The following is a 141631-nucleotide window of genomic DNA, read 5'->3' as shown; positions in this document are numbered from 1 at the left end:
TGCCAAAATTCTATAAATCCCACAACAATGATAGTGACATTTTCGGAAAGCCAGCAAAAATACCTACGTTTTGATGTATAATTTGTGGAAGTTGAGTGACAATTGAGCAAGTAGCAAGAAGTTGTTCGGACATGAAGAGAAGACTGCAAAACCTTCAGTGGCACACTGGAAGCCAAGTGCATAGCAACCATAACAACGCATGTATTTTGTGAAAATCACAATTTTGCAACTGAAAACTTTAAGAGGCATAAAAGTAAAATGGTAAAAGATTTGAAAAAGCTGATTTATTCCTGAATAGCCCAATAATTTGTGAACATTTTAAAATTTGAATGGTTGTTCTACGTGAAAGTAGGAAAAAGTAGTTAAGTTTCAAAACAAGCAAATTTTAGCAGAATTGCAGAAGTTTTCCATTCATTTCAATGGGACAAATTAAGCTTAATATTTTAAAAAGTATAATAGTATAAAATACCAAAAGACATAGCCATCATTAGCAGAAATAGCAGAATAGTTTAAAATTTGAACGGTGAAAATCGGCTGAAAATTGTGGAAGTAGATCCACGGCGAAAAGTGTACGGAAGTCCCAAGAGGAACTCAATAGTGTGGATGCTTAAAGCATCCACACAATAATAAAGAATAAAGAGAAACAGGAAAACAATAGTGTGGATGCCTTAAAGCATCCACACAATAACTAGAAAAATTTGCATTTCCTGCGAAAATGCAGTGTGGATGCTGTAATGCTGAAGCTGTCTGCTGAAACTAGCAGAAAAAGCTGAAAAGTTGCAGAATTTGTAAAAACTTTGCAGAAGCAAAGGAACTTTGCTAAAATGTAGTAACTTAGCAGAACTGCAATATCTTAGAGGAAACATAATACTTGGCAGAAATACAATAGCATAGCAGAACTTAGCAGAAATATTGTAACTTACCAGAAACACGATAACTTCTCAAAAATACAAGAATTTCGGAGAAATAGTATAAGATAACAGAAAGAATATATTTAGCCAAACATTCTTAAACATTACAGAAATACTATGATTTAGAAAAACAGTACAACATAGCAGAAATGCTGCGATTTACCAGAGACACTGTAATTTACTATTAATATTGAATTTTTTAAAAAAATACTATGTTTTAGCACAAATACTGTAATTTGACAGAAATACTATCATTTGGCAGAAATACTATGTTTCAGCAGAAATACTCTGGTTTAGCACAAATATTATAACATAGCAGTAATACAATTATATAGCAGAAATGCTATATTTAGAAAGAAAAATATAATATAGTAGAAATACTATGATTTAGCAGAAATATTGTAATTCAGCACATATACTGTAACATGACAGAAATTCCTCCACTTAGTAGTAATACTATAACATAAACAAATGTTATGATTTGGCACAAAAACCATAATTTGGCAAAATACTATGATTTAGCAGAAATACTATGATTGAGCAGAAGTACTAAGATGTAGTAAAAGTACTTTGATTTAACAGAAATACAATTATGGAGGAGTAATACTTTAAAATGGGAGAAATATTGATACACACACACACACAGAGCCTAAAGGGAACAGGATTTGTGCCATGGAGTGTTAACAAGAATCTGAGGTCCATATTAGAAAAGCTGCTAAAATCATAAAAGTTTGCAGAATTGTAATAAATGATGAATATGAATTAGTGGTCTGTGATAGTGTATTAATTTGTAGGAAAAAAACATGTTGCCCAAGGTGTAATTGAACCCACGACCTCTGGGTTGCCGACCTGTGTCATTACCAACTGCGCCACTGGGAAGAGAGAGCGAGTGCCTGGAAAACAGGGTGATGAGCAGTCAGAATTAGATTGCGGTGAGAGTCGAAAAATGCTGTTTTTGGAGTTACAAAACGTTGTGTAACTCAAAAACTAGGTGGACTAGAAGCATAATTCTTGTACTGGGTGAATCAGCGGACTTTCGTGTACTTTTGACTGTGATTTGCATTGCTCTTTGTACATCTGTCGCTGAGATATGACGAGAGAAGAAAGGGCAGACCTCAGATATGATTGGCTGGCTGGGAAGCCGTGCAGGCCCTGATATGTAAATTTGTATGTATCAGTCCTCACAGAGGATTAGCTGCCTGGGGACCTGGCAGAAATATATACAAATAGTATGATTAAGCATAAATACTACATTTAGTAGAAATACTATGTTTTAGCACAAATACTATAAATTGGAGGAAATCCTATAAAAAGCAGAAATACTATATTTGGCAGAAATACTATTTTTTTAGGAGAAATACTATATTTAGCACAAATCTTATCAAATAGCAGAAATAATATGATTTAGCAGAAATGCTGTATTTGGCACAAATCTCATAAAATAGGAGAAATAGTATGATTTAGCAGAAATGCTGTATTTAGCGCAAATACTGAAAAGCAGCGGAAATGCTATGACTTAGCACAATAGTAATAACTTAAATAGAAAAATTGGAAAAGCAAAATGGACAGCTGGAAAAATCCTGAACATGCTAAGGGTCCCTCAAATCTAATTGTTAAATGAAAAAAAAAAATCAGCAAAAAAAAGTATAACAGTCACACAATCACAAATATGGACACATATGGAAACATACATGCACAGAGAGACACACACAGGACCAAATTCAGTCAACCAGTCTAAATATATTGAATTTAAATCATACAATAAGATGCTCCCATCAAAAGGCTCACACACACACACACACACACACACACACACACACACACACACACACACAGCAGCAGCAGCATCAGCATCAGCAAGTGAACAGGCGCTGTTAACAGCATGTTTCTAGGTCAGTCAAACAGCTGTAAGCTTCTCAATTTGAATCCACCAATCAGAGAGGCTGCTGTGCTTTTTCCCGCCAAAACTGGTGCACTAAGTGCAGGCTTTTACAGCACAGAGAGAGACAGGATTTTTGTAGTCTATTTCGCATAGTGAGGACTCCCCTCAAACAAACAGCCATAAATTCCTAACCGTAGGGGCTAAAACGGTCATTCTTAGACTGTTTTGTTCATAAGACATGGGAGAATCTTGAAATGTTGACCATTTAAAATAAAAATATGAAATATCATAGATATATGACATAGATTATTGGTTATCTAAGAAGCCACGAGGGCCCCAATATGCAAATTTGAATGTGCAAGCGCTCAGATATGATTGGTTGTCTTTGAAGCCATATAAAAAGCAGTAAAACTGTACTATGATTTGGTAGAAAAACTATAATTAATCAAAAACACTATACTTGGCAGAAATACTATTTTTTAGCAGAAACACTATATTTAGTACAAATCTTATGAAATAGCAGAAATATTATGATTTAGCAGAAATGCTGTATTTGGCACAAATCTCATAAAATAGCAGAAATAGTATGATTTAGCAGAAATGCTGTATTTAGCACAAATACTGAAAAGCAGCAGAAATGCTATGACTTAGCACAACAGTAATAACTTATAGAAAAATTGGAAAAGCAAAATGGACAGCTGAAAAAATCCTGAACATGCTAAGGGTCCCTCAAATCTAATTGTTAAATGAAAAAAAAAAAAATCAGCAAAAAAAGTATAACAGTCACACAATCACAAATATGGACACATATGGAAACACACATGCACAGAAAGACACACACAGGATCAAATTCAGTCAACCAGTCTAAATATATTGAATTTAAATCATATAATAAGATGCTCTCATCAAAAGGCTCTCTCTCTCTCTCTCTCTCTCTCTCTCTCACACACACACACACACACACACACACACACACAGAGCCTAAAGGGAACAGTATTTGTGCCATGGAGTGTTAAGAAGAATCTGAGGTCCATATTAGAAAAGCTGCTAAAATCATAAAAGTTTTCAGAATTGTAATAAATAATGAATATGAATTAGTGGTCTGTGATAGTGTATTAATTTGTAGGAAAAAAAACATGTTGCCCAAGGTGTAATTGAACCCACGACCTTTGGGTTGCAGACCTGTGTCATTACCAACTGCGCCACTGGGAAAGAGAGCGAGTGCCTGGAAAACAGGGTGATGAGCAGTCAGAATTAGATTGCGGTGAGAGGCGAAAAACGCCGTTTTTTGGAGTTACAAAACGTCATGTAACTCAAAAACTAGGTGGACTAGAAGCATAATTCTTGCACTGGGTGAATCAGCGGACATTGGTGTACTTTGACTGTGATTTGCATTGCTCTTTGTCAGTGTTGGGTAAGTTACTTTAAATTAGTAACTTAGTTACATTACTAGTTACTTCTCTAAAAAAGTAACTCAGTTACTTCAAGTTACTCGTTACTTTCAAAGTAACTAGTTACTAAGGAAAGTAACTTTGGTTTTACTCAGAATTCTCTTGTTAATGTGTTGCTTCCATAACTGGATACCCAGCCAGACTGCCAGTCTTCTATCTTGCTTACTTGCCACAAGTGCACTGTGCCACCTACCAATAGAAAGGAAAAAATAATGTGCACATTTCCACGAGAGAAATCCCACGCCTGGACCGTCGTTGACCGCCGCCATGATTCTAGCCTGCTTTTTACATCCAACACAAAAACTGCAGTCGTGGTGCTTTTGATTGTACTCAGAACTTGGAAATTCTGCCTTCTGAATAGGAAGATGTAGGTAACACCAGACTGCAGATGAGCTGCATACAGAGCTGGACTGGGCATTTTGACTAGAGACCGCCCATCATTATAGGAAAATCATAAAGCCTTTGAATGAAAATAAACACTGTTATGACAGTGATGTACACTGTTCTGATGGTATATATGTATCAATCTATCAATTGTTTGTTGTAAGACTCAGATAATTATTTTTTTTTAAAGCGAGACATTTTAAATGAGAATAATAAAGAAAAGTATTTCCTTGTCCCCCTTTCCCCCTGTTAATGCCCTACCTGCCTCCCTGGCAAAACTTTGCTAGATCCGCCCCTGCACAGTTACCAGCTGTCAGCTACTTAGAAAAGGATCCTGCTGTTATTTGTCTCTCAGAAACAGTTCATAACTTCCTTCAACTCATCCATGTCACCTAAAAGGTAAACCTGTTTCTCCATCACCTGTTCAGCTCTGATGATTCAGTAAGGACATCTCCTGGTTTCATCTGCATGTTTCCCTCTCACCAGATAACCAAACCGATATCATGACCAGCAGCTTTACAGCTGTGGCTCCAGCAAACATCAGCTGATACTAGCAATTAATATTAAATAAATTCTAACAACAGCTGATCAAGCTTAAACGTGCTGCTGTTGTTTAACGCGACATCCGCTGGTTTCCTCTTTCTGGCGCAAAGTGGGCGATAAATAAACAAGAGAGAAAAGCGATCAGCTGATCATTGATCAGTTTCGTGATTGAACTAGAAACGGGAGAGAATGAGAGAAGAAGAGGCAGCTGTGCAGCTTCAGCTTTGTGTCTTTTTCATTGTAGCTGAAGTCCGGGACAAACTGTGTTCCTTTTCACCTCAGTACGAAACGCATAATATTTTCTCTGAATACCAGACGATTCTGTTTTTTACGGGATGGTTGGCAACTCTAATAATTAACCGTATGAACAAAATAAAGTTCAACATCAGTAACATAGCACCCACACAGCTGTATAGAAACTCCGTCATGCTAGCTAGCACGCAGTACGAAAATGTCAGCATACCGAAAATAAACTCCACCTAAACTTGGTTTATATCTGACCCAGATAGACTGCAGGTCATAACTTCTTACCTGAAGTTCAGTTCACCTGACACGCGGACCGCGGCCGCTTGGGTCTCTCCTTTGCCTCCCTTTTCCTTCATCCACCTGCTGGCTTCCACCACTTGCTAATGTTATTGAATCTGTGGAAGCCCCGCGATATCCACCACACGAAGTAACGAGTAACGAGCCTATCTAAATCCCAGTAACGAGTAACGCTGCTCCTGCTTTTGGCATAATAACTAGTTACCGTGCTCGTTACCACAATAATAACGTCGTTACTGTAACGCGTTACTTAATAACGCGTTAGTCCCAACACTGCTCTTTGTACATCTGTTGCTGAGATATGACGAGAGAAGAAAGGGCAGGCCTCAGATATGATTCGCTGGCTGGGAAGCCGTGCAGGCCCTGATATGTATTTGTATGTATGAGTCCTCACAGAGGATTAGCTGCCTGGGGACCTGGCAGAAATATATACAAATAGTATGATTAAGCATAAATACTATATTTTTAGAAAAACTATATTAAGCACAAATCCTATAAAAAGCAGAAATACTATATTAAGCAATATAAATATCCTCTAAAAATCCTATAAAAAGCAGTAAAACTGTACTATGATTTGGTAGAAAAACCCTAATTAATCAAAAATACTATATTTGGTAGAAATAGCAGAAACACTATATTTAGCACAAATCTTATGAAATAGCAGACATAGTATGATTTTGCAGAAATGCTGTATTTAGCACAAATACTGAAAAGCAGCAGAAATGCTATGACTCAACACAATAGTAATAACTTAAATAGAAAAATTGGAAAAGCAAAATGGACAGCTGAAAAATCCTGAACATGCTAAGGGTCCCTCAAATGTAATTGTTAAATGAAAAAAATCAGCAAAAAAAAGTATAACAGTGACACAATCACAAATATGGACACATATGGAAACACACATACACAGAGAGACACACACAGGATCAAATTCAGTCAACCAGTCTAAATATATTGAATTTAAATCATACAATAAGATGCTCCCATAAAAACTCTCTCTCGCCCTCCCTTTCTCTCTCTCTCTGTCACACACACACACACACACACACGCACACGCACACACACAAACACAGGGAGAGAAAATCAAGTTTCCAGGTCAATCAAGCAGCCTGGGAGCTGCTAAATTTGAATCCACCAATCAGAGAGGCTGTGTACTTTTTCCCGCCAAAACAGGTGCAGCCGTTTTTACACAGACGCAGCACAGAGACAGGATTTGTGTTGTCTATTTTTCATAGTGAGGATTCCCCTCAAACAAATGGCTATAATTTCCTAACCGTAGGGGCTAGAACAGTCATTCTTACACCGTTTTGTTCAGGAGAGATGGGGGAATCTTAAAGTGTTGACAATGTATCATTAAAATATGAATTATTAAAGATATTTGACTTCTAATGCACCATAACTGAGTAGAGCAAAGCAAAAACTGCCTTGACTTGCCCTCAAACAATGCTTTCTAACTCTAAATCTATTTGGAGTATCAATATCATTCTTTCACCATAAGAGACAGCAGGCTTTGGTGAACAGTCATGGAAATTTTCAGGTCTCTGTGGAAATCCAAAAAAAAGATATGACGAGAGAAAAAAGTGGTTCATTTCCAGAGTTTGAAATCTGAAGAAATCTGAGCGAAGGACGAATTTCCTACCCTCAAACAAGTCTAACTCATTTCAGAATGGTAATAGGTGAGAAAAAATTCTTGAATTGTGAGCGTCAGGAGTGTCTGAAGATATACTGGGACAAGCCTCATGTTTTAACTTCGCTTCGTTAAGGAGATATGACGATTCGAATATGCCTCTCATTACAGAAATCAAGCGGTGATTTTGAACAAACTCTCCATTGACTTTCTATGGAGAGTTTTCAGACTTTGTGTTGGTCTGAGGAGATTTGCCAAAATTCTATAAGTCTCACAACAATGATGGTGACATTTTCGGAAAGCCAGCAAAAATACCTACGTTTTGATGTATAATGTGTGGAAGTTGAGTGAAAATTGAGCAAGTAGCAAGAAGTTGTTCGGACATGAAGAGAAGACTCATGAAACCTACAGTGGCACACTGGAAGCCAAGTGCATAGCAACCATAACAACGCATGTATTTTGTGAAAAATCACAATTTTCCAACTCAAAACTTTAAGAGGCATAAAAATAAAACGGTAAAAGATTTGAAAAATCTGATTTATTCCTGAATAGCCCAATAATTTGAGAACATTTTAAAGTTTGAATGGTTGTTCTACGTGAAAGTAGGAAAAAGTAGTTAAGTTTCAAAAACAAGCAAAATTTAGCAGAATTGCAGAAGTTTCCCATTCATTTCAATGGGACAAATTAAAGGAAAAAAAAGTGGAATATTTTAAAAAGTATAACAGTAATAAACACCAAAAGATATAGCGATCATTAGCAGAAATAGCAGAATAGTTTAAAATTTGAACGGTGAAAATCGGCTGAAAATTGTGGAAGTAGTTAAGTGCCAAAAAAGTGAAAAAGTGGCAACTAGAATAATAATAATAAAGTATAAAGAATAAAGAGAAACAGGAACTCAATAGTGTGGATGCTTAAAGCATCCACACAACTAAAAAATTTGCATTTCCTGCGAAAATGCAGTGTGGATGCTGTAATGCTGAAGCTGTCTGCTGAAACTAGCAGAAAAAGCTGAAAAGTTGCAGAATTTGTAAAAACTTTGCAAAAGCAAAGGAACTTTGCTAAAATGTAGTAACTTAGCAGAACTGCAATATCTTAGAGGAAACATAATACTTGGCAGAAATACAATAGCATAGCAGAACTTAGCAGAAATATTGTAACTTAGCAGAAACACGATAACTTCTCAAAAATACAAGAATTTAGGAGAAATAGTATAAGATAACAGAAAGAATATATTTAGCCAAACATTCTTAAACATTACAGAAATACTATGATTTAGAAAAAGTAGTACAACATAGCAGAAATGCTGCGATTTACCAGAGACACTGTAATTTACTACTAATATTGAATTTTTTAAAAAAAAAACTACTATGTTTTAGCACAAATACTGTAATTTGACAGAAATACTATCATTTGGCAGAAATACTATGTTTCAGCAGAAATACTCTGGTTTAGCACAAATATTATAACATAGCAGTAATACAATTATATAGCAGAAATGCTATATTTAGAAAGAAAAATATAATATAGTAGAAATACTATGATTTAGCAGAAATACTATGATTGAGCAGAAGTACTAAGATGTAGTAAAAGTACTTTGATTTAACAGAAATACAATTATAGAGGAGTAATACTTTAAAATGGGAGAAATATTGATACACACACACATACACAGAGCCTAAAGGGAACAGTATTTTTGCCATGGAGTGTTAACAAGAATCTGAGGTCCATATTACAAAAGCTGCTAAAATCATAAAAGTTTGCAGAATTGTAATAAATGATGAATATGAATTAGTGGTCTGTGATAGTGTATTAATTTGTAGGGAAAAAAAACATGTTGCCCAAGGTGTAATTGAACCCACGACCTTTGGGTTGCAGACCTGTGTCATTACCAACTGCGCCACTGGGAAAGAGAGCGAGTGCCTGGAAAACAGGGTGATGAGCAGTCAGAATTAGATTGCGGTGAGAGGCGAAAAACGCTGTTTTTTGGAGTTACAAACCGTCGTGTAACTCAAAAACTAGGTGGACTAGAAGCATAATTCTTGTACTGGGTGAATCAGCGTACTTTCGTGTACTTTGACTGTGATTTGCATTGCTCTTTGTACATCTGTCGCTGAGATATGACGAGAGAAGAAAGGGCAGACCTCAGATATGATTGGCTGGCTGGGAAGCCGTGCAGGCCCTGATATGTAAATTTTATATGTATGAGTACTCACAGAGGATTAGCTGCCTGGGGACCTGGCAGAAATATATACAAATAGTATGATTAAGCATAAATACTACATTTAGTAGAAATACTGTGTTTTAGCACAAATACTATAAAATGGCAGAAATACTATAATTAAGCAGAAATACTATATTTGGCAGAAACACTATATTTAGTACAAATCTTATGAAATAGCAGAAATAATATGATTTAGCAGAAATGCTGTATTTGGCACAAATCTCATAAAATAGCAGAAATAGTATGATTTAGCAGAAATGCTGTATTTAGCACAAATACTGAAAAGCAGCAGAAATGCTATGACTTAGCACAACAGTAATAACTTACAGAAAAATTGGAAAAGCAAAATGGACAGCTGGAAAAATCCTGAACATGCTAAGGGTCCCTCAAATGTAATTGTTAATTGAAAAAAAAAAAATCAGCAAAAAAAGTATAACAGTCACACAATCACAAATATGGGCACATATGGAAACACACATGCACAGACAGACACACACAGGACCAAATTCATTCAACCAGTCTAAATATATTGAATTTAAGTGATATAATAAGATGCTCCCATCAAAAGGCTCTCTCTCTCTCTCTCTCTCTCTCACACACACACACACACACACACACACACACACACACACACACACACACACACACACACACACACACACACACACACACAGAGCCTAAAGGGAACAGTATTTGTGCCATGGAGTGTTAACAAGAATCTGAGGTCCATATTACAAAAGCTGCTAAAATCATAAAAGGTTGCAGAATTGTAATAAATGATGAATATGAATTAGTGGTCTGTGATAGTGTATTAATTTGTAGGGAAAAAACACATGTTGCCCAAGGTGTAATTGAACCCACGACCTTTGGGTTGCAGACCTGTGTCATTACCAACTGCGCCACTGGGAAAGAGAGCAAGCGCCTGGAAAACAGGGTGATGAGCAGTCAGAATCAGATTGCGGTGAGAGGCGAAAAACGCCGTTTTTTGCAGTTACAAAACGTCGTGTAACTCAAAAACTAGGTGGACTAGAAGCATAATTCTTGTACTGGGTGAATCAGCGTACTTTGGTGTACTTTGACTGTGATTTCCATTGCTCTTTGTACATCTGTCGCTGAGATATGACGAGAGAAGAAAGGGCAGACCCCAGATATGATTGGCTGGCTGGGAAGCCGTGCAGGCCCTGATATGTATTTGTATGTATCAGTCCTCACAGAGGATTAGCTGCCTGGGGACCTGGCAGAAATATATAGAAATAGTATGATTAAGCATAAATACTACATTTTTAGAAAAACTATATTAAGCACAAATCCTATAAAAAGCAGAAATACTATATTAAGCAATATAAATATCCTCTAAAATCCTATAAAAAGCAGTAAAACTGTACTATGATTTGGTAGAAAACCCTAATTAATCAAAAATACTAAATTTGGCAGAAATAGCAGAAACACTATATTTAGCACAAATCTTATGAAATAGCAGAAAGAGTATGATTTAGCAGAAATGCTGTATTTAGCACAAATCTCATAAAATAGCAGACATAGTATGATTTTGCAGAAATGCTGTATTTAGCACAAATACTGAAAAGCAGCAGAAATGCTATGACTCAACACAATAGTAATAACTTAAATAGAAAAATTGGAAAAGCAAAATGGACAGCTGAAAGAATCCTGAACATGCTAAGGGTCCCTCAAATGTAATTGTTAAATGAAAAAAATCAGCAAAAAAAAGTATAACAGTGACACAATCACAAATATGGACACATATGGAAACACACATGCACAGAGAGACACACACAGGATCAAATTCAGTCAACCAGTCTAAATATATTGAATTTAAATCATATAATAAGATGCTCCCATAAAAACTCTCTCTCGCCCTCCCTTTCTCTCTCTCTCTGTCACACACACACACACACACACACACACACACACACACACACACACATAGGGAGAGACAAGCAAGTTTCTAGGTCAGTCAAGCAGCCTGGGAGCTGCTGAATTTGAATCCACCAATCAGAGAGGCTGTGTACTTTTTCCCGCCAAAACAGGTGCAGCCGTTTTTACGTATTTGTGCCAAAACATAGTGTTTCTGCCATATTGTGGTACTACTCCATTACAACATGAATACGGATTAAAGACGAAAGAAACTGGCACCAAATTCCTCCACTACAAACCAGTCTGATACCACTTCTTTGCAGTGTTCACGTTTACTAAGGCACTACCCAAAAGGCGCCACAAGAGGGCACTCCAACACAACAGATGACCTATGTACACTGATGCACTTAGTAACAGTCAGCCTCCTTGAATTGGCAGAAATACTGTGATTTAGTAGTAATACTATAACATAACAGATATACTGTGATGTTGCAGACATAGTATGTTTTTGCACTACTCATTTGTAGTGAAAAAAATTAGCAATATAAATTACAGGTCTGTGAAAGTGTATAAATTTGTAGTGAAAAAAATGTTGACCAAGGTGGGATTGAACCCACGACCTTTGAGCTGCAGAGCCGTGTCATTACTGATTGCGCCACCTGGAAAGGGTGCGGGTGGCTGAAAAACAAAGACATGAGCAATCAGAAATAAAAGAGATTTCTGTTGAAAACACCTGAAAAAGCTGGGATTTGTGCTGAAAAGGGGTGAAAAAATGAAAATTTTGCTGAAAAGGGGTGAAGAAGCTAAAGTATACCAAATCAAAGTATTTGTTCCAAAACATAGTATTTCTGCCATATTGTGGTATTTGTGCCACAAAAGTTACCACATTACAACTTGAATACGGATTAAAGATGAAAGAAACTGGCAACAAATTCCTCCACTACAAACCAGTCTGATACCACTTCTTTGCAGCGTTCACGTTTACTAAGGCACTACCCAAAAGGCGCCACAAGAGGGCACTCCAACACAAGAGATGACCTATGTACACTGATGCACTTAGTAACAGTCAGCCTCCTTGAATTGGCAGAAATACTGTGATTTAGTAGTAATACTATAACATAACAGATATACTGTGATGTTGCAGACATAGTATGTTTTTGCACTACTCATTTGTAGTGAAAAAATTAGCAATATAAATTACAGGTCTGTGAAAGTGTATAAATTTGTAGTGAAAAAAAAAAAAAGTTGACCAAGGTGGGATTGAACCCACGACCTTTGAGCTGCAGAGCCGTGTCATTACTGATTGCGCCACCTGGAAAGAGGGCGGAAGCTGAAAAACAAAGACATGAGCAATCAGAAATAAAAGAGATTTCTGTTGAAAACACCTGAAAAGCTGGGATTTGCTGAAAAGGGGTGAAAAAAATGAAAATTTTGCTGAAAAGGGGTGAAGAAGCTAAAGTATACCAAATCAAAGTATTTGTTCCAAAACATAGTATTTCTGCCATATTGTGGTATTTGTGCCACAAAAGTTACCACATTACAACTTGAATACGGATTAAAGATGAAAGAAACTGGCAACAAATTCCTCCACTACAAACCAGTCTGATACCACTTCTTTGCAGCGTTCACGCTTTACTAAGGCACTACCCAAAAGGCGCCACAAGAGGGCACTCCAACACAAGAGATGACCTATGTACACTGATGCACTTAGTAACAGTCAGCCTCCTTGAATTGGCAGAAATACTGTGATTTAGTAGTAATACTATAACATAACAGATATACTGTGATGTTGCAGACATAGTATGTTTTTGCACTACTCATTTGTAGTGAAAAAAATTAGCAATATAAATTACAGGTCTGTGAAAGTGTATAAATTTGTAGTGAAAAAAAAAAAGTTGACCAAGGTGGGATTGAACCCACGACCTTTGAGCTGCAGAGCCGTGTCATTACTGATTGCGCCACCTGGAAAGAGGGCGGGAAGCTGAAAAACAAAGACATGAGCAATCAGAAATAAAAGAGATTTCTGTTGAAAACACCTGAAAAAGCTGGGATTTGTGCTGAAAAGGGGTGAAAAAAATGAAAATTTTGCTGAAAAGGGGTGAAGAAGCTAAAGTATACCAAATCAAAGTATTTGTTCCAAAACATAGTATTTCTGCCATATTGTGGTATTTGTGCCACAAAAGTTACCACATTACAACTTGAATACGGATTAAAGATGAAAGAAACTGGCAACAAATTCCTCCACTACAAACCAGTCTGATACCACTTCTTTGCAGCGTTCACGTTTACTAAGGCACTACCCAAAAGGCGCCACAAGAGGGCACTCCAACACAAGAGATGACCTATGTACACTGATGCACTTAGTAACAGTCAGCCTCCTTGAATTGGCAGAAATACTGTGATTTAGTAGTAATACTATAACATAACAGATATACTGTGATGTTGCAGACATAGTATGTTTTTGCACTACTCATTTGTAGTGAAAAAATTAGCAATATAAATTACAGGTCTGTGAAAGTGTATAAATTTAGTAGTGAAAAAAAAAAGTTGACCAAGGTGGGATTGAACCCACGACCTTTGAGCTGCAGAGCCGTGTCATTACTGATTGCGCCACCTGGAAAGAGGGCGGGAAGCTGAAAAACAAAGACATGAGCAATCAGAAATAAAAGAGATTTCTGTTGAAAACACCTGAAAAAGCTGGGATTTGTGCTGAAAAGGGGTGAAAAAACTCAATTCTGCTGAAACGGGGTGAAGAAGAGGTGTTGGACTGTTGAGAAGAGTTAAATAAGTTGAACAGATATGTTTGGGTACAGATACTATGATTTGGTAATAATACTGTGTTTTAGCACAACTCCTGAGATTTGATTGAAATAATATGATTTAGAAGAAATATTATGACTTTGTACAAATACAATGTTTTGGCACAAATACCATGATATGGCAAAAATACTATGTTTTAGCACAAATACTGTAATTTGACAGAAATACTATCATTCGGCAGAAATACTATGTTTCAGCAGAAATACTCTGGTTTAGCACAAATATTATAACATAGCAGTAATACAATTATATAGCAGAAATGCTATATTTAGAAAGAAAAATATAATATAGTAGAAATACTATGATTTAGCAGAAATACTGTAATCAGCACATATACTGTAACATGACAGAAATTCCTCCACTTAGTAATAATACTATAACATAAAACAAATGTTATGATTTGGCACAAAAACCATAATTTGGCAAAATACTATGATTTAGCAGAAATACTATGATTGAGCAGAAGTACTAAGATGTAGTAAAAGTACTTTGATTTAACAGAAATACAATTATGGAGGAGTAATACTTTAAAATGGGAGAAATATTGATACACACACACACATACACAGAGCCTAAAGGGAACAGTATTTGTGCCATGGAGTGTTAAGAAGAATGTGAGGTCCATATTAGAAAAGCTGCTAAAATCATAAAAGTTTGCAGAATTGTAATAAATGATGAATATGAATTACTTGTCTGTGATAGTGTATTAATTTCTAGGAAAAAAAAAAAAATGTTGACCAAGGTGGAATTGAACCCGTGATCTTTAGGCTGCCGACCGGCGTCATTACCAACTGTGCCACTGGGAAACAGAGCAGCAGTTTGGAAAACGGGGAGATGAACTGTCAGATTTAGATCGCGGTGAGAGGCGTAAAACGCCGATTTTTGGAGTTACAAAACGTCATGTAACTCCAAAACTAGGTGGGATAGAAGCACACTTCTTGTACTGGGTGAATCAGCAGACTTTGCTGAACTTTCACTGCGATTTTCATTGCTCCTTTTACCTCCGTCGCCGGAGATATGATGAGAGAAGAAACGGCTTCATTTTCAGAGTTTGAAAAGTGAGAGGAGGACAGATTTCCACCCCTCAAACAAACGTAATTTATGGCTTAACAGTAAGATGACTGTAAAAACTGCTCTATGATTTACATGAAATACTTTGATTTAGAAGAAATTCTATAATCTAGCAAAAAGCACTACAGCATAGCAGAAGTTATATCACTGAGCAGATTTACTAGGATTTAGCACAAACACTATGATTTGGCTCAAAAATCTTTATTTTGCAGTTATATTATGATTTGACAGAAATACTATGAGCAGTAATAATATAACAGTACATAATACTGTTATTTTGTGGAAATACAATGCTTTATCACAAATACCATGATATGGCAAAAATACTATGATTCAGCAGAAATACTATGATTCAGCAGAAGTACTAAGATGTAGTAAAAGTACTTTGATTTAACAGAAATGCAATTATGGAGGAGTAATACTTTAAAATGGGAAAATATTGATACACACACAGATACACAGAGCCTAAAGGGAACAGTATTTGTGCCATGGAGTGTTAAGAAGAATGTGAGGTCCATATTAGAAAAGCTGCTAAAATCATAAAAGTTTGCAGAATTGTAATAAATGATGAATATGAATTACTTGTCTGTGATAGTGTATTAATTTCTAGGGAAAAAAAATATTGATCAAGGTGGAATTGAACCCGTGATCTTTAGGCTGCCGACCGGCGTCATTACCAACTGTGCCACTGGGAAAGAGAGCAGCGGTTTGGAAAACGGGAGATGAACTGTCAGATTTAGATCGCGGTGAGAGGCGTGAACGCCGATTTTGGAGTTACAAAACGTCACGTAACTCCAAAACTAGGTGGGATAGAAGCACAATTCTTGTACTGGGTGAATCAGCAGACTTTGCTGAACTTTCACTGCGATTTTCATTGCTCCTTTTACCTCCGTCGCCGGAGATATGATGAGAAGAAAAACGGCTTCATTTTCAGAGTTTGAAAAGTGAGAGGAGGACAGATTTCCACCCTCAAACAAACGTAATTTATGGCTTAACAGTAAGATGACTGTACTAAACTGCTCTATGATTTACATGAAATACTTTGATTTAGAAGAAATTCTATAATCTAGCAAAAAGCACTACAGCATAGCAGAAGTTATATCACTGAGCAGATTTACTAGGATTTAGCACAAACACTATGATTTGGCTCAAAAATCTTTATTTTGCAGTTATATTATGATTTGACAGAAATACTATGAGCAGTAATAATATAACAGTACATAATACTGTTATTTTGTGGAAATACAATGCTTTATCACAAATACCATGATATGGCAAAATACTATGATTCAGCAGAAATACTATGATTGAGCAGAAGTACTAAGATGTAGTAAAAGTACTTTGATTTAGCACAAATACTATTATGGAGGAGTAAGACTTTAACATGGGAGAAATATTGATACACACACACACACACAGAGAGCAAAGTGTGCAGAGGCTGTTGAGAGTCTGGGCTTGGCATATCTAGGTCAGCTAAATTGGCTGCACCTGCTGTAATCAGCACTTACACAGACAGACACAGAGAGAGCTATGGGTTTTCTTCAGTGTATTTCTCACATTCAGGACTCCCCTCGAACAAATGGCCATAATTTCCTAACTGTAGGGGCTAGAATGCTCATTCTAACACCGTTTTGTTCAGAAGAGATGGGGAATCTGCAGGTCTTCATAATTCAGCGATAAAATATAAATTATTGAAGATATATGACTTGTAATACACTGTAACTGAGTAGAGGCAAAGCAAAACTGCCTTGACTTGCCCTCAAACAATGCTTTCTAACTCTAAATCTATTTGGAGTATCGATATCATTCTTTCACTGTAAGAGACAGCAGGCTTTGGCGAACAGTCATGGAAATTTTCAGGTCTGTGTGGAAATCCATCAAAAGATATGACGAGAGAAAAAGTGCCTCATTTCCAGAGTTTGAAATCTGAAGACATCTGAGCGAGGGACGAATTTCCTACCCTCAAACAAACCCAATTCATGGCCAAATGGTAATAGGTGAGAAAGAAATTCTTGAATTGTGAGCGTCAGGAGTGTCTGAAGATATACCGGGACAAGCCTCATGTCTTAACTTCGCTTCGTTAAAGAGATATGACGATTCGAATATGCCTCTCATTACAGAAATCAAGCGGTGATTTTGAACAAACTCTCCATTGACTTTCTATGGAGAGTTTTCAGACTTTGTGTTGGTCTGAGGAGATTTGCCAAAATTCTATAAAACTCACAACCATGATAGTGACATTTTCTGAAAGCCAGCAAAAATACCTACATTTTGATGTATAATTTGTGGAAGTTGAGTGAAAATTGAGCAAGTAGCAAGAAGTTGTTCGGACATGAAGAGAAGTCTGCGAAACCTACAGTGGCACACTGAAAGCCAAGTGCATAGCAACCATAACAACGCATGTATTTTGTGAAAAATCACAATTTTGCAACTCAAAACTTTAAGAGGGATAAAAATAAAACGGTAAAAGATTTGAAAAAGCTGATTTATTCCTGAATAGCCCAATAATTTGAGAACATTTTAAAGTTTGAATGGTTGTTCTACGTGAAAGTAGGAAAAAGTAGTTAAGTTTCAAAAACAAGCAAGTTTTAGCAGAATTATGGACGTTTCCCATTCATTTCAATGGGACAAATTAAAGGAAAAAAGTGTAATAATTTAAAAAGTATAAGAGTGAAAAATACCAAAAGATATAGCGTACATTAGCAGAAATAGCAGAATAGTTTAAAATTTGAACGGTGAAAATCGGCTGAAAATTGTGGAAGTAGTTAAGTGCCAAAAAGTGTACGGAACGCAACTAGAATAATAATAATAAAGAACTAGAAAAATTTGCATTTCCTGCGAAAATGCAGTGTGGATGCTGTAATGCTGAAGCTGTCTGCTGAAACTAGCTGAAAAAGCTGAAAAGTTGCAGAATTTCTAAAAGCTTTGCAGAAGCAAAGGAACTTTGCTAAAATCTAGTAACTTAGCAGAACTGTAATATCATAATACTTGGCTGAAATACAATAGCATAGCAGAACTTAACAGAAATATTGTAACTTACCAGAAACACGATAACTTCTCAAAAATACAAGAATTTAGGAGAAATAGTATAAGATAACAGAAAGAATATATTTAGCCAAACATTCTTAAACATTACAGAAATACTATGATTTAGAAAAACAGTACAACATAGCAGAAATGCTGCGATTTACCAGAGACACTGTAATATACTATTAATATTGAAATTTTAAAAAAAAAGTACTATGTTTTAGCACAAACACTGTAATTTGACAGAAATACTATCATTTGGTAGAAATACTATGTTTCAGCAGAAATACTCTGGTTTAGCACAAATATTATAAGGACTAAGACCACCAGGTACCGGAACAGCTTCTTCCCCACAGCTGTCAGACTCCTGAACTCTGCCTCCTGACATCTGACCCACGTTAAACTCATGGACTGAACATACACACACACACACCCACAACCACTAGCACTTTATCACTATCACAATTATCCTAACTGCACTACTGTATAGTTCTGTGTGAATATCATTCTGTACATATGATAATTTTTCAATCCTACAACTGTTTATAACTTGCATAGTTCACATTTCTGTATAACTGTATATCTCAGATTTCTGTATAGTTTTTATTTCATATTTATATCCTGTTCATAGCCTGTACATAGCTTGTACTCACTACAGCCTGTACATACTTATAGTTATAGAATATTCATAACATACTTCACACCGTGTACATTATAAGATACCATAATAGACCCATTTCTGTAATATACTTACACATCTATATTATTGCTAATATATATTGTAATATATCTATATCATGCTAAAGCACTTCTGGATGGATGCAAACTGCATTTCGTTGCCCTGTACCTGTGACATGTGCAATGACAATAAAGTTGAATTCTATTCTATTCTATTCTATTCTATAACATAGCAGAAATAAAATTATATAGCAGAAATGCTATATTTAGAAAGAAAAATATAATATAGTAGAAATACTATGATTTAGCAGAAATACTGTAATCAGCACATATATACTGTAACATGACAGAAATTCCTCCACTTAGTAGTAATACTATAACATAAAACAAATGTTATGATTTGGCACAAAACCATAATTTGGCAAAATACTATGATTTAGCAGAAATACTATGATTGAGCAGAAGTACTAAGATGTAGTAAAAGTACTTTGATTTAACAGAAATACAATTATGGAGGAGTAATACTTTAAAATGGGAGAAATATTGATACACACACACACACAGAGCCTAAAGGGAACAGTATTTGTGCCATGGAGTGTTAACAAGAATCTGAGGTCCATATTAGAAAAGCTGCTAAAATCATAAATGTTTGCAGAATTGGGAAAGAGAGCGAGCGCCTGGAAAACAGGGTGATGAGCAGTCAGAATTAGATTGTGGTGAGAGGCGAAAAACGCCGTTTTTGGAGTTATAAAACGTCGTGTAACTCAAAAAAAACTAGGTGGACTAGAAGCATAATTCTTGTACTGGGTGAATCAGCGGACTTTGGTGTACTTTGACTGTGATTTGCATTGCTCTTTGTACATCTGTCGCTGAGATATGACGAGAGAAGAAAGGGCAGACCTCAGATATGATTGGCTGGCTGGGAAGCCGTGCAGGCCCTGATATGTAAATTTGAATGCCTCAGTCCTCACAGAGGATTGGCTGCCTGGGGACCTGGCAGAAATATATAGAAATACTATGATTAAGCATAAATACTACATTTAGCAGAAATACTATATTAAGCACAAATCCTATAATAAGCAGAAATACTATATTAAGCAATATAAATATCCTATAAAAATCCTATAAAAAGCAAAAATACTGTACTATGATTTGGTAGAAAACTATAATTAATCAGAAATACTAAATTTAGCAAAAATCTTAAAAACAGCAGAAATGCTATGATTTAGCACAATAGTAATAACTTAAACAGAAAATTGGAAAAGCAAAATGGACAGCTGAAAAAATGCTGAACATGCTAAGGGTCCTTCAAAATATACTTGTTAAATGAAAAAAAAATCGGCAAAAAAATATATAACAGCCACACAATCACAAATATGGACACATACGAAACACACACACACACACACACACACACACACACACACACACACACACACACACACGATCCAATTCAGTCAACCAGTCTAAATATATTGAATTTAAATCTTACAATGAGATCATCCCATGAAAAGGCTCTCTCTCTCTCTCTCTCTCTCTCTCTGTCACTCTCACACACACACACACACACACACACACACACACACACACAAGATCCAAATCAGTCAACCAGTCTAAATATATTGAATTTAAATCTTACAATGAGATCATCCCATGAAAAGGCTCTCTCTCTCTCTCTCACACACACACACACACACACACACACACACACACGATCCATTCAGTCAACCAGTCTAAATATATTGAATTTAAATCTTACAATGAGATCATCCCATGAAAAGGCTCTCTCTCTCTCTCTCTCTCTCTGTCACACACACACACACACTCACACACACACACACACACAAGATCCAATTCAGTCAGCCAGTCTAAATATATTGAATTTAAATCTTACAATGAGATCATCCCATAAAAGGCTCTTTCTCTCTCTCTCTCTCTCTCTCTCTGTCACACACACACACACACACACACGATCCAATTCAGTCAACCAGTCTAAATATATTGAATTTAAATCTTACAATGAGATCATCCCATGAAAAGGCTCTCTCTCTCTCTCTCTCACACACACACACACACACTCACACACACACACACACACACACACACAGATCCAATTCAGTCAGCCAGTCTAAATATATTGAATTTAAATCTTACAATGAGATCATCCCATAAAAAAGGCTTCCTCTCTCTCTCTCTCTCTCTCTCTCACACACACACACACACACACACACGATCCAATTCAGTCAACCAGTCTAAATATATTGAATTTAAATCTTACAATGAGATCATCCCATAAAAAGGCTCTTCCTCTCTCTCTCTCTCTCTCTCTCTGTCACACACACACACACACACACACACGATCCAATTCAGTCAACCAGTCTAAATATATTGAATTTGAATCTTACAATGAGATCATCCCATAAAAAGGCTCTCTCTCTCTCTCTCTCTGTCACACACACACACACACACACACACACACAGATCCAATTCAGTCAACCAGTCTAAATATATTGAATTTAAATCTTACAATGAGATCATCCCATGAAAAGGCTCTCTCTCTCTCTCTCTCTCTCTCTCTCTCTCGCACACACACACACACACACACACACACACACACACACACACACACACAAGATCCAATTCAGTCAGCCAGTCTAAATATATTGAATTTGAATCTTACAATGAGATCATCCCATGAAAAGGCTCTCTCTCTCTCTCTCTCTCTCTCTCTCACACACACACACACACACACACACACACACACACACACACACACACACACACAGATCCAATTCAGTCAGCCAGTCTAAATATATTGAATTTGAATCTTACAATGAGATCATCCCATAAAAGGCTCTCTCTCTCTCTCTCTCTCACACACACACACACACACACACACACACAAGATCCAATTCAGTCAACCAGTCTAAATATATTGAATTTAAATCTTACAATGAGATCATCCCATGAAAAGGCTCTCTCTCTCTCTCTCTCTCTCTCTCTCTCTCTCTCTCACACACACACACACACACACACACACACACACACACACACACACACACACAGATCCAATTCAGTCAGCCAGTCTAAATATATTGAATTTAAATCTTACAATGAGATCATCCCATAAAAGGCTCTTTCTCTCTCTCTCTCTCTCTGTCACACACACACACACACACACACACACACACACACACACACACACACACACACACACACGATCCAATTCAGTCAACCAGTCTAAATATATTGAATTTGAATCTTACAATGAGATCATCCCATAAAAAGGCTTTCTCTCTCTCTCTCTCTCTCTCTCTCTGTCACACACACACACACACACAAGATCCAATTTAGTCAGCCAGTCTAAATATATTGAATTTAAATCTTACAATGAGATCATCCCATAAAAAGGCTCTCTCTCTCTCTCTCTCTCTCTCTCTCTCTCTCTCACACACACACACACACACACACGATCCAATTCAGTCAGCCAGTCTAAATATATTGAATTTGAATCTTACAATGAGATCATCCCATAAAAGGCTTTCTCTCTCTCTCTCTCTCTCTCTCTCTCTCACACACACACACACACACACACACACACACACACACACACACACACACACACACACACACACACACACAGATCCAATTCAGTCAACCAGTCTAAACATATTGAATTTAAATCTTACAATCAGAGATCATCCCATAAAAGGCTCTCTCTCTCTCTCTCTCTCTCTCTCTGTCTCACACACACACACACACACACACACACACACACACACAAGATCCAATTCAGTCAACCAGTCTAAATATATTGAATTTAAATCTTACAATCAGAGATCATCCCATAAAAAGGCTTTCTCTCTCTCTCTCTCTCTCCCTGTCACACACACACACACACACACACAGGGAGAGAGAAGTAAGTTTCTAGCTCAGTCAAGCAGCCTGGGAGCTGCTGAATTTGAATCCACCAATCAGAGAGCCTGTGCACTTTTTCCCGCCAAAACAGGTGCACGCAGCACAGAGAGACACAGGATTTCTGCAGTGTATTTCTCATAGTGAGGATTCCTCTCAAACAAATGGCCATAATTTCCTAACCGTAGGGGCTAGAACGGTCATTCTTACACCGTTTTGTTCAGAAGCGATGGGGGAATCTTCAGGTGTTAACAATTTATCATTAAAATATGAATTATTAAAGATATTTGACTTGTAATGCACCATAACTGAGTAGAGGCGAAGCAAAAACTGCCTTGACCTGCCCTCAAACAACGCTTTCTAACTCTAAATCTATTTGCAGTATCGATATAATTCTTTCACCGTAAGAGACAGCAGGCTTTGGTGAACAGTCATGGAAATTTTCAGGTCTTTGTGGAAATCTATCAAAAGATATGACGAGAGAAAAAAGTGGTTCATTTCAGAGTTTGAAATCTGAAGAAATCTGAGCGAAGGATGAATTTCCTACCCTCAAACAAGTGTAACTCATTTCAGAACGGTAATAGGTGAGAAAGAAATTCTTGAATTGTGAGCGTCAGGAGTGTCTGAAGATATACTGGGACAAGCCTTATGTCTTAACTTTGCTTCGTTAAGGAGATATGGCGATTCGAAAATGCCTCTCATTACAGAAATCCAGCGGTGATTTTGAACAAACTCTCCATTGACTTTCTATGGAGAGTTTTCAGACTTTGTGTTGGTCTGAGGAGATTTGCCAAAATTCTATAAATCCCACAACAATGATAGTGACATTTTCGGAAAGCCAGCAAAAATACCTACGTTTTGATGTATAATTTGTGGAAGTTGAGTGACAATTGAGCAAGTAGCAAGAAGTTGTTCGGACATGAAGAGAAGACTGCAAAACCTTCAGTGGCACACTGGAAGCCAAGTGCATAGCAACCATAACAACGCATGTATTTTGTGAAAAATCACAATTTTGCAACTGAAAACTTTAAGAGGCATAAAAGTAAAATGGTAAAAGATTTGAAAAAGCTGATTTATTCCTGAATAGCCCAATAATTTGTGAACATTTTAAAATTTGAATGGTTGTTCTACGTGAAAGTAGGAAAAAGTAGTTAAGTTTCAAAAACAAGCAAATTTTAGCAGAATTGCAGAAGTTTTCCATTCATTTCAATGGGACAAATTAAGCTTAATATTTTAAAAAGTATAATAGTATAAAATACCAAAAGACATAGCCATCATTAGCAGAAATAGCAGAATAGTTTAAAATTTGAACGGTGAAAATCGGCTGAAAATTGTGGAAGTAGATCCACGGCGAAAAGTGTACGGAAGTCCCAAGAGGAACTCAATAGTGTGGATGCTTAAAGCATCCACACAATAAAGAGAAACAGGAACTCAATAGTGTGGATGCCTCCAGCATCCACACAATAAAATAATAAAGAGAAACAGGAACTCAATAGTGTGGATGCCTCCAGCATCCACACAACTAGAAAAAATTTGCATTTCCTGCGAAAATGCAGTGTGGATGCTGTAATGCTGAAGCTGTCAGCTGAAACTAGCTGAAAAAGCTGAAAAGTTGCAGAAATTGTAAAACCTTTGCAAAAATTGTAATAACTTTGCAGAAGCATAAGAACTTAGCAAAATGTAATTACTTAGCAGAACTGCAATAACGTAAAGAAAACATAATACTTGGCAGAAATACAATAACATAGCAGAACTTAGCAGCAGAAATTAGAATAAATATTGTAACTTAGCAGAAACAAGATAACTTTTCAGAAATACAGGATTTTAGCAACCATGGTACCAGATTACATAGATACTTTATTTAAACAAAAATACCTAAACATTGCACAAATACTGTGATTTAGGACAAATACTACAACATAGCAGAAATGCTGTAATTCAGCAAATATACTATGCTATGGCACAAATAGAAAGAATATGCTCAAATACTATGATTTTGCTCAAATAATATAATTAAGCAATAACACTAAGATTTAGCAGAAATACTGTATTTAGCACAAATACCGAAAAGTAGCAGAAATACTATAATTTAGCATAATAGTAATAACTTGCACAATTACAAATATGGACATGGTAAATGGCCTGTATTTATATAGCGCTTTTATGGTCCCTAAGGACCCCAAAGTGCTTTACACATATCCAGTCATTCACCCATTCACACACTGGTGATGGCAAACTACGTTGTAGCCACAGCCACCCTGGGGCGCACTGACAGAGGTGAGGCTGCTGGACACTGGCGCCACCGGGCCCTCTGACCACCACCAGTAGGCACACAATAAGATACACAGATAAAAAGGCTCTCTCTCTCTCTCTCTCTCTCTCTCTCTGTCACACACACACACACACACACACACACACACACACACACACACACACAAGCAGCAGCAGCAGAAGCAAGTGAACAAATAGGGGCTGTACATACAGTGTTTCCTGTATGTTTCTAGGTAGGTCAAAAGCCTGGAGCTGCTTAATTTTAATCCACCAATCAGAAAGGCTATGTACTTTTTCCCCCCAAAACAGGTGCACCTGTTTTTACACATGCAGCACAGAGACAGGATTTGTGCAGTCTATTTTTCATAGTGAGGACTCCTCTCAAACAAATGGCTATAATTTCCTAACCGTAGGGTCTAGAACGGTCATTCTTACACTGTTTTGTTCAGAAGAGATGGGGGATTGTCAAGTGTTGTGTGTTTAAAGTAAAAATATGAATTTGTAGAGATACATGACATGGATGAGTGGTTGACTTACAACCCATGAAAGCCCCAATATGGAAATTTGAATGTCTCAGCCGTCAGATGTGATGGGCTGGTTGGGAAGTCATGCATGACTTGATATGTCAATTTGAAAATTACAGTACTCACAGAGGATTGGCTCCCTGAGGAGCTGGCAGGAATACATAGAAATACTATGATTACCCAGAAATACTGCGTTTAGTAGAAATATTATGTTTTAGCACAAATACTATAAAATGGCTGAAATAGTATGATTTAGCACAAATGCTGTATTTAGCACAAATACTGAAAAGCAGCAGAAATGCTATGACTTAGCACAATAGTAATAACTGAAATAGAAAAATTGGAAAAGCAAAATGAACAGCTGAAAAATGCTGAACATTCTAAGGCTCCCTCAAATGTAATTGTTGAATGAAAAAAATCAGCAAAAAAAAAAAGTATAACAGTCACACAATCAAAAATATGGACACATATGGAAACACACATGCACAGAGAGACACAGGATCAAATTCAGTCAACCAGTCTAAATATATTGAATTTAAATCATACAATAAGATGCTCCCATAAAAACGCCTCTCGCCTCTCTTTCTCTCTCTCTCTCACACACACACACACACACACACACACACACACACACACACACTAGCAGCAGCAGCCAAATAGCCTGGGAGCTGCTGAATTTGAATCCACCAATCAGAGAGGCTGTATACTTTTTCCCGCCAAAACAGGTGCAGCTGTTTTACACACATGCAGCACAGAGACAGGATTTGTGCTGTCTATTTTTCATAGTGAGGATTCCCCTCAAACAAATGGCTATAATTTCCTAACCGTAGGGACTAGAACAGTCATTCTTACACCGTTTTGTTCAGAAGAGATGGGGATCTTAAAGTATTGACAATTTATCATTACAATATGAAGTATTGAAGATATTTGACTTCTAATGTACCATAACTGAGTAGAGGCAAAGCGAAAACTGCCTTGACATGCCCTCAAACAATGCTTTCTAACTCTAAATCTATTTGGAGTATCAATATCATTCTTTCACCGTAAGAGACAGCAGGCTTTGGTGAACAATCATGGAAATTTTCAGGTCTGTGTGGAAATCCATCAAAAGATATGACGAGAGAAAAAGTGCCTCATTTCCAGAGTTTGAAATCTGAAGAAATCTGAGCGAGGGATGAATTTCCTACCCTCAAACAAACCCAGTTCATGGCCAAATGGTAATAGGTGAGAAAGAAATTCTTGAATTGTGAGCGTCAGGAGTGTCTGAAGATATACTGGGACAAGCCTCATGTCTTAACTTTGCTGCGTTGAGATATGACGATTTGAAAATGCCTCTCATTAGAGAAATCCAGTGGTGATTTTGAACAAGCTCTCCATTGACTTTCTATGCAGTTTTCAGACTTTGTGTTGGTGTGAGGAGATTTGCCAAAATTCTATTATATAGAAATACTGTAATCAGCACATATACTGTAACATTTTAGAAATTCCTCCACTTAGTAGTAATACTATAACATAACACAAATGTTATGATGAGTTGAGCGGCTGGTACTCTGGTGCAGTCAGCACAATCTGGAGCTGAACACTCTTAAAACTGTAGAGATGACAGTGGACTTCAGGAGACATCCTCAACTCTGCCACCCCATCATCATATCAGACAGCCCTGTGTCGACTGTGGAGATCTTCAAGTTGCTGGGTACCACCATCTCCCAGGACCTGAAGTGGGAGACCAATATCAACTCCATCCTCAAAAAGACCCAGCAGAGGATGTACTTCCTGAGACAACTGGGGAAGTACAGTCTTCCACAGGAGCTGCTGATCCAGTTCTACACTGCAGTCATTGAGTCTGTCCTGTGCTCCTCCATCACAGTCTGGTATGGTGCAGCCACTAACCAGGACAGGTGCAGACTGCAGCGGACTGTACGGGCAGCAGAAAGGATCATCGGCGCCCCTGCCCTCCATCCAGGATCTGTACCTCTCAAGAACCAGGAAACGGGCAGGAAAATCATCACAGACCCCTCACACCCTGGACACAGACTTTTGATCTGCTGCCCTCTGGCAGACGGTACAGAAGCCTGCAGACCAGGACCACCCGACACAGGAACAGTTTCTTTCCCTCGCCATCTCCCTTCTAAACAGTTGAACTGTCACACTGCTCCCACTGCCAGACTGCAACTGCACCTTATGTACATTCTGTAGTATTCATTCCACCTCATTTCATTTCTGTATTTTATGTATATACGTTTAGATTAGTTATTTATAGTTGGTTTACACAGCTTTGTGTATGTATGTGTATGCATGTGTAATGTATATATAGATACGTGTGTGTGTGTGTGTGTGTGTGTGTGTGTGTGTGTGTGTGTGTGTGTGTGTGTGTGATTTACATTGCTGTGCTCGAGAGCCACCATCTACCGGAACGAAATTCCTTGTATTTGTCTGCACATATACTCGGCCAATAAACACGATTCTGATGATTTGGCACAAAAACCATGATTTGGCAAAAATACTATGATTTAGCAGAAATACTATGATTGAGCAGAAGTACTAAGATGTAGTAAAAGTACTTTGATTTAAGAGAAATCCAATTATGGAGGAGTAATACTTTAAAATGGGAGAAATATTGATACACACACACATTCACAGAGCCTAAAGGGAAGAGTATTTGTGCCATGGAGTGTTAAGAAGAATCTGAGGTCCATATTAGAAAAGCTGGTAAAAAGTTTTCAGAATTGTAATAAATGATGAATATGAATTAGTGGTCTGTGATAGTGTATTAATTTGTAGGGCAAAAACATGTTGTCCAAGGTAGAGTTGAACCCACGACTTTTGGGTTGCAGACCTGTGTCATTACCAGCTGCGCCACTGGGAAAGACAGTGAGCACTTGGGAAACAGGGTGATGAGCAGTCAGAATTAGATCGCGGTGTGAGGCAAAGAGCGCCGTTTTTGGAGTTACAAAACGTCGTGTAACTCCAAAACTAGGTGGACTAGGAGCATAATTCTTGTACTGGGTGAATCAGCGGACTTTGGTGTACTTTGACTGCGATTTTCATTACTCTTTGTACATCCGTCGCTGAGATATGACGAGAGAAGAAACTGCAGACCTCAGATATGATTGGCTGGCTGGGAAGCTGGCAGAAATATATAGTAATAGTGTGATTAAGCATAAATACTACATTTAGCAGAAATACTGTATTAAGCACAAATCCTATAAAAAGCAGAAATACTATATTAAGCAATATAAAAATCCTATAAAAATGGTATAAAAAGCAAAAATACTGTAATATGATTTGGTAGAAAAACTATAATTAATCAGAAATACTATACTGGGTAGAAATACTATATTTAGCACAAATCTTATAAAATAGCAGAAATAGTATGATTCAGCACAATAGTAATAACTTAAACAGAAAAACTGGAAAAGCAAAATGGACAGCTGAAAAATGCTGAACATGCTAAGGGTCCTTCAAATGTACTTGTTAAATGAAAAAAAACTCAGCAAAAAAAGTGTAACAGTCACACAATCAGAAATATGGAAACATATGGAAACACACATGCACAGAGAGACACACACAGGATCAAATTCAGTCAACCAGTCTAAATATATTGAATTTAAATCATACAATAAGATGCTCCCATAAAAACTCTGTCTCCCTCTCTCTCTCTCTCTCACACACACACACACACACACACACACACACACACACACACACACACACACACACACACACACACAGGGAGAGAGAAGTAAGTTTCTAGCTCAGTCAAGCAGCCTGGGAGCTGCTGAATTTGAATCCACCAATCAGAGAGCCTGTGCACTTTTTCCCGCCAAACAGGTGCATGCAGCACAGAGAGACACAGGATTTTTGCAGTCTATTTCTCATAATGACGACTCCCCTCAAACAAATGACCATAATTTCCTAACTATAGGGGCTAGAACGGTCATTCTTACACCGTTTTGTTCAGAAGAGATGGGGAATCTTAAAGTGTTGACAATGTATCATTAAAATATGAATTATTAAAGATATTTGACTTCTAATGCACCATAACTGAGTAGAGCAAAGCAAAAACTGCCTTGACTTGCCCTCAAACAACGCTTTCTAACTCTAAATCTATTTGGAGTATCAATATCATTTTTTCACCGTAAGAGACAGCAGGCTTTGGTGAACAATCATGGAAATTTTCAGGTCTCTGTGGAAATCCAACAAAAAGTTATGACGAGAGAAAAAAAAGTGGTTCATTTCAGAGTTTGAAATCTGAAGAAATCTGAGCGAAGGACGAATTTCCTACGCTCAAACAAGTGTAACTCATCTCAGAACGGTAATAGGTGAGAAAAAATTCTTGAATTGTGAGCATCAGGAGTGTCTGAAGATATACTGGGACAAGCCTCATGTTTTAACTTCGCTTCGTTAAGGAGATATGACGATTCGAATATGCCTCTCATTACAGAAATCAAGCGGTGATTTTGAACAAACTCTCCATTGACTTTCTATGGAGAGTTTTCAGACTTTGTGTTGCTCTGAGGAGATTTTCCAAAATTCTATAAGTCTCACAACAATGATGGTGACATTTTCGGAAAGCCAGCAAAAATACCTACGTTTTGATGTATAATTTGTGGAAGTTGAGTGAAAATTGAGCAAGTAGCAAGAAGTTGTTCGGACATGAAGAGAAGACTCATGAAACCTACAGTGGCACACTGGAAGCCAAGTGCATAGCAACCATAACAACGCATGTATTTTGTGAAAATCACAATTTTCCAACTCAAAACTTTAAGAGGCATAAAAATAAAACGGTAAAAGATTTGAAAAATCTGATTTATTCCTGAATAGCCCAATAATTTGAGAACATTTTAAAGTTTGAATGGTTGTTCTACGTGAAAGTAGGAAAAAGTAGTTAAGTTTCAAAAACAAGCAAAATTTAGCAGAATTGCAGAAGTTTCCCATTCATTTCAATGGGACAAATTAAAGGAAAAAAGTGGAATATTTTAAAAAGTATAACAGTAATAAACACCAAAAGATATAGCGATCATTAGCAGAAATAGCAGAATAGTTTAAAATTTGAACGGTGAAAATCGGCTGAAAATTGTGGAAGTAGTTAAGTGCCAAAAAAGTGAAAAGTGGCAACTAGAATGGATAAAAACTAGAAAAATTTGCATTTCCTGCGAAAATGCAGTGTGGATGCTGTAAAGCTGAAGCTGTCAGCTGAAACTAGCTGAAAAAGCTGAAAAGTTGCAGAAATTGTAAAACCTTTGCAAAAATTGTAATAACTTTGCAGAAGCATAAGAACTTAGCAAAAATGTAATTACATAGCAGAACTGCAATAACGTAAAGAAAACATAATACTTGGCAGAAATACAATAACATAGCAGAACTTAGCAGCAGAAATTAGAATAAATATTGTAACTTAGCAGAAACAAGATAACTTTTCAGAAATACAGGATTTTAGCAACCATGGTACAAGATTACATAGATGCTTTATTTAAACAAAAATACCTAAACATTGCACAAATACTGTGATTTAGGACAAATACTACAACATAGCAGAAATGCTGTAATTCAGCAAATATACTATGCTATGACACAAATAGAAAGAATATGCTCAAATACTATGATTTTGCTCAAATAATATGATTAAGCAATAATACTAAGATTTAGCAGAAATACTGTATTTAGCACAAATACCAAAAAGTAGCAGAAATACTATAATTTAGCATAATAGTAATAACTTGCACAATTACAAATATGGACATGGTAAATGGCTCTGTATTTATATAAGCGCTTTTATGGTCCCTAAGGACCCCAAAGCGCTTTACATATCCAGTCATTCACCCATTCACACACTGGTGATGGCAAGCTACGTTGTAGCCACAGCCACCCTGGGGCGCACTGACAGAGGCGAGGCTGCTGGACACTGGCGCCACCGGGCCCTCTGACCACCACCAGTAGGCACACAATAAGATACACCCATAAAAGGCTCTCTCTCTCTCTCTCTCTCTCTCTCTCTCTCATACACACACACACACACAGCAGAAATGCTATGACTTAGCACAATAGTAATAACTGAAATAGAAAAATTGGAAAAGCAAAATGAACAGCTGAAAAATGCTGAACATTCTAAGGCTCCCTCAAATGTAATTGTTGAATGAAAAAAAAATCAGCAAAAAAAGTATAACAGTCACACAATCAAAAATATGGACACATATGGAAACACACAAGCACAGAGAGACACAGCATCAAATTCAGTCAACCAGTCTAAATATATTGAATTTAAATCATACAATAAGATGCTCCCATAAAAACGCCTCTCTCGCCTCTCTCTCTCTCTCTCTCTCTCACACACACACACACACACAAACACACACACTAGCAGCAGCAGCAGCCAAATAGCCTGGGAGCTGCTGAATTTGAATCCACCAATCAGAGAGGCTGTATACTTTTTCCCGCCAAAACAGGTGCACCTGTTTTACACACACGCAACACAGAGACAGGATTTGTGCTGTCTATTTTTCATAGTGAGGATTCCCCTCAAACAAATGGCTATAATTTCCTAACCGTAGGGGCTAGAACAGTCATTCTTACACCGTTTTGTTCAGAAGAGATGGGGGGGATCTTAAAGTGTTGACAATTTATCATTAAAATCTGAATTATTGAAGATATTTGACTTCTAATGCACCATAACTGAGTAGAGGCAAAGCGAAAACTGCCTTGACTTGCCCTCAAACAATGCTTTCTAACTCTAAATCTATTTGGAGTATCGATATCATTCTTTCACCGTAAGAGACAGCAGGATTTGGTGAACAGTCATGGAAATTTTCAGGTCTCTGTGGAAATCCATCAAAAGATATGACGAGAGAAAAAGTGGTTCATTTCCAGAGTTTGAAATCTGAAGAAATCTGAGCGAGAGATGAATTTCCTACCCTCAAACAAACCCAATTCATGGCCAAATGGTAATAGGTGAGAAAGAAATTCTTGAATTGTGAGCATCAGGAGTGTCTGAAGATATATTGGCACAAGCCTCATGTCTTAAATTTGCTGCGTTGAGATATGACGATTTGAAAATGCCTCTCATTAGAGAAATCCAGTGGAGATTTTGAACAAGCTCTCCATTGACTTTCTATGCAGTTTTCAGACTTTGTGTTGGTGTGAGGAGATTTGCCAAAATTCTATTATACAGAAACTGTAATCAGCACATATACTGTAACATTTTAGAAATTTCTCCACTTAGTAGTAATACTATAACATAACACAAATGTTATGATGAGTTGAGCGGCTGGTACTCTGGTGCAGTCAGCACAATCTGGAGCTGAACACTCTTAAAACTGTAGAGATGACAGTGGACTTCAGGAGACATCCCTCAACTCTGCCCCCTCATCATATCAGACAGCCCTGTGTCGACTGTGGAGATCTTGAAGTTGCTGGGTACCACCATCTCCCAGGACCTGAAGTGGGAGACCAACATCAACTCCATCCTCAAAAAGACCCAGCAGAGGATGTACTTCCTGAGACAACTGGGGAAGTACAGTCTTCCACAGGAGCTGCTGATCCAGCTCTACACTGCAGTCATTGAGTCTGTCCTGTGCTCCTCCATCACAGTCTGGTATGGTGCAGCCACTAAACAGGACAGGTGCAGACTGCAGCGGACTGTACGGGCAGCAGAAAGGATCATCGGCGCCCCCCTGCCCTCCATCCAGGATCTGTACCTCTCAGGAAACGGGCAGGAAAATCATCACAGACCCCTCACACCCTGGACACAGACTTTTTGATCTGCTGCCCTCTGGCAGACGGTACAGAAGCCTGCAGACCAGGACCACCCGACACAGAACAGTTTCTTTCCCTCACCATCTCCCTTCTAAACAGTTGAACTGTCACACTGCTCCCACTGCCAGACTGCAACTGCACCTTATGTACATTCTGTAGTATTCATTCCACCTCATTTCATTTCTGTATTTTATGTATATACGTTTAGATTAGTTATTTATAGTTGGTTTACACAGCTTTGTGTATGTATGTGTATGCATGTGTAATGTATATATAGATACGTGTGTGTGTGTGTGTGTGTGTGTGTGTGTGTGTGTGTGTGTGTGTGTGTGTGAGATTTACATTGCTGTGCTCGAGAGCCACCATCTACGGAACCAAATTCCTTGTATTTGTCTGCACATATACTTGGCCAATAAACACGATTCTGATGATTTGGCACAAAAACCATGATTTGGCAAAATACTATGATTTAGCAGAAATACTATGATTGAGCAGAAGTACTAAGATGTAGTAAAAGTACTTTGATTTAAGAGAAATCCAATTATGGAGGAGTAATACTTTAAAATGGGAGAAATATTGATACACACACACATTCACAGAGCCTAAAGGGAAGAGTATTTGTGCCATGGAGTGTTAAGAAGAATGTGAGGTCCATATTAGAAAAGCTGGTAAAAGTTTTGAGAATTGTAATAAATGATGAATATGAATTAGTGGTCTGTGATAGTGTATTAATTTGTAGGGCAAAAAACGTGTTGTCCGAGGTGGAGTTGAACCTGCGACCTTTGTGTTGTAGAGCTGTGTCATTACCAGCTGCGCCACTGGGAAAGACAGTGAGCCCTTGGGGAACAGGGTGATGAGCAGTCAGAATTAGATCGCGGTGAGAGGCAAAGAGCGCCGTTTTTGGAGTTATAAAACGTCATGTAACTCAAAAACTAGGTGGACTAGAAGCATAATTCTTGTACTGGGTGAATCAGCGGACTTTGGTGTACTTTGACTGCGATTTTCATTGCTCTTTGTACATCCGTCGCTGAGATATGACGAGAGAAGAAACGGCAGACTTCAGATATGATTGGCTGGCTGGGAAGCCATGCAGGCCCTGATATGTACATTTGAATGTCTCAGTCCTCACAGAGGACCTGGCAAAATATATAGAAATAGTATGATTAAGCATAAATACTACATTTAGCAGAAATACTGTATTAAGCACAAATCGTATAAAAAAGCAAAAATACTATATTAAGCAATATAAATATCCTATAAAAATCCTATAAAAAGCAAAATACTGTAATATGATTTGGTAGAAAAACTATAATTAATCAGAAATACTATATTTGGCAGAAATACTGTAATCAGCACATATACTGTAACATTTTAGAAATTTCTCCACTTAGTAGTAATACTATAACATAACACAAATGTTATGATGAGTTGAGTGGCTGGTACTCTGGTGCAGTCAGCACAATCTGGAGCTGAACACTCTTAAAACTGTAGAGATGACAGTGGACTTCAGGAGACATCCTCAACTCTGCCCCCCTCATCATATCAGACAGCCCTGTGTCGACTGTGGAGATCTTGAAGTTGCTGGGTACCACCATCTCCCAGGACCTGAAGTGGGAGACCAACATCAACTCCATCCTCAAAAAGACCCAGCAGAGGATGTACTTCCTGAGACAACTGGGGAAGTACAGTCTTCCACAGGAGCTGCTGATCCAGCTCTACACTGCAGTCATTGAGTCTGTCCTGTGCTCCTCCATCACAGTCTGGTATGGTGCAGCCACTAAACAGGACAGGTGCAGACTGCAGCGGACTGTACGGGCAGCAGAAAGGATCATCGGCGCCCCCTGCCCTCCATCCAGGATCTGTACCTCTCAAGAACCAGGAAACGGGCAGGGAAAATCATCACAGACCCCTCACACCCTGGACACAGACTTTTTGATCTGCTGCCCTCTGGCAGACGGTACAGAAGCCTGCAGACCAGGACCACCCGACACAGGAACAGTTTCTTTCCCTCGCCATCTCCCTTCTAAACAGTTGAACTGTCACACTCCTCCCACTGCCAGACTGCAACTGCACCTTATGTACATTCTGTAGTATTCATTCCACCTCATTTCATTTCTGTATTTTATGTATATACGTTTAGATTAGTTATTTATAGTTGGTTTACACAGCTTTGTGTATGTATGTGTATGCATGTGCAATGTATATATGTGTGTGTGTGTGTGTGTGTGTGTGTGTGTGTGTGTGTGAGATTTACATTGCTGTGCTCGAGAGCCACCAGAGCCACCATCTACCGGAACCAAATTCCTTGTATTTGTATGCACATATACTTGGCCAATAAACATGATTCTGATGACTGGGCACAAAACCATGATTTAGCAGAAACTACTATGATTGAGCAGAAGTACTAAGATGTAGTAAAAGTACTTTGATTTAAGAGAAATCCAATTATGGAGGAGTAATACTTTAAAATGGGAGAAATATTGATACACACACACATTCACAGAGCCTAAAGGGAAGAGTATTTGTGCCATGGAGTGTTAAGAAGAATGTGAGGTCCATATTAGAAAAGCTGGTAAAAGTTTTGAGAATTGTAATAAATGATGAATATGAATTAGTGGTCTGTGATAGTGTATTAATTTGTAGGGCAAAAACATGTTGTCCAAGGTGGAGTTGAACCCACGACTTTTGGGTTGCAGGCCTGTGTCATTACCAGCTGCGCCACTGGGAAAGACAGTGAGCACTTGGGAAACAGGGTGATGAGCAGTCAGAATTAGATCGCGGTGTGAGGCAAAGAGCGCCATTTTTGGAGTTACAAAACATCGTGTAACTCCAAAACTAGGTGGACTAGGAGCATAATTCTTGTACTGGGTGAATCAGCGGACTTTGGTGTACTTTGACTGCGATTTTCATTACTCTTTGTACATCCGTCGCTGAGATATGACGAGAGAAGAAACTGCAGACCTCAGATATGATTGGCTGGCTGGGAAGCTGGCAGAAATATATAGTAATAGTGTGATTAAGCATAAATACTACATTTAGCAGAAATACTGTATTAAGCACAAATCCTATAAAAAGCAGAAATACTATATAAAGCACAAATCCTATAAAAAGCAGAAATACTATATTAAGCAATATAAAAATCCTATAAAAATGGTATAAAAAGCAAAAATACTGTAATATGATTTGGTAGAAAACTATAATTAATCAGAAATACTATACTGGGTAGAAATACTATATTTAGCACAAATCTTATAAAATAGCAGAAATAGTATGATTCAGCACAATAGTAATAACTTAAACAGAAAAACTGGAAAAGCAAAATGGACAGCTGAAAAATGCTGAACATGCTAAGGGTCCTTCAAATGTACTTGTTAAATGAAAAACTGAGCAAAAAAAAAGTGTAACAGTCACACAATCAGAAATATGGAAACATATGGAAACACACATGCACAGAGAGACACACACAGGATCAAATTCAGTCAACCAGTCTAAATATATTGAATTTAAATCATACAATAAGATGCTCCCATAAAAACTCTGTCTCGCCCTCTCTCTCTCTCTCTCTCTGTCACACACACACACACACACACACACACACACACACACACACACACACACACACACACACACAGGAGAGAAAGTAAGTTTCTAGCTCAGTCAAGCAGCCTGGGAGCTGCTGAATTTAAATCCACCAATCAGAGAGGCTGTGCACTTTTTCCCGCAAAACAGGTGCATGCAGCACAGAGAGACACAGGATTTTTGCAGTCTATTTCTCATAATGACGACTCCCCTCAAACAAATGACCATAATTTCCTAACTATAGGGGCTAGAACGGTCATTCTTACACCGTTTTGTTCAGAAGAGATGGGGAATCTTAAAGTGTTGACAATGTATCATTAAAATATGAATTATTAAAGATATTTGACTTCTAATGCACCATAACTGAGTAGAGCAAAGCAAAACTGCCTTGACTTGCCCTCAAACAACGCTTTCTAACTCTAAATCTATTTGGAGTATTGATATCATTCTTTCACCGTAAGAGACAGCAGGCTTTGGTGAACAATCATGGAAATTTTCAGGTCTCTGTGGAAATCCAACAAAAGTTATGACGAGAGAAAAAGTGGTTCATTTCAGAGTTTGAAATCTGAAGAAATCTGAGCGAAGGACGAATTTCCTACGCTCAAACAAGTGTAACTCATCTCAGAACGGTAATAGGTGAGAAAAAAATTCTTGAATTGTGAGCGTCAGGAGTGTCTGAAGATATACTGGGACAAGCCTCATGTTTTAACTTCGCTTCGTTAAGGAGATATGACGATTCGAATATGCCTCTCATTACAGAAATCAAGCGGTGATTTTGAACAAACTCTCCATTGACTTTCTATGGAGAGTTTTCAGACTTTGTGTTGCTCTGAGGAGATTTGCCAAAATTCTATAAGTCTCACAACAATGATGGTGACATTTTCGGAAAGCCAGCAAAAATACCTACGTTTTGATGTATAATTTGTGGAAGTTGAGTGAAAATTGAGCAAGTAGCAAGAAGTTGTTCGGACATGAAGAGAAGACTGCGAAACCTACAGTGGCACACTGGAAGCCAAGTGCATAGCAACCATAACAACGCATGTATTTTGTGAAAAATCACAATTTTCCAACTCAAAACTTTAAGAGGCATAAAAATAAAACGGTAAAAGATTTGAAAATCTGATTTATTCCTGAATAGCCCAGTAATTTGAGAACATTTTAAAGTTTGAATGGTTGTTCTACGTGAAAGTAGGAAAAAGTAGTTAAGTTTCAAAAACAAGCAAAATTTAGCAGAATTGCAGAAGTTTCCCATTCATTTCAATGGGACAAATTAAAGGAAAAAAGTAGAATATTTTAAAAAGTATAACAGTAATAAACACCAAAAGATATAGCGATCATTAGCAGAAATAGCAGAATAGTTTAAAATTTGAACGGTGAAAATCGGCTGAAAATTGTGGAAGTAGTTAAGTGCCAAAAAAAAGTGAAAAAGTGGCAACTAGAATAATAATAACTAGAAAAATTTGCATTTCCTGCGAAAATGCAGTGTGGATGCTGTAAAAATGCTGAAGCTGTCAGCTGAAACTAGCTGAAAAAGCTGAAAAGTTGCAGAAATTGTAAAACCTTTGCAAAAATTGTAATAACTTTGCAGAAGCATAAGAACTTAGCAAAATGTAATTACATAGCAGAACTGCAATAACGTAAAGAAAACATAATACTTGGCAGAAATACAATAACATAGCAGAACTTAGCAGCAGAAATTAGAATAAATATTGTAACTTAGCAGAAACAAGATAACTTTTCAGAAATACAGGATTTTAGCAACCATGGTACAAGATTACATAGATGCTTTATTTAAACAAAAATACCTAAACATTGCACAAATACTGTGATTTAGGACAAATACTACAACATAGCAGAAATGCTGTAATTCAGCAAATATACTATGCTATGACACAAATAGAAAGAATATGCTCAAATACTATGATTTTGCTCAAATAATATGATTAAGCAATAATACTAAGATTTAGCAGAAATACTGTATTTAGCACAAATACCAAAAAGTAGCAGAAATACTATAATTTAGCATAATAGTAATAACTTGCACAATTACAAATATGGACATGGTAAATGGCCAGAGTATTTATATAAGCGCTTTTATGGTCCCTAAGGACCCCAAAGCGCTTTACATATCCAGTCATTCACCCATTCACACACTGGTGATGGCAAGCTACGTTGTAGCCACAGCCACCCTGGGGCGCACTGACAGAGGCGAGGCTGCTGGACACTGGCGCCACCGGGCCCTCTGACCACCACCAGTAGGCACACAATAAGATACACCCATAAAAAGGCTCTCTCTCTCTCTCTCTCTCTCTCTCTCTCTCTGTCACACACACACACACAGCAGAAATGCTATGACTTAGCACAATAGTAATAACTGAAATAGAAAAATTGGAAAAGCAAAATGAACAGCTGAAAAAATGCTGAACATTCTAAGGCTCCCTCAAATGTAATTGTTGAATGAAAAAAAAATCAGCAAAAAAAAAAAGTATAACAGTCACACAATCAAAAATATGGACACATATGGAAACACACAAGCACAGAGAGACACAGCATCAAATTCAGTCAACCAGTCTAAATATATTGAATTTAAATCATACAATAAGATGCTCCCATAAAAACGCCTCTCGCCTCTCTCTCTCTCTCTCTGTCACACACACACACACACACACACACACACAGCAGCAGCAGCAGCCAAATAGCCTGGGAGCTGCTGAATTTGAATCCACCAATCAGAGAGGCTGTATACTTTTTCCCGCCAAAACAGGTGCACCTGTTTTTACACACACGCAGCACAGAGACAGGATTTGTGCTGTCTATTTTTCATAGTGAGGATTCCCCTCAAACAAATGGCTATAATTTCCTAACCGTAGGGGCTAGAACAGTCATTCTTACACCGCTTTTGTTCAGAAGAGATGGGGGATCTTAAAGTGTTGACAATTTATCATTAAAATCTGAATTATTGAAGATATTTGACTTCTAATGCACCATAACTGAGTAGAGGCAAAGCGAAAACTGCCTTGACTTGCCCTCAAACAATGCTTTCTAACTCTAAATCTATTTGGAGTATCGATATCATTCTTTCACCGTAAGAGACAGCAGGATTTGGTGAACAGTCATGGAAATTTTCAGGTCTCTGTGGAAATCCATCAAAAGATATGACGAGAGAAAAAAGTGGTTCATTTCAGAGTTTGAAATCTGAAGAAATCTGAGCGAGAGATGAATTTCCTACCCTCAAACAAACCCAATTCATGGCCAAATGGTAATAGGTGAGAAAGAAATTCTTGAATTGTGAGCATCAGGAGTGTCTGAAGATATATTGGCACAAGCCTCATGTCTTAAATTTGCTGCGTTGAGATATGACGATTTGAAAATGCCTCTCATTAGAGAAATCCAGTGGAGATTTTGAACAAGCTCTCCATTGACTTTCTATGCAGTTTTCAGACTTTGTGTTGGTGTGAGGAGATTTGCCAAAATTCTATTATACAGAAACTGTAATCAGCACATATACTGTAACATTTTAGAAATTTCTCCACTTAGTAGTAATACTATAACATAACACAAATGTTATGATGAGTTGAGCGGCTGGTACTCTGGTGCAGTCAGCACAATCTGGAGCTGAACACTCTTAAAACTGTAGAGATGACAGTGGACTTCAGGAGACATCCCTCAACTCTGCCCCCTCATCATATCAGACAGCCCTGTGTCGACTGTGGAGATCTTGAAGTTGCTGGGTACCACCATCTCCCAGGACCTGAAGTGGGAGACCAACATCAACTCCATCCTCAAAAAGACCCAGCAGAGGATGTACTACTTCCTGAGACAACTGGGGAAGTACAGTCTTCCACAGGAGCTGCTGATCCAGCTCTACACTGCAGTCATTGAGTCTGTCCTGTGCTCCTCCATCACAGTCTGGTATGGTGCAGCCACTAAACAGGACAGGTGCAGACTGCAGCGGACTGTACGGGCAGCAGAAAGGATCATCGGCGCCCCCTGCCCTCCATCCAGGATCTGTACCTCTCAGGAAACGGGCAGGAAAATCATCACAGACCCCTCACACCCTGGACACAGACTTTTTGATCTGCTGCCCTCTGGCAGACGGTACAGAAGCCTGCAGACCAGGACCACCCGACACAGGAACAGTTTCTTTCCCTCACCATCTCCCTTCTAAACAGTTGAACTGTCACACTGCTCCCACTGCCAGACTGCAACTGCACCTTATGTACATTCTGTAGTATTCATTCCACCTCATTTCATTTCTGTATTTTATGTATATACGTTTAGATTAGTTATTTATAGTTGGTTTACACAGCTTTGTGTATGTATGTGTATGCATGTGTAATGTATATATAGATACGTGTGTGTGTGTGTGTGTGTGTGTGTGTGTGTGTGTGTGTGTGTGTGTGTGTGTGTGTGTGTGTGTGTGTGTGTGTGTGTGAGATTTACATTGCTGTGCTCGAGAGCCACCATCTACCGGAACCAAATTCCTTGTATTTGTCTGCACATATACTTGGCCAATAAACACGATTCTGATGATTTGGCACAAAAACCATGATTTGGCAAAAATACTATGATTTAGCAGAAATACTATGATTGAGCAGAAGTACTAAGATGTAGTAAAAGTACTTTGATTTAAGAGAAATCCAATTATGGAGGAGTAATACTTTAAAATGGGAGAAATATTGATACACACACACATTCACAGAGCCTAAAGGGAAGAGTATTTGTGCCATGGAGTGTTAAGAAGAATGTGAGGTCCATATTAGAAAAGCTGGTAAAAGTTTTGAGAATTGTAATAAATGATGAATATGAATTAGTGGTCTGTGATAGTGTATTAATTTGTAGGGCAAAAACGTGTTGTCCGAGGTGGAGTTGAACCTGCAACCTTTGTGTTGTAGAGCTGTGTCATTACCAGCTGCGCCACTGGGAAAGACAGTGAGCCCTTGGGGAACAGGGTGATGAGCAGTCAGAATTAGATCGCGGTGAGAGGCAAAGAGCGCCGTTTTTGGAGTTATAAAACGTCATGTAACTCAAAAACTAGGTGGACTAGAAGCATAATTCTTGTACTGGGTGAATCAGCGGACTTTGGTGTACTTTGACTGCGATTTTCATTGCTCTTTGTACATCCGTCGCTGAGATATGACGAGAGAAGAAACGGCAGACTTCAGATATGATTGGCTGGCTGGGAAGCCATGCAGGCCCTGATATGTACATTTGAATGTCTCAGTCCTCACAGAGGACCTGGCAAAAATATATAGAAATAGTATGATTAAGCATAAATACTACATTTAGCAGAAATACTGTATTAAGCACAAATCGTATAAAAAGCAAAAATACTATATTAAGCAATATAAATATCCTATAAAAATCCTATAAAAAGCAAAAATACTGTAATATGATTTGGTAGAAAACTATAATTAATCAGAAATACTATATTTGGCAGAAATACTGTAATCAGCACATATACTGTAACATTTTAGAAATTTCTCCACTTAGTAGTAATACTATAACATAACACAAATGTTATGATGAGTTGAGTGGCTGGTACTCTGGTGCAGTCAGCACAATCTGGAGCTGAACACTCTTAAAACTGTAGAGATGACAGTGGACTTCAGGAGACATCCCTCAACTCTGCCCCCTCATCATATCAGACAGCCCTGTGTCGACTGTGGAGATCTTGAAGTTGCTGGGTACCACCATCTCCCAGGACCTGAAGTGGGAGACCAACATCAACTCCATCCTCAAAAAGACCCAGCAGAGGATGTACTTCCTGAGACAACTGGGAAGTACAGTCTTCCACAGGAGCTGCTGATCCAGCTCTACACTGCAGTCATTGAGTCTGTCCTGTGCTCCTCCATCACAGTCTGGTATGGTGCAGCCACTAAACAGGACAGGTGCAGACTGCAGCGGACTGTACGGGCAGCAGAAAGGATCATCGGCGCCCCCTGCCCTCCATCCAGGATCTGTACCTCTCAAGAACCAGGAAACGGGCAGGGAAAATCATCACAGACCCCTCACACCCTGGACACAGACTTTTTGATCTGCTGCCCTCTGGCAGACGGTACAGAAGCCTGCAGACCAGGACCACCCGACACAGGAACAGTTTCTTTCCCCTCGCCATCTCCCTTCTAAACAGTTGAACTGTCACACTCCTCCCACTGCCAGACTGCAACTGCACCTTATGTACATTCTGTAGTATTCATTCCACCTCATTTCATTTCTGTATTTTATGTATATACGTTTAGATTAGTTATTTATAGTTGGTTTACACAGCTTTGTGTATGTATGTGTATGCATGTGCAATGTATATATAGATACGTGTGTGTGTGTGTGTGTGTGTGTGTGTGTGTGAGATTTACATTGCTGTGCTCGAGAGCCACCATCTACCGGAACCAAATTCCTTGTATTTGTATGCACATATACTTGGCCAATAAACATGATTCTGATGACTGGGCACAAAACCATGATTTAGCAGAAATACTATGATTGAGCAGAAGTACTAAGATGTAGTAAAAGTACTTTGATTTAAGAGAAATCAATTATGGAGGAGTAATACTTTAAAATGGGAGAAATATTGATACACACACACATTCACAGAGCCTAAAGGGAAGAGTATTTGTGCCATGGAGTGTTAAGAAGAATGTGAGGTCCATATTAGAAAAGCTGGTAAAAGTTTTGAGAATTGTAATAAATGATGAATATGAATTAGTGGTCTGTGATAGTGTATTAATTTGTAGGAAAAAACATGTTGTCCAAGGTGGAGTTGAACCCACGACTTTTGGGTTGCAGGCCTGTGTCATTACCAGCTGCGCCACTGGGAAAGACAGTGAGCACTTGGGAAACAGGGTGATGAGCAGTCAGAATTAGATCGCGGTGTGAGGCAAAGAGCGCCATTTTTTGGAGTTACAAAACATCGTGTAACTCCAAAACTAGGTGGACTAGGAGCATAATTCTTGTACTGGGTGAATCAGCGGACTTTGGTGTACTTTGACTGCGATTTTCATTACTCTTTGTACATCCGTCGCTGAGATATGACGAGAGAAGAAACTGCAGACCTCAGATATGATTGGCTGGCTGGGAAGCTGGCAGAAATATATAGTAATAGTGTGATTAAGCATAAATACTACATTTAGCAGAAATACTGTATTAAGCACAAATCCTATAAAAAGCAGAAATACTATATAAAGCACAAATCCTATAAAAAGCAGAAATACTATATTAAGCAATATAAAATCCTATAAAAATGGTATAAAAAGCAAAAATACTGTAATATGATTTGGTAGAAAAACTATAATTAATCAGAAATACTATACTGGGTAGAAATACTATATTTAGCACAAATCTTATAAAATAGCAGAAATAGTATGATTCAGCACAATAGTAATAACTTAAACAGAAAAACTGGAAAAGCAAAATGGACAGCTGAAAAAATGCTGAACATGCTAAGGGTCCTTCAAATGTACTTGTTAAATGAAAAAAAAACTGAGCAAAAAAAGTGTAACAGTCACACAATCAGAAATATGGAAACATATGGAAACACACATGCACAGAGAGACACACACAGGATCAAATTCAGTCAACCAGTCTAAATATATTGAATTTAAATCATACAATAAGATGCTCCCATAAAAACTCTGTCTCGCCTCTCTCTCTCTCTCTCTCACACACACACACACACACACACACACACACACACACACACACACACACAGGGAGAGAGAAGTAAGTTTCTAGCTCAGTCAAGCAGCCTGGGAGCTGCTGAATTTAAATCCACCAATCAGAGAGGCTGTGCACTTTTTCCCGCCAAAACAGGTGCATGCAGCACAGAGAGACACAGGATTTTTGCAGTCTATTTCTCATAATGACGACTCCCCTCAAACAAATGACCATAATTTCCTAACTATAGGGGCTAGAACGGTCATTCTTACACCGCTTTTGTTCAGAAGAGATGGGGAATCTTAAAGTGTTGACAATGTATCATTAAAATATGAATTATTAAAGATATTTGACTTCTAATGCACCATAACTGAGTAGAGCAAAGCAAAACTGCCTTGACTTGCCCTCAAACAACGCTTTCTAACTCTAAATCTATTTGGAGTATTGATATCATTCTTTCACCGTAAGAGACAGCAGGCTTTGGTGAACAATCATGGAAATTTTCAGGTCTCTGTGGAAATCCAACAAAAAGTTATGACGAGAGAAAAAAGTGGTTCATTTCCAGAGTTTGAAATCTGAAGAAATCTGAGCGAAGGACGAATTTCCTACGCTCAAACAAGTGTAACTCATCTCAGAACGGTAATAGGTGAAAAAAATTCTTGAATTGTGAGCGTCAGGAGTGTCTGAAGATATACTGGGACAAGCCTCATGTTTTAACTTCGCTCGTTAAGGAGATATGACGATTCGAATATGCCTCTCATTACAGAAATCAAGCGGTGATTTTGAACAAACTCTCCATTGACTTTCTATGGAGAGTTTTCAGACTTTGTGTTGCTCTGAGGAGATTTGCCAAAATTCTATAAGTCTCACAACAATGATGGTGACATTTTCGGAAAGCCAGCAAAAATACCTACGTTTTGATGTATAATTTGTGGAAGTTGAGTGAAAATTGAGCAAGTAGCAAGAAGTTGTTCGGACATGAAGAGAAGACTGCGAAACCTACAGTGGCACACTGGAAGCCAAGTGCATAGCAACCATAACAACGCATGTATTTTGTGAAAAATCACAATTTTCCAACTCAAAACTTTAAGAGGCATAAAAATAAAACGGTAAAAGATTTGAAAAATCTGATTTATTCCTGAATAGCCCAGTAATTTGAGAACATTTTAAAGTTTGAATGGTTGTTCTACGTGAAAGTAGGAAAAAGTAGTTAAGTTTCAAAAACAAGCAAAATTTAGCAGAATTGCAGAAGTTTCCCATTCATTTCAATGGGACAAATTAAAGGAAAAAGTAGAATATTTTAAAAAGTATAACAGTAATAAACACCAAAAGATATAGCGATCATTAGCAGAAATAGCAGAATAGTTTAAAATTTGAACGGTGAAAATCGGCTGAAAATTGTGGAAGTAGTTAAGTGCCAAAAAAAGTAGAAAAAAGTGGCAACTAGAATAATAATAATAAAGTATAAAGAATAAAGAGAAACAGGAACTCAATAGTGTGGATGCTTAAAGCATCCACACAATAAAGTATAAAGAATAAAGAGAAACAGGAACTCAATAGTGTGGATGCTTAAAGCATCCACACAATAATAATAAAGTATAAAGAATAAAGAGAAACAGGAACTCAATAGTGTGGATGCTTAAAGCATCCACACAATAAAGAGAAACAGGAAAACAATAGTGTGGATGCCTTAAAGCATCCACACAATAACTAGAAAAAATTGCATTTCCTGCGAAAATGCAGTGTGGATGCTGTAAAGCTGAAGCTGTCAGCTGAAACTAGCTGAAAAAGCTGAAAAGTTGCAGAAATTGTAAAACCTTTGCAAAAATTGTAATAACTTTGCAGAAGCATAAGAACTTAGCAAAATGTAATTACATAGCAGAACTGCAATAACGTAAAGAAAACATAATACTTGGCAGAAATACAATAACATAGCAGAACTTAGCAGCAGAAATTAGAATAAATATTGTAACTTAGCAGAAACAAGATAACTTTTCAGAAATACAGGATTTTAGCAACCATGGTACAAGATTACATAGATGCTTTATTTAAACAAAAATACCTAAACATTGCACAAATACTGTGATTTAGGACAAATACTACAACATAGCAGAAATGCTGTAATTCAGCAAATATACTATGCTATGACACAAATAGAAAGAATATGCTCAAATACTATGATTTTGCTCAAATAATATGATTAAGCAATAATACTAAGATTTAGCAGAAATACTGTATTTAGCACAAATACCAAAAAGTAGCAGAAATACTATAATTTAGCATAATAGTAATAACTTGCACAATTACAAATATGGACATGGTAAATGGCTCTGTATTTATATAGCGCTTTTATGGTCCCTAAGGACCCCAAAGCGCTTTACATATCCAGTCATTCACCCATTCACACACTGGTGATGGCAAGCTACGTTGTAGCCACAGCCACCCTGGGCGCACTGACAGAGGCGAGGCTGCTGGACACTGGCGCCACCGGGCCCTCTGACCACCACCAGTAGGCACACAATAAGATACACCCATAAAAAGGCTCTCTCTCTCTCTCTCTCTCTCTCTCTCTCTCATGTCACACACACACACACAGCAGAAATGCTATGACTTAGCACAATAGTAATAACTGAAATAGAAAAATTGGAAAAGCAAATGAACAGCTGAAAAATGCTGAACATTCTAAGGCTCCCTCAAATGTAATTGTTGAATGAAAAAAAAAATCAGCAAAAAAAAAGTATAACAGTCACACAATCAAAAATATGGACACATATGGAAACACACATGCACAGAGAGACACACACAGGATCAAATTCAGTCAACCAGTCTAAATATATTGAATTTAAATCATACAATAAGATGCTCCCATAAAACTCTGTCTCGCCCTCTCTCTCTCTCTCTCTGTCACACACACACACACACACACACACACACACACACACACACACAGGAGAGAGAAGTAAGTTTCTAGCTCAGTCAAGCAGCCTGGGAGCTGCTGAATTTAAATCCACCAATCAGAGAGGCTGTGCACTTTTTCCCGCCAAAACAGGTGCATGCAGCACAGAGAGACACAGGATTTTTGCAGTCTATTTCTCATAATGACGACTCCCCTCAAACAAATGACCATAATTTCCTAACTATAGGGGCTAGAACGGTCATTCTTACACCGTTTTGTTCAGAAGAGATGGGGAATCTTAAAGTGTTGACAATGTATCATTAAAATATGAATTATTAAAGATATTTGACTTCTAATGCACCATAACTGAGTAGAGCAAAGCAAAACTGCCTTGACTTGCCCTCAAACAACGCTTTCTAACTCTAAATCTATTTGGAGTATTGATATCATTCTTTCACCGTAAGAGACAGCAGGCTTTGGTGAACAATCATGGAAATTTTCAGGTCTCTGTGGAAATCCAACAAAAGTTATGACGAGAGAAAAAAGTGGTTCATTTCCAGAGTTTGAAATCTGAAGAAATCTGAGCGAAGGACTAATTTCCTACGCTCAAACAAGTGTAACTCATCTCAGAACGGTAATAGGTGAGAAAAAAATTCTTGAATTGTGAGCGTCAGGAGTGTCTGAAGATATACTGGGACAAGCCTCATGTTTTAACTTCGCTTCGTTAAGGAGATATGACGATTCGAATATGCCTCTCATTACAGAAATCAAGCGGTGATTTTGAACAAACTCTCCATTGACTTTCTATGGAGAGTTTTCAGACTTTGTGTTGCTCTGAGGAGATTTGCCAAAATTCTATAAGTCTCACAACAATGATGGTGACATTTTCGGAAAGCCAGCAAAAATACCTACGTTTTGATGTATAATTTGTGGAAGTTGAGTGAAAATTGAGCAAGTAGCAAGAAGTTGTTCGGACATGAAGAGAAGACTGAAAAACCTACAGTGGCACACTGGAAGCCAAGTGCATAGCAACCATAACAACGCATGTATTTTGTGAAAATCACAATTTTCCAACTCAAAACTTTAAGAGGCATAAAAATAAAACGGTAAAAGATTTGAAAAATCTGATTTATTCCTGAATAGCCCAATAATTTGAGAACATTTTAAAGTTTGAATGGTTGTTCTACGTGAAAGTAGGAAAAAGTAGTTAAGTTTCAAAAACAAGCAAAATTTAGCAGAATTGCAGAAGTTTCCCATTCATTTCAATGGGACAAATTAAAGGAAAAAAGTAGAATATTTTAAAAAGTATAACAGTAATAAACACCAAAAGATATAGCGATCATTAGCAGAAATAGCAGAATAGTTTAAAATTTGAACGGTGAAAATCGGCTGAAAATTGTGGAAGTAGTTAAGTGCCAAAAAAAGTGAAAAAGTGGCAACTAGAATAATAATAATAAAGTATAAAGAATAAAGAGAAACAGGAACTCAATAGTGTGGATGCTTAAAGCATCCACACAATAAAGTATAAAGAATAAAGAGAAACAGGAACTCAATAGTGTGGATGCCTCCAGCATCCACACAATAATAAAGATTAGAAGAACAATACTGTGAATGCTTTTACAAGCATTCACACTAATTATCCTTATTGCAGTTTTAGAGGAGCGGTGCTTCAAAGGATAGTTGCAGATTTCTGTCAGAATCTGCAGATTATACAGTACAAATAAAATGTTCACGTTGTCTTCCCAACAGTTTCACTGACATCTACACTGGATGGCCAGGAAGCGTTCGCGATGTCTTCTCCGGCGCTGATAATTGGCGTCTGTCTTGTGTCAGTGACGTAAAAGACGGATTTAATGCGACATAACCGTTCAAACAGCAGTCGCTTTCTAAAACATCGGATATGTATCGGATTCAGTACCACATACCAGATCGGATTTGATGCGCTTTCGCCTGCAGTGTGAACGGCAGACAGAAATGAGGCAGGTCGAATCTTCTTGCATTTCACCCATGCGCAGGACTGGAATGTAAGCGTTTTCGGACGTTTCAATGTGGACGCGCAACTCTGTGAAAACCACTGAAAACGATAGTGTGGATGGGTTTTCAGATGAAAACGCCATTTTCAAATCTATCCGGGCTAGTGTGGACGAAGCCCAAGTCAATACAAAGCACAAGTGACAAAAAACTAGGAAGTAACTAAACAGAGAAGACAGACTCTAACACACAAACCTGACACAGAAGGGGATAAAAGGAAGGCTAAGAAAACATAAAAGAGACCATAAAAAACAAAAAAACAAAGACCTGTGATGCACATGATACACATCAGGAATAAACAATACTGATCAAACTAAGAACCAAAGGGTATGTTAAATAATAAAAAAAAAAGTCCAAAACAGAAAACCCAGGACCCTCACACCTTTTGTTTTCCTTTTCCTCACTGCATTTCTTTTTCCTGTTAGCTGGTGGTTTAGTTTGCTGTGACTCTTTTGGCCACAGTGCTGGTGAGAAAAAGCACAGTCCCATCAGTCCTGCTGTTACCGCATAACTTACTGATACTAAGACTTGAGACAGGGTGATTAGAATGATAGTCCAGCAGCTCTCTGTATTACTGCCCTCTGTCAAGGCAAAGACTTTAGATGACACCATTAATTTAGGTTCATTTGTTTCAAGTACACGAGTGCACACATTCATCCTGAGCTCAAGATAGATGACCATCAAGAACCAGCTGTGCAGTTTTATGTTTTAGATGATAGCTGTCTTTATTAATGGCATTTGTACATTAATAAACAACAATTGGAGGTTGTATGAATTAATCAAAACCCAGCCTCTTCAACAGTAGGTTGAATCTAAGCAATCACCACAGGCCACCCCTTGGTTCTGCTTCTATCCATTGGGTTTGAATTATCTGAAGACTAATTACAAATGACTTTCTAACAATCAACTTTCCACAGTTTCCAAAGTCAGTCCAAAAACAAGTGACCACTTTTCTATACAAGGCTCCACAGATCTGAGTTCATTTTTGAAATAAAGCCGATTGTATGTTGTATGGTTGCTTTGCTGAAACCAGACTTCTCCCTGATGTCAGTTTAAAGACAGCAGAAGAAATTTTGTAATGGGATCAAAAGTTGAAAATATTTCAGTTAAACTTGTGGATCAGTGTTCAAACTGACACCTTAAAAAAATCAGTCAGCTATGTTATAAGTGCTTACAAATGGGAATAGTGAGTATTGAAAAGTGACAAATCAATCTTTCTGCTGTGGTGGGTGATGTGATCAGTTGGCACAGTAAACTGAGTGATCCAGGTTCTTGTTTTCTGGGTTGTATGTATTCTGCGCAAAGCAGTGAGCCGCAGCACGATCACACTCGCACACAGCAGCTTGACACGTATTGTTGGCCGCTGCAGAGAAAGAGCTGTGTCAGCACATGAATACACAACTTCACAGTAATAGCTAAACAGCTAACACATTTAAACATTACAAAGGTGGCTTTTTAAAACCCAAAACATTACAATTTAACTATTTCTTTTGCCCAAAATGTGTGTGTGTGTAAGCCTGTTTAGTAAGTCTCAGTGACAGTGTTACCTGAGCAGGTCACTCTTTGATTATTGCAGGTAAAATCGAAATCAATAATGTAAGGAAGGTTATCAACATCCCCGCATCCAGGAATCTTTCTGCTATCTGCATAGCATTTATCGTGAACTTGGCAGCACCTACAAATGGATCGGGAGGAGACAGCATGTTTGAGACAACGTCAAGTTCCCTTCTATTTCAAAAACTGAAAACAAGTCTGATGTGTAATGTCTGATTCTTACGCATCCACTCCATCTCGGGGGGTCCCCCCCCCTCCAAAGCCACAATAGCAGCCGTAATTGTTGTATCTTAGAGGGTTAACACCGGGCTGGGCGCACTGGATCATCGACCCAAAATGCCACATTGCCTTAGGCAGCACTGCACCACTGACCGTACAAGCTGTTAGGACGTACACAAAAAATAAATTAGGAGAATTTATCTATTTATATATAAATAAAATCACTTGTAAATGAAAAACAACAACAACAACTTTTAAAGTGCTACAGTGATCGTGTAAAACACTGATAATAACATACATAAGCTTTTTCATGCTTACCAGTGAGAAGCAGCAGCAGAGGAGGAGTAATCAAATTCATGGTTACAGACACAGGAACCTGAAATTTGGTACAGCCTGCTTTTATAAGTAAGGGTGAGAGGGGGTGGAGACATCTCAAAGACTAACATCAAATCTGATGCTCTGTTAAGCCAGCACACTTTGTTTTTCTTGTATTTCATTGGTAGAACATAACAGCATTCACGCAGTTTCTGTAGTGTGTAAATTTAAGGTAATAAACCTCACTTTAGTATTTTTATGACATGCTTCTTAAACTTTATTTAAAAAAAAAATCCAAATCAAAGCTTCAGTTTATAAATTATGCTTTTATATATGAACCATCAAATGGTACAGTCCAATCACATGTGGAAAACACAAAATAATGGAAAGGAACATTCAAAGTATCATGTATATACACACTCACACACACACACACACACGTAGAAAAACATATTTAGTACACACATTCAGTAATGTATATACCTTTATATATGGTACATATATTTATTACTTTTAGATTAGCCATTTTATATTTTGCTTGTTGCACGTTATTGTATTTTGCACAACTCTGTTGCTTGTGAAGCTTGCACACAAGAATTTCACTCGCATGTACTGTACCAGTGTACCTGCACATGTGACGTGACAATAAAGGTGATTTGATTTGATTTGATTTGATTTGAAAGACCTAATTCTGAAGCAACAGGTGAGAGGTGACCAGTCAAAGGAGTTTATTTCATCCATTAGTTGTTTCTGCAAAATGTGATTGGACAATTAAGATCATTCCCTCAGCAGACTGGTGAACTTGATGTGAAGCTGATGAGAGTGAGTAAGAGCAGACCATAGAATCAGATTTAAGGTTCAATTAGAAGATCGGGAGATTAAATGCTATGAAAAATAACTTGATGTTTGTTAAATTAAAAATTAAAATCTAAATGTTCTTCCAAATGTCCAGCATGAGTATATACAAAAAAGCCATGACATTTTGGGACCCTTACAGCACATTGTCAAACTTTTCTGCCAGAAAATAAAATTCATGCCACGAGAACAGCAAAACCCTTTAAAAACCAGTTGGAGTTGGTACTAACTGCCCCTTTCAGTAAACTCTGATACGTACAGATATGCTCTGTTCACTCTTAGAACAGCGTTGCCAAACACCGTTTAAACACCTGTCAGAATAAACCAAATCAAATCGCAGTGCCATTGAAAAAAGAGGTTATGAACTGGCAAAAAATCCTGACAACCAAAAGAAAACTCTGTGTATAATGGCTTGACTAGTGAAACACAGATTCAAGGTCCTTCTATACGGAAAACATTCAGATAAACGTTTATAAGAGGAAAATTATGGAGAATACCAATGGATCATAACAGGACTACAAAATGCCTCTAATTAATTAGAGAATTTATAAAATACAGAAGGTTACATCAAAGGTATCTGGATAACGTGTGCAGCTGAATGCATCGAGAAGAAAAGAAGGTGGCACTCTGAGCATTAGTAAGATCTATTAGTAAGGTATTAGCAAATACTTAATTCATCATTTATATATCATTACTCCTTCTTAGTATGGCATTTCTAAATACAGATATGTTTATCCATCTGTTACGTTTACGCCATGTACAGCTGTCACTGCAACCGCATCACTGCTAGTAATAATCATAGTCATAATAATATATGTGCACTTATAAACTACTAAGCAGGACTAATGCTATATAAATGATGGATTAAGCATTTGTTAATACCTTACTTATATCTTTCTAATGCTTAATAGTGTGACATAATTGGCATTGCTAAAAAAAACCAAAACGTTATTGACCCTTTAACATACAATTGCAGTTTGTATGTTCCTGACACAAATGAAAATAGCTGAAGTTATAACACTGTACAGAAATAGAGATCGACACCAATTCACAAGTTATACAGTTACAGGCCTGTTTCTCTACTTTTACAACTCTCCAAAATACTGGACGAAGTTCTCATTAACAGATCTGTCAAATTAATTGATAAACACAAAACAGCTCGGGTTCTTGGTCACCACCTGAAAGGCCTTTCTACCTTGTATTGCTCAGACTGACCGGTCGGCCAGCTTTAGGAAGCATCCAAACAAGTAATGTGAAAACAAATAAAACAAAAAAACCAAAAACATTTATGAACCTGGTTTTGGAAGGGTAGATATATCATTATATCTATATTTATCAGAGAAATAAAGATTTGTTTTTTCTTTCTCTCTTTCGTGGGGCGAGTGAGGGTATTGGGGTTAATGGTGATCAGGGTAAACTGGTTTTGAGCACGTGGGAGGGATTAATAAGTATGTAGGTATTCCTTCATACTCTATATCGGACTTGGCGATTGAGTTGGTATTTCATGTCATGTAAATATTTTATGTGTATATGTTGATTTGTTTATTTTACATGAAGTAAAAGGTTATCACCATCATCATCATCATCATCATCACCATCACCATCATTGTCATCATCACCATCATCATCATCATCATCATCATCATTGTCATCATCATCATCATCGACATTGTCATCATCATCATCGTCATCATCATCATCATCAAGGAGGCTGTCTAGCATGTACAAATATGTCACCGTCTGAAGGTCAGTGAATGACTCACAGCTCAGACATTCATTTGATATACTGTGAAGACTGTATATAATTAAAATATTAATTTAATTATATATGTATTATATACAAATCATAAGGTTACAGCACAAAAAATATAATGTGAGATGAGACCTTGGTGCCCTCATATCTGGCTTCAGGGACGTATATACGGTTATTTACGGGGTTAAGCTTTCATCACCTGCCTTTATATTTTATGCACATTTTTATATAACAAAATTTTGTTACAGTATTTTTACTTTTATTTGAGAATTTTTCTTCTACTTGTCTCTGTTATATGGTTGGTCTTTTCTCCCTGGTCACTCTGTGTTTCCATGGATTTGAATTATTGGAAGTTGAATTAAAAATAACTCCTCAGCCTCGCAGCTGTGTAAATAGCCAGCACTTACCACAGTTCCCACAACTTTCCACTGCACATTTCTGACGTGGGGTGTTTTATATGTGTATCTCTTAGTGTTGTCACAAAAGGAAGCAGAACATGATGATGAATGTGCTGGACCTTCACAGAACACTGAGTAGTTAAGAAAAAATGAAAGTGGTGCATATTAAAGTTTGTTTTACGGCTGACAAAATTACAGTGAGAGCTTTAAAAACTGTGAGAGATCAGTATCAGTGCCAGTATCAGAGTCACATAGAAACCTCTCCTCTAGGACTGCTGACAAACCACAAAGAGGGACATCTGTGACAAAAACAAATGTTCTCACGTGGATCTCTGCGGGTCACATGAGTTTATTTTAATTAGACTCGATTTTTTCCCCCTTTACTGCGCAGTTTGCATTTGTCGAGCTGATATTTACTTAAGTATTGCCAAAAGCATTTGCTCGTTTGCTTTCACACGTATATGCACTTGAGTGACATCCCATTTCTAATCCACAGGGTTTAATATGATGTCAACCCACCCTTTGCAGCTATAACAACTTCAACTCTTCTGTGAAGGCTTCCACGAGGTTTAGGAGTGTGTTTAAAGGTCAGCAAATATTTGTGGAAACCTGATATAAGTAACATGCCAGAACCTCAATGCAGCATTAAGATAATCCCCTAAAGCTTCTCTTAATCCACTTGAATTATTTTCATTCTCCTTGCACTGTGCCACTGCTGCACAGTAACTATTGTACCTGACCACAGGGAGGCAGTATAACAGCCTCCCTGTGCTGAGGGAGCTGGAGACCCAGCCCTAACCCTAACTTTTTTGAAATTTCCCAAATGTCCAACAAATAACATCCCTCTACTCTTTAAAGACCTCCGCATTCTTTTAATCAACATCTTGGACATCTTGGAAATCCTGAAAACATTCTGGAGACATTACATGCTAAAATGTGACCGCTCTGTAATGACAGCTCTCATTAGATTCAATGAGCAATGACTGGTTCTCCACACCAGGAGGCTTTGGCACACCTGCTGGTGACTGTGACAGGCAACACTGCTGAGCCTATTTAGGCTGTCTGTGTCAGTGCTGTGACCATCACTGCTGTAAACAGCTTTGCTTCACATTTCACCGTTTTGATGCACCAGATAGAAATTCAAATATATCCTGTTAAAAGAGTAGAACATAACATACATTGGAATTTCTGTGAATTTTTTGTCAAAAAGTTGTGTATATGCACTTTTAACCAGTCCCAGTTGCAGTGTCTCTTGATAAGGCTACTTTGAGGAACTTGAAGAAGGAAGTCAGCAACAGCCATGCATCCAAGAGTCTTTCTGCTCACTTCATTCCATTTATTGTAAAATTTACAGCACCTAAGAAGGACTCATGATCAAGAACGAGCATGGGAGAACCTCAAGTACCTTCCATCGACTCAGCACTACCTTTCCACTTCATTTTGAAAGGTTCCTGCCACACTGGTGTATCCAAAGTACCCTTGAGGGTTCACACCAAGCTTGGCACTCTGGATTGTTGCCATAAGCTACTGTCAGTCAACGGGCAGCAGTGCATCATTGGTCCTACAAGGTTGCACAAACAAGTGTAGCAGACAAAGACCCAAAGAGTGGATCAAAGAAGACACAAAAATGATCTCTGGGAGATTCACAAAAAGCTGCAGTCTTAAAAGCATCATTAATAAAGAGAAGCACCAGCAGAGCCATGACATTTAAGTTACACTAGCATACAATCGTTCTATAGGACCCCTGCTGTTAGACTTTACTCTGTCGCACCAGTAAAACAACTGTATTCACTCAGAGATACTTTGAGATATGTGGCCTTCTGTATTTTCATGTAATGCTCTCTTATTTTGAACAAAACTGCTGCATGTATACTAAAACTACATATACGTGAGTGTTTCTCTGACCAGAAGCAATAAAAAGACAACAAGCATTTCCATTTCCTGTCTTCAACATGACTCCTAAAAAGACAGCAATTATCTTCTCATGGACTCCACTAGTAACCTATTATGTGCTCCATAACTCAACATGAGTCGTCCAGTTGTGGATATGATTCATTATGAATGTTCAGGAAAAAATCATCTCTGTCATTCTTAGCCTAATTTCCAGGCAATGTATGATATGATTTATGATTAATACTAGAAGTGATGTGGTAACAGTGACTGCTGTACACGGTGTAACAGCAACAGACGGATAATTACAAATCACATACTAAGGAGGAGGAATGGTGAATTAAGCACTTACTGCATCAATACCTTACTAATATCCTACTAATGCTTAATAGTCTGACATTGTTATAAAGTGCTACTCAGTTACCCTATTTGGACATTTGTTTTAAATTTTCCTGGATAACATGGTCTATAATGTATTTCTGCATTTTCTGCTTACTCCGTGCTCCCTTCGGTTTGGATTACCTGGAGTCAAATTAAAACTTGAACATGCACCTGTGTAAATAGCTAACATTTGGCACTGTTCCCATGACCTTCAGCTGCACCTTGGGCGTGTTCGGTTTGCATATAAGATCAAAGGAAATTACAGGTGACACAACAGAAGGAAAAATAATAAACCAAATATAAAAAGCCTTAATTTGTTTGTGCTTGCTCTTTATATGCATATGATTATGTATGCATCTATTGCATATTTACAATACATGTGCATCCATATATGTTGTATAAGGTATTAAATAAGGGACTGGATGAGTCCCAGGAGCTGGTCAAAGTAGGACCACCTCTCAGTTTGACGGTAAATATAAAGCATCAGCTTTACACCAAAGGTCCTTGAGACACTTCTCCAGCAAAATGCATCTGAGTCATTCTCTGCTCATTGTGCTCTTCAGTCTCCCAGCTTGTAAGTTTAAAAGTATTTGTCATGATAGCTCTCTTTCAGTGAATCTGATATCAGAAAATCTCCCAAGAGGCTTGAGTTTTGATTTTGCCTGACGCAATGCCAGAGAGTTCTAGGATGTGAACCTGCTACATGTCTCTGTTGGGTCTCCTAGTGCTGGGTTATCGAGCTCTGTGGCAGTTCAGGTCCATGATCCTGTGCACGGTACCTGATAGCTGGCCAGCGCTGGACTACGCTGATTACGGCTGCTACTGCGGGCTGGGAGGCTCTGGCACGCCTGTTGATGAGCTTGACAGGTAAGACTGCTGGAGTCGTATTGCTCATGCTGCCTGCCATGTTCTGTCCCCCAGTGAGATATCTGCCTCTGAGTCTCCCACAGTCACTGTGAATTATAAGTTGTATCGTACATAGTATTTAAACAAACTTCGCAGGAATAGTAAATAGCTTATGTAATCTAAGTGGACACATTTCTCAAAATGTAACAAAAAAATGTCATTAAACCCAAGAGTGTTTTTCTGCAGTGTTAATATTACATGCAAGGAGATTTCATACACACTGCACAGCTGCATGATTATTACTTTTATTTATTACCTGAACAATAATCGCAAAGCTGAACACAGGCTGGAAATCTTTATTCACTCTAATCTTGGTCACGGCAGATACGAGTTAAACTTCTCTTTTCTCAGCCACACAAACAGTAGAAACCAGATGAGGACCACAAAACTACTTAATTCATTATTTGAACATTAACAGTCCCATGAGCCTTTGTGCTCACAGTAACTGTTTCCTCAGAAAAGCCATTCAGTTGTTTGTGTAAATTAAATCTATTGCATTAATGGAATTTAGCTAGATTTGTCCATTTACAGTGTTCAGTGAAAAGTGTTTCTTGTGCAGCTTTGCTTTATTATCTCTTTTTGTTTTATTAATTAAAAGCTCATTAGATAAAATTGATTAGTGAATCACTCTAGGCATTAAAAATGTCTCCATGGACTGAGCCGCACTGTTACAGACATATTTTTTTAATGTTTGTTTTTTGCTTGTTATAGACATAGATAGATATAGATAAAGAAAATACACACACACACACACACAAACAAAGATAAAAATCAATGCCATCACTGGGCGACCTCAGAGTCACAGAGAGGTTGCTGATAAACTGTCCTATTTCCCGATTTCTGCCAAGTTAAGCAACAACTATGACATGTTGACCTTACTGATCCAGGATCCAGACTATATTCTAAGGAAACTGTTACCAGCAGTCCTTTAGTAAATTTAAAAGTTTTGCTTTAATGGTCTGATTGTGTCATGTGTTTGTTGTAGGTGCTGTCAGGTCCACGACCAGTGCTACAGTGATGCCATGCAGCACGATGACTGCTGGGCCATCCTGGACAACCCCTACACTGAAATATACAGCTATAACTGTGACAAGGCCAGCAAAACTGTCACCTGCCTGGGTGAGTGTTAACAACAACAGCAGTGTACTATCAATCAACCTTGTCTACAGCTAGTAGTTAGATTTTCTCTTACTGTGTACAGCAAATACTTCTTAAATAGTATTTATTCACTCAACCGTCTTCTCTGCCTTTCCCTTTTAGATGACAACGATCTGTGTGAGAAATTTATCTGCGAGTGTGACAGGAACGCAGCCATGTGCTTCGCTGAGGCTGGTTACAATGAGGAAAATGCTGACATCTCGAGTGACCGCTGCCAGTGAGCTGAAGAGGGCATCGTTATTTGAAAAAATAAAACATCAGTAAATGAATAGAAGTGCTATTGTTTCCATAGCATTTATTTATTGTCCAAGAAAAGACTTAAAGACATACATGCACGTTTAATCTATTTCTGTGACACATCAGCATCAGTAACATCTTTTCCATCATTCTGGACTCCTGCCTGCCATGCAGGGTCTGCCTTGCTGGCGAGGGAGGGGCGGGGTTGTCATCTCAGGGAGTTCCCCTGTTCCTCATGCCCTTTTCTCACAGATGTAGTGGAACTTGATGTTACAGTCGGCATCATTCCACAGCCTGCGTTCACGTCTTTCAGATGGATGAAGCTGCCCGCAGTCCTCTCCATTCTCTCTGTAGTCCCAGTCGTCTGGCTGGCCTTCATCCCAGAAACTGAACACAATCAGAAGAGGAAGGACAAATAATGATGCCACACATAGTGACGACTTCCTTCGGCCCCATTCATCTGTCTTTACATTTTTTTTTTACATTTCTCTTACGTTGGGGTTGACCTGTAGTCAGTTCCGTCCACCCAGCTCCACTGTCCCTCGTGATGTCGTTCCACGAGTCCGATCCAATAGGCATACTTGATTGGAACAATTCTGGAAATGTAGTCCTAGAAGTGATTTTAACCGCCCCCCCTTTGTTTAAGACAATGTTTGCTTCTTAATTGGCATGTTCACAGCAAGGTGATGTGATATGGAACTCACCAATTCCTCCGCAGTGTTCAGAACCAGCAAGTGTCCTCCGTGTGCTTTGCACTGCTCCTCTGCTTTGCTCCAGGTTATACTGGTGATGGATACCAGGTAACAGCTACTCTGGTAAGACACCCAGCCTTCGCTGCATGTTCCTATTATGATAAGGATTAACATATGTTGACTGTAAAAAGAAAAAAAAAATCTGATATTAATGATTTTAAAGCATGCAGTTTAATACCTCTAATTGGGGTGAGCTCCTCTAAGGCGGCACTGTGAACTGTCATCTCGCCTTAAATGTGGAAAACCACAAAACAAGAGCTTGTGAAGAGGACTAAAAGGTTTATGTGTGCACTGTCATATTCAAACCAGATATCATTACTGTTTTGTTTTTTAACCTGAACCGAGAGCTGATGTTGTTCCTCCATGGTTCGTTTTCCCAAGATACTGTTTGAGATCTGTGATTTCCCTGCTTAATTGTGAGACTTTAAGATAAAGAAATGATAGAAAGAAAAAGGTTAGATTCCTATATAGTTATATAATAATAATATATGAATGAACCAGCTTTACATGACTCTGGTCAATGTGGACTATAGCCGTACATTTGATCCCAGTTACCAGCAGCAGAATCAACAACAGCAGCACCAGCAGGCCATAGAGCACAAAAATCACAATCCTCTTCATACCTACAAACACTAACCAACATGTTATCACTGAATACTGCTGGAAACTACTTGATTAAAATGAAGTGACATGAAAAAGTTACCTGTCTTTGTGGTGTTTTGATAGACAGAGCTTCTATCCAACGATTCAACCTGGTGATACTGAGACTCCATCGCTGAAAGATATCAGTTGATGCAAATGTGTGCATAAGTACTTAAAGCGCAGTTACCAGGATTCAGTCTAGAGACATGATCAGACTACAAGAGGTTAACCAAATGGTTCTTGTTTGTTTTTAGGCCTCATAATATGTTAACTATTAATGGTTCAATAAATAGACGCTGGTCTTTTAATAGTCTAAAAGCAAACACTTTCAAAGGTGTACAGCTAAAATGAGTTATTGTAAATTTAAGTTATGTAAATACTTGTTGTATTTATTGATATTTAGATGATTACGTTTATAACCCCCTGTGTCATGCACTAGTCTAAGCCTGCAAAGCCATATCAAGAGCAAACAATCCCAACCAATAAAACTTATCACTCACCTTGATCAGCCAGAGTATCTGCATATCTGGACTCTGACCATGCAACCCCACAAAATCCTCCCACTTTTTTTAAAGAGAAATGCATTCCAGGCACAGGAGATGTTTATAATGTGCTATAGTTATTCAAGGTTTATGAATCACTCTCTTGGGGTGAAGTTGGGAGAATTTAGGGGCTGTAACAAAAGAAGTGAAAGTCCTAAAAACTAGCTACAGTGGTTTTGGGGTTCTAGTCAAATTTGAGTGAATTATAAACACAGAAAAGTACAGTCAGATTTTGATCTACCATCCAATACCATCTGGAAAGGATCCCAAACATTACTGGAGCAGTGTGGCAGACAATCATTCCTAGAAACTACTTAAAGAAATTAGAAGAAAGCTTATAAAGAAAACAATATTTTACAAAGTTACAAAATATAAGAAATACCTCTAATAAATACAAATAGCCCAATTATAAATATTCAGAATATTATAGGGATTAAATATATACTAATTATACATATAGAAAACCTCACACCTCATGAAATCAGACAAAACAGATCACGGTTACAGGTGTGTCGTTTTAATGTGAAATGCAGGCTGCAGTTCTCCATCTCACCGCTTGGTGACACAGCAGCGCTCACAGTTGTCCGGCCTTTACGTCACGCATGTGTACAAACCTCTTCCGGTCTCTTCGTCAGTCAGAAAGGAAAATGGCGGCCTTTGGACGTTTCTCTCAAGTGTTGCTGAGGTCTTCTTTGACCCAAACCCGGCGTCAGCTCTCTGCTGCCGCTGCCGGACACGGCGAGCAGTCAGGTAATTATAACACTCTATTTTACACCAGTGGTTGTATTTAATTTGTTTTGGCTTTAAGACGACCTGTAATGTTTTAACCAGTGACCTTGCTGAGCTAGCTAGCGTTAGCATTAGCAGTAGCAATGCATCCTTGAGAGGAGAGCACGTAGTCACTGCCCCCCGAAACTTGTGATTTTCTTGCATTTGTTGTTATCTGTGTCTCACAGCAGCGCAGTCTGTTAGTTAACATGATTTAAAAGTGGAGCAGTGTGATGAACAGCATGTCTTACGAGCCAAAGTGCAACAACAGATCAAAGGATAGTCATAAAGACACCTGATAATCGTTATGACCTGCAGCTTGTAAAGGAAGTATTTATTTCAACACGAGAAAGACAGACCAGTGTTAAGATAAAGAGAGGATAGGCATGCGTTTTGAGCAGGAAGGAAAGAGACAGCTTTAAACTGAATTGACTTGAGTCGAATAATTGTGGAGATACAAGGAAGTTTAACTGTTCTTGTATAAATGCACAGTTAATTTTGCATTTCGCATCGACAGGCTTTTAAAAGAGAGACTTTAAACCGTGTCTAGCTAAAAGGGTTCAGTAAGTGAGGTCATATCTTACAGAATCTTATCAAAAATCTTAAAGCTCAAACTAACAGCATCCCTCCCGTGGGGCCTTTTTATATGGTGTATTTTTGGACCAGATTTGAATGTAACTGTGTCTTTTAGTGAGTTAAACTGGTTGTATTTCTTGGATTTAGTTCTGGTCAAGGGCATGCTCTGTGGACTGTCTCAGTGGCATTCATATGATCTAACAGTGTCAGATGTCAGCACATTGTTATCTTTTTACTTCTCTTTCGCTCTTCTTTCTATTATTATTGTTACTTGTTAGTTAAATAATTCTGATTTCTTATCCCCAGGTAAGACCTGGAAGATCCTCACCTTCGTGGTTGCCCTTCCAGGTGTTGGAGTTTGCATGTTGAACACATTCTTGAAGGAGCAGCACCACAGCCATGAGCAACCAGAGTTTGTCCCTTACACCCATCTTCGCATTCGCAGCAAGGTCTGACTTCATGAGACTTGTAATTTTAAGTGCTGCCTTTTTAAAAAAACAAAACAAACAAAAACATTTTTGACTTAATTATGTTTTTCTTATCCTTCCCCTCCCATTAGCGTTTCCCCTGGGGTGATGGCAACAAAAGTCTTTTCCACAACCCACATGTGAATGCTCTTCCTGATGGCTATGAGGGACATGAGTAAAAACAAAACCTCCAGATGTCACAGATGGGATCAGTCCTCGTTAAGCAGTTGTTATTGGACCACACTCCTATTCACAGTTTACTCTTTCCTCTTTAATCGTGTTACCTCTATGCTCTTAACACAGGGCACCTGAACCAATAGCTCCTTTGTTCTGGACCATTATACAAAATGTCTGACTTAACATAAATAAAGTAACTTCTATTACCTCACTTCATGTTTCTTTTATGTATCCATGCAGTTTGACCCATTTTATTTCCAGTTAGAAAATAACTAGAAATACCCAGCTGGGCTGTTGTTTGTTTACCCTGAACATGTCCTTGGCAGTTCTAATGCCCTGCTTTAGGTTTGCTCTGGCGCTGGAATACTGCACCTTGTCCTTTGCCCTGTAGGTGCTGTTACAGACTCTGAGGAGGAGCCGCACGTCACTCATCCTGGCTGGGGAAAACCCGGCAGTATTTTGCGACAATAAAGTTGCCAGTGCAAAAAGTGATATAGAACAGCACAGTCTCAGTATGTTCCTCTACATTCTCACTCTCAAGCAATGACCATTCGGTATCCATGAAACAGTCCTGTCAGAGAGACGGCCTGTACTGGCCAGATTTGAACCTTTTTAGTGAGAGGTTTGGATCTAATTACTAACAGCAGTTTTATTGAAAAGGCATTCTCACAAAGCACAGGAGTTACAGTTTGTAAATAATTATCATTGTTCAATATAAAGCTACTGTCATCAGCTGCCTTAGTCACAACAGGTACCAGAGCATGTTGATTTCATGGTCATGTGAATCACTACACTATGCAGCCATCATCGTTTAATATAGTTTTTTTCCTTTAGATCATACACAAAATCTTAATAGACCGTGTTCATAGCAGACACTGAGAAGTCCTAATAGAAGAGCTGACAGTAACTAGTGTTCTCCTTTCCCCAGTAAAAGCTTTGTGATGTCCTGCTGAGGGAGTGGCTCCAACACCTGCGCTGAAGCAGCTCTTGTGTATTGTTCACACCTGTCTTCCTCTGTTACACAGAACAGAAAAAAACCTTTTCTTTGTCTCACTCAGTAAAATCTGGGTCAGGCTTGTGTTCAGCCTGTGGCTACGCCCCCCCACCCAAAACCCCACATTACTCCTACGTTTGCTACAGGTCACCAGTGTCTATAAATCGGTTCTGTAAGCTTGTCCCGACCCAACAACCATCAACGTTATCAGTGATGATGCGATGATTCGCGCACGTGACTCGCTCTTTGTTACAGACTCCACCTCTTTCACGTGAACGCGCTTTAAGCCGAATTAGAAAATCCAGGGTTAACAAAGCTCGCTGATAGACAGCTCAATGACACCGTTTACCTTTGCCTGCTTCCGGTTTTTTCGAGGCTAACTGATGATGGGACTCGTGCCGTAACTAACCGTGGCATCGATCAAGCTCGGCTTTACTCCGTCTCGCGACCGCGGGTTACGATTTGATTACTAAATCTAGCATTGAAACATCTCGGATAACTGCGCGCCCCCGCTCCTCCACGAAAGGAAGATCAGTCGCACGCAGAAACCCGGATCGAAATCCATGAACGCAGACGGAGGTGAGGAGACTTTGTGCAAGACCACATCACATCACATAAACAGTAACAAAACCCCCCAAAAAACAATCAAAACCAACAACAATCCTCACGTGGTTTTTGACTCTCATTCATGTACATTTATAGTTCAATTTCTGTGTTATTTTAAAAACAGATTTTCAGATAATGAGGAAACAGGAGAGGGCGCATTTCTTCAGCTCTAAAGAGCAGGAGCTCATCCTGAAGTTGTATGAAGAGGAGAGAGAGATACTGACAGCTAAATCCAACACCACCAGTGCCTCTAAACTCAGAGAGGAAGCCTGGCAGAGAATTGCTGATAAAATAAACGCGTAAGAACACTTATTCACTCGTGTGAGTGACCTATATTCAAATTATTGAATATAGACCCCTGTAGTCTGTGCTGACACATCATCTTTATTTTTCCTGCTTCACAGGGTCTCGGACAGTGGCTACAAAAGGACATGGCAGCAAGTGAAAGTCAAACACAAGAACATTGTGCAAACAGGTGCAAACACTTTGTCTTAGTTTTGATCTCACTGAGTCAGCAGTTGCTTTGTAAAAGAGGTTTTTCTTTGTGGTTTTCTGCAAATCATTAAGTCTAAATGAATGAGTTTATGATCTTTGAGCTTATGAACTCTCCGCATCATTAAAATGCTTTATGCACATACATGCACCAGCATGACGGAGCTGTATAACATTCAATGTTTCTCTTCCTGCACTGGCTCAGAGTCAGTGAAGTCCAGGTGAGTTACGTACCTGTCAAATCTGTCCCTGTGCAGCAAAAAGGAAAAGGGTTGCAATGATGAGAAACGAGGGCGGCTCGGCGACCCCGTCTCTGAACTCTGGTGAGGACGACGTGCTGCATCACAAAGACAACGGGCTGAGGGTGGAGGTTCTCCCCGGAGGCGCCTGTATTGACCCGGCAGCTGTGTCTGACAGCTCTTTCATGAGCGGTAGGTGAAATTCACAAGCATCCCTGCAAAAGTTTCCACGTTGGCTTATTTAAATGTTGCTTCGATGCTGCAGTGTCGGGCCACCCTGTCCTCCTGCTGCCCGTAACAAAGACTGAACCAGAGAGCCTCAGCAGCGACGAAACGGACGTTAGTGACACTCAGTTTGAGGGGGTGAGTACTGCTGCACGTGCATCTCCTGGAGCTTTTGCCTGTGAGTACTTGGCATGAGGACTGGATTGCTCTTTTTAACAGGACGTTCATGGCAGCAGCTTGCAGGAGGGCGCCAACGCAGCTGGCGCTACAGTTAGTGGCAGAAGCAGAGAGGTGAGGTGCATTTGTCACAGCTGTCCTGTGCTAATGAGAAGAACCAAATGCAACAAGAGCGCATGTTTTGTGTAATCTGATTCACAGAAGCAGACAGAAGACCTCAGGTCTCTCTACTGCTCCTACCTCAAGAAGGAGATTGAGAACCGGGACCAAGAGATGGCTTACAGAGCACTTAAAATGAGGAAGCTGGAGAAAGAAATCTTATTACTTGACAAGCAGCTGATGTGATTACAAGGAAAAAACAAAAGTACTTTTATGCTTTTATGTGGAAAAACAAGAATTTGTTGAAATGACATGTTGCCTTTTACCCCGACACACTCACAGAGGTGTGTTTAGGTTGTAGTTGGCTGCAGCTGTAGGCAGCATGATCTCTTACATGCTGGTCAAGGTTGTAATGATACGTGTCAGTACCCTTTTTTTTGCAATATTGCATCACACAACTTATGCAACGGTGCTGATGCTGCCGTACACCGATTCTCAGACCACGAGAGTGTTTAAAGTGCACTGATGGAAGGCAGCATGGCTGCTTGAGGGTTCACAGTAGCATGTAAGTGGAGCCTGTGAAAGCACCATGTTCACTGTACTCTACCACAGCAGGTTCAAATGAACGAATGCAACAACAGATGGCTTTAATGTCAGAAGAGATTTTCAGGACCTTTTATATGTATTTGTGACAACTGGTCCAAATCTTATGCTTAAAATTTTAAATTGAAATTCTCAAGCTCCTTGGAAAACGTCCTGAGGTCCAGGAAAGATGTGACAGAGAGTTCTTGCTGATCCACTTTTATTAACCTTTCTCTGAAGTCACATTAATGGATGCCGTTGCTAAGCAGATGCAGCTAACGCAGTCGGTGTTCCACCAGAACCCTCGCTCTGTTTTGATGATTTTATTCCGGCCAGTCGTGGTTATTTATAGAGCCACTTCATTAAACCACAAAGTGTCTAACACAAGGAGACATCTTCATGACATGACAGATTTGTAACAGCTCATCATTTTCTTGCGGTTGCCTAAACGAAGCTCACAGCGCGGGAGATTATGTGATGATGTCATTTCTCAGTCATGTTGGTTTTTTAATACAGGATGCTCCAGCCTATCCTCTGCTAAAGGATAGGAAGCATCTGAGCATCTTTAGTGTCCAAGGAATTTCACCAGCTCTTATTATGGCTGCCATGCAGATACATCTGAGTCACTTTGCTCAGTTGGAAACCTTCTAAAGCAAAGCTGACTCTTTGTTTTCAATCACCAGCACGCAGAAAATTGGTGCTAACTGTTCTGTCACTGCTGGAGGCCTCCTAATAAACAGGCCGCTGGGTCACGTGATTTTCAAACGCATAAACTTTGCAGTTTATAAGAATCGTTGTCTGCTCTCTCTCTCTATGAACAGCTCTAACTCTCTGACATTTATCTCCAAAGAGTGATGTAAAAATCATGAGGTTAAGAGTAGAAAAAACTGAACTGTTAATCATTATGTTGATTAAATATGAATTTTGGTAAAAGTGTGGCTGCTTAGTGTAACTATTACTACTTCATATCATCGCTGTTGAGTCCGGTGTGCCGGAGAATGGGTTGTGGAGACTTTTCTACAGAGACAGGTGTGTCCTTGGACTCCCACAGTGCACTGCGCGATTGTTTGTGGGTCCAGAGTTCGCCGTTAGGCGTGGACATTGTCCAGCAGCTGCACGTCCTCAGGAGGCTTGGACACTAAATCGAAATGTCTGGGCTGGACTGAGAGTGAAAACAGCGCTTCCTGGCCAAAAATATTAAACTCGAGTCCATCCTTGTGAACAGCTGCATGCTTGAACGTCTCCCTCTCTCACCTGATAAGCAGCTCAGTCCAGTTGCATCGCGCTTTCCTGCAGTCATGGGCTGGCGAGCGGTGCGCGTTCACGGCCCACGAATGGAAGCCATCCTTAATCGAGAGCAGAGAAATGGATGTGCGATGGTTATGCGGAGGAAAATGTGAAGTCAAATCGGCAGGAAGGTGTAGAGCGTTTCAAAAATTTTCCGATCCAGTCCCAGTGGAAGCACGCGTGATGCTGGGAGGGGCTCGTTACAAATGCGTTGTTATTGCGCAGTTTTAAATCCACGCTCGACCTTTAACACCGTGCGTGAGAGTGGAGCTGCTGGAGGTCACCGTTCCTGCCAAAAGCCTCTGGCACTCCCTTTCCCAGGATGAAGAGCACGCGGGCATTTCACATGTTTCCAGGCTTATGATCGGTTGTTGTCGAAGTCTTATGGAGCAATACACAGAAACGGTCCATGTAATGCGCCACCGGTTTGATTAAAAAATAAAATACAATAAAAACAAAACAAAACATTAGTTTGGTGTGGATGTGATTTCTTCCTCTTTTTTTAAAGTTCTGCCTAAAGCATCCGTTTCCACGTAAATTAAAGAGTAATTTAAACAGTTGTAAATGACTTATTGGGCTATAATAAGTCGAAAATACCTCAAACATAACTCTCATGAATGATATCAAGTCATTCCGAGGCAGAAAGAACATCCCTGTCACAAAGTAGAAGCTGCAATCAAGTTTTGGTAAAGGGACTATTTAGGGACATTTTAAAAAATGTCTCTTTGAAGAGAGATCTGGCCAACATGGAAACCAATATCACATTTCTATAAAGATGTTTTAAGTGTCAAAAAAGGACTGGACTGACTGTAAACATGGAGTAGGAACAACCAGGCTTGCAACACTGATCATTTCTTGATTTTAGCCCTTCATAAATCCTGTTGATTACCAATAAAAAAAAAAATGGCTTAAAATAGACAAATTTGACTGTGGCAGGATTCATACATTCAAGGATGTTTGAGAAGCACGTTGTCTGAAAACGCCATGATAGTTTTACAAAACAAACAAACAAAATAAGAAGAAGGTGAAACTTTCCACAAAAATTTCACGTAAAAGCACCGACACTGGGATCATAATCAATGTGACAATAAGAGGCAATCCGCCAACCAGCAGTGAGTGATCCTCACACACTCTCGTCTTCACGTTTCTACTAATGTGAAGCGTAATGGCGCACTAGTTTGTCCCTGTGCGCTCGCCGTCCTTTCACATGATTTCCACTGCGTGTGACTGTCCTGCATTCCTCAAGTGGCGATATTTTCTCTGTGTGGAAGTGATTAAACCTTACGGCGAGCGAAACGTAAACATGGCGTGAAAACACGCTCCGTGGCCGTGTTTTGAGTGATCTGCGGCAAACAGCGGACCGTCTGCGGTGTGAGAGGCGATTACTAAGATCAGAATTCGCGGATAACACATCAGTTCCACTTTTTGTGTTTTTGTAGTTGTGTGTGTGTGTCTGTCAGAGTGCATCTTCAGCCTGCTCAAGCGGATGGATACAAGATAGCCGATGACTGAGGGGCTTCTGGGAGCTTCGCGTCGGTCATGGCTGAGCTTCTGCAGCCAGATTCAAGAATGTAAGATCCGCTGAGAGCCACTTTTACTACAGACAACAGCTACAGCATGCAGGGTGGACCATAAACATACACGGCTTTGCTACTGATAGTGAGCTACTACATTATTATAGCAAACCAAACACATATGTTTATGCACAAAGTTAATTAGATGCTTGCTTCCAGCACAGTATTACTGATTGAAATGTGGCTTTTCTTGCTTCTTTATTTCTTAAATGACACATTTAGCCACTCATGTGTGCTTAATTCTGCAGGTGTAACTATTTCTTCCTATATGATGGATCCAAGGTCAGAGGAGAGGCTGATCCTACAAGAGATGGGATCTGCTACTTCTTCCCTGAAGAGGTCTGGCTGACACAAAGTGCTGCAAGCTGCACGTCTAGTGTGTGTATGACTGTGTGTGTGTGACTGTGTGTGTGTGTGTGTGTGTGGGAGGGAGTGTGTCGAAGATGATAACAATCTCCCAGCACTTGTATTTGTGTGCTTATGTTCTTAGCTTGATTTCAGAGAAGTCTGTGAAAGCATCATGTGTCTCTGTCAGACCCCTCTAGACAAACAGGAGCTGCTGTGTGGGCAGCTCGCCGGCGTGGGCCGCTGCGTCTCCGAGCTCTCCTCCTCTCCAACACGCACGCTCAGGCTGCGGCGCAACAAGTTCGCCATCCGCATGAAAGACGACTTCTTCTGGGTGAGTGGGGCTCTACTGGTGGCCCAGCAGCAACCTCTTGTGATATTTCAGGCTTCACCAATGGTTATTCTGGGGATGTGTTTTCTTTTCTCCCCCAGGCGCTGGGCTGCTCGGTGGATGTCCCTACTGTCAGCGTCTCTGAGTTCCTGGACCAGCTGATTGACCTCTTCTGTTTCTACAACGGCCCTGTCCGCCGGAGCTATCAGGTGCAGCTGCACAAATACTTCTGCTTTGTTCTACGTAGGTTTAAGAAACATTTACATCAGCCGTCACAAAAAGATCAAGATATCTGACAGCACAACCAGTGACAAGTTAAAGGGGAAAAAAGCTGCATTTTTGACCCATGTTTGTGGCTTTCAGCGACACTGTGGGGCTTTTTATTGAAATGGTTTTGGGTGGACTTAGTGTGAAGGGTCAGTGCAAACCTTCATCTCTGGTCTCTTATCTGAGCTTCATCCGTAGCACTCAGTATGACAACAAGGTGAATCACACGCTGTGGCAGGCATGCGATCTGGGTCCATGTGAGACATTTCGGGCCATGCCGTTAAACAGTGCTCTGCCACCTTTATGCTTGAATTTCCTTTAATTTGCCACCTGTCTGAATAAAATCCCCAAATGCTCATTGTCATCGAGTTTGACCTTTGCTTTGCAGCTCAACAGTCAGGAAACCCTGGCAGCCAGGTGGGCAAGGTACCTCTCTCACCTGCAGTCAGGATCCTCAGAGCTTAGTCACATCTTCAGCTGCTTGAGGACCATTGACTCAACTAACGTAAGTACTGTTAGTAGCCTGCCGCCACTCAGAAGGCAGAATATGTCACAATGTCCTGTGGTGTTGAGTAAGACCTCAGCATGGCTCGACAAACCATCAGCGGTTCATTTCTGCTTATTTAGTGTACCTGCAGGATACATGTAAACAATACGGTGGGCACACGCTGGAGATTTGCTCAGTAGATGATAACATAAAAGCAAAATTATTTTTTTTATTGTTTATTTCTGCATGAGCTGCAGGTAACATTTCATCGGATTCATTTCCTCAGGTTGACCCCCTTCTCCTGCTCAAAGCGGCCCTCATTCTTCAGGCCTGTCAGCGCTGCCCTCTAGTGTTAGCCGGCTGTATTCTGTTCAGAGGAAGGTGAGCGCGCGTTTGAAGAGAACGGCCACGAGTTCTTCTTTTAAATGTCAGCTTCTGAAATCAGATTTTTTTTTTAATGTATTTTTTTGTGATCTGCTTCAAAGAGTTGTCAGCACACAGATGTCTCCAGGGCTCACAATGAAGGTCATGGTTCACGAGAGTGAAACATACACCAAGGTAGGACTTCAGCATTTGTCCAGAGGTTTCCTAAACTTTTTTTCCTTTTTCTTCAGATCAGCAGTAGTAAAATCGTAGATATAATGAAAAAGTTAAAGTAAGTAAATCAGCCTGAAAAGACGAGACGCACCAGGCCCCCCCCATTCACACGCATACATACACATAATTAGCATATGGGATGGAAGCTCAAGGGTACTTTAACACTCATTTAAGAGTGACTTAAAGGATTGATGCCACCAGGTCCCTCCGCTGTGAGGACACCATGCTTGATTGATGCACTGTGCAGTTAGTGTTTTGTGACAAATTTCTTTACAAGCTGCAAAAGCCGTACTTCAATAGAAGTCAGAAAATAACTTATTCTTCATCCAGGGTCACTCTCTTTGATGTGATAGGTCTATAAACGCATAATAATTCCACATGTCTCCACTGACTCTATGTTTTTATTTCTCTAAGACGCAGGCGATCTTTAATAATGTCTAAAATGTAACAAAAAAATACAGCATAACTTTGGCCTGCTGCTAAAGTACAGAACGTCACTTGTGGACGGGCTATAAACAATCAAAAAATTGTTTAGGTTTGAAACTGCAGCTTGTATATATTGTAAAAATGAATGAATATTAAGTGTTGGCATATTTTCAGCCTGATGAAAACTTGGTGTATCTCAACATGGTGTACAGTGTGTCCTGTTAATCTATAACAGATGAATAGATTCTGAAAGTAACGTACTTAAGAAATAGGGGAGAAAAATCCATTAATAATGAAGGGAAATGGGGAGAAAGGTAGTAGCAGATTTTATGGAGTGATGAATCCAAATCTCCAAATGTAAAAGTTTCAGAGACACTCCGAGTGTCTGTGACCATCTATAAAACACGGCGGAGGCTCTGTCATGGTTTGGAACTGCGTTTCCACCAGTCTTGTTTGAGATCTTGTCAAAATGAATGGAATTATGAACCCAGTAGAGCTCCATCATTTTGATCTAACTGTGCCAAAAAGTATGTTATCGGAAGCAGCTTCATTTTTCAGCATGATGATGATCCCAAACACACAGTCAGTGCACTAAACCTGGATAGAAAAGACACAGTGGAACACCATCAGTCATGGACTGACCACTCCAGAGACTGGACATCAACATTATTGAAGCAGTGTTTTGACAGAAAGACAGACAAAACAGAAGGCAATGTCCTTGAAGAAGCCTGGTGAACTATTCCTGAAGACTATTTAAAGAAAAGTATAAGAAAGCTCGTCTAAGAGAGTTCAGGCTGTGTTGAAGAATAAAGAATAAAACCTAAAAATGACAGAAAGCAGAAAAACTGGAGTAAGCCTTGACAACTAATCTCAGCACACGCAGTGATTCATCCTGTATGCTACCACTGTGACCCCGGGGTAGCTCAGCTATAAGCAGGTAATGCAAAGACGCATGCAGAATTGCAGTGTGGTGCCAGGTGTTCTCACAATCTAGCAAACCTGTTAGATCCCCTAGGAGGATGTGGGCTGGTGGATAATTAAAGTGGGCTGATGATGCAGCTTTCTCTCTCAGAGGTTCTCAGAAAGCTTTTATTGTCATTGTGCAGAAAGACACTGAAATAAGGAGTGCTGCTGCTCCTGGTTGTTGCATTTAAGTGTTGCTGCTGTATAACAGGCAGCAAAATAATAATAATAATAATTTTTTTCTTGTGTAGGCTCAGAGGCCCAATGGAACAAGTGCATCAAGCTCATTTAGCGGCACTGTCAGCTCTACAACTGTGTTCCTGACCACGCCTGAACTCCAGGACCTGCAGTCTGCTCCCGTCGACAAAGGTTTCAGGTGGTTTCTCCTTATTTATTTTACAGATGATATTTAGTGAAGCCTATTTCAACAAGCTGCTTGAGTCCCATTCTTACACAGTTCTGACTTTCTAAAACCTTCCAGCTGTCCTACCACGCCACAACGAGACGGTCCCTCAAAGAAGACCCGCCTGTCAAGGACTTTATCCGACACTCCTTCTACTGAGTCACAAGTGTCAAATCCAAGTTCCTCCCAGCCTCCTCAGAAGGCGTCCCTCAGCCCTCGTTTGTCAGACTTGGATGTGTTCAGCCCGGCTCCGTCCCACAGCGCTGCCAATTCCCTCAACCCATCTCCACAGTCGCTCAGGCCTTCTCTCTCAAATGGAGAACACTCTGTTGAAGATGAGATGGAAGAGAGCCGCTCCCGCAACAGCACAGGTGGTCGCAGCCAGATTCACAGTGATGGAGACGGCTCCGTGTTTGAAGAAGACTCCCATCTAAATGGAGGAGAAGGGGAGGGAGCTTTTGGGGGGGTGTTTGACTTCCAAGCAGTCGAGTCTGGAAATGAGCAGCCGCACGATGATAAGGTGGTGGAGCAAGACAGCAGTGTCTCCTGTGGGAGTGTTTCAGGCCACAGCGCAGGGAAGAGCGATCCTCCTCCTCTTCTTCCTCCTCCTCAAGGTCTCTCTGACGCCTCAGAGGAGAATGCGCTGATCCCCATGACGTTGTACATGCACAGAGTGAAGGGCTTGGTGCTGGCTCTGCTGGTGGAGCCTCACTTCATGAGTGACGCCACTTCTATGGAGGAAGTGGTGAGGGCTGTGTTTTGTTTTTTTTTCCCTCTGCAAACTGCAGCTTAATTTAAATTCAAGCAAACGAGTGCGTTGTTTTTGCCTTTGTCATGCTGATACGTGGCATTGTCGCTCTGTCTCCAGTATCACAGCAGCCTGGCTTCACTCAATGGACTGGAGGCCCATCTGAGGACCATCTCTCCGGGTGCCCCGGGAGGTCCGGGGCCCTACACCTTTGCCCATTTCGACTGCGTTCAGAGCACGCTCACAAGTAATAACTGCCCCTAAAATATCTAATCAGCTGTCTCCCTGCGTTAAATACTCGGCACTCCCTACGCTTGTCTTTTCAACCTTTTTTTCAAATCTGATATTTCCAAACATTCTGTCTCTTCCAGTTTTCCAACTTTCACTTTTCTGCTGAAGTGAGTATAAGTGCCGGCATCTCTACCCAGGTTAATGGGGCTGGGAGGGGGGAGGGTTGGTAGATTGTCTTTGCATGAGCTAACTGCTAATTTCAAGGACTGTGATCAGCATTCCTTTGAGCTGCAGGCATGCCTGTCCAGGTTAATGTGCCTCTGTTATTGTGTGTCTCTGCAGCCAACCTGTCTGGCCGGTCAGGGGGAGCCTGGGATCAACCCTTTGTCAGAGCCACATCACTTCTTCACTCGCATTTCTGTAACACTGAGACTCTGCAGGAGGCTATTATCAGGTCAGCATGGCAATGATGCAGTAGCTGTTGGGGTGAGAGGGTGGAGGGGGCAGGGGGATTTCTTCTTCTTCTTCTTCTTCTACTCAAGTAAAGATTAGAAGGGAGGGGGGTGTATTTCACAGTTTATCATGTCCATCCCTCTGAACCTAAATCTTCCCTTACCTAGCGTGGATCTCGCTCAGACAGCTGATATATACTGGCAAAGAAACCACACTGTTTGCCTTCTTTAGTGTGTTTGTTTGTCACGCTTCGTTGCGTGCCGCCCCTCCGCAGGCTTGAAATTTAAATCTGCGTGACATTATGTCGGCAGGAGTGCCAGCACAGCTGTGTATGGAACCCGCAGCGTGGCCCAGGAGACTTACTTCCAGCAGAACGGCGGCTCGCTGAGGAACTCGGGCATCCCAAACCACCAGGACAGCGCTTTCTCGCTACCCAGCAAGGCCCGGCACAGACTGCTGAAACACGGGGTTAACCTGCTGTGACAGGGCAGCATCGGGTCGCTCGTTCAGGAGGAAATGAATTTTACTAGGAGAAGAACTGCCCTGTAAGTAACATTAAAAAAAATAAAATAAGAAAAAAGCTCTGCTGTAGGAAATTTTACAACAGGATTAAATCTTCTTTGCAGCCCTCCAGCTGTGGTTTACTTGTTCCCACGACATGCTGTACATTACCATACACTGTGACACTGTGCTGTAAAACCCTAGTGGATCTCATATTCACAGCAGAACTGTTTTTTTTTTTTTTTATTTATATTGTAACTATAAATTTGCTATGACAGTGGATGCTTGTTAAAGCTTAGGTAAAGTAGGTTATGTTTACTTCCTTGCTTATTTGAGTCCAATTTTATTTGTTATATTTAAACAAAAAAAAGAAAAGAAAAAAAGCTCAGCCTGTGTAACTGTCTGCAGCAGATGTTCCTGTTGCTTGCACTCATGCATTTAGACTGAAGCCAGAATCGTTATCCTCTCCCACATTTGACAAGAGAGACATGCATGTTCGCTGCTCCTGTGTTGGCTTATTTCTTCTATTTCTCTAGAAATTTTAAAACATTTTATAATCATTTCTATTTCAGTAATCAAAAAGTGTTTTTTTAAATATTTGTTTATCAGGAGTATAATTTGTATTTACTGCTGCCATTTACACAAACTGTGTGTATTTGAAGGTTTTCTGAGAGGAGGTTTGCTGTGTGTTTTAAAATAAAATGAATATGTGATCCGCTCTGAGTTGGCCTCTTATGAGCTACTTTTCTCATGACTTGTTGAACACAGCGGCGGTTGCCTGATCTTCTTATGACTTCAGTGTGGGGCCGATTTTTTTTTCTGCCTCATGGTTAATGCCTTCGCTCAAACGACCACGAACAGGTGCGTGCAAAGCGGTCTGGAATGCCAAACGCATGCCTGTAAGATGTTCATACTTATGCTCTCTAAGAATATCCTCCCCTATACGTGTTCTGGGTAAGGTCGTTCTCGACCATCCAGCTATAGAGTAATTAGGGCAATTAGCTAAGTAGCTGAATGTGAATGGGCTTGCTCGGCGCTCTGGGGGCGCCTCATTATGCAGGCGCATTGAATAAAAGGCAGCGGGGGTCAAATGGGTGGGCTAGGCACGGACAAAAAGAGGGGCAGGGACTGTGAGGAGGGCCAGGATTCAAATTCTAAGTGATGTGTTGTCCCCCCATTGTCAGTGGGGTATAATAGCGAGGAGTCCAAACTGGCCGCAGGGCTTTGGAGAGTTGGCATCAGAGAAGGAAGTGGCCGCTCCTCGTCGCTGGAACAGCACTGGCCGGAATTCTGGATTTCACTATGGCCTCTTCAAACTGCACGCGGATTACATCACTTTTCATTTTAATGATGCTGAGCTGCTGTGGAGTGTTTGGGCGCGCGGTGGGCACATCGGAGCTTTTGTCAGGGGAGCCACACGAAGCGACTTTACGCACAGGCCGGTGGCTGCGGAGCACCGCGGACCGGTGCGCGGAACTGGAAGCACCTTGGCTGGAGAACACGCAAGAAGCTCCCGTAGATAGCGGGACGCGTTTGGAGATCCGCATGCGGCACTTTTCCTCTAGAGCTTCACGTGGGTTGGTTTTTCCAGGAAAGCCTCTGTTCAGCTTCGTCCGGCGCGTCTACCGCTGCTGTCAAGAAGGAGTAAACTGCAGGAGGCTGAAAGGGATTCAAGGTCGCATGAAAGGAGGTAAGGGGGAAAAAAAGAATACACCCAGGCAAAATAAACTTTAACTTTTCACTTTAACTTTATGCTCGTACTGTGGAGGTCAGATGTGTTGAGCTGGGTTGATCCTAGTGGGAGAGCGCATTTCTAAAAATCCCCCAAACAAACAGAAAAAACAACTAAAATCGACGATCATCCCTGTGGTTAATCCTCCAAAATGGAGTTTAGTTCAATACATAAAACTATCTGTGTGGTAACCACGGGAACGGGCTCTTCACATCTGTAAACATCAGCTATAACGGCTCCATACAGCTTCTTCTCATAGTTCTTGAGCTTACCTGCTATATTAAGAATATTATTCCCAGAGTTTAAAAAAAAGTTGTGCTGCATATTAATTAGGAGATAAGAGAAACTTTGTTCAGTAAACCATTCTGAATGGGTCTAATGAGCAATGAACTAAGTGAATAAATTACAGGGATGAATTGGTGCCTAATTTAGCAGAAAATTAAGCAAAAGAAACACGAAGCAGCCACACACAGAGTAGGCTTTCTGGCTTTTCCTCTGGAAAATATCATTTTTCAGCAGAGGTGAAGTGAAGACAGAAAGGCAGTTTGGGGGTGGATAATGACTTGAATAATGCAGCTGTAGGGAGGACTGTGTTATCTGCACACAAATGAGTCTTAGCTGGCTTAATGTTCCCTTCAAGAATTGTTGAGACATCCTGCTGGCTCATTAACAAGGAATTAGGAGTGAAAACATCACCTCTGCGGCGAAGCCTGACATGAGTGAATGTGCTTCTCTGTGACATGAAATGCTGTACCGTGACTCTGGCAGACTCTTAACCGCCTCTTCTCCGCCTCACCAGATACAGGTGTGGAGTTCGTCCTCACCGGGGAGATCTTATCATTAACGGTTACAAGAGCCGAGCTTCACCTTCAACTTTCCAACCCGCAACATCTGGACATCCGCCCTGTGCTTCCATCCATGGAGAAGCACAAGCTTCCTACAAGGTACAGGCTCAAAACTCAAGAAATGTACTTTTGGTGTTTTTCCACACAGTCTTATTCAAGACACAGTAATATCATTTGACTGATGGGCTCTGGGAATGGCTGGCCTGATTGTGACACTGTCTCTTGCCACCTTTAGGTACACTCTGGGGTCACAGGGTCACACCGTGGAATTGAGAGTGGACCTGCTGTTCCTTTTCCACAGCGCACAGGAGGTCATGGGTGGTCGAAGGCGAGGCCCCAGCCTGACAAACATCTGGCGGGCGGTGTTTTTGTCCGGTGGAGATCCGCCGGGTGAAAAGCCCTTTGTAAAAGATTCGGAGGACAACATGTTGGGGAGTCCTCTTCTGGATCTGGGCTTGGTCCTGGGTTGCAGTCAGGATGGAACTGAGGTGTCATGTAGAGATGGTGGTGTTGACTTCACGCACACACCTTTCATGGCTCTTTATTTTGGATGAGGTTAACAATCATACCTGACTGTTTTTGCACGGTCTATTGCCAATACCAGCTGACGACAAACAAAACTGAAAAGGATGCACTTCAATGTCAAAATGATTAATTTATAGGCTAAATCTTTTGCAAACTATCTATCTATCTATTTATGTGTGTGTGTAAATATGTAAATTGTAAATATGACATACTGTAAGTTTATTGTGCAATTTTGTGGTTATGAGACTCGGTCCAGCAGTGGTTCATGACAAAACATGCGGCCTCCTCAGTCTGCTTTGTTCAGCTGCTGTCCTCCTTTAGCTACGCATTAATCTGCCTCGTGCTTCTATTTAAAGAAGTTTTCACAGTTGGTGGGAAAAAGAAGAAAAAACAACACCTGGACAAACAAAGGGCTTGCACATGTGCTTCGACCATGCTGAACTGAGCTGCGATTATTCTGTTCATTTGTGAGGAAGTACAGTTAGACGCTCGGACCCTGTAACAGTTTTCTATCATCCTTCAGAAACTCAGAAACTGATGATTATCATCGTTCACTTTTTAAACATTTTTCATTTGTTTACTCAAAATATGACTTCTGAAGGAGTGAAAAAAAGGACTTATTGTACATTTTTGTTTCTGTGCTTTGCTCATGTGGTTGGACCGACCATAAAATAACTTATTGGCTACACAATAAATCAGCTATTAATAAAATTCTTTAGACGAAAGTATTGACTTTGTTCATCTCTGTTACCGTCCCTAAATTTATGGCACCAAGGAACATAAGGTATAAGATGCCACAATGCTGCTGCCATTCAATAAGCGTTTAATAATGAAAAAATGTATACACCCAAAGGACAAACGGAAACAATAATAAATGAAAGCCCAGCTAAAAAAAACAGGCAGTCCTGAGGTGGCCTGACTTGGAAGCAATTCTTTTTTGTTTCTGGATTCAAAATTGTTATTTTTTTTTTGGAACAATTCTTTACCATTGTGAGATACATGCATCTTATTGCCAAATATATATCAAACTGAAGGAATATGACACAAAATCAGATCCATGTGTTCCTGATGTGGTGTGGAGTGTGTGTTTTCAGCCTCTGTGGAGGGATTTGGTTTCAGGCTTTTTCAGTTTTTAGCCTTTAGACTATTTTAAGGATTAGTATCATTAAACACACACACACACTCACCCTCTGACTCAGTTTGCCAGTGGGGGGTGAGGCACTCAAAGCTATTTGAAAGCTGCTAGCCTTAATCTGAATAACAATAATCTGGCCAAAGGGTTCAGGCAGTGAGTAGCCACCATCATCTGAGAGACAATTATCCATTTGTGAGGTAATTAAAAAAAATGAATAATGTATGTTATTGTGTTATTTATGCAAAGCGTCACATGACACGGGCACTTTTAAGGTAAGAGGTTTAAGGTAGAGCCTGGCTTGTACTGGATTTTTACAAGCCATGACACACACACACACACACACACACACACACACACACACGTGTGATCGGTGGATAATAATTACCAAGCCAAGCCAATGTATTGGAAGCTATTCATTCATGAGCCATCTGTCATTTCTTTATATGTTGTTAAGAAAATGGGAAATAGGTGCTGTGAATGATTGAACCATGCAGACAAACATGGAAACTAAATGTTTAAGGCAAAAACAGAGATTAGACAAAGTCAATATTTGGTATGACCACCTTTATTCGTAAACATTTACAGTGTGTTTGGGGTCGTAGCATCTGGTTGGAAAGGAAACCACTTCCAGCTTGGATCTAAACCTTTAATGAAATTTGTGTTCATAATAGTTTTGGAAAGATCGCCAACGCTGTCTCACAGATGGCTGTCCACACTCACAGTTGTACCTCTGTACAAATTGGCTTAATCACTCCATAAGATCTGTTGAGACTGATGTTCAGTCCAGTTCTTGTGTCATTCAGCACAGATGAGTCTTTTCTCCTCATTTCTCTTCATTAAGCATGACTTCTTTCCACTCAGACCACTTCTGTCCACATGCACCTCTCAGTGTCAGATCTTTGCTGGATTTTTCAGTAAAGACCTCATTGGATTACATAAATTACTTTCGCAAACTGTTCATCCGGTGTAGATATATTTCTTTAGGCTTTCGCTATGCAGAGATATACCAAGTTTTCGACTAACAGCTCCGTGGGAGTCTCCTTGTTAGAGTAAAAACACCATTTTATGTGTCAAACTTATCTTTGGCATTTTTCATAGATTTGGCTAAAGAAACAGGAACAGATGTGTTTTTGCAACAGGCTACTAGCAGTAAAATGATTAAATGCTATTTTATGTTTTGCCAAGTTGTCTGTTATGTGTCGGCAATATTGGTTTATTCCTTGAGTTGCGCATCTTTTATGCTCAAGTGATTGGTAACATAACAGAATAAGTTCGTCTGAATGTGGGGGAGGAACAAGGACTGCAATGAAAGTGAGCCGAGCCAAAAAAAAAAAAAAAAAAAAAGCAGACAAGACCACTTAAATACAACTCTGGCTCCTTGGAAGAAAAGAAAGAAATGAGGGGTGGCTCAAGACTTTTGTACACTACACTAAGTCACACTTTTTAATACATTGCTTTTTAATTCCAAAGTACTTGGCCTAAAAGAAATTCAATTAACCAGAGCACTACTTTCAAATATCAAATGACCTGGAATAATTGTAGGTGGTAACTCCTGGGTGGTGGAGGTGGAAGAACAGCAACAACACATTCTGATAAAATAGCACATTTATTAAAAAGACAGCATTTATCAGCAGTTCCCATATATGCCATATCTGAGGCAGAAGATCAGGGGTCTCGCATACAGTATCTCAGTCCACCTGCTGTTGCTTACATCCCTCAGAAGAGCAATTATTTACCAAACACGTGCGTATAAGGTACAACTTGCACACTCCAGGTCTCACACATACACATTCACGGCAGCAGACTCGGCTGTTCAAATTTAATGGGCTGCTGCCTGGACAATGGGCAAGTTGGCTGATGTTCTGCTGTTCAAATTTGTTTCAGTTTAAATTGATCTCACGTTTAGTTATTTAAAAAAAAGAAAATAAAAATTAAAGAAAACATGCCAAAACAAACAAAAATAAAAAACAATTTTACAATAATTACAGAGCAATTCAAACAACTCTTTTACAATGATATCTTTTGTTTGAAAAGAAGATCGAGTATTATGGCATCACCTCAATAAATGCGATGACAAGACATGAAATGACATGTTAGTTTGATTTAGAACGTTTCCCAGGTGAAAGAAAGGATGAGAGGTAATTATTTTGCACCATGTTAGGACTGTGATGAACAATTTGGATGGAATGACTGAAATTCTTTGGTTCTCATGTGGGAAAAGAAAAAAAAAGCAGAGCAGATCTTCATTCCACTGCGGTAGTTTAACTACGAGACCAACAACAAAAGGTCTGGAAAGAAGGATGTGAGGAGACTGCTTGAAATACGTTGTGGGTATATGTTTATTACACTTTTCCTGCAAAACTTTTTTTTTGTGGCTTTTGAAAGGGCTTTTGAGTTGGGGTTAAGAACAGACTTGATGTACATCGTAATTCTTCTGACATGTGTCCTGTTCTCCTAAAAAGAGTCCTTCCTGTGGAATGAAAATCTAGCCCTGAAAAGTTTTTTGTACAGAGAAGGAAGAAAAAATAAAATAAAAGGCTGTTTTGACATAAGCCAACAAAAGAGCCACCTCAAGGCGAATGATGGTAAAGCGCATTTGTATTTAACAATTCAAGGCAACAAAGACACATGCACGCACACATACATACACACAAATGACATTTTAAAATACATGAGGCAGTGCAAAATGTCACACCAATAATATATCACGTTTTAAAAAGTCAAACTAAAACAAATCCTGAGGAAAAAAAATTCAAACAAATCCAAGCGTATTATAAAATATCTCCAGGTCAGCCCCGCTCCGATTTAAATTACACCTAACGCAATGGAAGATCCCATATATTCAGAGATAATCTCATTTGTTTGACAGACAGCTCATCTGGCTGCCTGTTAGAATTTTCATACTCTGTACCAATAACCATTTCTCCCTAGAAGAAAGGCCACAAAGTCATCTTCATAAGAAACAAAAAAAAAGACAAGATCGAAAACAAACCCTCACCTATAACCCCAAATTAACAAAACCCAAAACATTGCCGTCACACGATAAAAAGTGTGATCTTGTACCTTATATACAAACGCGACTGTGTAGACTTGCAGAGGAGCAGAATATGGTGACTTTGGCGCTGGATTAAATGAATGTTTTGCATCTTTTCAGAGGAAAGAAAGGCGCTTATACAGATTGGTGACAAATGAAAGAAAGAAAAAAAACAAAAAAAACCCCCCAACCCAAAACAAAATCAGTCACACACTTGACGACTGCAGCGAGGAGACCTTATTTTCTGCTGTGCTATGAGAGGCATTTTGATGGGATGGCTTGGGTCCACTTGGCCCCCTGAAGCTGGTGTTACATTTTCCCTGCAAGGGGTGAGCGCAAGACTCCAAGAGGACATCTGTGTGCCCTCCCTTTTTTCTTTTTTTTTTTTTAAAACCATGCAAATAGTACACTATATTATAAATAGTACACTATTTATAATAAAGAATTATAAAAATTTCTTGATGGCTTCTTTGAGCGATGGACACAAGCTTGCACATGACAAGGGTGGCGTGTCCACGCCAGGCTGGGAGCAAGTTGCTGCCCCAAGTGGAGGAGGTTGAGTATCTTCAGGTCTTGTTTGTGAGACAGAGAAGGAAGGAGCAGGTGTATGCTCCAGTGCTCTGTCATGGTGAAGAGGGAGCTGAATGTGAAAGCGAAGCTGTCGAATTACCTGTGGATCACCTATGGCCATGAACTCTAAATAGCAACCAAAACAATGACGGATCACATACAAGCGGTGGAAAAGAGGTTCCTCTGAAGGGTGTCTAGGTTCTGCCTTAAAGACTGGATGGCTATTCGGGTCAGCAGAGCTGCTGGATCTCTGCAACAAAATGAGCCAGTTGAGCTCAATCAGGCATCTGACTTGGGCCTGATCTGAGCTCCTGGATGAGGTGTTTCGGTTACGTCCAACTGAGACTAGGCTGGAGTAGACCCCAGACACGCTGGAGAGATTCGTGTCTGTCAGCTGTCTTAGGAACACTTGAAGGTAAAGAAGGTGGCTGGGGAGAGAGAGATCTCTGCTTAAGGAGCTGTCCTGGGACCTAGATAAGTGGCAGAAAATGCACAGACAGATGGAAGGAATGACTACGCATTCTTGATGTCTGTGTCATCAAGCGAGCCTAAGTGCCACAATAAAGGCAAAGGTCAGCGGAATCAAATGATCATCTTTGTCCTACAAGAAACAAACAAAAAACACAAAAAAAACCAAACAAAAAAACCTTCAAACCCGATGGGAGTGACTTGAAAGAGGTTCCAAGTTTAGTTTCACTCCCAATTAAAAAACATGCTGAGACTCAGTCAAGACATTTTGGCATCACCAGCAAAATTCTGAAGATAATTACAATTAACCACTTAGGAAACCCTACCACGTTTGGCTGCCTTAACCCAACCAAAAATAAAGTGAAAATACGAGTAAACTTCACGCTAAAACAACCTGAACATGCTAAAGCACCCACATAAGACACCAGTCAGTTTCCTTCGTGACACACTTATGATCTGGAAACTTGGAGAATCAGTGCCAAGGCACACTGAAACACTGTTGGTTTTTTCTTTCATTTCTCACCAGTCTGTATGAAATAAGAGTTTACAACATTTAAAAGAAACAAAAAAACAAAAACAAAAAAACAAACCAAAAACCACACAACTACCATAAACTGGCTAAATATTTTCTGGTACCAAATTTTTAAACCACCATCAATCACAATGAGGAGGACTGAGGAGTGAGGAAGCATCCACGACACCTGAATTATTAATCACTTTTCAAGTACTGCCTATGGCAACAGCAATACTAGTCAGAGAGGGGAGAGGAGGATTGGGTGGATGGGTGGTGGTGGTGGTGGGTACTTAAGACGCATTAGTGAAACAGGCAAAGTTACAAAATCATCCTCAGAGTAGAGCTAAGCACTTAAGGTAAGTAACTAGATACATTAACAGGAGACTTCACAACAACGCCACCAAAACCAAAAAACAAAGCCTCTTTTCAGTCTGCGTGGAAAGCCAAGAACATTTTTGTCCAAAAGCTGTGACCAAAGTCAAAGCGGACGCCGACAACATGGATATGCAGGGGTGTGTGAGGCGGAGGGGGAAGGCTCATAAATTTCATTTGTCCCCAATTTGATCAACTCAAAAGACCGAAACATGACCCCACAGGAAATTCACAATGTAACTACACAAAAAGGTACAGGCAACACTGAAACGTTTGACGACAACAGAATGGAAAAAGCTAAGAGAAGAATTGAATAAAGGTTCACATATAACATCTGGTACACAGTTGATTTTTTTTGAACTTATATTATTGTTGTGCTTTCTCACCTCTCAGAGGACAAACATCCGATATACAAAGAGTGACTTTGAGAATATGACAAGTGTATCGGGGTCAGGGGGGTTTTAATCATTTACAATCCTAATATTAAGAAGTCCTAAACTGTTCTGATGGTTTAACATTGCAGAGTCAACTACTCACATTTGTTTTAAAACACACATTTTAGACAAGATATAAAATTCAAATAAAAAACAAACAAACAAACAAAAAAAAACAAAACAAAACAAACAAACAAACAAACAAACAAAAAAAAAAAAAAAACAGGCCACCATGTTTGAAGTTTTCTGATAAAAAAATAACAAAAATGACATTCTTAGGTGAAACAAAAAGAAAGACACGCACTAGTGAATGAACAGGAAAAAAAGAAAAAAAAAGGCAGATGTCACAGAAAATACAGCGATGTAACTGACTCAATGAAGCTTTTCACAGCATGAACTTTGCCTCTCACTAAATATGAATATGGCGTCTTTTACTGAAGGAAATGGCTTTGTTTAAAGATTTGATGTGCAACTTGTAAAATAAACCCATCCTCGGGATGAAAAAAACAAAAACAAAAAACAAAAAAACAAAAACCAACAAACAAAATCCAATAGGGTCTTGTAATTTGTGATCACAGATGAGGACACTTTTTGATGGCCCTGATTTAGTATTTGGTGGAACAATACCAAAGATGTTCATCACTGCACACAGACGCATTTCTGAAACCCGACCTACATTTATGTAAAGGCAAGGCGACTTAGACAGCAAGTGAGCCCACTGGTTTGCAAAGGACTTTCAGATATTTCAACATGGCAGGTAGAAGATGGCACATCAACAAAAAGGACCAACTAGAACAGAAAGATACAAAAATTTCCATCTCTGCACTTGTCTCTCAGATGACAACTGCATTTCCATTAACCGTGACTTTTGATTTCTAGTTAGTTCTATTTAATCAAATTCTCAGCAGTACCATTTCCAATTTGAAGATAACATGTCTGGCCAGATGCTGAGCAGGAGTGCATTCTTGTTACACCCCATACAAAGCAATGCTTTTTAGTTTACAAAAACCGTCCCGGACCAATCACTCCTGAGCATCTTTTTAATGCCAAAATGTTGTTTTTTTTTTTTCTTTTTTCCCCAGACCTTGAAGGACTGGTGTGGAAATGGCTAACACTGTTCAAAAGGGTCAGTAGAGGTGGATGCAAACACATTCACAGAGAAGCGCACAGCATACACTTCCCACATCTCCTTTTCTTTCCCCATTCTTACAGCATCTGCTTCGTTTTGCAGTGGGTCTTCCAAAAGTTATTGTCTTCTTTGTGTACTTCCTTGTCCAGCCCTCTCCTGCGTGTATGTTTTACCTGTGCTGCTGTTACCACCATGACCCCCTCCCCCCCTCATTCTCCCCCTCCCTTTCTTCACAGTCCCGTGTCCATCTCATCCACCTGATGTCTCCTCCGCCGATAGTTTTAGCTCACAGCCGGCAGAGGCAGAACAGTGTTGGGATGAACACCCCAAACGCAACAAGGATGGGAAACATTAGGCTGCTGTTGTCAGCTGCATATGGGTTTGGTGTTCGGGGGCCTGACTGGACCCTGTGATGGGTACCTTTTGGGGGCTTTTTCTTCCCACCTTCCTCGCCTACTTCACCCTCATCGTCGTCGTCGTCATCGTCCTCAGGCTTCTCTAAGCCAGGGTGAGGTTGAAGCTTTGGTACATCTGTTAAAAGATGTAGAACAAAAGTCAGGGAGAGCTCGCTGGTCCCAGAAAGTCAAAATGCTTTATTCAACACACTTCACTGTAAAGTGCTGAACAATCTCCGGACTCACCTTCTAATGTCCCCTTCATCACGTAGAGAGCGCAGATCTTGGGGTTGTCATAATAACCCTGAAACAGCAGATTCAACAGAGTCAAATGTAACCAAAACGTGTATCCACATATACTTTCAAAGCTCCCATTTAGTTGTTTGAGTTTCCTTGTTTGTTTCTCGACTGCCCATTCGGTTTGTGGTGTACATTTAATCACATTTTCTGTCCAAATGGAGTTCAACTGATTCAGGGAAGAAAATTTTAGACAGGAAAAATGCAAAGAGTGCCAGTGGTCCACAAAACAAAACAAAAAAAAAAAAAAAAAAAAAAAAAAAAGAAGAAAGAGGTCACTGCAGAAACTTTCCCAAGTATGCCACTTTATAAATTTAGCATACAGTCGCATGTCCTACAAACAGGCTACCTGCTGTCATTCGGTAGACCTCAGAGCTTTAAAAGGAATCCTAAAGCTCATTGATCAACATTTACTAGTATAAACTGAAATGTGTAATAATTGTGACGCATGTTACCATTTATTTTCACACACAAGACAATTTCCATTTGGAGTCATTCAGTGAAACTAGTTAAACACATTTGAAATGAGAACACCACATAGAATATTTGTACAGTAACACAACCCATGACTTAATTTTGGTCATTTTGCCACATCACTCCAAAACCGCAGATAGCAGTCAATAAGAAGTCACACGCATATGTGCGCATTTTATTATTTTATTGATTTATGTATTTTTATGTGTGTGTGTAAGTAGTCCTACTTAATTAGGTCAAGTAAGTTTTGGGGTTTTTTGGGGGGGAGATTTTAATTCATTCATGCTCATATATCTCTAAAAGTCTAAAGTCGAACATGATGGATTATGTGAATGGGAAACACATAATACTGCTGCTACACTCTCACTGGAGGAGATACTTAACAAAATAAGAATTATTACCTTCTGATAAAGCAATAAATAGCAGGTCATATGAAAGAATTAAAATAAGAAAAAAAACAACAATAAAAACACACTCACACATGAGACTCTTACTGAGTAAACCACCATTTCAAAGGCACTTATTGGGAACCTCACTGATAACATCGATTCCACTATTAACAGGAGCATGAAAGAGATTCAAGATATTAAAATATGGTACAAGATGCACAAACTATTCTAAAGACAATTAGATTGAAAAGCTTAAAGACACTATGGGGGATAAATGATACCAAGGAAGGCAACAAGGTTTGTGAGTCAGCTGTGATGAGGGCATGCCTCAAAACACAGGGTTCAAGCACTGATGAAATTATTATTAAATTTTTTGAATCATTACATTACATTATTTAACCTCCTAGGACCTGGCGTCCACATATGTGGACATCACATTTTGGATTGTCTAGACCAAAATATTAAGTTTTGCTCTACAAGGGCCTGATAACCACTTACGAGGACATTATACTGCCACTGTTCTATCGAAATTTAAAACGAATGTCCTCATATGTGGATCTCATTTTTCTCAGAAACAAAAATCAAGTTTAACACAAAAAAAAAAATCAAAAAAAAAAAAAAAAAAAAAAAAAAAAAAAAAATCAGGTAATTCTTTGTTTTTACATTCATCAGGTCCCAATCAGCCCAAATTGCAAAGATAAATTGAAAATGCATGCCATGAAAGAGTTCAGGTCTTAGGAGGTTAAAGGAAAATAAGATGTTACAATGTTAACCAATCCAACCATTTTGACACCCCCAACTTTCACAGACATTACCCACAAAACTCTCACCATCTGTGTCGATATGAAAATAGATGCAAGTAAACATCCAATGAATTCACAGGTGTCCTCTAGCGTTCTACTCAGACAACATCCTGGCCTAAACTAAATAAACCACTTCTAGCAGTGAGAGTCCTGTTGTGCACTCAATGTTGGAAAGGACAGCTTCAGATAATATCTTGATGTGATTCTCCTGATATTTACCAAAGCTCATGTGTCAAGATGATCCAGAAATGAATAAACTCAAAATCACAGAAACAAATGTGAAACAGCACGTTACATCTGTGACATGAAAACAGACTGTTCAGAAAGAATGAAAACCACAGATGTGCCACACTCTTAGTAAGCCTGTTCCTCCTCCACCACTAATTTGAATGCACCACCTGCAAGTATCAAAGCTAGTGATGTACACCTAGCTTTAATTTTTAGCTTATTTATAACAATTCATATTAAATCTAACAGGTATAGTTATAGTGAAATCAGGGAGGCAAAAAAACCCTCAAAAAAACCCCAAAAAACAAAACAAACATGATTTAATTTCTTTCTTTTTCTTTCTTTCTTTTTTTTTTTTTTTTAAAGAAGCATGGTAGGGTCTGGGCTTTAGGCTTTTTCTTCAGAGGCTTTTGAGTTTTCAACAAGTTCTGTGACTCCACCCATAAACAGCAAAAACAGTATCTGCTATGCCAGTTATTTTCTTCAGTTCCTTGAAAATAATAGAAGGAACATTTGCACAGAAAAGCATGCCACATCAAGTTCACTCTACCCTAAAAAGGCCAATATGATACTGGATGGTTATCAGTCACTTTCACAGCCCACACACCAACTGGCTATCAAGAGACACTTTCACAAAGGGAGTTTATTATGCAAAGCTTTATGTGTGACAGAGGTAATGGCACCCATGACACACAAGTAGTTATGTTCATATCTAGATCAAACTGTATTTGAGTTATATTAATATAAAGTGAGTACTACCTGTTCTCCCAACCTCTGACTATTACACATAGCTGCTTGTTGCCATATTATAATGATAAAACACTATTAGAGATATAGAAAATAAGAATTACATTGTTTTTGGACATGTTGGGGTTAAAAGAAGTGTTTTAAGCTCATGAAATGACAAAGACTTCCAAATACACCAATCATATGTAAACCGTGTGTAAAAATAGCCAAGCAGGTATTTCTCAGATAATTCAACAAATTAGAACTCACCTTTACAAACTCCACAGTGAGCTTGCCATTGAAAGTGGACACCTCTCCCTGCACGCTCAGCTTGCCCCGTCTAATAGAGAAGGGCACGATCTCATCGTGAGCAGTACTGTGTCCTACTCGATCAAAGATATCCAGGTCCTTCACCACCACGTGGCCATTTAGACGAACATCAAACACCTGGAAAAACATTCCTGAATCAGTAATGATTAACACATCATTCTTGTACCGTCACTTACAGACACCTTTAGCAGGGAACATTAACAACTCATAAAGTACAAGAAAATGTGGATTAAATGTGAGGTTATCATGTTCCTTTCACACAGTGGTCATGAGCTGGGAAATATACTGGGCCATAACCAATTTAAATGCAACAAAAAATGTTTATATATAAAAATGTTTCCTCTCTCTTTATTCATTATTCTCACTAACTTCTTATTAATTAGCAAATCATACCATGAACAGCTTTTTAAAACTGCCTTACCTTTTGCTGTGACTGAGCAAAGTAAACTTCTGCATACTTCATAACCAGTATATACTCTCCTTCTTCACGAATGGGAACGTCATATCCAAAGCTGTCTTCATTGTAGCGCTCTGTCTGGTACAAAATCTGGTCCTCCTGATTGGACCGTAGTATTGGCAGACGCATCCCATAATTAGACGCTACAAACGGACAACATCATGCAATCAGAAGACAAGATCTGTCTAACAGCAAAAGTACTAGAAATATGCTGCAAGTCAACTAAAGCAGCACATTGCAAAACCCCACATTTGATGACATAACAGCAGCGTGCGTCAAGAAAGTAACCAACCATGCTGCGTTTTCACTAAGGTTCAATAAGTTTGGCTCAAAAATGGAACCAAAAACTGTTCTCCAGTCACGCTGATCACATCAGTACCTGCTTCCTCTACATACTGAGTGGGGCGGGGCTGTAGCCCTCTATGCTGACTCCTCATAAGTTTGGAGCTACTTGCGGAAGCTAGAGCACGCAGGGGTTTCTGCAGGAAATGCCAATTTTACCTCCGTGGAGCACCTACCTTCACAATGTCACTCTCACTAGAACATCAGAGGTGAAGCCTAGCGAAGACACGCACGCGTCTTAACAGTTAATCACGTTCACTCACCTTTACCAACTTTCCCTTCTAGTGGGTCCTTTTTGTAGTGAATCCCGTGCACATCTACATGCGCGTCGCCCCCGGCATTTACAGCCCAGATAACCCGTTCAGAGAGGCTGGGCCCCCCACCATCTGCCCAGGACTGCTCGGACAGCAGCGACAGCACCGCTGCGACCAGCCCGGCGACGAGCTGCGCCGTGACCCGCTGCATTACCTCACACCGCCTGCTCCTGGACACACAGACACTCAGCGTCGGTATTTCCCCGCATGCAGCATGTAACATTAACTGTACCAGATTAGCCAGTGTCAGGAGCTAGCAAGCTCGTCTTGATGACATGAAACATGATATCTTTAAGTTAGCCAGTATGCTAACGTTAACAGTACCGGCAGTGGCATTTTGCACATACACAGAGAAAATGTCAGCCAAGTCATAAACAATTATTGTAATTTCACGGTGACAAAGTCACGACATACCACCTCTGTATTCACAGGCCAAAGAATAAAAGATAATGAGAAATTAGCAGCGAATAACGTTGGTTAGTTAGCTAGGCTAGCTTGCTAGCTAACCTACCTGTCTAACCAGAAATTCTTGGTGAATGAGAGCCCGGCAAATCTTACCTTCCCCTGTCACAAATATCTCCAACCTGGATTTTGCCAACGTATACGCGTGTCTCTGCTTGCCCTGTGTGGCTGTGTGCCTACAATCTACACTGTGTGATAACTTCACCTAGTGCAGATATTGTTAGTTGCTGCTGACTACAGCCTCCTACACTGACTTTCATTCAATGTGTGCATCCAAATGAACATTTGCTCTGCTACTAGCTGCAGCTGCTGGCAGTTTGCAGAGGGCGGAGCAGCACTACCTAACTTACACTTCAAATGACTGACAAGTACTTCGTCCAATCACATTACTCCGCCGCTAAAAGGTTTCCCGGACCATCAAACACATTTTGTATAACACAAACCAATCACATAATTCTTTGTTTAAACACAAAGAACACAGCTAATAATTCACTTTTAGAAGAATATAACAGGAAATTACTTTTTGAAGGCTGGAACAATTATGCACCTTTAATAGAAACAGGCAAGACTTGTCGTGCGTCTTTTTTTCCACGTCAAGTGAGGGATTTGAGCTTTCAAGCCCCGAGTTTAGCCTTAAAGGCAACATAGCGCAGAAGAGTCTTCAGAAGAGTTTTAGGAAGTGACTATAAGGCATAAAAATATTTTAAAACTTCTAAACTCTAATGAAACTAATGAAGCACTTCACAACGTTTGCTGTGAAGTGCTGTATTTTTCAATAGTTGCTTGGGATTAAAGCTTTCTTTGCCCGTCAGTTTAACTATCAGTCCCTTTGAAAAAACCGCCCGAGGGAAGGCTGTTAAGAAATCTGACAGCTCTACTCACTCTGTAAAAACAAGGAAAAATATTCAACGCTGTACTTCCAGTATTTTTTGTGTCTTTTAAATATAATGAACTGAACTATCTAGTCATACAGCATACAGCACGTGTTCTTTAAGAAGAAGTACCGCCCCCTGTTTTTCCGGTATGGTAGGGTCTCGGCCAATTGGGAAAGTCCAACGCAACGCGCACCCAGGAGAGCCGTCTGCGCGAATACGGGGCACCTGAGAATTGACCAGAAAGATATGAATGAAGATAGTTGCTATGGCAACGGCCAACTGCCACGGATGACAGGTGTTTTACGAATGCCTTTTTTCGTTTTAACTTGCTAAATATCCTTTCTTCTTAAAATAAAGCGTAATAAAAAGAAATAGTTTAGTGCGGCTGTTTCTCTGTTTGAACCACTACTGACTGTAGTGTTACGGCGGCACACGCCTACAGAGCCATAGTGTTTCCACGAAGTACACTGGTTTGTTGCTGCTTCACATGCATTTAGGGCTCGGCTACATCTTTTTCTCCAAAGGACAAATAACCCAGAGGCAGCACGTGATAGTGCAGTTATGTCGTGGGTGTTGCAGTGCCCGCCTCAGCGTTTGGTTGTTTGTGCATGAAAACTTCATCTTGCACTGAAAATGTAGGCAAAGCATTAAAACAGACGTGTTCTTTAACTTTGTTGGTTGCTGCACATAGTTTTGTCAGAGTACTCTGAATATGGTCAGTTTCTGAATAGTCTTACTTGTGAATTTTAATAAAGAGATTATAAAAACAAATGTATGTTTGTTTTATGGAAAATTGTTAATTTGCATGTAACTGTCAAACATGTGCCCAGTTAAAGTAGCTAAACATCTCTCTGTGTAATTTGTCTTTTGCCATATATGATTTTAATATTCTCAAAAACAAAACTGATAAAAGTTCAAACATGAAGAAGGCACAGTTAACCTCACCCACCTTCACCCACCACTCCTTGCATCTTCACTGTCACACCAGAGCATACCTCCAGTTCTCCAGGCTCTGTTGCACCTGTCCCCTCCTCTCACTACAGATCACAATGTCGTCTGCAAACATCATAGTTCATAAAGACTGCTGCCTGACCTCATCTATCAGCCTGTCCATCACCACTGCAAACAAGAAGGGGCTCCCTGATTGATCCCTGATGTAGTCCCACCCCCTTCTTGAACCTTTCTGTCACACCTACCGCACACCTCACCATTGCCTCACTGTTCTTATAAATGTCCTGCAGCAACCTCACATACTTTTCTGCTACTCCTCACTTCCTCATGCAGTACCACAGTTCCTCTCTTAGTACCCTGTCATATGCTTTTTCTAGAACCATAGATGACATTTGATGATTGTACAATACTATCAAAACATACCCAGCTAGCAGACTCACAGACATGCCCAGTACAGTATAACAGTCTTGAGCTACCTCTTTGGTCTTAAGCGAGTCTTATTGGCAACACCTTCCTTTTTTATTTAGCATGAAAATGATCCTCAAAACACTGTCAATGCAGTAAAAGCATGTCTAGATAGAAAAACACACAATGGAACATTATCAGTCATGGATTGGCCTCCCCAGAGCTTTGACCTCACCGTTACAGAAACATCTTGAATGGAACAAAAGGCAGAAACATCCTAAGAAGAGCACTGAATGTCCTCCAAAAAGCTTGGAGAACTATTCCTGAAGACTAAGAAATTACAAGAAAACTTGGCAGAGGGAGTTCAGGCTGTGTTAAAGAAGAACATTTGGTCATACCAAATGTTGACTTTCAAGCTCTTTAGAACTGCACAAGCTCTGTTTTTGTCTTTTATACCGACTGCATTTCCACGCATGCTTGCACATATTTAAATAAACCGCTGCACGTGTTTGCCGCGTTCCTAGAAAAATATAAAGAAATCAGGGTTGGCTTGTGACTTTTGAATACTGCTATATGAATAACAAATATTATAAGGAGGGTGGAGATTTGTCCTCAGGACATGCAGCAACAGCAGTCTCACAATCACTCTTAAAATGAATGCATTATAGAAAAACAAACAAAAGGTCCACACTGAAATAATCTGTTGTCAGAGTATGTTTTCATTTTGAATGAAATATCAAACTAAAGATAGTAACATATTTTCCTTGGCAACATCACCACAATAAAAGGGGCTCAAATGTAAACACCTTTTATTCTTCTACAGTTAACTTGGCGGGCTATTTTGTTTACTTTGTTAGACAGGAATGCAAATGTGCATACTGAATGTAATAAATGTCTTTGGCATGCATAGAGTTTTCTTTTGACAGCACTGACGTGTGGAGCATTACCACAAATACAATCATTGAGACACCGACAGACAGTACATTTACAACGTTATAACATCCACTGTAAATACGCTTCACATACGTTATTTCTACTGTGTAATCCCAGACAGGGCAAGGTGTGTTTCTTAAAAGAGAAAAACAATGTTGACATTGGCAGGATAGTGTCAGTTTGGCTCTACGGATTTAAAAGCTGTGCATCTTGTTCTTCTATAAATATTTCATCTGCCCTTCATTCCAGACAAGTGAATAACATACATGAAATGTATTTATATTCAGCAGCTCATTATCGTCAGTCTACTGAACTGCATGTCACACAGTGGTGCATTTTATCAGACTTTAACCGGCACAGTGAAAAACCACAGATGGTCACACAGTTAGGATACACAGTTAGGATATTGCCACCGCATGGTTTCCTCGGTGGAGCACCAATGTCACACAAAGGTCGTTCTGGTTACAGTTTCTAATATAACACATACTGGGTGAATATATAGTGGAATTTTCAACAGTACAGTGACCTTTAACCTCTTTTCTACAAACATTCGGGCTCTCGTTCTGACGCCGTTGTACATCAAAGGTGACATTTTGTGAGACGCGTAATTAGACCACGTAAAGACTAAGACACCAGCGATTTATCCACAGGGGAAGTTATTTAGTGTTAATTAAAGTGCAAAAAAACCCCAAAACATAAATTAGGTAATCATCAGCTAGGCTACAGCGAATTCTGCCTCAGTTGAACTGGAGACTTTTCAGGAAGAACACTTATTGACTGAAAGCGTGAGGTGACGCCTTCACTCCGTAACATTCAAAGGAGTTTTATTTCCAGTGTCATTCAGAGTTGGATGGCTCAGAAGTTCTCAGTATGTCATCTTGATGTAGTTAGTCTAGTGTAGAGAAGGATGTAGCTTCACATTCAGGACCGATCATTTTAATGATCTCAGCGAGACATCATCCGTACAAACTCTGAAAGGAGAGAAGAAAGAGCACGAAACTGCAACTGCAGCTCAGCCACACTCTACACTACACCTTAAACAGGTTGTCTGAAAAGGACGTTTTACCTTCAAAGTCAACAAGTCCGTCCCCATTCAAGTCCACATCCCTTAGGATGTCTTCTACTTCCTTCAGACCAACCTGAAAAAACAAAACAAAACAAAACAGGATGGTAGCAGTGAGTAAAGCACAACACACAAAAAACTGCTATTTTATTAACGATAACTCTCTTTTCTCGCTCTGAGCTGAACCTTACTTGTTGTCCCAACAGTTTTCTCATTGCGTCTCTGAGCTCCGACGTGCTTATGGCACCATCTCCATTAGTGTCGAACTGAAAACAACAAGCCGAGGTTCAGTATTGAAAACAGAAAAGTAGCTAATAAAACCACTTAAATCCAGGCAGTCTCACCTCCCTAAATGCTTCTTTTAGCTCCTTTATTCCAATCATGTCTGCAGTTTCGGCGAGGAGTTTTGGGCCCATCAACTCTACAAAATCCTCAAAATCAACATGACCTCCCACTTAAAAAAAGAGAGATTTTGGTACAAATTTCAAACTTCAAAAGACACAGAGGATACGGTTATATGTGTGATATGCATAGATGACTGCTTGTCCTTACAGTTCATGTTGATCTGTTGGCTTAGTTCTATCAGCTCCATTTCAGTTGGCATGTATCCCATGGTCCTCATGCAGTTTCCGAGATCTTTGCAGCTGATGAAACCGTCCTTGTCTTTGTCAAACTCTTTGAAAGCATCTCGGAGCTCTGTTATAAAAATAGTAACAGAAATTGTATTAGTAATTGAATTATATTGATCCCTAGATGGTATATATAAAAGATGGGTGTAGCTGTACAAGTATAGAGCGAGTGGAAGGGCAAAATTGGCCATTCTTTATTTATTATCCATTCTTACAAATGACCAGCACAGGGTGACTAATTTGATTGCACTTGATTTATGACCCCAGTAAACATGTTCCTTTTTTTCCAAAATCCTAGTTTTGGGTCTCATTCGTTACACCAGGATGTTCATTTAGTAAATTGTTGTCCCATTAGAAATTACATTGCTAATAAATCAAAGTATGATGTGGCGTATCCTTGTTTTTGCTCAAAAACACCAGTCGCTCCTCACATATGGTTCAAAAAAGCAAAAAGTAATAATAGTCAAAATATTGAACTCATAGCATCAAAATGAGTCCACAAACCAGTGGTCGAAGAGACTGAGAGTAGCCATGTCCATAAAAACAGGCATGAAGTTGTCATGGAAATCACTGCATGGGCTTCCAAAATCACTCAGAAATCAGCATCTATGAATACACGTCACCCTGCCATCTTCAGAATCAGGCTAAAGTTCTACCATGCAAAGAAGAAGAAGCGAACATGAGCCAGAAACACGGCTCTCTACTCTGTGCTACAACTCATTGACTGAGGCAAAGTAGAAAAGCTGTTCTATGATCAGACAAGTCGAAATTAATAATCCTTTTTGGAAAACATGGATGCCGCATCCTCTGGACTGAAGAAGTCGGGGACCATCCAGCTTGTTATCAGCACCCAGTTTAAAAGCCTGCATCTCTAACGGTATGCGGGAGACTGTAGAATTTGCAGCTTGCACGCCTGGAAGAGCACTGTCAATGCTGAAAGGTATATATGAGTTTTAGCTCAGCATATGGTCCAGGCATCGTCTGAATGGGATGGCCTCACATATTTAAAAAATACTGGAAACACTGCGAAACGGAAAATATGACGAAGAAGAGCCAGGACTGTTTAGCAGCTAGAATCACATATCAGACAAGAATGGGACAACATTCCTCTCCCAAAGGTCCAGCAGCTGGTCTCCTCACTTCACAGACATTTACAGAGTGTTGTTGAGAGAAGAAGAAGGGATGCGACATTGTCCCAACTTTTTTGAGATGTGTTGCTGCTATTAAATTCAAAATGAGTTCATATTTTTTCTTAAAATGATCCATTTCCTCAGTTGAAACATTTGACATGTTTTCTGTGTTCTGTTGTGAATATAATATTTGTTTATTAGATTTGCAAATCACTGCATTCTGTTTTTATTTACATTTTTGCACAGCAGACTGGGGTTGTAGCGTCTGTGCATTGATCTGTACTCTAGCCCTTTCATTTGCACGTTGTTTCCATTTACAAATCCTAGGAGTAATTTTAGACTTATGTTAGTTTCATAAAGGATTTGAGTAATTTGTTTCATCTTTTCACTCTCTGTTTTGTTTATCTTAATGGCCTCAGCAAAGAAAGAAAGTGACAGCATTAAGTAAAGGGAAACTTACCATCCATCTCTTCTGGCCTCAGCTCTCTGTCCTGTTGAGAAAAAACAGCACAAAATCAAAATTACAATCCACGAAGAAAACATTCATCATCATCATCATATCAAATACTCTTCTGCATATGTGCTCTATGTAGACATACTGATGACAATGCTGTGACTTGAGTGATGCCTGACTCTAAATCAGCAATATTTTCCATAACAGTCAGCAGACTCCAAGTAAACTTCAGCTAAAGTAAAGATGTAAGAGCAGATTGAAACGATCTCATATCGTGATGACCAAACTTCTGGTATAAATAGGCCAATTCCTATCAAGCATAGCTGGGAATAAAGACTCTGGAGATCATAGAAGAATGTGACTGTTTCTATTTTTTTTCCTGCTTGCTTACAAAGGCTTACAATAACCTTTAAAGGACAGAGAAAAAGGCAGACATATCCCAGAGTCCTCAGGGGTTAACAGCAGGAGTCATGTGAAGTCTAAACACAACACTGAGGGCTGACATTGGGCCTGAAGAGCTCTCAGATGGGAAAAAACTGACATAGAAAACAAAGAAGGTATATGAGCCCAGAGGACCAGCCAACCCAACATGAATGCACGTGCAGTCCATAAGCAAAGCCTCTGTCAATCAGTCACTGCTAATACATCAACCATTATCAGTTATCCAATATACTTATGCTACAGAAAAAGCTGAACTGCTTTGCAGTGCAACATATCAGAGCAAAACGTTTCAAAGACGCTTGTTTGTTTTATGCAAATCACCATCGCGATCAGTCACCACAGTGCAGACAGGAAAATACATGAGCTGTGGATTTTGTGTGTTTTTACAGGAATAGGTTGACATTTAGGGCAATAAAAACGTTTCCCCTTTCTTGCCAAGAGATAAATTACAATGACATCATTCTCATGTCTGTATGATAAATATGTTGACTCAGGGGGGAAACAGCTAGCCTCAATCTGTCTGAAAGTAGCAAAATCCACCTATCACCCTCTAAAACTCACAAACTAACATATCACACCCTTTTATTTACAGTGTGTTGGAGTGCACTTGCTGCTCTAGCAATAGTTAAGCAAATAACCTCCCTAAAAGGGGACCTATTATGTTTGTTCCAGCTCTATATTTTTGTTGGACTCAGCTGGAGTGGTTGTGAATATTTAGTTCAAAAAACCCTTGTTTATCTCAGAAAAAAAGGACCTTAAATTGAGTTTTTAAGGCAGTCTGAAGCTGAGGTTTTAGCCACAAGGATTACTTCTAGACACAACATTCAACACCTTGATAACACAGATATCTAATCATCCAACCACAAGGTTGTTTGTACCAGAGGTTGGTCTGGGTATTTTAGAAACAGCTGATCTGCTGGGATTTTCCCCACACAACTGTGTTTTATGTGGTTTGCTTTATAGATAATGGTCTGAAAAAGAGAAAATATGCAGTAAGCAGTAGTTCTCTGGATGAAAACACCTTATTGATTACACAGGCCAGAGGAGAATCGCTGATAGGAAGGTGACAAAAACTCAAATAAAAATTTGTTACAACCAAGCTATGCAGAAGAGCATCTCTGAATGCACATGTAGAAGACCACTCAGGTCAGCTTAGAACAGGAAACTGAGGGTACAGTTTACACAGACTCACCAAAATTGTGCAACAGTGTCATGGTCCCCGTGCCTGCTCGGCTGGCCCTGTGTGGCTACATGTGTTGTTTTTGCCTCTCTCCTCTCTTCTCTCCCTCTCTCTCTACTCGCTGCCTGGGCGGAGCTCATAGTGGGCTCCTGGCCTTCACCACCTGTAGGCAATCACCTGTGGCTCCTCACCTTGTTTGCTCTCGCTACTTAAGGCTGTGACTGAGAGCATCTCGCCGCTGGACTATTGAGTAACGCTCATTTCTCGTGCTTGGTTTGGAGATCTGGACACCTAAGCCTGTTCGTGAGTGCCGTAGTGAGAGTGGCGTGCGTGAGGAAAGGACCTTTCCAAGCGCCGCCCTGCCCGAGTGGGGTGGAGTAAGAGAGGACACTTTTCCCGATTCTTCCCTGTACCCCTGGGAACCCTGGCCCCTTCTCCTTCACCAGTGTATAGTGCACCAGGAGTGTGTAAATAAAACCTGTTTTCTGTGATTTCAGTCTGCGCCGAGTACTCCCTGCTCCCTCGTGACAAACAGAAGACTGGAAAAACCCTGCCTGACATGATGGGCCATGATTTCTGCTGTGAAATTTAGATAGTAAGATCAGAATTTGGCCTAAACAACATGGATGAAAGCATGGATCCATCCTGCGTTGTATTAAAGGTTCAGGCTGGTGGTGTAATGGTGTAAAGAATTTGAATATATTAATGTATTTTCTTGCCTCACTTTTGGGTCCTTTAGGACCAACTGAGCACCATATAATCACCATAGCCTACCTGAGTATTGCACATTGTGCCCATCTTCTGATGGCTGCTACCAGCAGGTAACACACCATACCAAAAAGCTCAAATCATGTCAAACTGGTTTAGTGAACATAAACCTGAGTTTACTGTAGTAAGATAGCCTCCGCAGACACCAGATATCAATCCATAAGAGCACTCTTAGGATGTGGAGAAACACGTGACTCTCATCATGGATGTGCAGCCGACAAATCTTCAGCAACTGTGTGATGCTCTCATCTTAATATGGATCAAAATCTCTGACTTTCCCACACCTTGATGAATCTGTGCCATAAAGAATTAAATCAGTTCTGAATCAAAAGTGAGTCCAACTTGAACTAGCAATGTCTACACTACATATACACATTATCCATCTATTTTCTACTGCTCAACAAATTCAGAGTTGTAGGGGCTGAGGCTCATCCCAGCTGTTACAGGGCAAGAGACAGGATACACCCTAACCCTGGACGGGTTGGCAGACTGCTACAAGAATAACACAGAGATAAACAACCAATTACATCTACAGTCACTTTAGAATCAAAATTAACTGAACCTCATTCATGCTTTTGGACTGTGGGAGAAAGCTAGAGTGCCTAAAGAGAATATACAAACTCCACACAGAAAGGCCCCAAGCTGGATTCAAACCCACAACCTTCTTGCTATGAGGCAACAGCGCCAGCCACCATACCACCTCTATACACTGTACAGCAAAAATGGAAAAGCATAATAGGTCCCCTTTAAATCCACAACATGCCTTTCCCCCCTTTTTATACTTTTTTATATGGATTGAGCGAACAAGCCGCAGCATGTTAATTAATAGAAGCTTAAGCGGTGCTGGAAGGCGTATGCTATTATCATTGGACAGGAACAGGCTTGATGTTTGCCCTTCTTTTTTAATCTTGGCACTAAGCTAACTAATCCAGCTCCAGCTACACATTAACCTGACAAGCAGAGCAGTATGTCAGAATGCTGCTGTAATATTTTGTGCACTCGCTGCACAAACATGCAGATTTTTGATGTTAAAGAGAGAACAAGAGAGACAGAGAAAAGGTGTGTCTGCATTGCTACAGCTGGTTATCCATGTGTGACACATGTTTCTGGGTTACATGCATTGCATTTATTCTTTCTGACCTTCTTCTTTGCCAGTGAATTCCAAGCTTATAGCTGAAAATGATGTACAATAAAGTTGTAGATTCTTTAATAATTGCAGAAATGACAGCTTCTCTGACAGGAAGGAGTCATTAAAGAGAATTTTTGTCCAGACTTACGTACAGCCTGCCTGCACTTTGCCATGCCTCTACTCAGGAAGACACAGGATTGTCCCAGTATGTTGCTCACGAGAACGCAGTTTTGTGTCACCGAAACAATGGAGTCCTGATAAGACCCAAGATACCCAGACTGGCCCATCTCCTCACAGGACAGCACCACTCTGACTCTCCGCTCAGCATCCTGGAGCATCTTTCCAGAGGGGTGCAGAGACACAGCAGAATGGAACAAAGATACAAGTTGAGAGGGGAATCGTGAGCTCATATGAGAAAGTCACTGTAGACCTCCTGTATACTTTGAGGGATGACACAGCTGAGCTTGGCAGAGTAGAATAATACTATCTAAGAATTATATATCACTGCCTGTGTGTGTGTGTGTGCATGTGTGTGTGGTGGTGGTGGGGTGCAAGTGTGTATGCAATAGAAACAATGTGGAAAATATGAAGACACGACTGAAAGGTAAATACATCAATAAACCAGCACGCTGCCAACTTTCCACTCATCGTTCATAACAGTTTACTCGCCACATTTTATGGACTGCCACCTCACACCTATACAGTGTCACTGGAACAGTAAACATACACACAGAAGCAGAGAAAAGGCAAGTGAAAGCACCGGGGAAGAGGTTACACATATACTGATCACTGACAGACATCATGACACCATGTCTTCTACAGGAAAGCAGTTCTTGATGGTAACAAAGATCTGCAAGTTTCTGAAACCATCAACCTGACTTGAGTTTAACAAACTATACTCCAGAGCAAGGTTACAAAGCAGTGCAGTGCACATCTGCAGAATTAAACAATGAGTATGCATCTAATTAATAATTAGGTGCATGCTTCTTGCACTACCATGAGCATTTGCAACAAAATAAACAGAAACATCTGCAGAAAACCATGCACCACCTATGCACCAGTACCGTCTACTTCCATTTGCAAGTGCTACTGTAGCTAATACAAGAGCTATGAAGGAAGCTGAGAAAGGCAGAGTGCAGCAGCATGGGCTTACCGTTCTAAAAGGCCAGTCTAAGCAGTTTCCCATACCAAAGGAAAGAAGAGGCACCGAAAAGGACCATGAGGGCCTTCTCTCCGTTAAGCTTGCACTCTGGGTTCTGAGAGGAGTGTAAACTCTGGTTTCAACAAGACCCATGAAGCCCGGGCTTCTAACCTGTTCCTACAGCCGAATGGGAAACTGTGAAGGATGCTGTTCTGCACTATGTGGAGTGTAGCAAAAGCGAGACCAGCAATGATATGGAACGAGTGAGAGAGAGTTGTGGGGGTAGGGGTAGAACATAAATGAGGGCGGGAAGTGCATGGACCAAAGAAGGAAACAGAATTATGCAAGGAAAAGAAGACATGTGAGCGATATTTCACCCGACTGTCACACTAACCAGACTACTATAAACAGCACGGACAGCTCCAAACAGATTAACAGACCTCCAAACATGAGAATAAATGAGAGAAATGGCATAAACTTTCCTACAGCAAAACACAACAAAGCATTAACAAATGTAAAGCCGGCGAGTAAACCTTTACGTCATGGTTGCATGCACCCTGTGAGGGTTTTGGAAAATCTGTAGCAGGCAAGTTTGGAGGAACATTCTGTGATGACCTATTTACAGCTTTGTTTTCCTCCTCGGATGAACTCTTGCTCCAGAACAGTTTGTCAATGTCCAGCCTTCAGATTGCATTTGAATTCATTTATGGCCTTTTTATATTTTATGAATTTGGATTTTTTTTTCTCTCTCTGCCTTCCACCCACCCACACACACATCATCCTTTGCCCTCTGCAGGCTAGAGCAAGGTCACGCTGACCTACAGCAGCCACATGGCACAGGAGAGACACATATAGAAAGACTGTGAGAGGCAGGAATACTGTCAACATGTAGTCCAGCCATTGCAGTGAAATGTATATCTACAAGTGTAAGTGCTCATTTTCATGTGTATTTCTCTTCTGTGCTGCTAAACATAAATTTACAATCAGTGCAATGTAAATCCTGCTTACTTTGTATGTACTGCCAGAGGCACCATGTGTATTGCTCAAACCATGCGTTACATCTCTGCCCATCAGTGCTTCTGTAGCTGTCTCATCAAAGCCCCCTTTCAGGTCATGCTAATGTTTTCATAGAACTGCTCACAGACTGACTCACGGGTTATTTGTAGAAATGGCTTTTGTACTACAAAGCAATAGAAGATGTTTCTCTGGAAGCCACAAAGGTTGATCTCCATGTTCCGGTGCTGAGCTTATTTTACGACCGAGAGCTGCCTATTTTGGCAACATATGTAAATCACTCCCTGATTCATAATCTGACTAAAACCCAAACACAATAAAAGCAGCAAATAAACTCTTGGCCTTTGTGGAAGAGAAAGAAGAGGAAAATGTCCTCAGTAAACATCATTATCAGCAGTTTAAGCAGGAAGCTGGAGCTTAGTTTGGATTTTTCTGTGTAAAATGAAACCTGGCTGCTTTTATACATACCCTCCACACACACACACACACACACACACACACACACACACACACACACACACACACACACACACACACACACACACACACACACACACACACACACCAAAATAAGCAAAAGTGCAGTACTGATAAAAATCCAAGCACATTAGGCTGAACTCCTTTCTTCTGTATAAATAGATTTGTCGCCCAAAATAGAAGCCCCCTCATCATCAGCAGGAACATCTATTTTATTTCCTTCAGTCACAAAACAGAAAACGCAGCAGTGTGCCTGACAGACTGATGCTGGAACATGAATTAGTTTTTTTTTCTTTGAACAAATACACATTAACACATGTGAGATTTTCACCTCTCTGATGTTGGACCATACCCGATTGAGCAAACCTGTAGGAGGAAGAACTGTAAAATTATATAAGAAATGAGATGTTTAGACGGAAGCTTTTCTTGTACGTCCAGCAGTGTCAGTGTTTGCAGACAGCATCACAGGACACACTGATTGCACACAGGACTTCAGGGAAGCCACATGCACACTTCACTACTTCATATCTGTGTGCACCTCATGCATAAAAATATACTAACAACAAGGCGGCCTTCAGCAGAGAAGCCTCAGTGAAATCAATGCAGATATAGTTAAAAAAAAGAAAAAAAAGGTTTCTAGTAGCGTTAAAAAATCAATAATCATTTTCATGCCAGTTATGGAAATAGGGTGTCACTGTCACAGCTTGCAAAATGAAATTTACCCAGCTGTTGTGTTCTAACTGAGACCACACTACTGCTTTAATTCTCCCGTATATTTCAGGGCCTTACCTGCCCAAAGAGTGAATTGAGGATGGTGCGTAAATTAATATCTGATGCACAAGAAGCAGCGCTAGATCTTCGCGAGCGACGAGAAGACCTGCTGGACAGCGGGACCAGGGAATAAGAGGACGGGGATGGACTGCTGACCTGACCGCCGCTGTTGGCCGCACTGGCCCCGTTGCGGTCCCTCGGCTCGCAGAGGGGAGCCCTGTCGTCATTGCTGTCCGACAGAGAGGGCACCCTGGGGACCGGGCGGGAGTGCGTGTGACAGCGGCGGGGATGCTCGGGTTCGTCCGGCCCCGCTGCTGCCGGACGCTCCTCTCGGTTGTGCTTCCTGCGGTGGTGGTGACGGTGTTTTGATGTCCTGGAGCGCTCCCTCACACCTCGGCCTGCATCTCCGTTCGGCTCCGGCGGAGCGGAAACTTGGCTGTGAGGAGCATGTGACTTGCACTTGCCCCGAGTGGCTGCATTATTACTACTGTCCTGGCTGCCGACGAGGGAGGGATGGCACAGGGGTCTCCGGGCACTGACGTCGCACTCGGCCGACCAGAAGGATTCCTCGGCTTTGCTGCTGCTGCTCAGGAGCGCGGCGGGACGCTGGTTGTGATGCTGATGCTGCTGGTGGTGCTGATGGTGGTGCTGACTTCTCCGGCTTTCTGCCGTGTGCTCGGGGAGGTGTGTCGGTCTCCTCGCGGCCGAAGACGATTTCAGTAAGGAGGTCGTGGAATCAGATTTTGGAAAGGGGGTACTCATCGCGGCGAATCTGGTCCGGTCTCTGTGTGCGGGCTGCTCATCGACACCATTTGCCGTTTTCTCTCCATTGTCGGAACATATTCTCCCGCAGAGCCCGCTCGCTTCAAGTTGAGCTACCACCTGATTGCTGTGCGGCAGCGGTGCCGGAGCGCGCGCAGACCGTGAAATATAGGCTGCAGAGCGCGTCACCTTCTCATTGATGTGAATGTCTGTTTGTGTGACATCGGCGGTGATGTAGGTGAGGATGGTAGTATCCCAACACAACACGGTGGTCTAGTTTTCAGTGAGAGAATAACAGATACTAATCTGCTCCTTAAATTTTAATTCAAAGACTCTAAAAATAATAACGTGAACCACAACAGATTGAGAGAAAAAATATCACAGGAGCTTTAATTAATGAGAGAACTATGCATTTGGATAATATTTACCTAAAACTGAGTAAGTGACTATTCTGCACCATCAGGAGCATGGCTAGAGCGGGTGTGGTTCAAATTTGTTTTTGGCCAGCATCCCCGAAAATTATGTAATGGTCAAGGTGGTGGGAGGGGGTGTCGGGATCTGGATCCACCTCGTCCTAAACATAAAACTTTATACCCTATAAAAAGTTATGTTGCTAATGTTTTATTAATGTAAACTGCCCAAACAAACAAGCAACAAAGGCAGAAGGAATAAAAAGAAAGCATAATTATGCACTGTGAGCTCTTATGTAAAACAAAAGACTATTCAAGTTTTGAAAATTGAACTCCCCCGTACATGTCTCACAGTGGTTTGCGCCGTTTTCTAACTCTTTTACTCTGAAAAGTTGCGTGTTAGACAAAGGAAGTGTGAGACCCTACACTTTCTGCCACATAGGCAGATAAACATAGTTACACATTTCTGTATCGAGTTAGATTGTCTTCCTGTTGCGTCATTGTGACCACCAAAAGGAACTGACTGCAATAAAGTAGCATTTTTAAAGCATTTTTCTAGAGTTACTGACCAATCGCAGGAGTTTGGACTGCAAGCCAGATTTAACCTCAGTGATACAATATTATATACTACATAAACTTTAGGTACTTTGTTTATATAGTTATGGGAAAACCATGGACTGTGGGAGGAAGCAGATTACCCACAGGAAACTCATGCAGGTACAGGAAGAACATGCAAACTCCACAGAGAGAGGCCCCAGCCAGGTCTCAAACCAGGAACTTTAGTGCAGTGAAGTGACAGTGGCTGGCAGGGGTTAGCACACTTTACTCACACCAAGAAGGGAAGGTTCCTGGTTTGAATCCACCTGGTGGCTGGGGCAGTTCAGTGTGAAGTTTGCATCTCCCCCCTGGTGTGGGCTTTATCTGAGCACTCTGGCTTCCTCTCATGTGTCCTAACGCATGCAGTCAAAATTATTAGAATTTCAAATGCTCTGAATTTTCAGGTTTTCCCCATGCTACCAGATTCAAAAGAAAATCTTGGAAACATCTCCGTTCTGTGAACAACACAGTCATCAGCAGCACCTATGAGTTCACACACTCTTTGATTATAAGAGAGATACATTTTTTGTATGTTTTTGCACTTACCTGCTTATTATTTACAATTTTTTGACTCAGTGACATCAGTGCAGTGCATATATCTTTTATCCACTGATAATCCTTGTTTGTATATATGTTGCTTACATTTCAATAACTATATAATCATAAAGGTGGTCTAACCTTCCACCAACATCAACTATTACTGAATTGACTACTATGTCAATGTTGTGCCTATGAAGGGTGCAGCTTAGACAACCACTGTTTCCTGTTCTGTGGCATTGGCATCAGGCCTTGAACAATCAGAGCTATAAAGCCCACATATGGAAACACGAATGAAACTTTAGAGAGGTACTACAAATACAAACCACACTGATCTACCGTGCTGTGCAAAAGTCTTGAGCTATCACTCATTTCTTTATATTTTGCCAGGAGAAGGGGAGATAGGTCGAGTATTTAATTGAAATGTGTGCAAATATACATATAAATACAGTATATAAGACAAAAATAGGATTTGTACAATTCTAACAAGCTTGAAAGTCAGTATTTGGTATGACCTCCTCTATTCATGAACTCAGCCTGAACTCTCTTCTTGTCATGTCTTTAGGTGGTCTTCAAGAATAGCTCTCCAGGCTTCTTGTGTTATCTTTGGCATCTATCATAGATAAACACAAATATAAAGAAAAGGGAAAAATTGTGTTTTTGTGACAGACTGCTAGTAATAAAGTGCCTAAAGATAGAATTTCAAAGTGGTTCTTTGCTAAGCTGCCTGTTATCTACTTGATTTATGAGCCTCTCTGGTCAGAAACAAGGACTGTACTGAAAACGAGTGAAAAAGCAGCCAATGTCCAAAGAAAAACTTTGAATGACCTTCAGAAAGCCTGGACCACTTTAAAAATTACATGAAAGTTTGGCTGCTTAGAAACAAAAAGCAGCCAAAATATAGACATGAGAGATGGCTCAAGACTTTTGGACAGCACTGTATAGGAGACACACTTTGCTTATTTTTTTTCATTTAACATTTTGGCATTATTGCACAGTGTTTCTGACTTGACATCGTATACAAGTAACAAGTTTGAAAGGAAATAACTGTCATAAGCAGAAACCGGAGCAGTGACAACATTGTTGCACTGGTATGCCTCCTTGTGCCAAAAGTATAAAACTGCATCTAGATGAAAACGGGAAAAACTCTTGCTTTACATTGTGCAAGTAAAAAACCATAAGACTTTATCCTTCTCACCAGTTTCCTCTAGCAAACTGAAGCCTACCTCCGACTCACATCTGTAACTCCTGCGTGCAAGTGAGAATTCAGACACCAGCTGGTTAAATAAGATACTCGACCATTTATTAAATGTACAGAAATACTGTTCAAAATTCACACAAGAAGGTGTCAAAGAACAAATCCTCAGTCCAAATGTAAACAAAACGGTTGCCCCATCATCATATAGAAAGCAGTTTTCATTCTCTAAGATGGATTAACAGCACTCATGATTCGAACCCAATCACTGACAGCCGAGCGTCAGCGTCATCCGATGCCGTCGACAGCTCGGAAATGATCACGCCTTTGTAAACATTAGAACTGATGGGTACCTTGAATTGCAGTGGACTAGTAAAGCTGCTGAAGACTCATTTTCACTAGCTTTTAGACTGTGCACATATATCCATCAAGTGCTGTTAAAGAGTTAAGACTGTGGCCTTGAGAATAGATACAGTGCTGCAAAATTACAGTGATTGAAAGAAAAGGGGAATATAAACCCATCACAGAACATCAGAGCTAGTACTTCATAAACATTTTACAGAATATACTAATTTAATCTATCAAAATGACCTCATGGATGGCTCTTTGAAGTGGACAATGAAATGCAATCACTTTAGCTAGAAATTAGGACAACACAAAAGTTTGAAGCATCGAAGACAATTGTTTAAAAAAAAACAACCCAAAAACATCTGAGACCATTCAATTTTTTTTTTGCTTTTTGTGGTTTTTTTGTTGTTTTTTTTTTACCTCAACCTTATTTACAGAAATACAAACCCGATATCAAATGCAACCAAATTACAAGAGTTTAGTAAATTTACCAAAAACACTTCATCTCCAGTGGTACGGCACGGGTCGACTCACACACTCGGACCTAAAAATGTGCTTGCCTAACCATGTCTTGTGAAAGCGGGGCTGATGTTTCCAAAGGGGAGCACGACTGACTAGCACACCGGCAGGAGCTGGGACAGAAACATTAGCTGCGTCTGTAAACATTCACGTCATGATCGGCATTGGACCTCAGTTAGCAAACCACACATGGATGTATCTGTTCACCTTACTGCTGACAAGCAAAGACAACATTCCTCTGTAGCTGCTCTAACACTGTTACAGCTCTATCTGCGATCCATTTCTGTTTCCGTATCTACGTAACAGCTGCCAGTTGGGTCGGAATACTACAGAAATCCAACACGGCACCCAGCTCCAAATTAGATTTCCAGAAGGATCCTGCACTGCTTATTAAATCATTTTGTACAAATGGCTGAATCTGTCTTGATGTGCGTATCACAACAGCTTGCACAGTACGCCAACAAACACCGGAGCCTTTACTACACCTTTACTCGATCACTAACCGTGTGGCGGTTTCATATAAATTATTACAATCAATAACAATATGTTAACATTCAATAAAAAGGAAAGTGTCCTATATGTTACTATAAATGAAACCCTCTGACAGCTGAGCTGGGAATATGGCTGAATGATAAAAAGCTGAATTATCAAATCTCCCCCAGCAGAACTTTAAAAACATACCCCCTTTATTAGATTCATCAGGTCGGATCCGAGTGGCTAATCAGATCTGGGTTCATGAGCAAATGAATGGGTGTACCTAATAAACTGGACAGTGAGTGCAGGAATAAAGCTATATATAAAAAACTGTTATTGCCAAAATAAACACAGTCAAAGGTTTAAATAATGAGGCAAAGTTATGGAAAAGTAATCAGTTTAGGGCAGCGGTTCAGCATTCACACAGCTCTAAACGCTTTGCTCCCAAAAGTTTTTTGTACCGTTTTGCTCGACTGACATCATCTCGACAAGGTTTTCCTTATTTGGTCACCTTAGGCACAGACAGAACTGTGGCTCTTAAAAATGGCTTGCTTCAAACAGACGGAGTGTGAATCGTAAAAGACAAATAAAGGATGTCTTCAACAATGGCACTCTAGCAGTGTTACAGAAAAATATTATGAAGTTAAAAATGAGTTAACAGATGTTGGCTGTCACCATTTGCCTTTCTTAAGGCCTCGAAGGAAGTGAGGGCTCTTTAATTCTTGCAGAATGACTTCACTTCTTTGGGACATAACAGATCAGACTGACTTATGGACCCACATGTGCTGTGAAACACTTCTGTAACAGAGCGACACGTTATTACTTGGCTCGCAAAGAGACTTTGCCCCATATTAGCATACTCCTGGAATTTTTAAAAGCAGAAACTAAAATAAATGTGACACAAGTAAAAGATAAAATCCCCAAATTTTTGCTGTTTGGTGACGTCATTCATCTGTACTCAAACAAACATTCAGTGATCCAAAATAAAGCAAAACAACAGCAAGAAATGAGCCAAAAGGTCCCTGCTATGGTGTTATTACACATTAATAAAAATGGCTGCGTGCACCTACTAAGCTCTATTAAAAAAAACTTTTAAATATGGCTGCATTTTATACAATTAGACAGAGAAAAAGTGTTTGATAAAAGAGGCCCAATGTTTGGTCATCTGCTAAGAGGAGTTAAGAGCAAGACTGTATGAGCTGGAGAATATGTACACAGTGAATGTGAGAGCTGGTCTGGAGGCAGGAAAAAAAGAAGAAAAAAAAAGGGCTGCTTCTCATACTACACACACCTCCCTAAATGCCATCTGTGTCTCACTTGGACACACGGCTTCTCACTCACACCTATTTCCCCTCCCTGTCCTCTAAACGGCCTGGTGTAAAAATGTAGTCCAAAGCCTGTCTCTCAGCGGCGGCCACGTTGGGGTGCCACAGGTCCACCATGAAAACCACCCTGGGGCCGTCCTCCTGGCTCCCTGAGTGCATAAAAACAAAATCGATGTTGTGACCTTAAATCTATAACAGACTCGCATCAAAAGGCTCTACATCTACCTTAGCTGCTGGATTGAATTAGGCCAATCCTCTTTTAGAATAAATAAAATGACACAGCCTAAGCCAAGATTCAATTTTAATGCCTTCTTACCCTCGTGAAAAGCCCTGTGAAGGAAGGAGTCGTCGAAAAGCAAACAGCTGCCCTCAGACCAGCACTGCGGCTCTCCACCAACCACAAGTTCACAGGAAGGGGGCACTCTGAGACCTGTCGGTAAAAAGAAAAAAAAGAAAAAACCAACAAAGTAATAAACGAGCATATGTGTCGTTATAATAGTTAAAAAATATATGCACTTAAAACATTTGTTTTGTTTGGATTTTACTGCTCAGGTGGCCTAATGCACAGGTCATAAAGGGCCCTGTGTCATTACAGCACGCTGCTCTAAATGCTCTCACTAAAATGACTGCATACATAACAATAAACATGACTATTTGCAGCCATCTCGCAGGGTACAGATGGAAAGGGAATCAAAGCTCAGCTGCATGAAAACATTTTCTAGCATAAGACAACATTTTAGCCATTTGCCTCCATAACTCAAGAGAATTCAGGTTTTCAAGAGCAGCTGATTCTCTGCGTTGCTCCTTATAAATACACTGAAATCATCTGCTGTTGCGTTGGCTTAAAATTCACACTGAGACTCATTAGTTCCAGTTCAGTGAGCTCCCTTACCCAGGTGGCATCGGAGCCTGACATTTGTCGGGCCGTAATGCTCGGTGATGAGCGCCCCGGGCGTCAGTACGGAGAAGCAGGCGTTCCCAAACACATTGTTGGAGATGAAGGTGCGCAGCTGGCCCAGCACCCTCCAGGCTCGGGGACATCTCCTGACATTTAGAACCAGAGGGGTGCCTTGGTTGACCAGATAGTAGGTCCACCACTGCCCGCGAGGAGTATTGTTGGCCTTCCACCCCGGCGGGAGGGAGGAGCCGCTGCGACCCGGAGGCTGGTGGTAGATGCTCTCGAACTCAGCCAGGAGTGCAGGGAAGCTCTGCTCAAGCAGCTCCACGTCATGTCTCTGCACTTCCCTGGAGAAGAAAGGCGCTGACGGCAGGTCGGGCAGGAAGAAGACCTCTGGCCGCTGGATGGTCGGTCGGCTGTTAAGGTACCGGCCTTGATCACGGACTCCTTTGTGCACCCTGCCCATCCCTGACCAGGTGTAGCGCTTGGCGTATTCCTGCAGGCTGTGATAGAGCCTCTGGTTGAGGCTCTCTCCAGCGCTGGTGCAGCGGAAGCACTCTGACGACTGACAGAAAGCAAAGCCGTTCTGCTCCTCCAGCATGGATCCGTGCTTTCCCTTTCCCCTGCTACGACAGTCTGAACTCATGAAGCCCCCCACCACACCTCCAATCCGCCCCGTGCCGGCTAGATACCTCCCGCGCAGAGGGCTAGAGCCATGTTCCCGGCCCACCCGATAGCAGTACCACATAAACAGCAGCAGCACACACATGGCTATTGCAAAAGCACAGATCTCACACTCCCTTATAGACTGCATCCCTCCAGCCACCATCTCCCTCACACTCTCTAGTGACCACTCCATTCTGGCTCGTTTCTGTGTTGCTGAATCGGTAGGAAATGCAAAATGATGACGGGGAAGGATCAGTGAATGTGTCTTTTCTTGATTGTGATTGAAAGGTGGCCGTAAACCACAGACACACTCACACGCAGGGCCACGGGTCTAGTGTCAAGCAGCTCTTATCGCCCCTCCATGATGGAAACAGTCTGCTGATTCAATCTGACACGCTCGCTCTTCAGGCCCAACATTTCAGCACTTTGCAGCGAGTGAAGGTTTCTCGTTGCATGATGTCTGGCCGTGTGGTATTTCTGCTGCTGCCTCTCCTGCTCTTTCAGACAAATGCAGACAGACACCACGCCTTAGGGTTATCAGTTCTCTAGAAAACAAAGACAGAAGGGAGAGAAAAGGGGGGCCGTGAGAAGACAGGAGGGTATAGAATTCATAGCAGGAGGATGGTGCCATCAGTGCGCCAAACTCTGTTTACGGTGTGACGCTGGACTCGTTACACCTTGCTTTGTATCTGTGTGAGACACACCTGCCTCCTAAGAGTCTGACAGCAACTGGATCCGCCACATGTTAAACACAGCTGCTGGAAGTCACCCACACACTGTTGACTTCAAAACAACTGCCATGCACACACACACACACACACACACACACACACACACACACACACACACACAGTGAACACAATTTTGAATTCAGCCTTACACACACCCACACACCCCTGTTCTCCTCTCTATAAAATCATGAGTCATGGGTACATCGCTGCATTTAATTCAAATTTATCCCCTTTTGTATTTTTTGCGCATGCACACACATGTACGCGCTCGGAAGAGTGAATTATATAAACGTAAACAGTTGCTGATACCCACCCACATTTATAATTTGGCATTCATAGGTTCCTCAGCAGGAGCTGCATAAATGGATCCTCGGGGGGAGGAAGGAGAAGGGGGAGCGGGTTCTAGTCTGTGGAATCGTATGCTGAGTCTATAACAATAATAAAAAGCTGGATTACATGAGTATGATTATATAATGATAATGGGACCGGCAGCCAGAATGCGAGGAGTGCAATGCGTCAACTGTGATCACAACTCCAGTCTGCGCTCTCACCAAAAATGGTCGGGTAATCCTGCTCCAACAGATCCTCCCCTACATCCTGTCTGACACCATCAAGACGCCCCCACACCCCCCCTACACACACGCACACAGACAAACACTCGCTGCTTTTAGGACACACTGACCACCAAACCCTACCGAGGAGAGTGAAATAAAACGCTCATTCTTCCAAACACTCACAGATGCTGCCACTGGGATCGAGCTGTCTACAAACTGATGCCCAAAATATTGATGAGCTGTAGCGTTCCACAAGGCTCGGTAAACAAGCAGAACTAAGGTCACGTTTCCTCCCCTCTACCTGAGTGTCTGAGGCGGGTTTCAGATTCATACCTACTCAACATTCATGACTGTGGGCATGTAGAAGAGACCGGCGCACAGGTGTTTCTCCAGGCGAAGCTGCGCACCACTGCAGTGCACACGGCAGACGGATATCACTCGCCAACATCACAGGAAACAGCTCCAAAATGCACAAAAGAAGTCGTGACTGGAACCAACAACAGAAAATAAGAAAGAAACAGAAATGAGAAGCTGTTCTACCGACGGTCGGAATCTTTGTCTGGCTGTCTGTGGAGGACAGCAGCGGAGGACAGGCTTCAGATAATATTGATGTAAATACTAACAGCTCCACCAGCGAAGCCACCCAACACAGAAAGGAAAGGAATATCCACTAATATTTCCGGTTACGACTTTCAAAGTAAAAGTCTAGATTGTAAGTGGAAGAGGGCAGACTTTCAGTCGCATATTCTGCTGTAAAACTGTCCCTAAACTAACAACAACAACAACAACAATGATAATGATAATAATACTACTACTAATAATAATGATAATAATGATAAGAGCTTTTTCATTAACCACACACTAACCTTTATGCATAAAATTGTGTTTGCGATGTAAGATTTCAATAAATTAATTTAGGGTCTTGGCATTTTCCTCACAATGTTAAGAAAAGTAATAATTTCGAAAAAAGTAATAAATTACCGTGGCAATAAAAGTAATATATGGGAACACCTCCAAAAGTTGATTCTGTTCATCTGGACGTTGCGTTTTGTGGGAGAAACGTTTCGTCACTCATCCAAGTGACTTCTTCAGTCTCAGCTGACTGCAGGTTTCCCCAATCTTATAAACAGTACATTGCATAATGACTGAAACCAGCCCACTGAAGGAACAATGGGCTGTGAGGTCAGTTCCTTAATCCTTAGTCAGTTATTTTACTTTGAAAGAAAAACTGCCTTCCCTCTGATTTTGGTCTCTTGATTATTTTACTTGATGGAGCTCTTCCGCATGTCTCATGGATCGCCCATCGACTGCTGTTTAACATTTCTGGAGACATCATTTCCCAAAATGCATTGCAGCTTGCCTAGATTTCACCATTCAACCAAGTATCAACCAAGTATTAGAAATTAACATTTTATTTTCACTTATTTAATTACTTTTTGGTCCCTAAAATGAAGGACTCTTGTTAAAAATACTCACATCTTTTTGTTTAACCCACTGAATTAAAGCTGAAAATCTCCACTAAACTGCTCCTTTAAATTCATTATGGTAATCTACAGAACCAAAATTAGTAAAAAGTTGTCTCTGTCTAAATATTTATGGACCTAACCGTATTTGCACATTTAACAATATCCAGAGTATCTTTAAGCTAGAATCACTGCTATGGTTGTTTTGACTCAGCCAAACAGTTAAGTTGTGGTTTACATCCACAACTTAACAGTTAAGTTAAGTTGCGGATGTAAGTTGGAAAGTTAAGTTGGAAAAAACAAAAAGGAACAAAAAGATTTTTTTGAAAGTTTTTTGTTGCTGTTGTTTACTTTTAAGCAAAAATAAAATGAATAAAAATACAAAGTTTAATACTGAGAAAACTGAGGTAGAAAATAACTGAAGAATAAATTGATGTAATCGATTTGTATACTTTACCATTAAAGGAAAGAAGTTTTTAGATGCAAGAAAAGGCGTTGCCTGCCAGAGTCTCTCCATGGGAGATACTGAGATAAGAAACTCACTGGAAAAAAAATGCTACTAATACTAGTTTTAGTAGTAATAGTAGTAGATTGTTGTACACAGTTTATAGACTCACCAACCCCCACCCCATAAAATAAAACATAATATGTGTGAGAGATGTGAGACGAACAAAGCAATGATACCCACAGAGACTGCTTATGTATAGGTCCCTGAGTTATTTCCTACACCCCTACATGTAGGCCTGCATAAATACAAAGGAAGGAAAGTATATTATATCTTGAAAACTTAGCTAAACCAGGAAAGTGCAAATATGTAAATATAGTGAAATAAATAAATAAATGTAAAGAACAAAAGCTAAATGTTTATCTCTAACATACTAGTTATAAATGGACACAGCATTTAAAAAGTACAGTGTTTCCTTGTGATGTAGTAGGTTAGAAATCAGTTGAAGTTTAATTATACGAGGTCAGGACCTTAGAGTATACTCAAAACATGAGCAGATGTATGCGTTGCTTTCCAGCACTATCCATTATTCATCTGATCAGATAGTAAATTGATTGGTGTTCCTGGAGAAATTCGAGGTAATGCAGAAGCACACAGGCTTTATGGGAAGTTGCTGTGGGCTGACCTCTTTCAGCCGACCATCAAATTAGCCAGAGAAGGGTTTCCTATTCCTCAACTCCAAGGTCAACACAACTCAGAGACTGTTAAAAATGACAGAACCCTGTTGCTACGGTATGAAATACACCCACAATGTGAGTTCAAAAATATGAGGATCAAATGATGATTGTTTTCTCTCACTATGTTTGTCTTTTAAGACACTTTATTCATATATGACTGGGAACCTGCTTAAAAGCCATGATTTTGTCAAATTTGAGAAGCTGGATAAAAACTTTGGAGATGATTGCAGAGCAGGGGACAGATGTGTTTTACATCAGAACAATAAAAAAGGATTTAATCCGTGACATACAGCAAGTAGGTATTGTCAGACAGGTTTGATCCTGCTGTCTTCTGACCATTTTCTATCTCTGCTAGGTTCAATAATCTAATTACAAACAAACAAACCATTTGGCTCTGTGAATATTTGCTATGATCCCTCACAGGCTACACTGTGAGCTGTCTGGATCAATTAAAAGTATTGATTATGAGATGTGTTGTGTTCAGTTTTGCTCAACAGATTCATTTCGATTCAACCTCACACTGGAGGACTTGGCCTCGTGTAAAGTTACAGACACTACCAGATGTACTTCCCTCCGCCCCCTGCAGGAGGAGCCATCCTCACCTTCATCCTCAACATCATGAAAGGTTCCTGTTAAACATTGACTGTAGAGCTGCTGCTCATCTACACTTTGAAATCACAAAATCACAAACTGACATTTTCTAGAAATCTTAATGTGTTGAGCTGAGCTGTTTAATTTAATAACTGATTTAGTTATGGCTTGAACGGTGGTGGAAGAAGTATTTAGATCTGACTGGAGTAAAAATAGCAACATTCCAGCACAAAATACTAAATATAGATAGTGTAATATATTTAAGTGAAGCTCCTGGTTTCAAAAAAGAAATATTATCATTATTATTATTATTATTATTATTATTATTATTATTACTAAATTGATAGTTATGTCAAACTAGAAAAAGCCATAAAATTTTAAACAAATATGTATCAGAGGTTTTTGAACTCAAATCTCTTTAAGATTCAGCTTTAATTTGTTGTTTGTCTTTGTCTCTCATTATTTTCTCTAATGCGTTTGTTTTTGCAATCACAGAGCTTTGCAGACAATATACGGAGCTTGATCAGCAAGACTCACGATCTCCAGTATTATGGCATCACCTCGTATCTGGAGAGCATGGGTACCATGCATGTGTCTGTGCTGACCGAAGACGGATCCGCTGTGTCTGTCACCAGCAGCATCAACCACATGTCAGTGTCTGGATGAATCTATGTCACTGTTAGGAACCAGCTATCAAAAATGTGTCTTCCTTTGAAACGGAAAGATTGAAAAGGTTTAAGAGACTATTTTTAGAAGCTGCTTTGTAAAATGTCTCTATTTGTATGTGTTGTAGTTCATTTAGCATTTTGTACTTACAGATTTGGCTCCAAATTCCTGTCTCCGAGCACTGGAATCATCCTTAATGATGTGCTGTTTGACTTCTGCACAATATCTAATTTTGGTAAGGGATCAGCAGGATGCATTTTACACTTATGAAATACGAGCATAGGGCAGAGCATTGTGCAGATGAGGAAGCACAGTGAGGATTCTTTCAAAACTAATGACACAGAGTGTTTCTTTTATTTCCTGCAATTATTTTCCTAGTGAATGAATAAAGTCTATTTAGAATTAATTTATAAGAAAGGTTTTGTTACCTTTCAACATACAATCCTCAGAGGAAAGAAGTAAAACAAAAAACAAACAACATTTCCTTCAGCATTCATCAGTGTCTGATGTCAGATGCTGAACAAAAGTAAATGGCACATGTCAGGGTTGAATAAATGCCCTTCACCCTCTGCTTCACATCATTCAGAAGCAATCATATGTGATCATTTTTCTCCTAACAGTGATGAGTGTGGATTGTAGTTTTGTCCTGTCACTCAAGGCTTTTGTTGTATTTCTCAGGAGAGCAGCCTCCCTCCTCTATGGCTCCAGTTCTGCTGAAGTCTCAGTCGAAGACACTGGTGATTGGATCGACTGGTGGGAATATGATCACTACTGGAATGGCCTCGGTACGTGTCCAGGAGATAAAACGACGCAGATCCTTTTTGGTGTTAGAGTAAACATTGTAGTCAGAGGCGTTTTCCCCCTTCTCCATCCTCTAATCATCACTTTCCCATCTGAAAGACTGCAATTCTACTATTTCTCTTCAAGGCGCTCATGAACCACCTTTGGTTTGGAAAGAGCCTTAAAGATGCAATTAATACTCCAGTTGTTTATGTCGACTCTGAAAATGCAGTAAAGTTTGAACCCAACTTTGAAAAGGTACGTGTAAATATTCAGTGTATTTAAATGATAGCACAATAAGAAATTCTGCTTTTGTTCCATCTGAATCTCTTCTCCTCTTTGTGCTTCAGGATGTAATTGAGGCTCTTAAGAAAAAAGGACACAATCATCAACCAGCAACAAGATTCTACAATGTAGTTAACGCTGTGGAAAAGGAGGACAGCTGCATCTCTGCATGGTCTGATGAAAGGAAAAAAGGCAAAGCAGCTGGTTACTGAGGCCAAAAGCCAGGGATGTTAGTTTAGTAGCATGGCTTTAAGGTTATAGACACTCCTGCAGCCACAAAACTACAAAATTGTAGCCAATAGTGTGTATAGTACTTAAAGATCATTAAACAAGATGCTGATTATTCTCCCATTCTCCCAGTAAACACTTTCCTAATTAGTTTATAGTTTCAGTTCATATTTTCAAGTTTTACTGAATACATGTTTATTTTGCTAATTTTAGCCCCACAATAATCCAAAAGGATCATAAAGTAGAGTACACTTAGGGTGTCCTGTCTATATCTTGATTTCTGGTTTTAAACAAACAAACAAACAAAAACAATTTTTAAAAAAAGTAACAAGATGGTCACAGTCATAATGCTCAGGTTAACACATATGTAGTATATGTGAAACACGTAATCACAGTTAATTAGGCTGAATCCAAAACACCAGGGCAGATGTCACTGTTACAGCCATGTCACTACAGCAAAGCTTACACACTGTAGACATATATTCATAACATTATCTTAAATGGTGATACCATCCAAACTGGTCACAAGGATGTGTGACATCATCTGTGAGACATCAAACTTAAGATTTGGTGACCTTACATTGTTTTTAGAGAACAAAACTTTTCAGTTTTAATATCTGATTTGTTGTGTGTGTACTAATTTAATCAGGTTTAATTAGGGTTGATATAATATTTTTTATGACATAACTTTTAGTATCTGAGATATAAATATGAAGTCGTGATCTTCCATTGGAAGATGTGAAGACTTATGTGCTTTCTGTGCTGTGGTGTTTTTTTTTTTTTTCTCCTCCTCTTGTCCTCCTCTTTCATCATGTATTGTGTATTTCCATTGTTTTTCCGTACCTCTCTAACCTGTCTTCTAAATGTTATGTTCGTGTATTCTGTGTATGGTCGGAAGGGGTGCTCATGATAGTCGTCTGGCAGCCTTTAAAACAATTTCCCTTGGGATAAATAAAGTATTATCAATCAATCAATGATGCCACTTTTCTACAGCAACTGGCAATACATAAAATTTTAACTAAAAATGCATGTTGAAATTTCAAATTTTAATTAGCTTGACCACAGAACAGTTTTCCATTTTGCCTCAGTCCATTTGAAATGATCTGTGGCACAGAGAAGATGCAAGTGTTTCTGGATCATGTTTACATAAGGCTTATTCTTTGCATGACAGCGCTATAATCTGCATTTTCACTTGTCATGGATAATTTAGAGTTGTGAAAACTACTTGAACAAACTTGTAAGAAAAGTAGTAAAGTCCTGCTTATTCGAGATCTGCTGAAATATGATGCTGATAAACAGTTATTTAGCCCAAATGTTTTCCCTCTTAGATTATCACATGTCCCTGATGCTATCCACACTTTAAATAGAATTTGAGCAAACCGGTTGTCCTATTATCAGATACATGTATATTTGCGAAAAATATGCATCATCTATTTTAACTTATTGATTTATTTATACAACACATATAGATATAATATATTTTGAAAGAAAACTAAGATTTTAAAATTCCCCTAGAATGCAGTTGACTCAGACATCTCAGTTTCAACAAATGCTTTCAAAGGTTCTTCATGATGGTGTTGTTGACAAATTTGTCCAACTCTGAAGCTAATAAAATACATGTAAGCTAAAGACAGTTCACATAGGTTTCAATTTAAACACAAAATATTTTTTCGGTTTTTATTTTCCCTAAAGTTTAGTTTTAAATTTCAGTTAGCTGCATTTTTCACACTTTAGTTTTTATTTCAGTTTTAGATCACTATAAATAATTCATATTTGAGTAGTGCTGACAGATACCCGAACATTCAGCTGCACTTGATATTAGTCCAACTGAAGATCATAATTTACCGTAGTAATGTCTCTTCTCCCACTCGGTCAGACCGTGAACCAACATCACTGATCAGAGACTAAAAGTCACAATCTTGATGCAAAGTGTTTATGGTTTGGGTGAGGAAGATCAGCGCGTGGCTCATGAACATCGCACAGCGACCTAAATTACAAGATGGTGGAAAGTATGACAACTGCGATTGATAATTTATTAAAATGTATAACAACTGAAATTCATAAGGAAAAAGAGAAAAATGTAATAATTAGCTGTATATATAGAACACCTGGCTCTAGTATTCAAGTATTTAATGACTTCATAGAAGAAATATTCTCTAAAACAAATCAAAAAGTTATGTTTATCTGTGGTGATTTTAATATTGACCTGTTGAATCCGAAAAAGGATAAAATGACTAATTTCTAAACTCTATGTACAGTTTGAGTTTACTTCCTAAAATAACCAGGCCTAGCAGAATTAACTTACTCGACAATATTTTCACTAACAATATGGAAAACAACATTGTGAGCGGATTATTAATTAATGACATCAGTGATCACCTACCAGTTTTTGCAGTTTATGACACTAATTATAAGAGAAATCAGCATGAAGAACAACTGAGATACAGACGTGTAAGGACAGAAGAAACTATGAATGCACTTAAGAACGATCTATTAAATCAGGACTGGGACAATGTGTACAAAGAAACTGATATTGCATATGGCATATATTTAAGAATATTCATGGAAGTAAAGATATGAAGCAATGTCCGAGCATGGCGCAGTTTAAAAAGCGGTTTAAGGGTAGCTATGGTTTTTGCAAGGTACAGGGAGGAGGCAGGGAGGAGGCAGAGATTTGATAGGGTGTCCTTGTCCAATATTTTCATGTATATATATAAAATAAATAAATAAATACAAATACAAATACACGTAACATATAATATAATTGCAAGGAGGTATTGCTGTAGTCTATTGATTACTAGAGAGTGGAAAAGGGGTGGGATTAAATAAGCTTATGCGTCTTCCTGCTCCTTTTTGAACATGAAAGTTATTTGTAGTTGTGGTTGCTCGTTTTCCTTTTGTTTTGCTTTGTTTGTTTGTCTCTTTTTAATTCTATGTTGTCAATCAATCAATCAATCAATCAATCAATCAATCAATCAATCAAACGTCGTAGCAGCTACCTCTGCGTACCACAAACACACTTCTCCGCTATGTGTGCCTATCTGTGCCTATCAGTACCCACGCAGCGGATATATGTGCGCAATACGTCGCTCTGGGAAATCAACAGGCGGTTAAGTGTCAGAGGAAGTGAATTACCGAAGTTTACGCAGAGAAGAAAGCAGCGATGCCTGAATCAACCGAGCACGTGGAGGAGGCAAATATATCTCCCATTTGCCCCCACAACGAGGACACTGAGGACGAGGACGTTGGGGGGGCAAATACCACTCCTATGTGTCCCCCCAACGAGGACGTTAAGGACGAGGATGTTGAGAGCGCAAAAACGACTTCTGTTTGCCCGCCCAAAGTTCGCCGCGTATTAGTAGCAGGTGTAGTTGGTCTAATTGTAGGTGCTCTTGTAGCTGGTCTACTAGCTGGTTTTAATGGGTATTGGAAGGGTAAAAGTGAGTGTGTCAAGGACCCCAGTGCTAATTGCCCTTTCTCAAAAGCTGCTGTGGCCGCAGACTCCGAGAAATGTTCACAGATTGGACGGTGAGTAACATTTTAAACTTCTGACACATTTTTGTTTTTCACAAAACACATAATATTATACACTGTTCCAAGTGCAAACTTTAGCGATAAAAGATCTTTGAGAACTGCGTAACCCGCGTCTCATCATGGAAGTGTGCGGTTATGTTCCCCCCCCCCAATATCTATTTACAAAATGACTACTCCTAACTAAATTTCTACTTCTTTACGAAACCAATATGCCATTTTATAAAAGGCAAAATTCCATGTGATTCTGTATAATACAGATCAATGGAAAATCTTCTTTCCCTACTAAATGATTTATTGGTCAGAAACGGAGAAAAAGCCTTAACGTAGAAACTATGATTCTTACAGATGTGATGTGTTGTCAACAGAAAGTACGGTATAGAGATTAAAAATATCATGCCACATTTGACCTCTGACCTCTTCTTCGAGGTCAATAGACTGAAGGTCATAATGCTGTTTAGAACTATTTAAAAGTATGTTTCTTTCTAGTGATGGGAATTCAAACTCTTTTAAGAGAGCTGGTTCTTATGGCTCAGCTCACTGAAAAGAGTCGGCCTCTTTGGCTCCCAAGCGGGTGGTCAGATTTTCTTCTTCTGAAAATAACTTTTTAACAAAAATAAAGTAAAATCATGTGTAAAAGAAATTACTATATCAAATGCTTTATGGCATTATGGCTTATTTTTTTCAACAAGTAGCAAAAATACATTTTAAAGTACAAAAACAAATACCCATCTCTGATTGCATGTATAATATTTATAAAATTTCAACTATTTACAGTCAAATGATGGACAGCTACACAACAAAATATACCTTAAAATATGCTAGGCAAAAATTGTCAAGGTAACAGTTTGACTGTTTAATTTTTCAACCTTTCCAGACGGTTTTCTTTGTACCTACTGTTGTTTACTCGTGTGTGTGTGTGTGTGTGTGTGTGTGTGTGTGTGTGTGTGTGTGTGTGTGTGTGTAATCGGATCCCATCATTAACTTCAAAGATCCGGATCTAAGACCTGTTTTGTTCCCAACTGACAAATCGCTATTGTTACTGACATCGTTTGTACTGACAACTTAGAGGCATATAGGGAATAATATCCCAGTATCACGGTAAAGCATGTAATAGACATGCTGGTCCAACATGTGGATATCACACTTTGCCTCTCCTAATTTAAACGCATACTTACGTTGCAGTAAGCTGCAGTACCAACAGTGATATTTTATATCAAGCCAACATGAAAACAAATGTTTAAAGATTTTTGCTGCAGATTGTGAAGAACAATGCATACCATTCACTCAGTTAAACACTGGAATCAAAAGTGTATCTTATTCGAATAATTCCTGACATGGCTGTGGCTGTAGCTTAGTTAGTAGAGCGGGTCACCGCTTAACTGGAAGGGTGTTGGTTCGATCCCAGTCTGCTCCAGTCTGCATGCCAAATATCCTTGGGCAAGATACTAACCCCAGGTTGTTCTCCGATGCATCCATCGGAGTGTGAATATGTTTGGATGTTAGTTAGGTAGCACTGAAAACCTGGGTGAATGAACAAGTTGTATAAAGCCCTTTGCTAGTAGAAAAGCCATTTACCATATTACTAAAACATTTATATGTAAATGGCTATCAGCTAACTAGCATAACCCTTGGTATCAACTTGTTTAAGTCACAATTCTAGTATCAAGTCTTCCCAGTCCCCTAAAGAACACCACTTTACATTCAACATTTTTCTGATTCTGTCATTTCTTTTTTTAATTACTCAGCTTTTTCTCATGTAGGGTTCAATTCAGTTAATTTAAACCTTGTAATCTTCCGTCTTATTTAAGCTTTTTTTTGCTACAACTTTTAATATTTTTCTCAGTTTATTTGTTTGAAACAGTATGTAATAATTTACTTCCACTTTTTTTTATTTGCAAACACAATGCTACTGTCTTTTCTGCATTTTTTGCATACAAATTTTAACTTTCTCACTAATGTATAAATCTTTGGATCAAAATAAAGTTGGTCCTCCTTATTCACCTAAATTCAGTGCAGATTCAGTGCAATTACCAAAACCTAACACAGGATTGAATCCTTTCACTTTTAAACTGTTGTTTAAATTGCTTTCTACTGAAACTGAGCACTCAGAGTGCTTAGTTCCATCAGAGAGCTTTGTGATCAGCTTCATCTGTCCAGCATCAAACCCTTTGCAAAAAATCTTGGTGTGATATTTGACATATTTAACTTAGTGGTTAAATACTGAAATGAGGACTTTTCTTTCTGTGAAAGATGGTTAAATTGGAATTCATGCTCTCATTTCCTCCCACTTGGACGATTGCAACTGACTTTACACTGGTCTCAGTCAGTCCTCTCTGCCCTGTCTCCAGCTTGTCCACAGTCCTGATGCTAGGCTCCTCAATGACACCCGAAAAAGTGGATTATTACATTTTAAGACCCTCCTGTTTCTCTGGAAATGATCACGTTAATTTTTGTACAAAAAACTTTGTTTATTGAGTGTTTTTTTTTTTCCATTTTTATGGACAATATAAAAACATTTGAACATAAGACAACAAAAGGAGAACTGACCAAACAAAAATAAAGAAGGGGGATTAGGCCATAGGTATAAGTTTGACATACACAAGGTTACAAGTTGAAAATTATGTACAACTCGGATGCATATTATTACCAGAGGTAATATAAAGACTCTAGAGTAATTTCTCAGTAAGAAAACATTTCCATTTCTTCCAGTATTGCTCACATTTTTCTGAGGACAGTCTCAAGGACAATGTTAGTCGCTCCATAATGTGAATTTTGTGTAGAATTTCTGTCCAGTCTGAAACAGTTGGAGGTTCCTCATTCAACCACTTGTGTGTTATAGCTTTTTGGCTGGCCGTCTGTAATACCTGTAGCAGGTATCTGTCCTATTTCTTCAGTCCAGTTGGTATGTTGCCTAAGTAAAAGACACTGAAACTCCCCTCAAGATGTAATCCAGTTATCTGCTTGGTTGTTTAGACCACTTCTGTCCAGTAGGGGGCGATTTTAGGACATTCTCCAAAAATATGGAAGTGGCCTACTGAAGTATATCCACATTTCCTGCAACATTTACCATTTTTACTTTGGAGTTCTTTAATCTTAGAGGTGATTAAAAAACCTCAGTTTTGTTTCCAGGTTAACTCTCTCCATGAATTGGAGCTTGAAGTAGTGGCTGTGGTTTTACATACATTAGACCAATCTTCTTCAGATAGATTTATTCTGGCCTCTTTCTCCCATCTGAGTTTAATGTAGGTGGTAGACAGTTTCCTTTCTGTCTGTGTATTGAGTAGGTCATAGAGATTTGTTTTGTCAGTTTCCCTTTACATGCATTTATAAAAAATTGTGTTAATGGCTTTTTTCTCCTTGGACACAATATCTGTATTAAAATGCCATCTTAATTGGAGATATCTAAAGAAGTCACCCCTCTCCAGGTCTGACATTTGTTGAAAGGTATCGAAACCTTATTGAGATGATATTTTCCAGTATGCGGTAATACCAAAGTTCCACCAATATTTAAACCTACTATCAGTTTTTGCGGGGGTGAATTCTGTGTCATATGCTGGCCAGCGTAGTATTCTTGCATCACTTTCAAACATTTTGTCTCTAAGTTCCTGGAGCCAGATGCTCAGTGGTACTTTTATGCAGTTGGATACTTTGTTTAAAAGTGACTGTAATAATGGTTTATCTCCGTGAATAGCTGGGAGAGGGACATGAACTTTATCCTGATCTATTTTTTTCCACCTGGCATCACATGTCGGATCACACCATGCTATCAGGACTCTAAGCTGTGCAGCCTTATAATAATTTTCAAGACATTGGAGCATTGGAGAGCCATGCCACTTTCATTTCTAGCTAATTGCAGTGTCTCATACTTATTGGGGTGATCAGGTTAATTTAATTGTGGGACATGATTGAGATTAAAATTCAATGAACTGTGCATCCTTAGCACATGCAATAACAACAAAGACAACACATCGTTGTGTTATTCAGTCATGGCAATTTAATTGTGTGACATTATAATTTTAATAAAGATTAAAATTAAATTAATTGTGCACACATGATAACAATAACACTAAAGTGATAACGGTGAACTCTTTCAGGGACATTCTTCAGAAAGGCGGCTCTGCAGTAGATGCTGCCATTGCTGCGCTGCTGTGCACCTCCATCATCAACCCACAGTGCGCGGGGATCGGAGGCGGGGTCATATTCACTGTGATGGACAGATCCGGTAACAAGGCACCCTCGCTCCTCTTTGCTCAGCCCCGCTGGGGAATAACATAATAATATGTAATGTTTTCAAAGGTAAAGTGAAAATCATCACCTCCAGAGAGACTGTCCCCAGAAATGTGAACTCTGACCTGCTTAAGTCGTGTCCTAAAACCACAGAGTGGACCATGGAGTGGAAGCAAGGTGGGCTGTTTTTCTGCCATAATGCTAATATTTATAAATTTATAAACATTATAAAATTTATAATGTTTTAGTTTAATCTGCTCTTGGACTCACCTTTATGACACAGCTCATTTATTCTGTACAGTGACTGTTAATGCACACTGAGTCATTCCTCATTCAGCTTTTCTCAAGAAAGCAAAACAGAGATATTAAAAAAGACAAGAAAAAAGAGATCAAGCAAACCACTACGTAGGGTTCGGCTGTCAGGATTTATTAAAGACAATGAGTCGGTTTCATATATGACATCTGTCAGAGTAATCTAGCATAAACACCATGAAACACATGCTAATTAGTTTCAGAAACAGCCAGAGAGATTGAAGTAGACAGATTTTTCTTCTAACAGGTCTGTACAGGTCTTTCTCCAAATCATGCACAAGATGTAACACAAAAGTTTTAAAGGTGTAGTCAGTTATCTGTAGAGGTATTTTTTTTTTAATTCTGCACCTTAGTCTGCAAGAGAAACTTAAGATTTGAAAGATCATACCTACGTTTTATCATCTGAGATAGGGTTCTTGTCACCAAAGAAGGGAAGGAAAGAGACACTATGACAGGTATCTTGTTAAAATGTCACCCTCCTCCTCACCTCAAACCTCATCTCCTGAACTAAAGTCAGGACTCTAACACACTAAGGAGCGCATAAACATTATTATTTAATTACTGTAAGGAGACTGGACAATCAGCGCTTCCAACTCCAGGCAGTCAACAACAAACTAGCTAAACAACAACAGCTGGTTATAAGCTAACATTAAAGCTTTCATAAATAGGAAACTCAAGTCTGCTTGAGTTTCCTATTTATGCTTGCCAGAATGCTGTCCCATCTTAACTTTCCTCACAAGTCCATCTTTATCAGTCACTGTTTCTAAATCTTTGGCTAATCTTCACTCGTTCTGTGGCAGATTATCTGTCTGTGGAGGTAAAGCTGGAAATCTTGTGAGATCCTGAAGTGGGGCCAGAGACAAAGGCTGCTGTGGATGCACATGTCTCTGTCTCTTATGTTCCTGTCAGCAGAGTACAAATGACCTTCCTGCATTACTTCCTGATCGTCTATAGTAGGGATGGGTATTGTTAAGATTTTCACGATTCCGATTCCATTTTCGATTCTGTTTAACGATTCGATTCTTTATCGATTCTTATTTTTTTTAAAAAGGAGAACACTAAGGTCAATTAGCTTAGAACTTTGTTTTATATCTTCTCTTTGAACAAGATAGAAATTTAGGAGTAACATGGCCTTACAAACCCAACAGTGAGATCTTAAGAGATCCACAGCCTAAGGCCTCTTCAATGGGGTGTCACGGGGTCCCAGGAAAAAAAATTGTAAATGTAAAATAATAAAATAAATATTCTTCTGTAGCAATAACAAAGTATAACATAAATTATTCTGTAGCAATTACACAAGAATATCCAGTAATGTCCCTGCCTACAATTAAACACATTCACTTACTGAAAATCGGGGCAAATGGGTACAAGCCTTTGACCACAAACTTAGTCACTGCTCGGTGACATTCATCTATCCTGGCCTGAAAGGAGACGCTACCGGTAGACTGCAGCGACAACTGCCAGCCAGACTCTGTCTGTCTCTCTCATCATGGTCACCTAAATGCAGCGCACAGTAATGGCAGGTTTTGTAATAAGGCAGATCGCGCTAACATAATATGCACTGTTAGTTGATTATTTACCTGCCGCATTAACGGGAGAAGACCTGCAAACGTTACCGCTGCTGCTGGGTTGAGATTCACGAGTCCGGAGCGGAATTAAAAACACGACATTCATTTAAGTTCATCGCGTGTTTTGTGAGCAAATGCTTTTGCATATTCGCAGTGTTTCCTCCCTTAAATGAAATATCTACTTTGCAAGTATTGCAAGTTGCCCCGTTGTCATCCGTTCTCGTAAAGTATAACCAAACTTTTGAGCGTTTGAGCCTCTTAGGTAAATGACGCTCCGCAACGTGGTGACATCATTCGGGGTGACTGGAATCGATAAGGGAATCGTTTGCAAAAATGGCAAACAATTCCAAGGAATTGAAACAGTGGGAACCGGTTCTCAACAAGAACCGGGTTTTGATACCCATCCCTAGTCTATAGTGTGTTGACTTTGAAGCGAAGCTGTGGATCCATATATAGAATGAATGTAGTGTCTGTTAAGAAGCGTCTTTTAACAGCATTTGAGTATGCTATGGAGCGCAATAAGAACTGGGAGTATTTATTATAGCAGTTCACTTGTGGCAGATATATAAAAAAAAATAAAATAAAGAAAATAGAAGTTAGAATATGTGTGAGAAAGATGGATCAAGAAAAGAAAGGGAGCTCCAGACACCATTTATTTATGGGGCCAAGAGTTCTGTGCTACACCCCTGCACACAGGCAGAAAAGTAAGTATAAGATATGCTAAATGCTTCTTTAAGCCAGAAATAGTGTAAATATGTAAATATAGTGAAATAAACTAAAAGTAAGTGTAGGATGCAAAATGTTATTTATATGTATGTTAGTTAGTTTATATGTTAGTTATTTACAAAGCACCAAATTATAACAAATGTCATCTCAGATCATTAAAGGTCAGGACCTTACAGTTTACTCAAAACAGGAGCAAATGTATGTGTGACTTTCCAGCACTGACTCTCCATTATCTGTCTAACCAGATAGCAGATGGATTGGGGTTCCTGGGGAAATTCGAGGTTATGAAGTGGCACACCGGCTTTATGGGAAGTTGAAGTGGGCTGAACTCTTTAAGCCGACCATCAAATTAGCCAGAGAAGGATTCCCTATTCCTTACTACCAAGGTCAACACATTCCACGCATTGGCAACACGTCACTACGGTATGAAATACACCCACAATGTGATTTCAAAAATACATAGAGCAAACAATGAATGTTTCAGCTTTATTTCACGGTCTTTGTCTTTTAGGGAGTTATATTTGGATAAAAATGGGAACATACTTAAGACTGGTGATACTGTGAAATTTGAGAAACTTGCTGACACTTTGGAGACGATCGCAAACGAGGGACCAGATGCGTTTTACAACGGAACAATAGCGAAGAATTTAATCAGTGACATACAGAAAGCAGGTATTATCAGACAGGTTTCATCCTGCTCTCTTTTCTGACCATTTTCTATGTCTGCCAGGAACAATGATCTAATTACAAATTAGAAAATTAATTGGTTCTATAAAAATCTAACATGATCCCTCACAGGCTACACTGTGATCTGTCTGGATCCATTCAAAGTCTTGATTATGAAATGCATTGTGTTCATTTTTTTTCAACAGAATCATTTGTTTCACTGTTTTTGCTCAGGAGGAAACCTCACACTGCAGGACTTGGCATCATATGAAGCTAAAGTGACTGATGCGTGGAATATTTCTTTGGGAGACTACCGGATGTACTTCCCTCCGCCTCCTTCAGGAGGAGCCATCCTCAGCCTCATCCTCAACATCATGAAAGGTTCCTGATTGTTGCTTATAGCATGTAGAGTTTGTTTCATATAAGAAAATGATCCTTATCAATCTTTACAAATGTGATACACTAAGAATGGATGTTTTAAATAAAAGAAATAACAGTTATTTATATTTTCAGGATACAAAATGAATTCGGAACCTAAGACGACTGATGAAAAGATTTTGTTTTATCACCGTTATATTGAAGCTTTAAAATTTGCCAATGGATTAAAGAAACATATCAGAGATCCAAAGTTCAGCTCAGATAAAGTAAGTATCTCAAAATCCTACAGATTTGCACCTGCTTTGTTGCATATAGTATGATTATATTTAAGTGACTAAACGGGTCAACGGAGCAATACCACATCAGCCTCTGCTCTGCCTGAACCCACTGCTCCACCCCCGCCTGCAGCTCATCCACAAACCACACCCCACCACAGTCGCTTTATGCACATTGATAATGAGTTGAGGTCTGAAGTTTTTTGGGGTTTTTTGCAATATCTCTGAACATTGCACAGTCGGATTTTGGGTTAATTTGCTGGGGTGAGTTTGTGACTTTGTGTTACTGATCAGTTTATCAACGGCATTTGCACATCACTACGTGGCTGCTTATTACCCTTTAAGTTCTTATAGAAGCACTGAGCATGTACTTATTATTTTACTGCATAGAGTACTCTGAAAAAATTCTTTGTGTCTCAGCTTTTCCCAGTAACTCTGCATTTTCATTTCAGCACAATTCTGAGCAGTGATGTAACTTTTAAAACCTATAAGTATAAATAAATGTTTTAAAAGCAGATAAACCTAAATTACCTTTATAATTGTCTCTAAGTATTTTAGTATGTATTGTTATTAATATTATGATTATTTTTAGTATTTGTCAATTTTGTGTAATGTGGTGTTTTCCGATGCTCTGTATTTCACACAGACGGCAAAGAATTTGACAGAGGATAGCTTTGCCAACCGCATACGGAGCTTGATCAGCAGCGACAAGACTCATGATCCCCAGTATTACGGCAAAAACTCGTATCTGGACAGCATCGGCACCACACATTTATCTGTGCTGGCTGCAGATGGATCTGCTGTGTCTGTCACCAGCAGCATCAATGACGAGTCAGTACCTGCATCATTCAGTGTCACAGGGTTTCGACCTAGTTCATTTAATGTTTATTCTTTACAGATTTGGGTCCAATGTCATCTCTTCAAGCACTGGAATCATCCTCAACAACCACCTAAATGACTTTTGTGGTAGAGCTGATAACATCTTTCATGGTAAGGGATCAGCAGGATTCCTTCTAAATTTAATATTTATTAACAAATATTCTGGACCTCAGTTCTGATTTGTATAGTGCTAATTTGCAATTTCATCGTCTAAACTAATGTGTTAAGCATGGTTAATATAACATATACTTGGTAAATATGCATGTTTGTACATACAATGGCTTGCAAAAGTATTCGGCCCCCTTGAACTTTTCCATATTTTGTCCCATTACAGCCACAAACATGAATCAGTTTTATTGGAATTCCAGGTGAAAGACCAACACAAAGTGGTGTACACGTGAGAAGTGGAACGAAAATCATACATGATTCCAAACATTTTTTACAAATAAATAACTGAAAAGTGGGGTGTGCGTAATTATTCAGCCCCCTGAGTCAATACTTTGTAGAACCACCTTTTGCTGCAATTCCAGCTGCCAGTCTTTTAGGGTATGTCTCTACCAGCTTTGCACATCTACAGACTGAAATCCTTGCCCATTCTTCTTTGCAAAACAGCTCCAGCTCAGTCAGATTAGAGGGACAGCGTTTGTGAACAGCAGTTTTCAGATCTTGCCACAGATTCTCGATTGGATTTAGACACCAGACAGGTCAGGGATAAAGTTATTGAGAAATTGAAAGCAGGCTTAGGCTACAAAAAGATTTCCCAAGCCTTGAACATCCCACGGAGCACTGTTCAAGCCATCATTCAGAAATGGAAGGAGTATGGCACAACTGTAAACCTACCAAGACAAGGCCGTCCACCTAAACTCACAGGCCGAACAAGGAGAGCGCTGATCAGAAATGCAGCCAAGAGGCCCATGGTGACTCTGGACGAGCTGCAGAGATCTACAGCTCAGGTGGGGGAATCTGTCCATAGGACAACTATTAGTCGCGCACTGCACAAAGTTGGCCTGTATGGAAGAGTGGCAAGAAGAAAGCCATTGTTAACAGAAAACCATAAGAAGTCCCATTTGCAGTTTGCCACAAGCCATGTGGGGACACAGCAAACATGTGGAAGAAGGTGCTCTGGTCAGATGAGACCAAAATGGAACTTTTGGCCAAAATGCAAAACGCTATGTGTGGCGGAAAATTAACACTGCACATCACTCTGAACACACCATCCCCACTGTCACATATGGTGGTGGCAGCATCATGCTCTGGGGGTGCTTCTCTTCAGCAGGGACAGGGAAGCTGGTCAGAGTTGATGGGAAGATGGATGGAGCCAAATACAGGGCAATCTTGGAAGAAAACCTCTTGGAGTCTGCAAAGACTTGAGACTGGGGCGGAGGTTCACCTTCCAGCAGGACAACGACCCTAAACATAAAGCCAGGGCAACAATGGAATGGTTTAAAACAAAACATATCCATGTGTTAGAATGGCCCAGTCAAAGTCCAGATCTAAATCCAATCCAGAATCTGTGGCAAGATCTGAAAACTGCTGTTCACAAACGCTGTCCATCTAATCTGACTGAGCTGGAGCTGTTTTGCAAAGAAGAATGGGCAAGGATTTCAGTCTGTAGATGTGCAAAGCTGGTAGAGACATACCCTAAAAGACTGGCAGCTGTAATTGCAGCAAAAGGTGGTTCTACAAAGTATTGACTCAGGGGGCTGAATAATTATGCACACCCCACTTTTCAGTTATTTATTTGTAAAAAAATGTTTGGAATCATGTATGATTTCCGTTCCACTTCTCACGTGTACACCACTTTGTATCGGTCTTTCACCTGGAATTCCAATAAAATTTATTCATGTTTGTGGCTGTAATGTGACAAAATGTGGAAAAGTTCAAGGGGGCCGAATACTTTTGCAAGCCACTGTATTAGCATGTCACAATATAAGAAATTTGAAAGAAAAAACAACAACACGTGCACACCATGAATTATTAATCTAATATTACCAAAAAAAGCACCATTGAGGAAATTAGAGGAGAAAATGTCATTTCATAATTTATTGTGACGCATCATGTTTGGTTGATCATGAAAACGGTCAACAAAACTGCCAAATTGAAGCACATCAGGTAAATTTGAATTAAAATGGCATTTTCCATTTAATGCCATAGCCTGCTGAAATGTTTTGAATGTTTAAGAACAGGCACAGTTGAGCTCTGTGTTTATAGAAGTCCACTCAAATTACATAAGCTCTCTAAATCTCTCCTGTCTTCCTCACCTCACTCTTCAGCTGGTCACAGCAGATGACTGCCCCTCTCTGAGCCTGGTGCTGTTGGAGGTTTCTTGCTGTTAAAAGGGAGTTTTTCCTTCACACTGTCACCAAGTACTTGCTAATAAGGGGCTCATCTTAGTGTTGGGCTTCGTCTCCATTGAAGTGGGTTAACCTTAGAGATGGGCCGATTGGTCTGATACTGACCTAAATTACTGGACCGGATATATATGGAGTGACTGCCTCTCATTCTCTCCCTCTCCTGTTGCTACTTCAATCATGAAACTGATCAATGATCGGCTTTTCTGCTGCAGGCCGTCTCTCTTGTTTGTCTATCGCCCACTTTACGCCAGAAAGAGGAAACAATAATCAGCAGCAGCTGGTTTAAACTTGATAAGCTGTTGTTAGAATGTATTTAATATTACTTTCTACACCAGGATCCTTTCCTAAGTAGCTGACAGCTGGTAACTGTGCAGGGGCGGGTCTAGCAAAGTTGTGCCAGGGGGACAGGTAGGGCATTAACAGGGAAAGGGGGGCACAAAGACATACTTTACTTTCTTATTTTCATGTCTAGTTTAAAAAAAAAAAAAAATGATCTGAATCTTACAACCAAAGTTTTTATCTGATGCAAAATGTATAGAAATCCATTATTGTACATAGTAACTATTAAGTCTAATATATACCCTAGTAATAGTAGTGCCTACAGTACTTTTTCCTTTGGGAAGGTACCATCTGTGCAGTCTGCAAATCTGTTGAAGAAAGATGTTGAATCCATTTAATTATTGTAGAAATATAATTGATTCCTGTGCATTTGTTTTACATGTGCATTAAATTAAATGGTAAATGGCCTGCATTTGTATAGCGCTTTACTAGTCCCTAAGGACCCCAAAGTGCTTTACACACTCAGTCATCCACCCATTCACACACACATTCACACACTGGTGATGGCAAGCTACATACAATTAAAGTCGATTAAGCATCATGAGGTGGAGGGTGTGGGGTGGTTCCCTATTTTTTTGCTGAGAATTGGCAACCCTATTAGTTAGGTTCTTTAATATCTCTGCTAAGTACTTTTTAAAATATCACAATAGAGAGGATGGTGTAGGTTCATGTTTATTAGATTGATCAGTATTGCTGAACTATGAAATATTTTGGGTGCAGTGCATTTTTTGCATACAGGTATAACAGAATAGCTTTAGCATGATCTTCTCATCATTCACAGAGATTCATGGAGACATTTTAGACTGTAGTTTTGTCCTGCTATTCAAGGTCTTTGTTGTATTTCTCAGGGGAGCGGCCTCCCTCCAATATGGCCCCATCTGTGCTGAAGTCTAAGTCAAAGACGCTGGTGATTGGAGGGTCTGGTTCTGAAATGATTCCACCGGCAGTGGCCTCGGTACGTATGCATGGTAAACACACAAAAGTGCCATTACATATTAAATAAAATAAATTGATGTGGACTGATGCCCGTCTTTGCTGTTAAAGCTTGCATCACAGTAACAAGGTTCTTCACCCTAATTTATCCTGTAATCATCACTTTCTCATCTCATTTTTTTTTTTCCTCTTCAAGGCGCTCATGAACCACCTTTGGTTTGGAAAGAGTCTTAAGGAGGCAATTGATACTCTGGTTGTTCTTGTAGACTCTCAAAGTGAAGTAAAACTTGAATCCAAACTTGAAAAGGTAATATTTTCAGTTTATTTAAATGATACATTAATAATTTCTACTTCTCTTTTTCCATCTGAGTCTCTCTCCTCTTTGCTCTGCAGGATGTAGTTGATGGTCTTGAAGCTCTGGGACATAAAGTAGCAAAATTCTACAACACAGTTAACGCTGTGGAAAAGGCGGGCAGCTGTATCTCTGCATGGTCTGATGAAAGGAAAAAAGGCAAAGCAGCTGGTTACTGACACCAAGAGTCAGTGATGTTAGTTATACAGCATGGTCTTAAGGTTATGATAGCAGAGGTGTAGGTTTTAATGTTTTCAGAAATCTCTCAGTCAGAACATGGTATATTATGTTTAAGTGGAAACTAGCGAGCTAACTCCCTGCTAACTTCTAACTCTGTTAAATTTAATAAATTCTGTTTTCATGGATGCCTGGATGTTAAACTTAAATGTTACACCTGGCTGATCATTTTATTAAAGATGAAAGAATTTAGACAGTTTGTAACTCTCAATGATGCCACAGTGTTCGTTTGAGTTTGGGACCCAGAAACGGTTAATGACGTCAAACTTAAAGACCTGATAACTATTTCAAACTATTTACAGAACACTAATAGGAAAGGGTGGTTTTGTTTCCCTCAGTAAACATAAACAACGATAGTATTCAGGAAAAAACATTAAATATATATTTTTTATCATGACTCTAGTTTTACGTGGCCTTTCAACACACTTTTAACACAAAAGTGGAGACTCGGGGTTGTCTTGGCTTGTTGCTATGTCATCTTAAATTGGTCCTGTGATTGGTTTAGCATGGCTATTTTTCCTCAGCAAATCAGCAGCACTTGTGTAATTGTTTCGCCCTGAAGACAGCTTCAACTGTCTGAGTGTTGAAAAATAGTAACGCGTCCGCACTGTATTTTCTTGTTAGAAAGGGTAACTGCGATGTAAAGACAGAATAGTAATTAGATTACTAGTTACTGATAAAAGTACTTTTAACGCCAATATTCACGTCACTGCTCATGTGTCTAAAAAAAGTTTGTAATATTGAAAACATAATGTGATGATCAGATTATTTAAATCCCAAATTTAATGCAAAATAGTGCAAAGACAGCATTGTAAACTAGAATGTTTTTGAAAAATGTTAGGGATTTATATATCTGCCTCAATTTTATACAATCAATATGACCTTTTAAATATTTGTTCATCATAAATCATAGAATATAAAAAAACAAGGACACAGCTTTCAGGTTGAAATGTGAAGCCTGTGTCTATGTTTCTTCAACCTGCATCAGGCCAGCAGGAAGAGACTGACTGCAGAAATCTTTGGTTACATAAAAGATTGTTGGAAAAAGAGCTACAGAGTTCATGTTCCATTCCACCTTTAAACAATTCACATTTTCAAGTCTCATCAAATTCATGTTTACTTTGTAAATTTTAGCCCACTGGATTGTTCAGAAGGGAGAGAAAGTAAGGTACACTTTAGGGCAGCCCTCAGTTATCTATCAATTGATTTGTAGCTTAAAGAAATAAACAAAACCAAAAACATTAGGAGTCTTACTGTTACAGGCATGTCAGCATCAACAATGCTAGATCTCACACACTGTTAGAGCCAAATAGAAAGGTCAGGTTTTTATCTGAATATTATAAACCACATTTAAATGCTTTTCAATATTAGTTTTTTTTCTTCATTTTGCATATTAAGATTTTTTGCTCAGTTCATCTTGCTATTGTTTTGCTGTTAGACAGTGTGGGTAATTCTGCTGATGTGCTCAGGGTAAAAGTTAATCAGAAAAGGAGTTTGAAAAGCAACAGTTTTCTTTTTATAGCTGTTTAATGTGTTTTATTGATAGGAATAGATAACCCGGACTTGAACTGAAAATGTTTTATTTTGAAACTGCCAGTTTTGTGTACAATAAATTCCTTTCTTCAGTGTTTAATGCCTGCCTTGTTTTCATTATTGGATTACATCCAAGCTGCCTTTTGGAAATCACGAGTCAGAAACTTTATGTTCTACAGAAGAGGCAGAAGCTTATAGAAAACAATTGCTTTCAAAACACACAGGTCTCGTGATTATGACAAAATCTGAAGTTTTGGTGCGCTTCACCCCAGTTCCAACAGGTGGTGTACCTGCTGCTTCAAGGTTCTGCCAGGCACCAGAATTCACATTTTTATCAACCGGAGTGATTTGTAATAAAGATTTGTTTTAGATACTACCGCTTTATTTTATTAAATGTGCATGTGTAAAAGAAAACAATACCCTCTCTCTGACCTGGATTTAAAGTGTAATCAAATAAATATTATATAGATAAATATTCTACTCGAATAATTACTGGCATACAGATGGGACAAGGCAAGACACTGCTGGGTGAGCTCATATATGCACTTGTATAAGCAGAGAGAGAGTGGCACACCGAGCTGGAAACTCTTAAAAATTTCTCATTAAAAAATATCTTCCTCACTATAACCGTTTATTCACATACTGTGATTAAAAAAAAATAAAGCAGACTGAGCTGAAAACCAACTGTAAACCTGTGTGGTTATTACAGTAAATGTAGTAATGTTACCCAGAGATATATTTGTTACCCACGTCCACAGCCAAAGAATTGAGCAAGAGAGCGGTGGTTTAGTGCAGCTCGAAGTAGCCATTGTATCTCTACCCAGAAAGCCAGTTAGCGGCTAGCTGACTAAGCCATCAGAGTTAGCTCCAATTATGGACACAAGTTACAGCAAGGACTGCATGGCAAAAAAGACTTTAGACAGGCAAGGCTGCTTGTGACATTATCCACTCTGCCATAGCCATAGCCTGATCATTCAGCAATGAAGGCACTCGGGTACTATGTATGGGTGACTTCAACCATGTCACCTTTGGCTACACTGCTAACTTTCACACAGGGAGAGAATTGTAGACCTACTGTATGCTAATGTTAAGGACGCATACAGTTCCTCCTTCCCCTGACTGGTACGCCATGTTCCAGTGGCCTCCAGAATTACAGGCCTGTGGCAGGGACTTACACGTCATGAAGACACTGCAAAGATTCATCCATGACCAGCTCCAGCCTATTGTCATGCCACAACAAGAGCCCCTTCAGTTCCCCCACCAGCCCCGGCTTGGAGCTGAGGACACCATCATCTACCTGCTCAATCGTGTCTACACCCATCTGGACCAGCTCTCTACCCTCTACACCACAGACTTCAGCCACTGCACAGAGACCTGCCATCTTCAGAAGTTTTCTGATGACTCTGCGGTGGTTGGATACATGGGTGATGAGAGGGAGGCTGTGATTGAGTCCTTTGTCACGTGGTGCAAGCAGAATCCTTTGCAGCTCAGTGTGACAAAGACCAAAGAATTGATTGTAGGGGTCCTCAGGAAGTACGAACTGGACTCCAACCTGCTGCTGACCTACTGCTCATCCATTGAGAGCTCGCTGACATACTGCATCACAGCATGTTATGACAGTTGCACTAAGGCGGATAGAGGAGTAGTCAAGGCAACACATAAGATGATCTGCAGCCCTTTCCCCTCCCTGATGGACATCTATTCCTTCTGCTGCCTCAACAGAACAACAAACATCATCAAGGACAGCTCCCACCCTGGTTTTGACCTGTTCAACCTGCTTCCCTCAGGGAAGTGCTACAGGTGCATCAGTACAAAGACTGACAGACTCAAAAATAGTTTCTTCCCAAAAGCTATAACTACCCAGAACGCACACATTCACTGACTTCTTCTCTTTGGCTCTGACGGAGGGGGTCGCATCTCTCTCCCTCTCCCTCATCTTATGTATCCTGCTTTGCTTCTTATGTCCTTGTCTAGTTTCATCTACCTTTAACCCTCAGAGAGTCTCTCAGTCTTGTTCTCTAAAACCTAAAGATGGGCTCTGAGTACTCAGACTGTTCTTATTGAACACAGACCGAGCACAGATCGGCTGTAAAATTGGATGCAGCTCATTTGCACTAAACCCAAACAACCACCATTTCTCTTATCTAACTACCCAAGTTGCTGCTAGAAGGCCCTCAAGGTCAAGGCTGGCTGAAAACAACAAATTCTTCTCCCTTATAACGAGACTGTGTTATGACTCTCTGCGATACACCCTTCTGTTTACTTTCACCCAACCGGGTGAAGGGACACTCTCTCAGCTGAACACAGGATACACATACACATTGAGAGGAGTAGGAATGTTTTGCTGCTATTATTTGCTGCTATTTTTTATAATCATCATTAACATTTCATTATTAATAGTGATGTTGCATTTAGATGCATTCAGATGTTCAAATATATGGTTATAGTCTTTATTACAGGTTCAGTTATAACCACTTTAAACTGTGGAGTTGAATCTATAATTTTAAATGTTTTCCAATGCTCCTATATAATAGTCTTAAATGTTTCTGTGTAGACTGCAGGGACAGGAAATACACGCTGTGCCAAAATGAGACAGGAAACACGTCTGCAGGGCATGCTTTTGCAGAAGTGAAACCGAAAGCAGAGTGAGTGCAAGCCAAAGAGTAGGGTGTTTATTATGCATTTATCTTTGATTTAAGCTTTAAGTAGTTGTATTAGATTGAAACATTTGTTTTATACATTTTACATAGAAGTTAAGATCATTACACACAGGATGGTCCAGAAGATAAGCCTGGGCAGGATGGAGACAGGAAGCACCTGCCGTCGACCCGAAGAAGATGTTTGTTTTAGACTATGTTAAAAGTCATTGTGGTTTTGGGGTGACGTATGCTTTGTTTAAGTCTGCCTGGTAACAGGAAGACTGCCAACCCTATAAAGTCTTTGTTGTGATGATTGTAGTTAGTTCGACGCTGAAATCTGCACAGCGGTCGGACTCACACGTGTTCATTAAAATGCCGTCTAAATTGTACACGCCTGGATCTGTGCTTATTTATGGATTCCTCTCTCAACATTTGAACCATAACAACATGCACACACACACACGTATACAGACACATACATACACTCACCCCCCCTCCTCCCTCCAAACACCTCAGATACTTGCCCCCAGCGCAGAGATGCCGCAGGACCGGATGCTGCTGTCTACACCGGAAAACTCTCACCCCATATCCACCCCTGTTACTTGTGATGTGTTCTCATGGTGTTAAGTTGTAAAGATTCATGTGCTTTTTGTGCTGAGGAATTTTGTTTTCTGTTCTCATACTGATCTCCTACTAGAAGCTCGGTCTGAGAAGAGTTCTCTTTTTCTCTCCTCCACAGATATATTTGTGCATTTTATTAATTTTTTAAAATACTGTCCATATATATATAGTGCGGCAGAAACTGTGCACCTCACCCCCCTTTCTTCTCCCACACATTTGCACTGAGTAGGAGATGCTCTGTATGTCATTGTACATCTGAATAGTGACAATAAGGCATTCTATCTATTCTATCTGATTTTCTGGATATTTATAATTGAGCTATTTGTATATATTACATCTGTTTCGTATATTTTGTAAACTTTGAACTAAATTAAATAATAAAATATGCAGTCTCTTCTGTTCTCATTGTCTTGGAGCAACTGTAACCTTATAATTTCCTTAGGATTTGATAAAGTATTCTCATTCATTAGAATCAGAATTTAGATTTGAACATTTTTATTTTCATGTACAAATATTATTTTAATATTATTATTGTGTGTGATGGTGAAAAGCCCAAAGTTTTGGAAGAGGCATACAGGCACTGTGGAAAAAGTAAAAATGTGTGTAAGTTCTCTAAAACTGTTTGTGAACACTTTTCTAAGTATGTTATCCTTTTCAAATGTGAAACATGATTTTATTGACATGATCATCAAAGAACATGATTTTAATAAAACTTTTATTCTTATGCTTTGAAAGTATGTCAGATTTTCATTAAACAGTCATTTGTATGTTATAATGTTTTTCTTACACCATGTGTATTTTTTATAGAACCTTTCTTTATTCTATGTATAATCATGTATTTTTGAAAAATAAAATATTTATTTAATATTTTGTGCTTTGTGGTTATTGAATAAATATTAGCCACTGTGGTGGGGTGTGGTCTGCGGTGCAGCTGCAAGGGAGGCGGATGCACCTGGACGGCAATCACACCTCAAAGGCTTAAAGTCTGAATTGGGTCCTGACTGTTTGTTGTTGTTGGAGTTTGTGGCTGTGAGCTGGAAAGCTGCAGCCAGTGTGTGAACGACAGCCGTGAATAAAGTGCATGCTGAAAAGCATGGAAACATGGTGGGGTCTGCCGTGGATTAATTACAGCCACATATAGCACTGATAAAAACAGATGGCTGAAAGAAATGTTTGATGGAAAAAGGAAACATAGTGTTGTGCTGCTAAACTTTGAGGTTCTAAATCACCAATGTTTAAA

General features: G+C 39.7%; 12 protein-coding genes across 24 annotated transcripts; 7 read left to right on the top strand and 5 right to left on the bottom strand.

Annotated features, from left to right (window-relative positions):
• Positions 1–50353: 50353 nt before the first annotated feature.
• Positions 50354–51838, bottom strand: LOC116318853 (phospholipase A2, minor isoenzyme-like). The gene is made up of 4 exons (XM_031738011.2): positions 51746–51838; positions 51432–51588; positions 51202–51329; positions 50354–51017 (listed from the first exon to the last, which is right to left on the bottom strand). Exons 1-4 carry the CDS (start codon positions 51783–51785, stop codon positions 50893–50895), a joined length of 450 nt encoding a protein of 149 aa, XP_031593871.1. The 5' UTR covers positions 51786–51838; the 3' UTR covers positions 50354–50892.
• A 5599-nt stretch (positions 51839–57437) lies between these two features.
• Positions 57438–59357, top strand: LOC116318843 (phospholipase A2-like). The gene is made up of 4 exons (XM_031737998.2): positions 57438–57593; positions 57745–57886; positions 58911–59044; positions 59186–59357. The coding sequence occupies exons 1-4, from the start codon at positions 57545–57547 to the stop codon at positions 59302–59304; spliced, it is 444 nt and encodes a 147-aa protein (XP_031593858.2). The 5' UTR covers positions 57438–57544; the 3' UTR covers positions 59305–59357.
• Positions 59349–61173, bottom strand: asgrl1 (asialoglycoprotein receptor-like 1). 3 transcript variants are annotated; one of them, XM_031738008.2, is made up of 7 exons: positions 60776–61173; positions 60612–60704; positions 60408–60494; positions 60251–60301; positions 60025–60164; positions 59815–59930; positions 59349–59707 (listed from the first exon to the last, which is right to left on the bottom strand). In XM_031738008.2, exons 1-7 carry the CDS (start codon positions 60843–60845, stop codon positions 59554–59556), a joined length of 711 nt encoding a protein of 236 aa, XP_031593868.1. In that variant the 5' UTR covers positions 60846–61173; the 3' UTR covers positions 59349–59553. The 3 variants fall into 3 exon arrangements, with proteins under 3 accessions (XP_031593868.1, XP_031593869.1, XP_031593870.1); XM_031738009.2 differs by having other exon boundaries at positions 60612–60695; XM_031738010.2 differs by lacking the exon at positions 60612–60704 and having other exon boundaries at positions 60776–61171.
• Positions 61174–61853: 680 nt separating this feature from the next.
• Positions 61854–63455, top strand: LOC116318860 (cytochrome c oxidase subunit 6A, mitochondrial). The gene is made up of 3 exons (XM_031738022.2): positions 61854–62006; positions 62907–63049; positions 63160–63455. The coding sequence occupies exons 1-3, from the start codon at positions 61859–61861 to the stop codon at positions 63244–63246; spliced, it is 378 nt and encodes a 125-aa protein (XP_031593882.2). The 5' UTR covers positions 61854–61858; the 3' UTR covers positions 63247–63455.
• Positions 63456–63606: 151 nt separating this feature from the next.
• Positions 63607–68415, top strand: si:ch211-107p11.3 (GT1 domain-containing protein). The gene is made up of 7 exons (XM_031738021.2): positions 63607–64817; positions 64969–65143; positions 65249–65319; positions 65594–65767; positions 65841–65938; positions 66020–66091; positions 66179–68415. Exons 1-7 carry the CDS (start codon positions 64802–64804, stop codon positions 66320–66322), a joined length of 750 nt encoding a protein of 249 aa, XP_031593881.1. The 5' UTR covers positions 63607–64801; the 3' UTR covers positions 66323–68415.
• A 708-nt stretch (positions 68416–69123) lies between these two features.
• hps4 (HPS4 biogenesis of lysosomal organelles complex 3 subunit 2) lies at positions 69124–75983 on the top strand. 2 transcript variants are annotated; one of them, XM_039621115.1, is made up of 12 exons: positions 69124–69516; positions 69768–69858; positions 70055–70198; positions 70297–70404; positions 70851–70967; positions 71236–71330; positions 71435–71507; positions 73187–73311; positions 73417–74083; positions 74207–74333; positions 74458–74484; positions 74660–74740. In XM_039621115.1, exons 1-11 carry the CDS (start codon positions 69485–69487, stop codon positions 74481–74483), a joined length of 1605 nt encoding a protein of 534 aa, XP_039477049.1. In that variant the 5' UTR covers positions 69124–69484; the 3' UTR covers position 74484; positions 74660–74740. The 2 variants fall into 2 exon arrangements, with proteins under 2 accessions (XP_039477049.1, XP_031593876.1); XM_031738016.2 differs by lacking the exon at positions 74458–74484 and adding an exon at positions 75082–75983 and having other exon boundaries at positions 69125–69516; positions 74660–74771.
• Positions 75984–76390: 407 nt separating this feature from the next.
• Positions 76391–79098, top strand: si:ch211-170d8.2 (uncharacterized protein LOC571755 homolog). Its single transcript, XM_031738004.2, has 3 exons — positions 76391–76961; positions 77803–77947; positions 78084–79098. The coding sequence occupies exons 1-3, from the start codon at positions 76574–76576 to the stop codon at positions 78400–78402; spliced, it is 852 nt and encodes a 283-aa protein (XP_031593864.2). The 5' UTR covers positions 76391–76573; the 3' UTR covers positions 78403–79098.
• A 1997-nt stretch (positions 79099–81095) lies between these two features.
• On the bottom strand, positions 81096–92611 carry mlec (malectin). Of its 3 annotated transcripts, none has more exons than XM_039620861.1 (6): positions 92129–92611; positions 90734–90954; positions 90093–90271; positions 89612–89788; positions 86671–86728; positions 81096–86560 (listed from the first exon to the last, which is right to left on the bottom strand). In XM_039620861.1, exons 2-6 carry the CDS (start codon positions 90933–90935, stop codon positions 86316–86318), a joined length of 861 nt encoding a protein of 286 aa, XP_039476795.1. In that variant the 5' UTR covers positions 90936–90954; positions 92129–92611; the 3' UTR covers positions 81096–86315. The 3 variants fall into 3 exon arrangements, with proteins under 3 accessions (XP_039476795.1, XP_039476796.1, XP_031593883.1); XM_039620862.1 differs by lacking the exon at positions 92129–92611 and adding an exon at positions 91794–91826; XM_031738023.2 differs by lacking the exon at positions 92129–92611 and adding an exon at positions 91343–91629.
• A 1565-nt stretch (positions 92612–94176) lies between these two features.
• cabp1a (calcium binding protein 1a) lies at positions 94177–105877 on the bottom strand. 5 transcript variants are annotated; one of them, XM_039620443.1, is made up of 8 exons: positions 104626–105877; positions 101357–101542; positions 97693–97723; positions 96026–96169; positions 95818–95927; positions 95665–95739; positions 95477–95549; positions 94177–95381 (listed from the first exon to the last, which is right to left on the bottom strand). In XM_039620443.1, exons 1-8 carry the CDS (start codon positions 105367–105369, stop codon positions 95356–95358), a joined length of 1389 nt encoding a protein of 462 aa, XP_039476377.1. In that variant the 5' UTR covers positions 105370–105877; the 3' UTR covers positions 94177–95355. The 5 variants fall into 5 exon arrangements, with proteins under 5 accessions (XP_039476377.1, XP_039476379.1, XP_039476378.1 ...); XM_039620445.1 differs by lacking the exon at positions 104626–105877 and adding an exon at positions 102358–102736; XM_039620444.1 differs by lacking the exon at positions 101357–101542 and having other exon boundaries at positions 104626–105873.
• A 2322-nt stretch (positions 105878–108199) lies between these two features.
• Positions 108200–114497, bottom strand: asphd2 (aspartate beta-hydroxylase domain containing 2). 4 transcript variants are annotated; one of them, XM_039621080.1, is made up of 5 exons: positions 113957–114497; positions 113043–113132; positions 111667–112883; positions 111091–111204; positions 108200–110923 (listed from the first exon to the last, which is right to left on the bottom strand). In XM_039621080.1, exons 3-5 carry the CDS (start codon positions 112529–112531, stop codon positions 110793–110795), a joined length of 1110 nt encoding a protein of 369 aa, XP_039477014.1. In that variant the 5' UTR covers positions 112532–112883; positions 113043–113132; positions 113957–114497; the 3' UTR covers positions 108200–110792. The 4 variants fall into 4 exon arrangements, with proteins under 4 accessions (XP_039477014.1, XP_039477015.1, XP_031593873.1 ...); XM_039621081.1 differs by lacking the exon at positions 113957–114497 and adding an exon at positions 113383–113679; XM_031738013.2 differs by lacking the exon at positions 113043–113132.
• Positions 114498–116301: 1804 nt separating this feature from the next.
• Positions 116302–118934, top strand: LOC116318848 (glutathione hydrolase 5 proenzyme-like). The gene is made up of 6 exons (XM_031738003.2): positions 116302–116343; positions 117355–117509; positions 117678–117787; positions 118201–118310; positions 118453–118563; positions 118656–118934. The coding sequence occupies exons 1-6, from the start codon at positions 116302–116304 to the stop codon at positions 118800–118802; spliced, it is 675 nt and encodes a 224-aa protein (XP_031593863.1). The 3' UTR covers positions 118803–118934.
• Positions 118935–121945: 3011 nt separating this feature from the next.
• LOC116318847 (glutathione hydrolase 5 proenzyme-like) lies at positions 121946–137231 on the top strand. Its single transcript, XM_039620405.1, has 12 exons — positions 121946–122346; positions 126447–126574; positions 126649–126756; positions 129431–129608; positions 129697–129857; positions 130086–130232; positions 130365–130495; positions 131151–131335; positions 131403–131494; positions 134925–135031; positions 135206–135316; positions 135403–137231. The coding sequence occupies exons 1-12, from the start codon at positions 121982–121984 to the stop codon at positions 135538–135540; spliced, it is 1851 nt and encodes a 616-aa protein (XP_039476339.1). The 5' UTR covers positions 121946–121981; the 3' UTR covers positions 135541–137231.
• The last annotated feature ends 4400 nt before the right edge of the window (positions 137232–141631 follow it).

Source organism: Oreochromis aureus, linkage group 12, assembly GCF_013358895.1.
Source record: "Oreochromis aureus strain Israel breed Guangdong linkage group 12, ZZ_aureus, whole genome shotgun sequence".
NCBI classification, from domain to species: domain Eukaryota; kingdom Metazoa; phylum Chordata; class Actinopteri; order Cichliformes; family Cichlidae; genus Oreochromis; species Oreochromis aureus.
Note: the sequence above shows the minus strand (reverse complement) of the source record. Positions and strands in the feature narration are given on the sequence as shown.

What these genes read in the sequence shown, in the direction of transcription:
- LOC116318847 (XM_039620405.1), top strand. Translation starts at nt 121,982, where the DNA reads ATGCCTGAATCAACCGAGCACGTGGAGGAGGCAAATATATCTCCCATT. An exon ending in AAATGTTCACAGATTGGACG is followed by an intron (nt 122,347 to 126,446) that starts GTGAGTAACATT and finishes GAACTCTTTCAG; the next exon opens with GGACATTCTTCAGAAAGGCG. An exon ending in TTCCACCGGCAGTGGCCTCG is followed by an intron (nt 135,032 to 135,205) that starts GTACGTATGCAT and finishes TTCCTCTTCAAG; the next exon opens with GCGCTCATGAACCACCTTTG.
- si:ch211-170d8.2 (XM_031738004.2), top strand. Translation starts at nt 76,574, where the DNA reads ATGGCCTCTTCAAACTGCACGCGGATTACATCACTTTTCATTTTAATG. An exon ending in TCAAGGTCGCATGAAAGGAG is followed by an intron (nt 76,962 to 77,802) that starts GTAAGGGGGAAA and finishes CCGCCTCACCAG; the next exon opens with ATACAGGTGTGGAGTTCGTC. An exon ending in AAGCACAAGCTTCCTACAAG is followed by an intron (nt 77,948 to 78,083) that starts GTACAGGCTCAA and finishes TGCCACCTTTAG; the next exon opens with GTACACTCTGGGGTCACAGG.
- cabp1a (XM_039620443.1), bottom strand. Translation starts at nt 105,369, where the DNA reads ATGAGTACCCCCTTTCCAAAATCTGATTCCACGACCTCCTTACTGAAA. An exon ending in GAAAACTGTTGGGACAACAA is followed by an intron (nt 95,550 to 95,664) that starts GTAAGGTTCAGC and finishes TTGTTTTTTCAG; the next exon opens with GTTGGTCTGAAGGAAGTAGA. An exon ending in CGGACTTGTTGACTTTGAAG is followed by an intron (nt 95,382 to 95,476) that starts GTAAAACGTCCT and finishes CTCTCCTTTCAG; the next exon opens with AGTTTGTACGGATGATGTCT.
- hps4 (XM_031738016.2), top strand. Translation starts at nt 69,485, where the DNA reads ATGGCTGAGCTTCTGCAGCCAGATTCAAGAAT. An exon ending in TGAAAGACGACTTCTTCTGG is followed by an intron (nt 70,199 to 70,296) that starts GTGAGTGGGGCT and finishes TTTCTCCCCCAG; the next exon opens with GCGCTGGGCTGCTCGGTGGA. An exon ending in AGAGTGAAACATACACCAAG is followed by an intron (nt 71,508 to 73,186) that starts GTAGGACTTCAG and finishes TTTCTTGTGTAG; the next exon opens with GCTCAGAGGCCCAATGGAAC.
- LOC116318853 (XM_031738011.2), bottom strand. Translation starts at nt 51,785, where the DNA reads ATGAATTTGATTACTCCTCCTCTGCTGCTGCTTCTCACTG. An exon ending in TCTGCTGCTGCTTCTCACTG is followed by an intron (nt 51,589 to 51,745) that starts GTAAGCATGAAA and finishes ACGTCCTAACAG; the next exon opens with CTTGTACGGTCAGTGGTGCA. An exon ending in CCCCGAGATGGAGTGGATGC is followed by an intron (nt 51,330 to 51,431) that starts GTAAGAATCAGA and finishes ATCCATTTGTAG; the next exon opens with GTGCTGCCAAGTTCACGATA.
- mlec (XM_039620861.1), bottom strand. Translation starts at nt 90,935, where the DNA reads ATGCAGCGGGTCACGGCGCAGCTCGTCGCCGGGCTGGTCGCAGCGGTG. An exon ending in TTGCTCAGTCACAGCAAAAG is followed by an intron (nt 89,789 to 90,092) that starts GTAAGGCAGTTT and finishes ATGTTTTTCCAG; the next exon opens with GTGTTTGATGTTCGTCTAAA. An exon ending in TCACTGTGGAGTTTGTAAAG is followed by an intron (nt 86,729 to 89,611) that starts GTGAGTTCTAAT and finishes CTGCTGTTTCAG; the next exon opens with GGTTATTATGACAACCCCAA.
- LOC116318848 (XM_031738003.2), top strand. Translation starts at nt 116,302, where the DNA reads ATGACAGAACCCTGTTGCTACGGTATGAAATACACCCACAAT. An exon ending in TCACTACTGGAATGGCCTCG is followed by an intron (nt 118,311 to 118,452) that starts GTACGTGTCCAG and finishes TTTCTCTTCAAG; the next exon opens with GCGCTCATGAACCACCTTTG. An exon ending in TTGAACCCAACTTTGAAAAG is followed by an intron (nt 118,564 to 118,655) that starts GTACGTGTAAAT and finishes TTTGTGCTTCAG; the next exon opens with GATGTAATTGAGGCTCTTAA.
- LOC116318860 (XM_031738022.2), top strand. Translation starts at nt 61,859, where the DNA reads ATGTGTACAAACCTCTTCCGGTCTCTTCGTCAGTCAGAAAGGAAAATG. An exon ending in CGGACACGGCGAGCAGTCAG is followed by an intron (nt 62,007 to 62,906) that starts GTAATTATAACA and finishes TCTTATCCCCAG; the next exon opens with GTAAGACCTGGAAGATCCTC. An exon ending in ATCTTCGCATTCGCAGCAAG is followed by an intron (nt 63,050 to 63,159) that starts GTCTGACTTCAT and finishes CCCTCCCATTAG; the next exon opens with CGTTTCCCCTGGGGTGATGG.
- asgrl1 (XM_031738008.2), bottom strand. Translation starts at nt 60,845, where the DNA reads ATGGAGTCTCAGTATCACCAGGTTGAATCGTTGGATAGAAGCTCTGTC. An exon ending in GCTGGTAACTGGGATCAAAT is followed by an intron (nt 60,495 to 60,611) that starts GTACGGCTATAG and finishes TTTATCTTAAAG; the next exon opens with TCTCACAATTAAGCAGGGAA. An exon ending in GGAGCTCACCCCAATTAGAG is followed by an intron (nt 60,165 to 60,250) that starts GTATTAAACTGC and finishes TTATCATAATAG; the next exon opens with GAACATGCAGCGAAGGCTGG.
- asphd2 (XM_039621080.1), bottom strand. Translation starts at nt 112,531, where the DNA reads ATGGAGTGGTCACTAGAGAGTGTGAGGGAGATGGTGGCTGGAGGGATG. An exon ending in CAGGCTCCGATGCCACCTGG is followed by an intron (nt 111,205 to 111,666) that starts GTAAGGGAGCTC and finishes TTTTACCGACAG; the next exon opens with GTCTCAGAGTGCCCCCTTCC. An exon ending in TCACAGGGCTTTTCACGAGG is followed by an intron (nt 110,924 to 111,090) that starts GTAAGAAGGCAT and finishes TTATGCACTCAG; the next exon opens with GGAGCCAGGAGGACGGCCCC.
- si:ch211-107p11.3 (XM_031738021.2), top strand. An exon ending in ATTGCTGATAAAATAAACGC is followed by an intron (nt 65,144 to 65,248) that starts GTAAGAACACTT and finishes CCTGCTTCACAG; the next exon opens with GGTCTCGGACAGTGGCTACA. An exon ending in GTGACACTCAGTTTGAGGGG is followed by an intron (nt 65,939 to 66,019) that starts GTGAGTACTGCT and finishes TCTTTTTAACAG; the next exon opens with GACGTTCATGGCAGCAGCTT.
- LOC116318843 (XM_031737998.2), top strand. Translation starts at nt 57,545, where the DNA reads ATGCATCTGAGTCATTCTCTGCTCATTGTGCTCTTCAGTCTCCCAGCT. An exon ending in CCTGTTGATGAGCTTGACAG is followed by an intron (nt 57,887 to 58,910) that starts GTAAGACTGCTG and finishes TGTTTGTTGTAG; the next exon opens with GTGCTGTCAGGTCCACGACC. An exon ending in CAAAACTGTCACCTGCCTGG is followed by an intron (nt 59,045 to 59,185) that starts GTGAGTGTTAAC and finishes TTTCCCTTTTAG; the next exon opens with ATGACAACGATCTGTGTGAG.